The sequence below is a fragment of the Pseudorca crassidens genome, chromosome 13 (assembly GCF_039906515.1).
Source record: "Pseudorca crassidens isolate mPseCra1 chromosome 13, mPseCra1.hap1, whole genome shotgun sequence".
NCBI classification, from domain to species: Eukaryota; Metazoa; Chordata; class Mammalia; order Artiodactyla; family Delphinidae; genus Pseudorca; species Pseudorca crassidens.
In genome coordinates this window covers 41,300,935-41,441,041 of record NC_090308.1, presented here as the reverse complement: position 1 = coordinate 41,441,041, position 140,107 = coordinate 41,300,935, and the positions used below count along the sequence as shown (strand labels likewise).

Here is a 140,107-nt window from a genome sequence, read left to right as displayed (position 1 = left end):
TGTCCCCTGCATCGGCAGGCGGACTCTCAACCACTGCCCCACCAGGGAAGCCCTCAAGCGATGTTTTTACTCCACTATTTCCTTCCAAATTCCATGGGTTTAATAAATGATATGAGATACAATTATAATACTCAACATTTGTATAACAATTTATAGTTCACAAAGCTCTTGACGTACCTAATCTAATTCGATTCTCACCACAAGATGGTGAAATATGCAGAATGAGTATTATTTTTTCCAATTTTCAGATGAACAAAGAGATTCAGAGAGAGTAAATGACCTGCTCAAGAAAATGTGGCAAGTAATCATCAGACGTGAACCATGACCCAGGTTTCCTACTCTTGAGTCAATATATCTTCAAGTACACTAGTATTAAATTCAAGATAAAAATGATAGTAATGAAAAAGAAAAGTGGGCAAAATACATGAAAAGTCATTTCATTCGGCTGCAAATCATAAAAGACTCAAACCTCATTCGTGATCATGGAAATGCAAAACAGACAACAAAGAGATGAAAACACTAAATGTTGGAGAAAATGGACCAAACAATTCTTCATCCATGGCTGATGGGAAAGTAAATTTATACAACGCTCTTTGAAAACAGTTTGGCAATGCCTTATAAGTTGACCATCATATTCCCTACAACCTAGCAACTCTTTTTCTAGGCATATCCAAGGTGAACTTTTGTACATGTGCACATAGAGAGATTCACAAGCATGTCTAAGCAATGTAGTTTTTAATAGCAAAAACTGGAGGAAAAAAACCCCTCAAATGTCCATCATCAAGAAATGGGTAAATAAATTGTAATATAGCCATGATATGGAATAACAAATTATAGTTATATGATGTTATATGAATGAATTTTAGCAATGCAGTTTTCAGTGAAAATAAGAAGTCTTGGAAGATTTCAACCATAATAATAGCCATTTTATAAAGTTTAAAATAAACCCAGACTAAGCAATCTTTTTGAATGACAGTAAGGAATTTAATCATTAATCATTGAGAAATGCATAAACTGACATCTGAGAGAGAGTTCCTGGCTGATGAGCTGTTTGTTCTGCTGGAACCCTGGCAGCTACTCACTCTACCAATCTGCCTCTTCTGTCTTTGTCTGGGTCTACCTCTAAACTGGCCCCCAACTTAAGCCAAATCTGGGGATATTCCTGACATACAAAAGAACTGGCAGCAAGACCAGCAGTCTGGTTTTTATTTTGGTTCTGTAGCTTCGTTTAATGAGCATATCTTGGAACCTAGTTCTCAGTCGATCAGATGGTAATAGTTATGATCCAAAAATATGCATAACACATTGTGTCAGGTACTATGGGGAACCTCAGAAAAGCACCCATCATTCACATACTTATCCATCCATCCATTTATTCATTTAATATTGACTGCTTATGTGCTATGACCAGGCAGTGGAATCTAAGATGAACAAGATAATGTTGCTACTATTAAGACACTCACACAGTCCAATGAAGGAGAGAGACATATTAACAGATCAGTAAAAGAAGATGTGATAAGTCCAACACTGGAGTCATAGGCAGGGGTCAGGAAAGCATGCCCAGAAGAACATCTGAAATGCATCTTTTAGAACAAGTGGAGTCAGCAGAGGGAAGAAAAAGAGAGGTGGGGCAGAGGGCACATGAACAAACGCCCAGATCTGAGATACAGCATGGTGTGCCTTAGCTGTGTCTCTGCATCGTCAGGATCGATACCTCTGAAACCTTGAATCCCATCTTTCACTGGCTTCCACTGCAGGCTCCAAGCAAGAACCACAGACACAGAGCACAGACGGGGCAAGCGCACTTTATCAGTAGCGGAGGCTACTCTGTTATTTGAAGGTGATGAACTCTGCAGGACTATGAGTTTGCAGCCCTGCTTTACGTGGAGGGAAGAGAAGGAAGGATCTGCCTCCTTGTACTCCACCAGCCCCAGAGTGAGCGGGTGCCTCAAGAATGTCAACGACCGTCCAAAGGAAGAGTCAAAGCTAAGAGGGAGACCCAGAAAGACCCTTCAGGAGGAAGCACAAAGGTTTAATATCTGACATTTTTGAGCCTCTCCTGGAAAGTTTCAGCCTCCAACCCAGCACCACAGTTGTTTACCCTGGACCCTTCTCAGCATTCCTTTCTCTTTCCTGGCGTGGTGAGGTTGCAGATGATCATCAGGGTTCCCATACTCAGCAATTTCAAGTCAGCCTGATTTGTCCATCTCTCCCTCCCTTAGGATGAGTCCTTTCCCAAGAGAAGTTGTAATCCCTTGTGTAAACAGGTTTCCTAGGCAGACCCGCCTTTCCAGTCTGACGAATGCAAACAAGACGTGTCTAATTCCAAGCAGGGGCTCATACTAAAGTCCTCGTTTACACTAGCTTTGGTGATAAGGTGGATGCAGATGCTTCCAAACTAGAGATCAAGAGGAGAAGCGGATCTGGAGATGAGACTGAGGATTCGGTGTTAGAAATGTCAATTTTTGAGGCACTTTATAGAATGCAAAGGAAAGATGACCAACGGACGTTTTGGATATTTAAGCCTGAAATTCAAAAGAAATGTCAGGGCGGAAGATATAATTTGGGAATCCTCAGCTTACATGGGTAACTAAGATATAAAGTGGATGCAATTCCTCAGAGAGAGTATGTAGAATGAGAAGAGATGGAGACCAGCAAGAAACCCTGGGGAATAGCGACACGCAGGGATGTTCACAGAAAGGATGTCTGTGAAGGAAGCAAAAAGGATGGTCAGAAAGGAGAGCCAGGAGGGTGCCCAGTCACTGAAGCCCATGAGTGGACCCTTCAGTGAATCCTGGGAAAGAACTCGTCAGTTTATTCATTCAACAAATACTTATTGAGCACAGACTCCGTACCAGGCACCGTTCCAGATGCTCTGGATACAGTAGAGAACAAAACAACAAAAATCCCTGCCCAGATGAGATTTACGCTCTGATGTCAGTGCAGCAAAGAGGTCCAGATAGATAAAGGATAGAGTCCATTGGATTGAAAATTAGATTGGCTTTGGTAAACAGTGAGAGCCTTCCAATAGCAATAAGCTCAGAAGACAGATTGCAACGCCCTGAGAGCAAACCTAAGGTGAAGGAGTAGAGATAGTGGGTGTAAACTATTCTTTTGAGAAGTTGTATAAAAAGGAAGGAGCCATGGGGCACTTGATAGAGGTAGCACAAGTTCAAATGAATGTTTTCCTTTGCCTGATAGATCCTTGCATGCATTCTTGCAAGTATTTGTAGGCTAGCCACCTGGGAAAAGGAGCCTGGAAATGTAAGGAAGTTGAAGATTTGAAGAGATGATAGGTGATGGAGCCCAGTTCTGAAGCAGGTAGGAGGGGAGACTCCTGTAGTCACTGCAGAGAGTCTTGCAAATTAAGGACAGCTTGGGTATGCATTTAGGAGCGAGCTTTTCTTTCACTATCCTTTTTTTTAGTGACCACTAAAATAGCATCCAAATTCAAAAGCGGCATAGGGTAGCATATATGTCTCACGGAGAGTGTTATATAACAGGGAGCAAGAGATGCCTATTCTTTCCTCCTCCTGCACCCCTTTTGCACTCTCACTCTGGTCTTCCCCCACCCCCCAAAATGTACTCATATGTGACTACATATAGGTACAAACAGGACCCAGATTGGCCTTCCTAGCCCGTTCAGAGTCCTGCTGCCACAGCTGTCCACCTAATCAGGTCCTTATCTAGGAGCACTAAAGTGCAAAATTTGCCAGGCAGCAGCGGTGCTTGGGGCTCTGCAGGGTCCCGGTGTGTGGCTGCGGGGACCAGGCAGCACCTGGCCGCCACTGAGAGCAGAAAGAGAGGCATCTTTCTGGGTTCCCCAGCTGGCAGTGTGGAGCACTGGCCTGGGTTGCTCACGGACAGACATAGGACCGTCCCCAGCCCCTAGGATCCTTCCCGGAAGCAGAGCTTTCAGGCTGAGTGGGCAGATTTAGAAAGAACAGAGAGAAGGCTGCACACTGATCCTTCACCCCAGCTCCTCTGCCAGCTCCCCCTCACAGCCCCACTGCATTGAAGACAGGAGTGATTTTAAAGAACCACTCTGATGTGAGTTCATCCTGACTGAGGGCAGACCCAGCAGGGGGGCCATCCCGAGGTCCTCTCTGCTTTGGCTCAAGGGACAGTGACGGTGCGGAGGACGCTGCCTCGCCTGGCTTCCGTGGGAGCAACTAACCATTGACCCAGGTGATTTCAGTGCATCAGACATGCTTCTTGAGTTCTCCAGGACACATCTAAGCACTTCTTTCCTTCCTGATACAGTAATCAAAACAAACCCCGTCTCCCCGGACTGGTGATGGCAGCCTCCTGCCACACACCTGAGGTCACAGGCTGAGTCCTAAAACTATCACAGTCTAAAAGAACATAACAGAAAATCTTTAAAGGGCAAATAAAAGAAAAAAAACTAGAGGTGTGTGTATGTACATATCTGCATACATCAGTATTATATATCCATATACACATCAATGTATGTGTGTTTATATATGTGTGTATACCAGTATAAGCAGACAGCTATATACAATATATGTATATGTTTAAACACACACATACACACCCTAAATAATAAATGTGCACTAAGAAATTCAGAAAATTATTTCATTCAAGTGCTGACCTACATAAAATAGAATAGAAAATGGGAGTTTTGGCTTTAAAAAAAATTACTTCTAACATAGTTTATGATTACAAAACAACCAGACGGAAAGCAGTCTGGGGAAAAAAATCTGTTTCATCACCGGAGTGAACAAACACAATTAAAATGCTAAAAACATGAAGCCTTATGAAAGTGAACAGAACAAGGACTTTTCTTTTTAATGGTGATTGGATGAAAGACAGCCACCTAAATTCCAGGAATCTCTTGAGACTCAGTATCCCCTCAGCATCAGCTGCAGGCAAAAGAAAAAGGCTGGCTAATTTGAAATCAATCATTAATATTCATTTTTTATCTTGCTACAGCTGGAGCGACTGTTGTCTGTCATCTTTACTTTCCACATGGCAAGCATTTCCTTTGAAGAAAGCAGGATTGGCAAGCTTCCCTCACTCACTTCCTCATTCATTCATTCATTCATTTTCCTCTTAAAAGAGAAAAAAAAAAAAAAAATCCCTAGAGTTCTCTTCAAGGGACTTTTGAGTAACCTAAGCTGAAACAATTGAAATCCATTTGTTGTTACTCTATAATATTTTTTTCTTTTTTCAGCCATGTGGGTATTCTCAGCAAAGGAGCCCTTTTTATTGATTATACTGCGAGTAATGGAGTTTTTAAAAAGTAAAACCATAGAATAATTTTTGCCATCAAGTTCAATGAAAAAGATATCTAGAATTAATACAGACAGGAAAAAAATTGAGCAAAATGTAGTCGCTTTCTTTTAAGATGCAGTAGTCGATGGAAAGTCAATTTCCATGTTGTTCCCTTTGTTTATCACAACAAGATGTGGAAACCTACCCAGCCATCCACGTTCCTGCTCTAAGAATGCAGAGACAAGGTGACAGCATGTAAAAGTAAAGTACTAAGAGCATTTTAAAGCTGAGGGCAAACCACATTTACTAACTCTAGGTGTTTTTCTCCTTATAGCTACCAACTTCCACTTATAATAGATGAACATTTTTCTTTCATTTTTCTAACCAAATCATATTTTTTATTATCAAGTTCACCTTTAATATACATTTTCTATTTGAAAATGGAAAAAATATCCATTATCCTGCCACATTTATATAAGCATATTGAGCATTTGGATTTTTTCACATTAATTTTTGAAATTAATTTTCATTAACCCTGTATTTCCCCAGGAGGAATGGGTCAGTCTTCACTAATTCAGTGTTACCACAATTTTATAAAACATAACTACTGAAAATAGTAAGAATTGACTGAATTTGTATACTTTGCTTAAAAACTTTTTAAAGCTCTTCATTATTACAAAGTTTATATTCCTAAACTTGCCATTCAAGGCACAAACCTTTATGCCCTAAGTGAATTCTTTAGCCTTATCTTTGACTAATCTCCAGTGTGAACTTTTGTTGCCGAGAAAGATTCACTGTGATTGTAAGAGACAGCTGGTTGAAATAAACACCTTTACCTCTGCCAGCAGAAGGCTATCTGGTGGGGAAAACAAATTTTGCTTTAAGTTAAAACACTGCAGCAAAAAGGCCCTTAACCCTCAGGCACCTACAGAAAGGCTCTTTCTCTTTTACTTCTCTTGGCAGCATGTTATCAGGGTCATTGTTTCTAGAAAACTATTTTGTTGTTACCATGTTACTGCTTCATTCACAGGTGTATAGCCAAGTTGGGCTATAGTCATTCCCACCGATGTGAGCTCCTAGCACTAATGTTAACTCTGACACTCTCTGACAGCATGCTCTTTCTTGAAGCCAGAAACAGTTCCAGCAAACATAACCAAAGAGTGATGTCATAGAGCAGAGCCTTCATGGGTGAATACAAATATTTTAAATCAGTTTTCAGAGATTTCTGGCACTAAGAATTACAGATCATGGGACTTGGACCCCGTGTTCAGCTCCAAGTAGATTTCTTGCTGTAATGTCAACCTTCTCCATTTCCCCAACCCATCCAGAGTTTGAGGTGTCTTTACAGTCTGTGTGACAGTGTTGGGGGAAATACAAAGGGCATGGTCCCACATTCACCTCTCCACTGACAACAGTGCAGGGGCAGCATCCGTGTGCCAAGTAGCACAGCCATCCAGGGGCTCCAGGCAGTGACCAGCACCAAGGTCGCCAGCAGCCCCAGTAAGAACGAGAGAAGCAACTGCAGTGCGGAACAGCCTCAGAGCAGATGCGAGGTGATGTCCCTTCCCCCAAATACTTTCAAGGGAGGCGAAGAGGAGGATTTGCCCAGCTAAACAGAGAACTCTGTTTTGGGGGTTGTATGGACTGTTGCATGTGAATTTTTCAACCTTTCTATAAATGAAAGAAAGACAGACAAAGGAGAAGGGTGAATATATCTAATGAAAAAAAGCACCCAGGAGTGAAACAGTGATGGTGTCCTAGGGACTTCTGTCACTCGCTCAGTAAGAGGCCTCCTGTTTATATTTTCATGCCTTCCTCTTCTGTGAGTGATCTGTGCTTCCCCAAAACCCTATGAAGAGAAGAAATGGAGCAACGGGAGCCCTGACTCTGGGCTTCAAAAGTCAGCTGCTGCCGCCACCACCGCTCCTATCAGGTGTAATTTGCCTCTTGGCTGGCCCTCACTGGCACTTTCAGAAGCACTGTGGGAGTGTGTGTGAGTGTGTGTGTGTGTGTGTGTGTGTGTGTGTGTGTGTGCACATTTATGCATGCGTGGGGTGCATGCCACTTTTACTCATCTTTGGGCTGGGGAGCCTTAGGGAATCAGAGTTCAACACTCACAGTTTACAATGAAAGGATGAGGACTTTGCCACTCACCTGTGGCTGGAGGACAGGGATTGGACCAGCTCCCTAATTCTGACACCATGAACTCTTAGGTCTAGCCTTCGGGCTCTGCTTCTGGTTCCTATCTTTGCCTCTCCTGGTCTCCTGGCAAGAACTCTGGATTGACACAAAACCCAAGCATGGAACTCTTTCAGTTTCCTGCTCTGTGTGGCTTTTCTGACTGCATTCAGAGTCTGGCTTTATAGACCTTGCAATCTGTGTTAGAAGCTCCAGTACTCGCCTCTCTAGAGGAAGGAAGAACACTGGCTACTTCATTTTCCTCCAGAGCCTCCCAACTGCTCACCTCGTAATTGGTGACTTCCTTCTATCCAGCCCACCGCCTCTCACCCCACAAGCACACTGCTCCCCTGCATCTCCTTGGCCATGACTGGCCCTGACCGGCCCAGCCCAGGAAGAGCCTTCCCACATGTTACTCTCAACCACTTTTATTCTTGCAACATTCTGACCATTCACGTGGTAATATATTTCGTTATAGCTAGTTACCACATATTCGTGTGTGAGGGCACAACGAAAGGTGTAAGGTGCACCAATGAATCCTTCAAGAACCCTAAGATACTGCTGATTTACAAATAGGAAAACTGCTGTGTGGAAGGGTTAAGAGTTTTGCCCAAAGCCATAAAGCTAGTAAATTGTAGGATCCGAACTTGGACTTATCTCTGCTTGATTCCCAGGCCTACATGCTTAACTCCACATCAGGCCACCTTCCCGTGAGGAGTCTCACAGTCTTCACCCTAAAGATGTTCCTCTGGTTCTGAACTTACTTCCCAACAATTTCCAGACAAACCGCTACACTTTGAAGCTTGATCTCACAATTCATGCTAACGCACAACTTGGTTTTTTTCCCTTACCTATATGTCGTTGTCAAAGGGCAACTTTTTAAAGGGTAAAATCATGACTCTTATGTTATTATAAAATGAATACAAGTAAAAGATTTTATTTGACTAATTAACCAAAGATGGAATCAGTAAGATATTACAACTAGTTCAAAGGAGAATTCAAAGTACCATACCTATATAGGCAATCTGAAATGCTGAAATGAATTTAACATGCCAGCAAAACTGGTCAAGGTCCACCAGGTGATAATGAATTACATCTGACACCGTTCATTCGCATTTCTGTGGACACCAATCATTTCCACTATTATCATTTTCTACAACCTAGAATACAAGACACCTCAAAGACCATGACAGGTGGAGAGAAGCTGAAGAGCGGGCTACACGAGACACTCAGAGGTCATTTTTACCCATTTCAAGGTCTTCTGCATTTTTCCTGGAATCCTGAACTAATATTTTATTATATATTTATTATATGACTGTATTATAATGTAACCACTCTCTATACACGTGTGCACGCGCACGCGTGCGCGCGCACACACACACACACACACACACAAATGGGTCTAGATTCAAGTTGTGGAGACAAGTTTTCTCTTCAGAATAAATATAATAGAATCACCTGGTTCTCCGGCCCTCTTTCAGTAGCGTCTATTAGATAAGCATTCCACAACCAACCATGTATTATTCCCAAAGAATTCCCCAATATCATAGGATAGTAGCTTTTTCCCCCAAAACAGTGTCATGAACAGATGGTACTAGACAGGCACCTCTTATCTTTAATGCTGTCATGCTCATATGGCAGTAAGTCATAGGATATTCGCAAAGACAGGGCATTGTGAAGCCCTAATTAAATATTTTGACTAGGAACCTGCCTTTGCTTTGATAGAACATCCCAGCATGAAACAAATAGCTACCAAAAATACTTCCTAGGGCTTCCCTGGTGGCGCGGTGGTTGAGAGTCCGCCTGCCGATGCAGGGGACGCGGGTTCGTGCCCCGGTCTGGGAGGATCCCACATGACACGGAGCGGCTGCGCCCGTGAGCCATGGCCGCTGAGCCTGCGCGTCCGGAGCCTGCGCGTCCGGAGCCTGCGCGTCCGGAGCCTGTGCTCCGCAGCGGGAGAGGCCGCAGCAGTGAGAGGCCTGCGTACCGCAAAAAAAAAAAAAAAAAAAAAAAAAAAAAAATACTTCCTAAAGGAGGATATGGTTCTATCTCTAAGAAACCACCAACTTCTTCCTTCCCCAGACACCTGTTTCCTGCCTTGAGAATTTAGGCCCTTCTGGTCACTAGTAAAGGACACCTGCCACATAGGGATCTGCCTGAAAAAAGGAAAAAGCGAAAACCAAGACACCACCACAGCTTTTCAGGAGTGAGCTGGCAACTGGTGCTCAAGATCTGAGTTGCTTCAGGGTCTAAATCATCTTCTTGCCTCCTAAGGGAAGTAAGTCTTAGACAAGAATTAAAGTGCAACTACCTTATTTGGGAAGTGCAGGAAATACTCGTGGGGCGAGTAAGGAAGAGAATAGAGTAGCAGGCAGGCAATAAAGGATGTGTGATTAAGCACTATCACGGTGGGTGACTAAAGCTTTACGCAAGCCAAGAGGTGACTGAGCTGGGGTAGTACTTATAGAGCAACTCCGGTGAGCCACTGATTGAGGACTGGTCCTAAGAGGTGCTAATTCACTCATACTTCTAGCCTGCTACAGGTTCTGGAAATAAGATCTTTAGACCGGGAGACAAGGACACTGGCGGCTGGCGTCAGTCAGAGCCGCTGAAGGGCTGGCAGGGAGACAGGGGAGGGGAGGAGTGGGCAGATACTGCCGATACCTACTCACCACAGCTGAGGAAGGATGGTCTCTCCAGTGGTCAGCGTTAACGTGCTTCAGCCTCTCTCTCGGTCTCTGCTTTCTTGCTTTTCCTCCTGCTACCATATTTCCTAGTAGCAGAAAGAGAGAGCATGCACCTGGCTGGCGCAGAGCTTATCGCCTTGAGTTGGCTCACAGGCCACTGGTCAGCCTCTGGATTGGTTGTCCTAGGATCAGGTACATACTCCTGGCTCCTGTTTCTGAGTGCGACAGAGTCAAGTGACATACAGCAGGACCACTTGCGCTACAGACTAGCCTAGGGGCTGGGAGCAGGACAGCTTCCCGCCGCAAGCAGACGTCACGCACATTCTGTTCTGACACAGGTGATGGCAGTTATGCCTCTGATGGTTGTGCACGCTTACTTCCACCTCACCTGGGGAACCCGCGAGGCTTTAGTCATTAGAATCCCTAACCTGAAGCTGTGGCTTTTCGTATATATGTCTCCCCTTAGAATTTAGTGTGTTCCTTTGCTCATCTTAATTTAACATTTACACTGTACTTTACCTCTCACCATTTCTGTCTTCTCATTTGACTGTTTCCATGAACAAAAGCCTGACGTATGTGCAGTAGGATTTCACTGTACCAAGGATTGCTGTCGTTCTTGGTTTCGAGGCACACGCTGCCTTTGAATCTGGGAACCCTGTGCTCTAACTGAACTCCTGACTCCCATCCTCATGCTCTCTGAGAGCCCCCCTCTCCCACTGACACCTTCTCCTTGCCATATTTGCTTTATAGCATTCAGCAGTCTCCACAATTTAATTTATTTTTTAACCATTAATCTCCTGACTTCCCACATAAGCTTCATGAGGGCAGATGCCAGGATGAGGTGATCAAATTAATAGCTGTTGAATGAATTTATTACTAAAGCAAGGACCTTAAGGTTTTTTCCTAGGAAAGGGCACGGGGGATCGGTTTGGACTGATCCAGTGGCATCTGTGGCTTGGTCCCTATTGTGACTAAGACAAATTCTGGGGTGGTGTCTGGCCAGAGGCAGCATGGAGTCAGCAGGCAGAACTGAAGCTGTGGCCTGGGTCTCATCAGCGTGGCTCAGATCAGCAGAGTCCCTACTTGGAGAAGGAAAGCTTATCGGGAAGCAATAGGCAGGACTAGCAGGGTAGGGACATGTGAGACGGACAGTGAGCCACAGGGCAACATCTGGCAACCATCAGGGAGAAGGGCACAGGATAGCGCATTAGAGGGCAAGACCTTCATCCTGGATGCACTGAGGGGGCCTTGCCGTGGGCCAGCCCTGGATGATGAAAATTCCAAGTTAGGGAAGGAATTCATAGCAGCCACATTGCTGACAGCAGCCACCCCACCGCAGCCCACACTCGGCATGCCACAGCTCTCGCAAGGCCAAAATAAACAGCTGCAGAAAATGATTCTCCAGGAGATCTTGACTATAATGTCCTTCGGGAGATGCTTATAGAGGTCTGCACTCATTGTCAGTGCCAAGAACCAGCACTTACACTTATCGTCTGTATTCCGGTCTTCCTTTCATTTCTGATTTTGGAAATTTACATTGGGCATGAATTGTTTTTTTTAAATTTTAAGTAGAAAAACGTAAGTATAACATCAATATTTCCCATCCTGGCCACCCGGTACCTAAACAGCAAATCCAACAACGTGTCAGAGGAGAATATTAAATGGCACTCAACCTTTATGGAAGATATCCAGTCATTCATGGAAGATATCCCTTGAAAAAACTGGATAAATGAGAACAACTTGCTGTAGAAAATGTGCCTATAAAGGCTTGAGACTGCTGTTAATAGGCTAAGTACCTTTCAAATTGAAGGCAGTGTAGGCAGAGGCTGATTATATCCAAGTGTGAGAACAGTACACCACTTTCAGAAAGGCAGGACGGTTAACTAATGATTAGTCTTCGAGCTCATAAAAACGACACACTTACTGACATGGTCCTATGTCAGTGAATGTATGGAGAAGAAATAGATTTCTGTGGTATATTAAGAAAAAAGTTTTATTTGAAGCTTCAGTGTAAACGGAATTTCTAAATTGTAAGAGGGCATACATTTGCAAGAGGAGAAAAATCCAGATGTTCAAGGCCCTGGATCAGGATGTGAAGAATGTGTCACACTGACACATTCACTGAATAAAAGAAAGTCTCTAGGGCAGATTATTTAAAGAAGAGTGACAGCAAAGAATTCCTAAAACTATCAAGAATTCTGTCTCTCTCTTTTTAATGAGTGCACACCTATAAATTCCTTTGTTAGTTTTCAATGCACATTATTCTTTTTATTCAAACCCATAATAATAACAGTCTGAAATAATGCTCTTTAAGTTAAGTATAGAGCTTCAAAACAAGGGGCTGCTATTCAACCTCATAAAGCCCTCTGACCACAGCTCCCGGCCTGAACATTCTCCTAGTCAATCAATATTAGCATATCTGCACTATATCACCCTCATTAGGAAATTCGTTCATTCATTTAACGAAGTATTGACAGCCTACTCTGTGCTAGGCATCGTTCTTACAGGACGTCAAGAACACAACTGACAAAAGTCCCTGGGGGCTTGGTGGGGAGGAGGCAGATAATACACAATACTTGGGGATAAGTAACGTGCTATGCAAGGCGGTGATACGTGCTCTGGAAAATCAGCTTCCAGGAGCTGATTGTGGCATCTCTTCTCCAGCTCCATGTTCATCAGCAGCAATTCAGTGACATCACGTTGGTAACCTGAAACAGCAAAGTATTTGCACCATGGAAATGTGCAGATCTTACAAAGTGCAGCTTGTTTTTCTCAGAGAGGCAGCTGATAAACGTTTACCAGCATACCACTGGTGTGATTTTAGATCAAACATTGACATTTGAGCAAAGACATGAATGTGGTGAGGGAGTCAGCCTTCAGCCATATGTCATCTAGGAGAAGAGCATTTGAGGCCATGGAAGAGCCACTGCAAAGGCCCGAAGTAAGGAGCAGGCTGGGGGTGTCCTAGGAAGAGCAAGGAGTCCAGTGGACAGAGCAGAGAAAGTGAGAGACAAGGAGAGTGGTAAAGACACGCCGGGCCAGGTAATTTTAGAGCAGATTGTGGAGGATGCTGTAGGCCACTGGGGGGACTCTGGCTTTTACTCTGAGTGTGATGGAAAGCTATTAGAGGTTTTAGAAGAGAGGAATGTGGGATCTAATGAGCCTTTTTTTTTTCATTTATTTTATTTATTTAGTTTTGGCTGCGCTGGGTCTTCGTTGCAGCGTGCGGGCTTAGTTGCTCCGCAGCACGTGGGATCTTCTTGGACCAGGGCTCGAACCCGTGTCCCCTGCATTGGCAGGTGGATTCTCAACCACTGCGCCACCAGGGAAGTCCCTAATGTACTTTTAAATGGACCACTTTGGTATGTTGAGAATAGATTAAGTTGTGGGGAGTTGATGGGAAGTGAAAAGGTACAAGCAAGGCAAAACTATTCTAGATATTGTAGTCTATTTACCTAGGTGAAATGTGATGGCTCAGAGCAACAGTAACAGATGTAGTGAGAAATGGCTGGATTCTAGATATATTTTGAAAGCACCTACAGGAGGTGCCAATTGATTGAACATGCAGTGTCAGAGAAAGGAGTAAAGGCTGACACTAAGACTTTTGGTTTGAACAAATGGAAGGATGGATTTGACATCACTTGAGAAGTAGAAGACTCTGGGTGGAGCAGATGCAGGGGAAGGGAAGGGCGGGACAGTCAGAAGGTCAGTTCTGGACAAACTGAACTTCAGGTATCCATTATGTCGAGTAGGAGATGGATGTATGAGTCTGAATTTTAGGAGCCTGTTCTGGCCTGGAGATATAGATTTGGAAGGCATAGATGGCATTTAAAGGCTTAGAACAAGATAGTAATGCCAAGGAGTGAGTATAGACGGTGAAGAGACAAAGAACAAGGATTCAGCGTTAAGATACTCCAGGGTTGAAAGGTCAGGGGAAAAAGGAGGACCAACAAAAAAGAGTTAGGAATGAACAGCCAGAGACAAAGGAGAAAAGCCAAGGGTGTGGCGCCCTAGAAGCCAAGTGAAGAAATTGTTTTAGGCAGCAGGAAGTGATCAGCTGTGTCTAATGCTGCTGATAGCGCTGGTAAAATGAGAACTGAGAATTGATCACTCTATTTAGCGAAATGGAGGTCACTGGTGACCTTGACCAGCGTGGGTTCAGTGGAGGTCCGTGAAGCGAAGCCTCGTTGGAGTGGGTTTCGGAGAGAACTGGAGGAGGGAAATTTGAGACAGTGAGTATAAGAGACTCTTTGAAGGACGTCCTCTGCAAAGTAGAGCAGAGAAATGGGGCGGAAGCCGACAGGGGAATTGAGGTTAAGAGTAGGGCTTTGTTTGGTTTGGTTTAAAGATGAGAGAAATAACGGCAAGTTTGTATGGTGATGGGAATGAGCCAGTAGAGAAACTTCAGTGGAGGGAACTCTAGTCCCTCAACCCTTCTCTTCCTCCCTGCCTGGTTTCATTTCCCTCCTTGCTTCTTTTCCCTTGTTAGCCAGCCTGGTCCCATGACTCGCTATTTCTGTTATGCTTTTACTAACCCCCTACAATGCATCCCTTTTGTTACTCCTTCCTTCCCAAGCCCACCATTTTCTTTCTTCTCCAGAGCTCTTGGGTTGCCAGTTGGCTTTACTACAATAGTTTCACGCTACCTAACCTCACTTGAACCTGCAGAGCTGTCCAAGTATTCTTTTCTTCTTATATTCTTTCATGGTTTACTTCCTAGCAAATGACCAACAGTGTTTATTCCAATATTTTAAAAACTCGTATTCAGCATTTATTCAACCCACATTTATTGAGCAAGAAAATGTTCCAGACACTGGAGCCTGACACCCAACCCCCCACTGCTCCCTGGCCTCTTAGCAGATGACCTTTATTCCACTTTCCCGAAATGATTGATGCGAAGTTCTTCAATCTTCTCCCTCACATTCCCAACTTTAAAAGACATCCTCCCCATCATTATTTATAGAAAATAAAGTTTCCCTGCTTATCTCAAAGATTAACTCTTTCATTTTGGCCTTGATTCTGTTACCTCTTATATTTAATCACTTGTTCTATCAATTAATCTCCCTGCATCTTTTACGTCGTCTCCTCCCTTCTTCCCAGAGGGAACAGCTGTACTGGTCTTTGAACTAATCATTCTTTTGCTTTTCTTTGTGATTTTTTCACATATATACACACACATACATGTATAGGTAGATACATACATACACACACATACATATATAGGTAGATATATATGTGTGTGTGTGTATCTTAATACAGTGTTCACTTTTGACAAACCTGGTTTTGGGTTTTGGACTTTAAAACGCGAACCTAGCTGTGTACGGAGAAGACGGTTTGCCGCTCCTTGGAGGTCAGCTGAACAGACTCTCTGGGTTATAGTCTGGCTTCACCTTCCCCTGTGGGGCTGTCAGTACAGAAGGTCATGAGTGAGTCCTGGAAACATGGAGTTGGGGCCCGTGGCAGGAAAATGGGCAGGGGTGGAGGCTCTGCATTTGCTTTCTCAGCTCCTATATTAGAAGAAAACACAGAAAATTAATGAATTAAATTTCCCATTCGAGAAGTTAGCATCAAAATATACCCTGAGAAAACAGGAGGAAAGAACTAACAAAGGTATGAGCAAAAACTAAGAAAACAGAAAACAAAGATACAATAAAGATTATCAATACGACCAAAGCTGTTTCTTTAAAAGGACTAATAATGTAGACAAACCCCTGGCAATATTTATTAAGAAAAAAGAGAGAAGTAGAGATAGAGTTCGCAATGAGAAGGATATAGCAGATAAAAAACGGAAAACATTTACAATGAAAAACTTAACGCTGGGCTTCCCTGGTGGCGCAGTGGATGAGAGTCCGCCTGCCGATGCAGGGGACACGGGTTCGTGCCCCGGTCGGGGAACATCCCACATGCCGCGGAGCGGCTGGGCCCGTGAGCCATGGCCGCTGAGCCTGCGCATCCGGAGCCTGTGCTCCGCAAAGGGAGAGGCCACAGCAGTGTGAGGCCCGCGTACCGCAAAAAAAAAAAAGAAAAAGAAAAGAAGAAGACAGAGATAACAAATGGCGAGGATGTGGAGAAAAGGGAACACTTGTGCACTGTTGGTGGGAATGTAAATTGGTGCACCCACTGGGGAAAAGAGTATGGAGGTTCCCCAAAAATTTAAAAATAAAACTACCATATGATCCAGCAATTCCACTTCTGGGTATATATCTAAAGCAAATTAAAACAGGATCTTGAAGAGATATCTACACTCACGTGTTAATTGCAGCATTATTCATAATAGCCAATGTTCAGAAACAACCTAGATGCCTATCAACAGATGAATGTATAAAAGATGTGGTTTATATTTACAATGGAATATTATTCAGCCACGAGAAGGAAGGAAATCCTGTCATTTGTAACAACATGGATGAAACTTGAGGGTATTATGCAAAGTGAAATAAGTCAGACAGAGTAAGACAAATTCTGCATGATATCACTTACACATGGAATCTTTTTTTAAAAAAGTCATAACTCATAGAAACAGAGTAGAAAGTGGTTGCTAGGACTGGTGGGGGGCAGGAGGTGGAGGAAATAGGGAGAGGATGGTAGAAGAGTACAAACCTTCAGCTATAAAGATGAATAAGATCTGAGAATCTAATGTAAAACATGGTGACTATAGTTGCTGACACTATACTGTATAATTGAAATTTGGTAAGAGAATAGAACTTAAATGTTCTCATCAAATAAAAGAGAAATATGTGATAAACAGGTGAGGCATTGGATGTGTTAATTAGCTAGAAGGGAGGAATCCTTTTACAAGGTATATGTATGTCAGATCACCATGACGTACACTTTAAATATCTTATAATTTTGTTAGTTATACCTCAAGAAAACTGAAATTTAAAAAATACCAAGTATTGCCAAGGATATGGCACAACAGGAATGCTCATATACTGATCCTGGGCGTGTCAACTGGTACAACGTCTTTGCAAAGTATGGAAGCGGCCAATCGCCTAAAGATTAGACATTCCATTCTTCTTCCTTGTTTACCAAACCCCAATATTTTTAGAACAGCAATGTCCTTAGGCTCAGTGTATGAATCATGTCTGGTTGGAGCCAATCATAACCATCCTATAACATTTTGCTAGATATGTTTTCCCATTTCCTTGACACCAAGAGGCTGCAACCCCATTCTGGCCAATGGGATGTAAAGGGAAGTCTGATGAAGAACTTCTGGTTGCTAGGACACGAGAGTCCCCAAGGGTGGGGGTAGAGGTGGGGGGGTTCCCTTTATTCTTCAAACATGTCCCCATCCTAAGTCAGTAGTGGTCTACCCTTAGAAAAATAGGAAGGTTTTTCCTCCCTAAAAAAAAAAAGAAGCCCCCTTTTCTACATACTCTTTTCTCTTGTTTGGGACACTGGAATGAGACTGTGATGCCTGGAGTTGTGGAAGCCATTTTGTGATCATGAGGTGACAATCAAGAGGACCAAAGCCATCACACTAAGGTAGTAAGAGTTGAAGGATTGAAAGTGACTGGGTCCTTTGTTGACAATGTTAGATAATTAAATCTTTATTTCACAAACAACTGTTGGTGAGCTCTTCTGTATCCTGTAATCAAAAACTTTCCTGATAGAAAAGTTGTCTAGTAAAGTTAAAAAAATAGCTTACGATCCAGAATACTTTGACTCCTAAGTATTTACCTTAAATAATCCTTACAAACATGCACAAGAAAACATATCCAGAGATGTTCATCTCAACACTGTTTGTAATGATGAGAAACATCAAAACAATCTAAATATTCATCAACAGGAAATATGGATAAATAATTTGAGGTCTATTCATACAAAAGAATACTATATAGAAATTTCAATAAATAAACTGGAGTTACATGAATCAATACACTAAATCTTAAAAGAATGTTAAGCAAAAAAAAAAAAAAAGCAAGTTGAAAGAGGATTTATATAGTATGTTATATTTTGAGAGAATTTCAAAACATGGAAAGCAATATTATATGTATTTTTATAGATGAATTAATATATAACACAAATGTACACCATGCACAGGAATGTTAAATATCAGATTCATTGTAGTATGTATTTCTGGGGTGGAAGGGAAGGAAATAGTATACAGGGGTCTCAACTCCATCTATAATGTAAAATGTAAAGTGTGCCATGAATACAAATTATCATAGAAAATAACAGGAATATTCTAAGACTTCTCAAATGGCACAAATGCTTCAGCATTTCATTATTTTATAAGTCACATCAAGTCCTCCTTGGCTTACTCCAATCCTCATACATCAAACCTTACAGTATTTGAATTGTAAACTTTTGAGGCCTATAGTTAGTGAGAAATAGCAAACAGAATAAGTAATATATTAGAGGCTCCCAGGGTAATTTTTGCTGGTATCAAGGTAACTCAGTGAGCCATAAATATCATTTCAATGCTAGTCACCATTCTTTGCAAAGTGCACCAATCCCTACAACTCTGGATTTAATGTTCTCATAATCTTTTATCCCCTAGGACAAGTTGTAAAACTGTAATATCTTCATCCAATTTTCAGAAAGGCTCTGCATTTCAAAATCACAAACCTTTCCCAAGTTTGGATATTAAGGCAAATAAGAAGCTACAGGACTTCCCTGGTGGCGCAGTGGTTAAGAATCTGCCTACCAAAGCCAGGACCAGATGGCTTCACAGGTGAATTCTATCAAACATTTAGACAAGAGCTAACACCCATCCTTCTCAAACTCTTCCAAAAAACTGCAGAGGAAGGAACACTCCCAAACTCATTCTATGAGGCCACCATCACCCTGATGCCAAAACCAGACAAAGATTCTATGAAAAAAGAAAATTACAGACCAATATCACTGATGAATATAGATGCAAAAATCCTCAACAAAATACTAGTGAACAGAATCCGACAACACATTAAAAGGGTCATACATCATGATCAAGTGGGATTTACCCCAGGGATGCAGGGATTCTTCAATATACACAAATCAATCAATGTGATACACCATATTAACAAACTGAAGGATAAAAACCATATGATCATCTCAATAAATGCTGAAAAAGCTTTTGACAAAATTCAAAACCCATTTACGATAAAAACTCTCCAGAAATTGGGCATAAAGGGAACCTACCTCAACATGATAAAGGCCATATATGACAAACCCACAGCAAACATCATTCTCAATGGTGAAAAACTGAAAGCATTTCCTCTAAGATCAGGAACAAGACAAGGATGTCCACTCTCACCACTATTATTCAACATAGTTTTGGAAGTCCTAGCCATGGTAATCAGAGAAGAAAAAGAAATAAAAGGAATACAAATTGGAAAAGAAGTAAAACTTTCACTGTTTGCAGATGACATGATACTATACATAGAGAATCCTAAAGATGCCACCAGAAAACTACTAGAGCTAATCAAGGAATTTGGTAATGTTGCAGGATACAAAATTAATGCACAGAAATCTCTTGCATTCCTATACACTAATGATGAAAAATCTGAAAGAGAAATTAAGGAAACACTCCCAGTTACCACCGCAACAAAAAGAATAAAATACCTAGGAATAAACCTACCTAGGGAGACAAAAGACCTGTATGCAGAAAACTATAAGACACCGATGAAAGAAATCAAAGATGATACAAACAGATGGAGAGATATACCATGTTCTTGGATTGGGAGAATCAGAGTGAAGTAAGTCAGAAAGAGAAAAACAAATATCGTATATTAACGCATCTATGTGGAACCTAGAAAAATGGTACAGATGAACTGGTTTGCAGGACAGAAATTGAGACACAGATGTAGAGAACAAACGTATGGACACCAAGGGGAGAAAGCGGTGGGGGGTGGGGGTGGGATGAATTGGGAGATTGGGATTGACATGTATATACTGGTGTGTATAAAATGGATGACTAATAAGAAACTGCTGTATAAAAAAATAAATTTAAAAAAATTTAAAAAAAAGAATCTGCCTACCAATTCAGGGGACATGGGTTCGAGCCCTGGTCTGGGAGGATCCCACATGCCGTGGAGCAACTAAGCTCATGTGCCACAACTAGTGAGCCTGCACGCCGCAACTACTGAAGTCCGTGTGCCTAGAGCCCGTGCTCCACAACAAGAGAAGCCACCGCAATGAGAAGCCAGCGCACTGCAACAAAGAGTAGCCCCTGCTCGCCGCAACTAGAGAGAAGCCTGCACACAGCAACGGAGACCCAAAGCAGCCAAAAAAATAAAATAAAATAAAATAATAAGGGGGGAGGATAGATAAATAAACCTAAAATTTTAAAATTAATTAATTAAAAAAAAAAAAAGAAGCTACAAGGGGGGACTTATCTGGCAATCCAGCGGTTAAGACTCCGTACTTCCACGGCAGGGGGTGTAGGTTCAATCCCTGGGCTGGCAACTGAGATCCCACCTGCCGTGCAGTGTGGCCAAAAAAAAAAAGAAGCTACAAGGGAATTCAAGTTTATTGAAAAAGAAAAGACATGGGAGAAAGCACTGTTTGTACTAGGCAGTCTTCATTCTACATTGAAGGACACATAAATATCCGATATAGTTAATATTTCACTCTTTCTGGAAGATTTTTCCAAGTATCTTAAGAGTAATATTTCTTGCATAGATTTTAAAGTAAAAATTTGCAAAACCTTTTTAGACCTCTGTGCTGAAAGAATTATGCAGAAATGAGTTGTGCCAGAAGGGGACAAAGAAATTCCGAAGTCCCATGTTAGGTAAACAAGAAGGGGTCAGGGGATTTTGGATAAACGAGAACTGATCGATCTGTGAATACCCCGACTGTGAGTTCAGGATGTAGAGGATCAAAGAAAGAAAGTGCTCTTCGCAACCTAGCGGGCAGGAACTGCTGGGCAAGTGACCTTGGCCACCTGCAGAGGTCCCAGAAATGAGTGGCCCTACTCTGCCTCCTCAGGGCGAGTGACTACAAGGTCTAGCAATTCCCTGGCAGACAGGATCCCTTAAGAGTAGTGCTGACTCCAATATAGTGATTGTATTCTGGGTTAAAAGGACCATGAGCCTCCAGAACATGGACCAGAAAAAACCCATCCCTTGAATCCAAAGGTTGGGAGGAGAGTGTTCTAGTTCAGTCCAACTGTGGCACTCCTGTTAGAAGTTTCTGCTGTGAGAGCTGACTGTCCAGGATGAGCCCATAAAGTGACAGTGGGATATCCACAGGCAAGGTCTGGGAGGCTGTTCAAGCCAGAGAATTGGAATGTAGACACCCCAGAACACGGGGTGAACAAGGAAGTGAACAAGGAAGGCGGGGATGCTGAAGGAAGAGAGGATCTACAGAGAAAAAAAGATGAAGTTAGGATGAAGAGAGATGATGAAGATAAAGAAGGCCAAAGGTCAAAGGGGTAGGATGAGACAATAATGAATATAACGTACAGAATCTAAAAGGTAAGTTCTGGTGGGCAGGATTAGGCAGTAGAACTGAACCCCTGTGTCCTGCTCAGCAGGGCTTCCATCATCCTATGAACCAGAGTGATGGACCCAGAGCCTCGGCCTCTACCTCCAAAGCCCTTTGGCCCTACGGGCTAGAGTTATGGGCCTTTTTGTAGGAGTCTCATTTACAGCTCCACTCTGCCTGTATCCCCACCCGCACTATGCACAACAGCTGACATAAGACTCCCTCTTGCTCCTAGTCACTCCACTTCAGGCGCTGACTTATCCCAGTGGTCTCCAGTGAGTCTGAGCTCTGTTATTTCCAACTTTCCACTTGTCCTTCCCACTTTCTCTATTCCAACAAGCTGAATTCCTGGCCTTGAACTTGACCACACTGACCTCTGGTATTCTGTCTAAAGGCCAGCTTTTGGCCCCTTCTCATTTGGGAAGGAGCTTCCTGGCAGATGCTTTGGGGTTCTACCTGCACTGCAGAATAAAACAGTGATCGGCACAGTCAAATAGAGCAGAATGTCAAAGAGAAAGAATGAGATGGAGACAACACCATGGGTGATGCCTGAGTGTGCAGTTTCAAGAGCACAAACACGGATGGACCTGGAGGTAATTATGCTTGTGAAATAAATCAGAGAAAGACAAACACTGTATGTTAGCACTTATATGTGGAATCTAAAAAAGAAAACAAATGAACGAATATAACAAAACAAACATGCTCACAGGTATAGAGAACAAACCAGTGGTTACCACTGAGGAGAGAGAAGTGGGGAGGAGTAAAATAGAGGTATGGGATTAAGAAGTACAGACTACTACGTATAAAATAGATAAGCTACAAGGATGTAATGTACAGAATGGGGAATAAAGCCAATATTTTATAATAACTTTAAATGAAGTATAGTCTATAAAAATATTGAATCACTATGTTGTACACCTAAAACTAATATAGTATTGTACATCAACTATAGTTCAATTAAAAATAAACAAATAGCTCAGTGGTTCTCAAAAAAATAAACCAAAAAACCCTCCACAAACTTGAGAGTCGAAAAGAAAGGGAGGGGCAGGAAAAGATGAAGATAAACCAGAAAACAAAAGAGTGGCCACATGTAGCAAGTAGGCTGAGGCAGTTTTCTGACCCACTTCTAGGTGTCTTTATTTCCCTCTTACCCCAGAGGGAATGGCTTTCTGAATAAGACCAGCGGAAACTTTCAGGGGAAAGGCAATTGGAAACGCCTGGCTTAGGTGACATGCGTAATGAGAAGGCATTTCCTTACAGCAGTTTCTGATAAGGACATACTTTCACCTGCTGTCTGTTTACTGCTCCTTCAAAGGAAAGCTCTGGTTGCCCTACTGAGTTCTAAGCTTCAGGTATCCTAGCTGTCTTTTCTTGTCCCTGCTAACCAGAGAAAGAGAGAAGCTCTTCATGTCCCTGTTCTGGCATTATTTTTTCTAATCTAGTTTGGGCAGTCAACTTGCTTTCTCAACATCCTGTTCTTGGCCTTTAAATCTCAGTCTGAAACAAGAGCTACTGTATTGTGTATTTGAAAGTTGCAAAGAGAGTAATTCTTAAAAGTTCTCATTCAAAGAAAAAAATTTTTGTAACTATGTGTAGTGATGTGGATGTTAAATAGACTTAGTGTGGAGATCATTTCACAGTATATACATATATCAAATCATTATGTTGTACACCTGAAACTAATATAATATTATATGTCAATTATATCTCAATTAAAAAATTAAAGAAAAGAAAAATATTTTTTTTTTTTGGTCGCTCCGCGCGGCTTGCAGAATCTTAGCTCTCCAACCAGGGCAGTGAAAGCACCAAGTCCTAACTACTGGACGGCCAGGGAATTCCCAAGAAAATTAATTTTTAAAAAACAGACAAATAAGCATAAATTGTTCATGTTTGCCAAAGTAGTTGCTCATTTTAAATGGTATCACCATAGACTATCTTTAAAATGTACTGAACACAGGTTTCCCATAATTATTAATTGACTGGCTCCCTGAGAGTAATGTTCATTTCAATGATTATAACCATTCTTTTCTCCTAACAGTCACATAGATAAAAATTAACATCCTGGGATATATATATATATATATATATATATATATATATATATATATATATGTATACATATTTGTAGATTTTTTCTCAGTCAAAATTCGACATCACAGTTTGGTTTGGAAAGTAAGTTTGCAAGAATTTCATGGAGTGTAAAGAGACCCTCCTGTCCTAAATTACAGTGTAGGTCTTTGGATGGAGTTGCTTTGCCTGAGAGAAATAAACAAGTGCTTAAGGGTAATAGCACTTAAAACATTCCATACAACACTTGTAAATTTATTCTCACATGTCCTCTGTTCTTTCAGGTGGACGGGGAACACCTGTTGGTTGGCGGTTCCTATCAGAGCCAGAAAGCGTGTAAACAAACGTTACAATTTGTATTATTTTCATCCCCTTCAGTAACTGAACCTTGATCACCTAATTTGTGTCAAGTGGCTTCAGGAGGCTGCAGGCAGGCCGGGAATTTGTGCAAAGATCTATCAGACCCTGGAGACTTCCTAGAAGTACAAGGTCAGTGGGAGGGATAAGCTGCCACTCAACTACTCTTGTTGTACATCAGTTCAGTTTCCCTTCTGTTTTTAAAGTGGCCTCGGGGAATGGGACATGCGTCTTTACTGGAAAGAACAAGGGCTTGAAGGCCCAAAACACCAGGCCTGATTCTCTGTTCAATCACATAATAGCAGCAACCTTGGGCCGATCAATTAACTGCTCTAATCTCCAGTTTTCTCACCTGTACAGTATAAGTTAACATCTCCTAGAGATGTTGCATGAGTTGGATCAGTGTCCTCGGGGGGCTCCTGGAGTCAGATTAGTTAGGGTTCAAATTCTGGCTCAACCACGGATCTGCTGTGTGAATCTGGTCAAGCTGCTTAAAGTCTTTAAAGCCTCAGTTTCCTCAATATATGCAATATTCATACAAATGATTCCTATCTTATTGGGTAGTTGTGCCGAGCAAATGAGATTATCCTGAGAATGCAGCATAGTGCCTGGCACATAGCAAGTGTTCAAATGAATGTTAGCAGTTATTACAGGAAGCACCACTCACAGTAAATTATTTCTGGTTCTCTTAACCAGGTTGCAGATGAATAGGACAGGAGGCAGTTGTGCTAGATGTGCCCAAAGGCAGACTCTTTTCTACACAAAGCACTTCATTCTCTTTTTCCTTTTTTCTCCTTTCAAGATTGTTCTGGTACACATTAGCAAAATGCCTTGGGGGAAGGGAGCCTAGAAAGGCTTTAAGTGTAAGTATTTCCTTCACAAGGAAATCCATGTGCTTTCAGAAGAAGCTGGGTCTTGGAAAGAGGCCAGTGAGATTAAGTGCCTAAGACTGTAAATAAATCACAAAAGAGGAGACTCTGTGAGTCCAGATTTAAGACAGATCATTAATATCTTCATTAATGTTTTTCTTTATGTGCTTTTTAAAAAGTATGAATTGTGGTTGGTTTAGAGGTTGAATTTTATTTAAGAGGTAATTGTGTAGGTGTTTCAAACTATAGAATAATGTCCCTTTTGGTAGTAATTAAATTTTTAGCTTTGGAAAAATGTTCAGAGTTCAGATAATTAGTGTGAAGTTTTAGGTTGAGACCATGGCCTTGCCCCACTGCTGCCCCCAGGCAGACGCCCACACCTACCAGCCTTGCCTGAGCCCTCTCTGGGTTCTCAGGAGATTCTGCAACTTCCTTACTTTGTGGGAGCGTCCTCAGTGCTCAGCAAACACATCTAGGACTGGGTGTCATCTTTACTGTCTGTGTGTAGCAGCATTCCCCATCACAGGCCGATTCTGATGTTCATTCTGTGTTAGGAAAAGATGGACAGATTTATGATTTTCACTATAATGACTTCTGCAGAGTTTTGCCATTTTTTAACTCCCCCACTTTTCCTTTTTGTAAAATGACTTTCTCATCCCCAGACATACTAAATGAATATAAAAGTGATATATCGTGGTTACCAGGGACTGGTGGAGAATAGGGAGTTATTGCTTAATGGTGAAGAGTCTGTTTGGGATGACAAAAAAGTCCTGTAAATGGCTAATGGTGATGTTTACACAACCCTGAATGTACTTAATGCCAATGAATCATACACTTAAAAATGGTAAATTTTATGTTGTGTGTGTTTTAGCATGATAAAAAAAAAGTGCTATTTCAACATCACAGTTTCATCAATTTATATAGACAATATTTTCTAGTCGGAGAGTATCAGGTGGCCCAGGTTTTAACGGGCTGCCATTTGGAGATAGAAACCAATAAAATGCTCCCTTCCTTAGGTAGCAGGGACCCTACTAAGGTGACCAGAATGCTGTGCTCCCTTATTAGCATATTAATTCATTGCATAGAATTAGATGCTTTGAAAGTACTTGAAGGTTTGCCATTTTTTGAAATTCTAAGCACCCTCCTTTCAATGTCATCACTTAAAGGCAGGGTTTTCACAAATGGCTTAGTTGTCAAGAGAAGGATAGGTGTAAAAGACACATCTTCTCACTTGTGAGTCTGTTCTCAACCTCTCATTCCAGTTAATGAAGGTTTTGATTGGCTGTGTCCCATACCAGGATTTAATTGGGACATTTATATTTTAAAAGTAAATTAATTCTCCTGGAAAAACATTAAAATGTTTTTGAACTTCTGGTGCTTGAAAAATACTGGTAAAATCATCTCCTAACACAGGAATGGATTATTTTCTATTTTTCAGAGGAGGGTGACTAGACTAAAGATAGGGAAATGTGTCTTCATGTGACTGCAGGAAGAGTCGTGCCTATGGAACTGTGGTTTCTTCTCTCCCTCTCCTAGTTTCCTTCTCTCTCTCTGTCCTCGACCTTTGCTTCAGCATCTATTTCTCTTTCTCACACAGGCACAGTGTTATAATAATCATACTTCACATTTGTCCAGCATTCTTTTCTTGCCATTCGTTCCTTGAAACCACCCTGTAAGGTAGAGGGTGATTAAGGCAAATAGTATTGCCATTTTACAGACTTTTTAAAATGAGATACAGAAAGGATAAATGACACAGCTAGGTATGGGAAGATGCAGTCCTAAAACCTGTCCTGTGGCTCCAGTCTAATCCTGGTTCCATAGCTGTAGCCCGGATTCTGGGGAGCATGCAGTTCATGGTGGGGACAGGGACATAGCACCACCAGACATACGGCTCCAGTGACTGTGACAACAGGCAGGTGTGGTGCTCAGCACAGTCATCATTAAGCACCCCTGAAGATTCTCCCAGGAGCTCCCATCCTGGCTGTTGATCAGCTCCCATCCATCCATCCATCCATCCTTCTGTCCAGGATGAAGGGGAGTGTAGGAGGTATTCAGCTGGGGGAGGCCCAGAGGCACATATGCCCTCTGGATTCTGGAGACTCCTCTTAAAGGCTAAATTGACAACTGAGTTCAGCCATTTCTGTCCAGATAGCTGGTGATATGTCACAATAAAATTATTTCTCAAAGATAAATTCAATTGTCATATTGAATTATTATCCAGTTAATTCTAGCTACACAGATACTGCATTTATATATTTATTATATTTTTTTGGCTGCATTGGGTCTTCATTGCTGCGTGGGCTTTCTCTAGTTGCAGAGAGCAGGGGCTACTATTCACTGCAGTGCGCCAGCTTCTCATTGCAGTGGCTTCTCTTGTTGCGGAGCACGGGCTCTAGAGCGCAGGCTCAGTAGTTGTGGCACACGGGCTTAGTTGCTCCCTGGCATGTGGGATCTTCCCGGACCAGGGCTCGAACCCGTGTCCCCTGTATTGGCAGGCGGATTCTTAACCACTGTGCCACCAGGGAAGCCCGGGGTAACAATTTAAAAACATGTTTCCAGTTCCCTTCCCTCAAAGAATCAATTTAGTTATGTAAAAATGCAAAAGATTAACAAAATCACCTTAATATTATGATTAACTGATACCTGTCATGCTGGATTGTTATAACTTAAGAACACTTCACCAGCTTCCCAAATCAAATCTGTAGTTTCCCTTTTTATTGTATTTAAAAAAGAAATCTTGGTATGAGAAGCCTGAAAGAAAACTTTCAATGTGCACCAAACACATTTCTAGCTTTTATTCTCCATTGCTATTTGCAGTTACCCAGAGAGGGAAAGTACTGTAAGAAAAATACCACCCAGAAAGATCTCACTCAGGTCACAATTCACATAATTTTTCCTAAGATGCTCAACTGTGACAAGCAAAAGCCAATTCAAAGATAGATCTTTGGGGCACCCTCTGGTGGCTGAGAAGAGTCAGGAGCTGTGTCCAGACTCAGAAGGCCAGTGAGCTTTGAGGCTTTTTAAAGTGGCCATTACTAAATTTTTCCATTCACCATTGAAAGTGTATCCAGATCAGGAAAGCAGGAGGGAGTGGAAAGAATTTGGAATCACAAGACTTGGATCTGAGTCAGAGCTCTGTCACTTACCAGTTTTGTGAACCTATGTCTAGCTGGTCAGTTTCCACAGAGCTGAAGTTCAATCTGGCATTTCTCATTGGAGATAAGAGGCAATGTCAAAACTAGAGGGGTATATGATTCCATTGTCCAGGAAAGGCCACTCTATAGAGACAGAAAGTAGATTAGTGGTTGCCTGGGGTTGGGGATGGGAGTGGGGATTAATTGTAAATGGACAGAAAAGGTCTTAGTGGGGTGATGAAATGTCCTAAAACTGGATTGTGGTGATAGTAGCACACACAGTAAATTTACTAAAAACCATTGCAATGTATATTAAAAATGAGTGAATTTTGTGGCCTGTAAATTATACCTCAATAAAGGTGTTTTTAAAAAAACAACAGGAGGGAAAAGCAGAGTGGATAACTCGTAAATGTAGGTACAGAGCTAGGAAGCCTGGGAAACTGGGTAGAAGGAAAGGTGAATGTGGAGCTCGGATGGGGGTGAGCAGGAACAATGCCTAGGACAGCTGCTGCAGTTTGGAACTTATTTTGTCCACTTTCCGTTGTCCATAGCTCGTGCCTAGGTGGGTGGCCTGAGGTCCGCAGTCTAGAGGCAGAAAGGACACTGCTTCCCGGCTCAGATTCCTATTGCAGGTAGAGGCAGGGCTTCCATGAACTCCAAACGGAAAGTCTGACCATTCAGGGGCATTTCTGATGGAGGGAAGACCATTAAAGCAGACAACTTGATGCAGTTGCGTCAAAACGACCATTTGGAAATATAAAGACTGTGTTTTCTTCCTAGCTTTTCTCCATCATAGGTAATTCAGTACGGTGGGGGAATAAGATGAGATTAAGGAATGGGCTGGGGAGAGAATGTCTATTTTTTACATTACTTACTAATAGAAAACTTGAAAGTGTAAGGATTTACAAAATTACCAGAAGAAAGTTCACGAGAATATCTATGTAGAGTTGGGTAGAGAGAAATTTGTTAGGAATAATGCCCAAACCAGAACTCTGAAAGAGGTGATAAATGGACTTGGTTAGTTTAATAAAATAAAATAAGAAGAGAAAGAAAAAGGAAAAGAAAAAATAAGACACAGATGACATACTAGCAAATAACGTTATATTATATGTACCAAACAGGTACATATCCTCAATGTAACAGACACAAACCAGAGAGAAACGGGCAAAGGATGGGTACAGATAATTCACAAGAGGAAAAATAAATGAAGAGATACAATCTGTCAACATCTGAAACAGCATTTAACCTGGCTACTTACTAATAAATGTTATTAAGAAAACAATGAGCTATTTATCACCTATGAGATTAGCAAAGATTAAGAAGATCGATGTTGATTATCTTCAGTGCTCTGGTAAATTGGTACAGCGTTCTGGGGAGTAATTTGGCACTACACTTCAAATGCAAATATGGATACCTTTTGGCCCATTCCATTTTTGGGAATTACTTTATGTCAATTAGACATGTGTGAAAAGATATATACATTAGGATGTTCATGACTGAGGTACTCATAACAGCAAAAAAATAGAAAGGTTCTCAAACGCCCTTCAACAGGGATTTCGTTAGTATTGTACATCTATTCAATGCAATATATGCAGTAATTAAAAATGAATGTGATCTATATTTGGGGTCATGGAGGAAATGTTTACATTGTGTTGCTAAATAAAAAATATCAGGGTCATAATAGCATAGATGATATGATTACATTTTTGTTTAAAATAATAGTGTGTGTGCCTGGGTGATGGATGTGAAGCGGCACCACCCAGATGCCCCTTCAAAAGAGGACTTGTTGCTGTCAGCGCGGTCAGGAACTGACCCAGCTGCAGGGCTACCTCTCCCAATGTCCTGCCCTCCCGAGCAGGGAGGGTGGGTACTTCCTGATGGAGGTAAGGGTATAAGGCCGGTCATTTTAGCTCAACAGAGAGCAATTCTGCTGGGCCATTTTCACCCCAGAGCTTTCTGTCTGGTGAGCCAAGGTTGCAACACATCTCAAGTTCTCTCTCTACCTGTTTCTGCTTTCATCCCCTTCTTTCCACAGGTGTTGACCCCAAGGACAGTTCTTAAGAAATGTCCTGCACAATAAACTCCATCTCAGAATCTGCTTCCCAGAAAACCCAAACCAGTGATTTTTATACCTATCCAGTGAACAAATTCTGGAAAAAATATTCAAGTATTTTGTGCTGGATGGTTTGTAATGTCATTATTTTGGCATTGTCTGATTCTTTTAAAATGGGTATTTGTTATTTTTGTCATTAGATGAAGATAATACAGCAGTTTTTCATTCTGGAAAATAAAAAGAAAAATTAGTAGCTTGGTGCTATTCTGGTTAAGATGACCAAATCTAAGTATCCACATCGAAATGGCAGCATCTCAGCCACCTGGTGTGCAGCCTTCTGAACGGGGAGCCGAGCTGTTCTGAACACCCTTCTGGCCCACACCCTTCCTACTGCTCTAGGTCTTGGTTCTGGTAGGAGTTTTGGCATGTCTTCCACCAGGTTGTCGGAACATTGTTGAGGTTGCCTATGAAGTATAAGATGCAATTTGGGAGGGACTGTGGGGAGCCACTGAAGGTGATGTGCACCCACATGGATAGGAGTAGATGTACACAGAACGCCCCATGCTGATAAACTCTCAAGCCTCCAGGGAGTGTCTCCTTTTTCATCATGAGCAGGTGGAACATGTGTGCTGGGAAGGGAGCCAAATGGTATCTGCCACCCAGATTCCTTAGCTTAGAGCCTTGAACTGTTTGGCAAATACCTCATACTGCCTATACCAGAAGAATCTGTCTCCTAGTTTCCCTCTGAGTGTCTTGTGGCCTTTCCAGATTTGGGCCATATCTTGTGGCCATGTTGAAGAATGTAGGGAAACTACAGGGTTAAAAGCCATTGCTGCTGAGAACAAAGTATTTTGCTTGGCTCACACAGTCTTAGGAAATAGTGAATTAGCTATCAATTGTAGCAGAGATCATGAGTTGTTCCTGCAAATCCATTCTCCCCTAAATACAAAACCCCAGTTTTGCTGGCACATGGCTATCCAGCAAAAGACTACATTGCACAGGCTCCCTTGCAGCGAGATGTGATTAAATGAGTAAACTGTTGCCCATAGGATGTGAGCAGAATAAATGTTCCGGGTCACCTCCTTAAAGGAAGCACTTCCTCGTCTCCTGCTTCCTGCTAGCCAGGATGCAGGTCCAGCAGATACAGTGGTGAACCATATCCCATATGGACCAGGGCAAGACCTGGATGAATAGGCCACAAGAGAGAAACAGCTTTGGTCCCTGCTACAATGAAACTCCAGAACCTCATAGCATCCCTTGATCACTTACTCTTGTACTGATACATAAGAGAGAAATACACTTTTTATTTAAGCCTCTGAATTTTTGGAAGGGGGAAATGCAAAAACCAGTCATTGTTTTTATATTATACTTTTATAACCCCATTATAGTGTTTATTATACTAATGTAATTACTTGTTTACTTCTCTGTCTCCTTCTCTAGATTCTTTCTTTCTGAGCTACTAGCATAGAAGTGGCATTCCCTAAATGTTTTCTAAATGCATGAGCAATTGAATGCTGAGGAAAATCTGTGGAAAAGCAAAGCTGGAGAACTAAGTACAAACTTTAATTTCACAATTTCATGTAACCAAAGTTTCTCCAGGCCTCTCTAGCCTGGGGGGACAACTAGAATCCCATCAACACATGGGGACAAAAATTATGAATGCATAAGTACTCACAGCTGTCCCTTCCTTACCCCTGGAGGAACATTCTAGTGTTTCCTGCTTAGCATTCTACCACATCATCCCGATCCTGATAAAAATTCACACCCGTCTTTCAGATCAGATTAATCCGTGCAAGGAGCACCACTGAGAGGGAAGTTTTATCTCAGAAAAGGCTGAGAAAGGGAAGAGGGGAGCAGGAGGCCTGAGTGAGAGAGTGGGAGCTGGGGAGGAAGGGGAAAGGAGATTCAGTGAGTGAGGCTGCAGACTGTAAACTGCATTTCCTTTTTTTTTTTTTTGCGGTACGCGAGCCTCTCACTGCTGTGGCCTCTCCCGTTGCGGAGCACAGGCTCCGGACGTGCAGGCTCAGCGGCCATGGCTCAGGGGCTCAGCTGCTCCGCGGCATGTGGGATCTTCCCGGACCGGGGCACGAACCCGTGTCCCCTGCATCGGCAGGCGGACTCTCAACAACTGCACCACCAGGGAAGCCCTGCATTTCCTTTTGAATGTCACTTGAGAGATACCAGTAAAGACCAGAATTAATGTGCTTTTGATGGCTGGTCTCTGCTCTCTGACAACAACACCATAGAAGACAGGGCAGGACATTGGGATTTTTTCCCCAACAACATTAACAGCTCCAGTTTCACTGGCTTTTAGCCCATCTCTTCATGAAGGGCCTCAGCCTGTTCCCTAGTTCACAATTTTTTTCTGAGTGTCCTAGATGTTGTCTCTCTTGTAGCCAAGAATTCCAACCGTCATTGTGATGCTGGCCGCTCATGAAGTCACAGGAAGGCAACCCGTATCCTCCGTGACTGCCACAGCTATCCCCGGGAAAGCCCACGGCATGGTCTTCACATGCTCCAAACACCTTCTGTCCTGGTCCCCTGGTCTTTGAGATTAACCAAGGAACTGGTGTCTGAGTTACAAGTCCTTCTCATCTTAATTTTTCTCCCAGATGCATACGAAAAAATGAAAAGTTCCTGGAATTCCCTTGTGGTCCACTGGTTAGGGCTCCACACTTCCAACTGCAGGGGGCACAGGTTCGATCCTTGGTCCAGGAGCTAAGATCCCATATGCTGTGTGGTGCAGCCAAAAAAAAAAGTTTTTTTTTGAAGTTCTTCCTTTCTTCTTCAGCCAAAAAAACCATCATGCAATTCAAACTCTTGTGGTCCTAGCCTCCAGTGCAAAACACATGTCAGAATCAAGCTGCCTCAGGCTTGGACCTGGCATTGATCAAACTAACCTGCGGCACAGTGCAACGAGTTTGAGGCCCTTGCCAGCTCTTCAGTCATGGACTGAACACCTGGAAGGTAACACACTGGAGCTGTGGTGCAGGGCAGGCGGGCAAACCGCAGCTGCCAATACTGGGACCCCTGGGGTCCACGTGCATCGGGAGGAGGGATGACATAACTACTAGTGTAATTCCTCAGTCTGCTGGACTCATAGTACAAAGATAGAGCTGAAAGTGGTTTCTGAACTTTATTAAGCATTATTATGTAAATAAGCCAGAAACCTCCAGCCAGATGACTGAATTTCAAATATTCAGGAAACTGAGTTGATTATAAACAAGACTACTGACTTACAAAAATGCACTTTGTTCTTGATGTTTGACAAATATAATTTTGCTCCAGTTGTTTAAGACACAGCTTCTCACGGTTGGTGAGGAAACAAATCTGCTGTGAATGTGCAAAGCAGTGACAATGCATAACATGGGGCCTTCGGGCAGCGACCACATGGTTCACGTCTGCTGACAAGTGAGATCCCTGCTAGACAAAAGAGTGAAGAGACGCAGGAGTTATGGGAATTTGTTTTACCAAGGGAGAATTAAGGAATGTTTACCAAATGGGTTTTCTGTGTATCCATATTTACTAGCAAAATCCCAGTGTGAATAAGGCCATAAAATCAGTCATTTATTCAGTAGTCCATGTGAGGCACTGTGCTGAGTCCTGATACTAAAACAGAATGTTTAAAATAACTGTCGGGACTTCCCTGGTGGCACAGAGATTAAGAATCCGCCTGCCAGTGCAGCGGACATGGGTTCGAACCTTGGTCCAGGAAGATCCCACATGCCATGGAGCAACTAAGCCTGTGCACCACAACTACTGAGCCTGCGCTCTAGAGTCCATGAGCCACAACTACTGAAGCCCGCGCGCCTAGAGCCCGTGCTCCGCAACAAGAGAAGCCACCGCAATGAGAAGCCAGCGCACTGCAATGAAGAGTAGCCCAGGCTCGCTGCAACTAGAGAAAGCCCATGTGCAGCAACGAAGACCCAACACAGCCAAAAATAAATTAAAAAAAACAAAAAACAAAACCTGTCGTAATGTGTGGCCACCTTATGTAGAGTACAGAAAGCCTGTAGCTATTTGCAGCTCCCAGCATTGCAAAAGCCATGCAAAAAATACAAAGTAAAAAGAATGTCTAGGGCTTCCCTGGTGGTGCAGTGGTTGGCGGTCCACCTGCCGGTGCAGGGGACTTGGGTTCGTGCCCCGGTCCGGGAAGATCCCACATGCCGTGGAGCGGCTGGGCCCGTGAGCCATGGCTGCTGGGCCTGCGCGTCCGGGGCCTGTGCTCCGCGACGGCAGAGGCCACGGCAGTGAGAGGCCCGCGTACCGCAAAAAAAAAAAAAAAAAAAAAAGTCTATATGTGCATAACTGAGTCACTTTGCTGTACAGCAGAGAGTGGCACAACACTGTAAATCAACTATACTTCAATTTAAAAGAATTTTAAAAAAATGCAAAGGAAAACACACATACAGGCACGCGAGCGTGCACACACACACACACACACACACACACACACACGCCAGTGCTTTATGGGGATGGAGAAGGAAGCTAAGTTTCCCTTTAATTAAATGATATATTCTCTAACCTTTTAGATAGCTGAAAGCTAATTTAAGCTCTGAAGGAAAGGTACGTCTCATCTATTGGGTCATCTTTGGGATGCTCCCGGGTGACTGCGGATACCAGATGTAATCACTGAAGTGTCAGCATTTTTGTTCTCCTTTTCTGCAGTGATACACAGAGCTCCATTGTCTAGTCTCTCAGGCGGCTCTTGCTGGCAGATTCCATGTAAAATCACAGAGGGCAATTCTCCTTCGTTGGGGATAGGGACGCTGGGGGTGGAGCTCCCCTCTGCCGAGAGGGCCACTCACCCGGCCCCAGGTGCTGGCAGGAGACAGAGCTGGGGGCCCGGCACTGGGGCAGAGCTCAGGCTCGGCACCGGCGGCGGCGGGTCAGGACCCCCAAGCATCCCAGTTTCCCTAGGCCAGCCAAACCTCTGTGTCTGTGCTGAAAATCCAGCCTGCAGAGGCTCCTCTTGGATGACACCTAGAGATGACTGAAGGAAACAGAATTCTGGGCAACTGGAAAGAACTTGAGTAGAATGAAAGTAAGGGTTGTCTCCCCTCTGGGTGCATTTCTGGGGTGTCTTGGGTGTGCTCTAGGTGGAGTGGGCAGGTGTTAGGGATAGGAAGGAAGCACTGACAACTCTTCTTGGGAACCTGAGAAAAATCCAATTAGATATCTACCTCACAGGATGAAACAACAAAAATGAAATATTTCAGATGGATTTTTTTGTATGTAAACAAATAAGACCACAAAGGAATAAAATAAGAGAATTTCTCAGTAAAAAAAAATAAAAAAGACTGTGGGCAGGGCTGCAAAAACATTTAGGAGCCCCAACAATACTTTTTGACTGATTAGAGGTGGAAAGCAAGGGAGAAGGAAGTGTTAGGGCTGAGAACCAGATCTCTGGCCTTGCAGATCTGGGGCTCCTGCATCCTTCTCTCTGAAGTGAAAGCAAGGAGGACATTGCCTGAATCACCCATCTCTCACTCCCCACCTGCCCTGGCTGCTCTGTCATCAAACTCTCAAACAAGGCAGCCCCTGAATTCCTTACTATGACAATTACTTCATTTTGCGGCAATTTTTTTTTTTTTTTTTTTTGCCTGTGTTGGGTCTTCGTTTCTGTGCGAGGACTTTCTCCAGTTGCGGCGAGCGGAGGCCACTCTTCATCGCGGTGCGCGGGCCTCTCACTGTCACGGCCTCTCCCGCTGCGGAGTACAGGCTCCAGACGCGCAGGCTCAGTTGTGGCTCGCGGGCTTAGCCGCTCCGCGGCATGTGGGATCTTCCCGGACCGGGGCACGAACCCGCGTCCCCTATATTGGCAGGCGGATTCTTAACCACTGCGCCACCAGGGAAGCCCCGCGGCAAATATTGAAAATACTTTTGAACCAAAACATAGGACACCAGATCCCTGGGTGGTCTAAAAGTGGAGGCAGGGCTGTGCCTCCAAATAAGGGTGTAAGGTCCTCGAGATGGTTCCGTTTTTAGGACTCCAAAGGGTGTGCTCCGAGGTAGGACCTGAAATACTGGAAGCTCTTTGGTGGGGTGTGTTCCAGGTCCTCAAGTCATTACGAGAACCATGTCTGACCTCACAAACGCACGCTGATAAGACGATTTATCTGGATAAATCTCAGGATTCCACAATCTCCACATGTGGCCTCTGAAGGAATTCTTTTTCCAAAACCATTTTTAATCTCATAAAGTCCAAAGAAACTCAGAAAGGACTATCTTATTTCTTTCCTTTGCATTAACTAGGGGAAAAAAAAGTCCCTAATGCCTTTCTTTTCAATAGGCTAAAATCCCATTTCCAACCTAATTGGAAATTGCATCAGTCCAGGCCCTTTAGCCAAGATGGGATCGGTAGGAGCCAAGTCCCCACAGCTGAGGTGCTGTGACCGGTGCAGGCGGCGGCTTCCAAACTAGCATGTAAGGGAGCAATAAGCATCTCTCCCTATATTCTCAGGCAATTGAGAGCTATGTTATTTAAGGTTTCATGGGAAGTTATCAATTGTATTGCTTAAATTAATAAATTTTTAAACACCTCCCATCTAATCACACTGTCTTCTTTTGAGTTCTGCCTCTGGCTGTGTCTTATTTGTTGTGGGATGGAGGGTAATTCTCTGTGTCGTTTCTACATGTGTTGTAACAACTCTTGTCCCAGACCGTCTTTCCAAGGATATTGTACACAAAAAAACCTTGGAGGATAGCGATGGAGTCTCTTTCAGGGGCTGGGGGCAGATTTGTTTTCTGGCAAGGATAATAAAGGTGATGTCTGTCTCTGGAACAAAGGTTAGGCAGGTTTGCCAAGAGCCCACTATAAGATCGGAGGTTTTCTAAGCTCACAGTTCCTCAGCTTTGACATAAATCCACTGTGTGCATAGCACCCGCCTGTGCCCACCTCGGCACCACCCCCATGGGACTCGGGGCTCAAGAGGAAGCCATGAGAATGTGAAGCTCACGCTGCCTGCTGTGCTGCGAGTAATAACGCCCTTTGTCTCTGACCAGGGGATGTCAATGCCAGCATCAGTGAAGCTGTGACTGGCTCACTTGTTAGCCTGCAAAGAGGGTAAAAATTTCAGACTCCTCACGATATTGACATTATTTTGTCTTGTCATCTCTTTGGGTCATCATCTGACTTGAGGTTGGGGGAAATGCTGGTGAGGACGTGATAAGGACAACAAAAGCAAATTAAGTAGCTAATGTGAGTTTAACGTTGCTCTCGTCAGGGTCCTGCTAGCCTCCTGGCTGTCTTTCCTCTTTCCTTGCCCCCATCAAAGTGAGCATCAGGCCAGTGCAGTGCGGGGCACACCATGAGTTCTACAGTGTAGTGAGTGCCTCTGTATACCAACCACTCGGCAATCCATGATCTGTTTCTTACAACAGTTTTGGAAGTTAGGAAGTATCCCTGACCTGAGGCTGAGAAGGGTTAAGAAACTTGTCCAATACCACAGAACCTAGCGATAGAGGCAGGATTCCTACCTGTATTTATCCGGTAGCAAAGCTCACACTCCTCCCACCACAAGCTCCTGCCGGCCCAGTTATGCAAATGAAGTTTCCAGGGAAAACGGAAAATGTTGCAGTGGTTATGTTGGCCAGTTTGCTTAACTTCCTCTCCTCAAGCGACTGCCACTACCCCATTTCCTGATTTGCTGCCCTATTTTATTTGACCCCTATTACTGCCAATCCACAGCAGTTCCTCTGCCCCTTTCCCATTAGCATCTCTTCTTGAATGTAGAGATATTAATGGTATTTCTTCACAACTGATTTAGAAATCTGTGTGTGTGGAAATGGGCTGAGAAAGACTGAGTTATGCGTGGTCTAAGACAACAATGACAGGAAGTATAAGTTGAACTGACCCTTGAGAGCAATGAGAAAGTAATCCATGACCTAAGCTTCCAGTCCGAGGGGTTCAATACGCATCTGCCGGAAGCCTGAGTTGGGAGCTCACATCTCCACGTCTTCTCCGTGGGGGCCCGTTTGAGGGATGGCTGCCGTCCAGCTCTGTATCTCCAGGAAATGAGGCTTCGATTCCTTACAGTGTTAACTTTAAAGGAAAGGCACATCAATGTTTCTTGAAAGGGGAAGAATGTTTGAAAAAAAGCTGAATGAAAAGACAGAAAAATCCACAGCCCGCTTTCATTTTCAGTCCCCCTGGCACCAGCCTCCGCAAATGTACTGGCTGCAAAATTCCCTGTGGTCTGGGAGCAGGTGGTGGAACATCCAGGTTTCCAGGTTCCTCTGTTTTCCTCGAATTCACCAAACTTCTCAGCCCTGGGAATGCCTTGGGGCGCAGAAAACTTGAAAACAAACGTGTGTTTACAAATTCACCCTCACCACCAGTTGTAATATTACTGTATTTTTCTCAGTAGAATTTTTATTCACTGCTGCCTTCAGAATAGTGCCAAGGGCAAACACACTCTAAAATGTATCGAGGGGACTTCCCTGGTGGCACAGTGGTTGGGAATCTGCCTGCCAATGCAGGGGACACGGGTTCGAGCCCTAGCCTGGGAAGATCCCACATGCTGCAGAGCAACTAAGCCTGTGAGCCACAACTACTGAACCCGTGTGCCACAACTGCTGAAGCCCGCCCGCCTAGAGCCAGTGCTCCGCAACAGGAGAAGCCACCGCAATGAGAAGCCCGCGCACCACAACAAAGAGTAGCCCTGGCTCGCCACAACTAGAGAAAGCCCATGCGCAGCAACGTAGACCCAACACAGCCAAAAATTAATTAATTAATTAATTAATTTAAAAATATAAGCCATTTGGGGGGCTTCCCTCGTGGTGCAGTGGTTGGGAATCTGTCTGCTAATGAAGGGGACACAGGTTCGAGCCCTGGTCCTGGAAGATCCCACATGCCACAGAGCAACTCAGCCCGTGCGCCACAACTACTGAGCCTGTGCTCTAGAGCCCGCAAGCCACAACTACTGAAGCCCGCTCACCTAGAGCCCATGCTCCACAACAAGAGAAGCCACTGCCATGAGAAGTCTGCCCACTGCAATGAGAAGTCTGCGCACCGCAATGAAGAGTAGCCTTGCTCGTGGCAACTAGAGAAAGCCTGCACGCAGCAACGAAGACCCAACGCAGCCAAAAATAAATAAATAAATTTATTTTTTTTTTAAAAAAAGAAGCTATCTGGAGAGACAGAGATGCAAAAGACCAGAGACTATAAGAGGAATACAGAGATGGTTTCTAAACGCTGGGGAATGAAAAATATTGCTACATGGGGATAACTGGATTGATCCCAATTGCTGAGGCTAATCAAGAAGGCCCAGTGTCGGACAAGAAATTTGAAAATTCTTTTCTTTCTACTTGGATGTTTCTTCTTACTCAACAGTTCTCATTCCGTTCAGGCCATATAGCCTGGGTTTTCTGACTGGTGAGGGAGTAAAATAAAGAGAGCAATGATGAGAAGAAAGACGGGGAACAGGCCTAGCCTGGGAGGGGACATCCAAGGCCAGCTCCCAAAACAAAAGAAAAGTCAAGAATGAGTGCAGCTTTGAGTCTGTTTACCAATAGCCTATGGCCACTTCTACACACAGTCAAACCCACCACAGGCCACTGCTCTGGTTGATATAAATCACCATCACTGTATGTCTCCTCACTGTGAATGACGCTGCCAAGCCATATGACGGCAGAGCAGTAGCTTCTCTCATCGTCCAAAACCATTGGGGGGTGTGTGTGTGTGCGCGCGCACATGTACATGCTTACATGTGGCCAAAACGTAGAAGTGAGAAATCCCTAGCCCAGTCAGATTTGGCCTTCAGTGTTATTTTATTTTGGCTTGTGGAACAAAGTTTATTTCTTGTTTATGTTTTAAATTTGGGGTTTTTGCTTTCGTTTTGGTGTGAAGAATGTGTCACAGCTTTTAAAGTAATAGTATCTTAAGACGAGATATGAGATGTCATGAAAGTTGGGTACGACGCTAATATGACTCTGTGTATTTCTTTCTAATACATATATTTCTGCCTGTGTCTCTGGGCCTGGGCACATCTTGCTATGCTTTTGTTCCTGCATCACTTCTTTTTTTTTTGCGGTAGGCGGGCCTCTCACTGCTGTGGCCTCTCCCGTTGCAGAGCACAGGCTCCGGACGCGCAGGCCCAGCGGCCATGGCCCACGGGCCCAGCTGCTCCGCAGCATATGGGATCTTCCCGGACCGGGGCACGAACCCGTGTCCCCTGCATCGGCAGGCGGACTCTCAACCACTGAGCCACCAGGGAAACCCCTGCATCACTTATTTTATACTGTCTCTATTTGTCTATTTCCATCTGTCTCTTCTGTGTTTGCCTCTTTTTCCCACACTTTCCTTTTTTCCCATTCATTTATTCAAAGTTACATTAAATGGCAACCACTGTATATTGTTTCTAAGAATTATCAAATTCCTCTTCCCTCCAACTCTGAATCAAGTAGCTTTTTCATGCAGGTACTTCAGTTGATCTTTGAAAGTTCAGTGCCCTTGAGAAAAAAAATGTTCTTGACTATTTCCCTGACCCGGGATGGAGTTTTCCAGAAACGTCCATCATGTCAACCCTATATTGATACACACAGAATGCTGATGCCTTTCAAGGCTAGTGAGAAATAAGTCGGTAAAAGGAGAACCCAGACTCTCAGGTGCAGAGAGGAACAAGACAATGTAAAAATGAAAATACATGTAAAAATGAGACATTTAATTTTACTCTCTGATTTTAAACTTTGAAACATGAAACGCATAGCTCTATAAAGCATGGAGCAGGAACTGAAAATGTGACAACCTGGTCAAAGTTTGAATTTTTCCAAATCTACAAACAAGGCTTTTTGATTTTAAAACGATTCAGACCTGTGACTGGGACGTTCCCTAATTTATTTCGCAGAAAACAGACCTCCGAAGGGCCTCAGGCTACAAAGCTTCCAGAATCCTGACACCAGCGAGATCTGCAGAGCCAGCCGGCACCACCTCGCAGGCAGTCAGTACTGAATACACGGGGGTTGAAATTCATTAGAGAAAAAATAAGTATGCTGGAAATTAGTTTTACCCTGGAATATACTATTGCACTTTCTAAGAATCTCTCGATTGCCTGTAATTGCTGGAAGGCCTCATGTTTCACACCAATGATTCCAGTATTAGTGGGAAACTCAGAAGACATGAGGAAAGACTGAATTCATTATTAATGAAGGACTGCCGCCCTCTGAGGAAACACAGTGCACTTAACGCCCAGCTTACCTCATCTTCGGTCAATAAACCCATGCTCTCTAATTGTAAACGGCATCCCTTGGGAGGCTCCCTGGAGAGGATGACAGCCAATTAACAAGCACACTTTGGCCTTAATTAAGCTGCCTTTTCCTGTCTGTGATACTACCTCAATATCAATGGAGATGGTTGATGGTTGATGCTTTATTTTACTCCCATTACAGAACTGAATTCCAAGTTAATTCTTTTAAAACACGATCCAATTAAAGCTTTTATTATCTAATGAAATGCACATATTTTTTATTTTAAATGAGAAGGGGAATTCACTTGCAAGATTAATTTCTTTTTGGCCTCCCCCTTTTCCCTCTCCTTCTTAACTCATGGTCTATGAGGGTATTAGTTTGCTAGGGCTGCTGTAACAAAGTGCCACAGGCTGGGTGGCTGAAACCCCAGAAATTTATTTTCTCAGAGTTCTGGAGGCTAGAAGTTTGAGATCAAAGTGTTGGCAGGATTGGTTTCTTCTGAGACCTCTCTCCTTGGCTTTTTCATGGCCATCTTCTCCCTGTGTCTTCACATCATCTGACCTTTGTCTGTGTCCAAATTTCCCCTTCTTATGAGGACACCAGTCAGATTGGATTAGGGCCCATCCTAATGGACTCATTTTAGCAAAATCACCTCTTTAAAGGCCATTTCTCCAAATATAGTCACATTCTGAGGTACTAGGGGTTAGGACTTCAAAATATAAAATTTGAGGGGACACAATTCAGCCTCTGTGAGGATGTGGTGACATTTCGAGGGAGAGGCAGTAGAGTATATGGTTAGGGGCACTGCTTCCAGAGCCAGACCGTCTGGGTTCAGATCTCAGCTTTCCCACTTCCCCCTGTGTGACTTTGGGCAAGTCACTTAAGTTTTCTGCCCTTTATTTCCTCCATCTGTAAAATGGGTTAATAATGATGCCCCCCTCAGGGGGGTTTTTATGAAGAGTAAATAAGTGCTTTATACATAGAAAGCCCTCTATAAATGTTTGCTACAATTATTTCAAGCTTTTTCCTTAAAATGCTTAAAGAGGGCTTGTAGATTTTCCTCATAAGGGAAATGAATGCTGTGTAAATGTACTATAAAAATGTGAAGAACATCTTGATCCCCAGTGTCATGAATTGAGACGATTATTTTAAAATTTTCTTTTACATTCGTAATTTTATACTCAAAATATATAATGACTCTTGTGTTAGGGCATGAAATGGATTTGGGCCATATGTGGCAGATTTCAGTCAAGACTATACCCTCCCACCGTCTTCACCCCAGTCCTATATCTTCTCCTCCATCCAAACTGAAGGCAGGTTTCAAGTGTGTGGCTTGTTCTACCTGAGCAGACCTGGTCCAAGATCAGGCTCTCCAAATTCAGATGCCTTCATTTTTACAGCAAAACCCTAATTCTGGACCAATATCCTTCTTTACTGCTATACACTGGTAGCTAAGTCTTTCTGGAGAAAATCTCTGACCACATGGCTAAGTTCTACTAAAATATCATGATCTCCAGCCTCTCCTGGGCCTTCTGCACCACGGCATCTTTTCCTTATCCTTGGTCCTCATCATCTCCCATTCCCCTAGGGAGCTATTCCCCACTCTTACCTCTGCATCTAAGTCTTGTACTCAAAGCACACCTCTCTCTTGGCCCCTGATAACTTTTTTACTCTTCACCAGGAACACAGTGGTTCTAGCAACACCAAACTGCTTAATTCCACACACACCACGTTGACTCTCCTCTGGGCCTTTGCTCTTGCACAGAAAATGCCTTCTTTTCCCAGGCTCCTCTGCCTTTGTCTGACTTGCTTTTACTCTTAAGACTTGCCTCAGAGCTTCCCTGGTGGCGCAGTGGTTGAGAGTCCGCCTGCCGATGCAGGGGACACGGGTTCGTGCCCTGGTACGGGAAGATCCCACATGCCGCAGAGTGGCTGGGCCCGTGAGCCATGGCCGCTGAGCCTGCGCGTCCAGAGCCTGTGCTCCGCAACGGGAGAGGCCACAGCAGTGAGAGGCCTGCGTACCGCAAAAAAAAAAAAAAAAAGACTTGCCTCAAACATCGCGTCCTCCTCTCTTAAGCCTTCGTCCGTCAGCAGTCCTGCCTCGCCTGAGCTGGTGCTTCCATCACTCCCTGCATACGTCTCCAGCACTGTTCTTACGACACTGGTATACGATTTATCTGTTGATGGCTCCATCTCTCCCAACAGACTGAGCTCCTTGCCGCCAGAAGTCCTGTGTGTTCATTACTGAATTTCACTGTCCAGCACAGTAGATGTTCCAAACGAGTCCTGTCTCTCCTCCAGGACACAGGCTGTATTGAAATCACTTGTGTGCTAAGCTCTTGAGGGACAGGGGTCAGACTTAACTGTTTTTCTTCTTTTGTCAATCAGGGTTCTTAGCTGTGAAGAACAAAACCCATCTGTGTTGCTTTAAGTATGCAAGGATTTTGCTAAAAGGAATTGGGTAGCTCACTGAACCAGTGGGAAAATCAGAAAGTAGGTATGAAAAAAGGAAACTAAAAGCAACCAGGACCACACTCAGAATCACACCACCAAACCAGGCCACCTGATGTCCAGAATGCACTGTCGTCCCGCTGGCACTGCCGACTGTTCCTGGAAACGACGGGCTGCTGCAGCATCTGCCGCAGGCCTCCCCCTTGCTGGATTACCCACCTCGCCCTACTTCCTGGCCTCGCTGGCTCCCGGGTGCACCAGGGTGCACGCACCTGATTGGCTAAGCCTCAGTCAAAGCGCCCATGCTCAGAAGGAAGGTGCGTAGCTGATGTTTTCAGCCTGGTCAGAGATGGTGAGGTAATTCCTCAAATAAGGAGGGCGGCTCAGATAATGGTGGCCAGACAATAACAAATATCTACTACAGATCCCTCAGGCTTAGCACAGTCTGGCAAACAGTAAGTGCTAAGTAAAGGCAGATTAAAAAGTAAAGTATGAATGAATCGCCTCTAACTGTGTTTCCAGAAACCCTCTTTTTTTATTGAATAAATTTGACATATAACATTGTGTACATTTAAGGTATACAGTGTGTTACTTTGATGCATTTATATATTGCAATATGATTCCCATTGTAGAGATATTCATCACACTACATAATTACAGTACAACACTGTTGTCTACATTCATTATACCGTGCATTAGATCTCTATGGCTTATTCGCTACTTGTTGCAAGTTTATACCCTTAAACAGCATCAAACTTGTCCCTGCCCAGTCCCATCTCCTGGTAACAATTTTACTCTGTTTTTTACAAGGTTACCTTTTTTAGATTCCACATTTTAGTGAGATACAGTATTTGTCTTTCTCTGTCTGACTTGTCTCACTTAGCATAATATGCTTAAGTAAATACAATGAAATATTATTCAGCCATGAGAAAGGAGCCTATCCTGCCATTTGCTCCAGAAACCCACTTTGCCAAAGGGGAGTCTCGACCTGGCCCTACAATCCATATTTTTGAGGAGAAGGAGACGGGAGGGAAAGGATGGGAGAAAAAAACACTAATATGTGTTAAGTGTCTGGGATGTGCCAGGCACTGGGCAGACACTTTAGACACATCCCTACTAGTGATACAGTCCTTGCTAGATTGTAATGTGCAAGAGTGGTACTAACCACGTCTGTCTTACCATTTATCATATCCCCAGTGCCTAGCACAGTGCCTAGTAAGTAGGCCCTCGATAAATACTTGTTGGTGTTGAACAGTCCTACAAAGGTGAAACTGTGCCGTTTTGTTGACGTTCAGATCAAGTACCTCTGGCAGTCACAAAGCTAGTGAGTAGCAGCTCTGTCTGGCACCCAACTCCACGCTCTTTCTATTGTCACACCTGCATGGACGCTAAAACCTGGATTGCCAAAATGCAGGCTATTGGGAGGAGTGATGTTAGCATCATGGCAGAATAAGATGTCCCTTATTTTTATCCCCCTTTAACATCTAAGATTTGGCCTCTATCCATGGACAAAAGTGCCTCTGGGAGCTATGGGATCCAGCACCATATGCCAAGGGACCCAGAGGCATCTCACCCACCCGTGCATTGGGTAACAGGCAGAAGACCCTGGTATGGGCTGTGCAGCCAGCAGGAGCCTGTGAACCAGCTCCAACCCCTCTGGGCCACAGTCTGAGAGCACCTGGAAGATGCTGATTGTGGCAGATACCCATGGATGAGAGAGCCTTAGTAGAAGTTCAAGTTTCTAGAGGAGAAGTTCCAGCACTCTGTTGGTGCAAAAAAATACAAGTTTGGATGTGTTGGATGGGTAAGAGGAACTTTGCCAAGTTCCTGCCCTCCAAGGCAGCCCAGCTTAGAGAAGGAAGAGCCCAGGGATCCCTCTGGTGGGGGACTGGGGGAGTGGTGAGTGAGCGTCTGGCTGTCCCGGCTGTGCAGGACGCTGCTAAAGAAACCATCTCTCCAGAGCTGCACCCAGAGTACTGAAGCAAGAGTTCCATGATTAGGGGGAGGGAGGAGGTTAGGAAAGAGGCAGATAAGCATATCAGAGGGCATTAAAGGGACACGGTTCCTGCTGACTGTGTTCTAAACTCCAGCAGAAAGCCTGCTTATGAACTGCTGGGGAAACCTCACCAGAGGATCCCCCAACTGGCTTGTGGGTACCCCTAACACCCTGAGGGCCAAACCCACACCTACTGTAAAGCTCCTACAAGAAAACAGTGGTTTCTGTAATGACCTATATGGGAAAAGAATCTTAAAAAAGAGTGGACATATGTATAACTGATTCACTTTGCTGTACAGCAGAAACTAACACAACACTGTAAATCAACTATACTCCAATAAAAAAAAAATTTTTAAATAGGAAAAAAGAAAAGAAAAAACAGTGGGTAAGTTTCTTGACATAGGCCTTTGCAATTTTTTTGGATTTGACACCAAAAGCAAAAGCAACAAAAGCAAAAATAAGCAAGTGGGACCACATCAAACTAAAGAGCTTCTGCATGGCAAAAGGAACCACCAACAAAGTGAAAAGGCAACCTACCAAATGGGTAAAGATATTTGCAAATCATACTCCTGGTAAGCGGTTAATATCCAAAATATATTTAAAAAATCATACAACTCAATAGAAAAAAACTTCAACAATTTAAAAATGGAGAAGCTGAATAAACATTTCTCCAAAGAGATACAAATGGCCAACAGGTACATGAAAAGATGGTCAATGTCACTAATCATCAGGAAAATGCAAATCAAAATCACAATGAGCTATCACTTCACATCTATTAGAATGGCTATCATCAAAAAAAAAAAAAAGAGAGAGAGAGAGAGATAACAAGTGTTGATAAGGATTTGGAGAAAAGGGAACCCTTGTGCACTGTTGGTGGGAATGTAAATTGGTGCAGTCACTATGGAAAACGGTATGGCAGTTCCTCAAAAAATTACAAATAGAATTACCATATGATCCAGCAATTCCATTACTGGGTATATACCCAAAGGAAATGAAAACAGGATCTGCACCACCATGTTTGATGCAGCATAATTCACAGTAGCTAAGATATGGAAACCACTGAAGAGTTTATCAATAGAGGAATAAAGAAGATGTACACATAAACAATGGAATATTATTCATCCATGAGAAAGGACATCCTGCCCTTTGCAACAACATGGATACACCTCGAGGGCATTATGCTAAATGAAATAAGCCAGACCAAGAAAGACAAATATTGTAATGATATCACTTATATGTGGAATCTAAAATAGCTGAACTCATAAAAACAAAGAGTAGAAAGGTAGTTACCAGGGGCTGGGGAGTGGAGGAAATGGGGAGATGTTGGTCAAAGGCTACAAACTTACAGTTATAAGGCGAATAAGTTCTGGAAGTCTAATGCACAGCGCGGTGATTACAGTTAATAATACTGCATTAGATTCTTGAAAGTTGCTAAGAGATTAGATCTTAATTGTTCTCACCACAAAAAAGAACTGATAATTATGTGATATGATGGAGGTACTGGCTAGCTCCACAGCAGTAATCACACACTATATAAATGCACCAAAACAACTGTTGTACACCTTAAACTTACCCTATGTAATATGTCAATTATACCTCAATGACAAAAAAATAATGCAGGCTATTGCTTGTGGGAGATTCTGGGCACTTTTTTAAAGCTTCTGATTAACACAAATCTATCTGAGGGCCTTGTGGATTGGAGTCTGACTCTCTGTCCCCATCTCCCAAAGGAATCGCGTGACTGAATGTATATTCTTTCAGAGTACAGCTTCTATGAAACGGACTCTGACCTCATGGCTCAGAGGGTTTCAAAGCCCTGCTGCCGCCGGCTCTTCAGGAACACATTATCAAAGTCTTCAGAAGATGGAACCTGTCCCACAACGACCGAATGGGGTGCCCGCTGAGGTGCTCCCACCTGCTCTGGTCCACCCCTCAGGTGGCCTGTGTGTCTGCTGCTGGAAGTGCCCGAGGAGGCTGACTGCGGAAGAAGTGTTTTCATCATGAGAGTTGAATGCAGGCAGGTCTTCAGCTTCTGCTGGTGAGTTTAGGCATTCCAGCCTTTTCAGTTCCCCTGCCAGAGATCCTTCATGCCCCCTAGCGGTGTGAGCAGAACAGGCTGGCCTACATTCCCTTTCAGGGGGACTTGGCTTGTCAGAGCCACGTTTGTTCAAGACAAGTAAGCACAGGAAACGGACAGACAAAAACCCCTTCCGGAGGGTTATCTAGGGTCCCATGACTGAAAGCTTTTTAATGAGGAAAAGTCCTCCAGGAAAAAAGTATTTGCACACATTTGATGGAAAATAAAAAGGGCCCTTTGGCTGGGCCACACCTCGCCGTCCTCCACGGCAGCCTTCTCAGTGTGTTCTACGTGGACGGTGCCCAGAGCCCAGCACAGGTGACGGCCCTCCTGGCGTGGCGAAGTACAACTGCCCTGGAGTGTTACTGCATCTTCTTAGGTGCTGAACCAGGGCTGAGGTGTGGAGGAGTCCCCTGCTTCAGATGTGGAGCAGCTGCCCGAGTCTGCTTGTAGAGGAAAGGGACCTGTGCTCAGCCCAGCACTGTTGCCCTGGCTTAGTGACCCTAGGAGAGGGCTGCCCACACGTTTCCTTCTGAAAGCACATGATGACTAAATGGGAGATGAGCCAACGCCCTTATGACTTTGGCCTTGCCCTGACACAGTCACATTTCTTTTGGGAGCTGTCATGATATAGCTGACGGGGCACTGGTTTTGAAATCAAACAGTGCCTCCTCCAGAAGCCATTTGTTAGCTGTGTGACCTTGAAAAATTCACACAGTCCCTCTGATCATGTTTCCATCTGTAAACAGGGTTAATGATACCTTTCTTACAGAATTGCTGCGAGAACTAAATATCTATCTATCATCTAACCATCTATCTGTATCTCATACATATGGACTCACACACATACATGAAGTGTCTAATAGGATGCCTAGCACATAGCAGGTGTTCAATACCAGTCAGTTCCTTCACCTTCCCACATCGTCACAATCGTCCACTCCCAGATCCCTCGGTGCCTGGGAGAAGAGCGGTCCATACATGTCATGAGGCAGGACGCCATCACCACCCTGGCATCTGCATATATGGCTCTTGCTCCAGAGAGGAGTGAACAACCAGACTCAGTGCATCTGCTTCTGAAAGTTCTCAGGTCTAAATCTGTATTTGGCAGGCTCGTTTCTGTTTGTCTGTTTTGGCTTGTTTGGAAATGACATTGGAGACCTGGTGCTTGGGATTTCTTCTGTACTCCAGCCTTAGCAGGACACAAACAATCTCATTTTTCTATAGTGAGTGGGAGTTGCCTTTAACCCCCTGAGATTCTCAGCTGACCCAGAGACTCCCAAGTTCCCTTCACTGACTAAAAAAGAACTTAGAATTGGTCGTGGGTGCTAAGAGGGCAGGATGTGGTGACAACAGGCCCTCCAGTAAGGAGGGGACTCACTAGAGTCAGCGCCCAGCAGCTCTGATCACATCCTCTTCCAGCATCACGTGCAAAAACGCTCTCATCTCAGCCACACCTGGAGGGCGTTCCCTCCACGTGCTAACACCAACCTTAGTGCGGATAATCGTAAGTCTCAAGGAGATAAAAAGCAGGGAAGGAGAGCAGCCTGCTGACCTTTACACTCTCCTCTTGGCATCAAGATTTGCTCTTCTGCTTTTGGTCCTGGAATCCTAAATCCCTCTATTCTTGGGGGCAGGGCAACTTTTTAGGAGCAGTTCTGTTTCTCATAATTATACAAGCCTGACAACAAATTAGCTGTGGTTAGTTAGCACGATGACATGCACTACATCTATCCCTTAAATCCGATGATGAAATCAATGAAGAAAAGGCTTTCAAACACACACATCTCAAAAGTGACCTTAATAATAAGATACGTCCTATTTTTGTCAGGTGCTTTCCCTACATGGCACAAAGCTCCCTTCGAGTCTCCTGGGTCCAAGGAGAAGCAGCCTCTTGTGTCTAGTCAACACTAACCGAGAAACACTGGGAAAAGGAGAGAGAAATGGGGAAGTGTAGACAAATGGTCATTCTTCCCTCAAATGTCTTAAATGTCTCATTCAACAAATATTTATCGAGCATCAACTATGTGCCAAGAACTCTTCTAAGAATTGGTCCATCAGTGAGTAAAACAAACAGAAACCCCTGCCCTCAAGGAGCTTACACTCTAGTGAGGGTAGACAGACGGTGCCATGCATGCTGAGGCAAAAAGAGAGATCAGTAGCGTTGATCCCGCCATTATTTAAAAATTTGATATTTTGCTCCTCGTGGATTTTTTTTTTTTTTTTTTTTTTTTTTTTTTGCGCTTTGACTTTTAAAAGTATTGCATCAGGGCTCCCCTGGTGGCGCAGTGGTTGAGAGTCCGCCTGCCGATGCAGGGGACACGGGTTCGTGCCCCGGTCCGGGAAGATCCCACATGCCGCGGAGCGGCTGGGCCCGTGAGCCATGGCCGCTGAGCCTGCGCGTCCGGAGCCTGAGCTCCGCAGCGGGAGAGGCCACAACAGTGAGAGGCCCGCGTACCGCAATGACAGCTCACAGCTGAGTCCCCGCCCCCGGAGATTACCCTCAGCGCAGAGCCCTAGCCCGAGGACAGGCCCTCTCCCCAGGGGCAGCCTACATCCGATGATTGATCCACGTGGAGAAAGAAGATCCAGAACCCTAGAGGCCAGATGACAATGCTTAACTGTCAGAAGCAAGGTGGGAGTAAACGCCTCACTGAGGAGCAGGGTCAGAACAGCAGGGAGACACTCACACAGAGCTGTGGAAATGGCTGGAGCCCGGAGATGAGTCCCGAGATCAAACTATACACAGTGTTTTTAAAGTGTACTCTCTGACCAGTAGCATCGGCATTGCCTGGAAAATTGTCAGAAACCAATTCTCAGGCCCCAGCCCAGACCTCCTCAGTTAGAAACTCTGGGGGGTGGGGACCAGCAATCTGTAGTTTAACACGGCCTCCAGGCACTCCAGATGCACTGGTCAAGAGGAAGGATCTGGAAGAGGCTGAGGGCAGCTGTGCCAAGAAAGTCGGAATTCTCTGACCAGCTTCTGGACCTGGATCAAGTTTTGGACTTGGAGCCCATTGACTGAAGCAAAGGTCAGGTCCTTAGGTAGAAGTACCCTGCAACACCTTGGCAAGACTATATGACAGTGATTACCCCAGTCCTTCTACAAAGGGACTGGCAGGTATTTACCTGGGTAACTATACCCTGGGGAAAGGAAATAGCCCAATACTTAATACTTTGAGAACCATTGGACACAAGGTCTGAGTTGAAAAATGATACCCAGTATGATACAAACACGTTCCCCCGGTAGAAAAAATGTGTGTGTGGGCCAGGTAATAGATGGACCCAGGTCTACTTCAGAGTAGGCGGACATAGATAATACTGGGAAGTCGCCAGAACACTCACATATCCACACTGGTTCCTTAGCCTGTGAATGAACGTGGGAAAGGACAAGTGGGGGCCTCTGAAGCTCCCCCTCTACTCCCCCTCTGAGCGAGACTGCAAATTACACACATCCCAAGGCAAACAGCAGAAAGTAGCGCCACCCTTAAAGACCTAAAGGAAGCAGAGTGGTGATCCCCATCGATTTCCATTTAATTCATCAGTCTGGCCTCTACAAGAACTAGATCGGGGAAAACGTCAGCAGAGTACCCCAAGCTCCAGTAACCTGTAGCGCCAACGGCAGCTGTTGTGCCAGATGTGGTATAAGCCCCGGCCGCGCGCCTACCCCTCAGCCCCCCACCCCCTGCCCACAGCAGCTGATCTGGAGGCAGCAACTGATACTCAGGGTCTCTCTCCTCTACCATCCATTCTAGATTTCCCTCACCCTTGGTTAGCACCTGTGACAGACAATGAACTAAATGAGTAAATGTTATAGTATGTCAGAGGATAAGAATGCTACAGAAAAATTAAGGAAGGGGAAGAACGTTTTGCAATTTTGAAGGTAGGTAGTCTTCATTGAAGTGACATTTGAGCAAAATCCTGAAGGAAGTGAGGAGTGACTACCTTCAGAGAAAAAGCACTCCACAGACAGAAGAGCAAGTGAAAAAGCCCTGGGGCTGCTTCATGTCTGGAGAATTATAGGAACCAGCATGGTTAGTGTTTGATGTCAAAAAGGTAGCACGTGGCCAAATGTGCAGGGCCTTAGAGATCAATATTATATGGACTTTGGCTTTTACCCAGGATGAGATGAGAGCTGCTGGAGGGTTTGAGGTAAGAAGTAGTATTACCTGACAGGTTCACTCTGATTACTGTGCTGAGAATAGCCTGTAGGGAAGCACAGTGAGAGAGTATGGTGGCTTGGACTGGTGTGAGGGCAGCAAATGTGGTGAGAAGTGTACAGATTCTGGATATATATATATTTTTCTTTTTAAAGATTTTTTTTTGATGTGGACCATTTAAAAAATAATAATAATTTATTTATTTTTGGCTGCGTTGGGTCTTTGTTGCCGCACGCGGGCTTTCTCTAGTTGCAGTGAGTGGGGGCTGCTCTTCCTTGCAGTGCGCGGGCTTCTCATTGTGGTGGCTTCTCTTGTTGTGGAGCACTGGCTCTAGGTGTGAGGGCTTCAGCAGTTGTTGCACACAGGCTCAGGAGTTGTGGCTTGCGGGCTCTAGAGCGCAGGCTCAGTAGTTGTGACGCATGGGCTTAGGTGCTCCACGGCATGTGAGATGTTCCCAGACCAGAGCTCGAACCCATGTCCCCTGTTAACCACTGCGCCACCAGGAAAGTCCCTAGATATATTTTCAATAGAGATTGCACAGGATTTGCTAACAGATGGGGTGTGAGGTACAAGAGAAAGTAAATGGTCAAGGATGACTCAAGTTTTTGGCCTAAGCAATTGGAAGGTTGGAGTCTCTAATTTCCCAAGATGGATAAATCTGGGAAATGAACACATTTGATGGGGACAAGATCAGGAGTATTATTTGAAATATGTTGAGGTGGAGGTATATTGACTAGGAGTTGGATAGAGGAGTCTGGAGTTCAGGAAAGGAATCATCAGCTGACCAATAGGTTTGGGGAGTCCTAAGACTCAATGAGAACACTAAAGGTCTGGGAGAGAAGGAGAAACTAGGTAAGGAGAAAAAAAGCTGAGACCAGAAGAGGTTAGTAAGGAAAACCACAGGCATGTGATGTCCTGGAGGCCAAGTGACAAAGGATTCCAGGGAGGGGACAGGAGTCAGCCACACCAAATCAAGTAAGATAACTGCTGCTCAGTGATCATTCAGTCCTGGAACCCAATTCGCCCGATTCCCAATTTTGCTGTGCTACCAATCTCCTTGATGTATCAGTAGGCACTGAAAAAGTAAGATCTGAAATATTAAGCAGTCTTTCAACACTGGTTTTACGGAAGCCCTAAATTAAACCAACTCTGTCCCCACATCGAAGTGTGCCCGACGCAAATACTTGCTTTCTGGTGGTTCGATTCAGCCAAGGCTTAAGGTTCCAACGAAACATAAAGAAGAGCGGCCTAAAAACCATTTACACTCACAAGATAAATAACTTACGCCCTACTCCTTAGTGAGATCAGGCCCAGCGTGCATATCCTATTTCCCTTGTTCTATATCTTGCATCAGAGTATTTACGTAGACACATGAACAGTTTACTTGAGTTTAAGTTAACATTTCTGTCAAGTTCATGTTTACAAGTATTACTTTCAGATGCATTTTTAAGCCTTTAAGAGGGAAGACGGTGGAACTGATATAAGAACAACAGAAGAGTTACCACAGTTTCCTGTGTGTGTCCTCTGAGTGGCAGTGAAGGGAATGAGTGTGGTTAATGCTCCCCCGTACACCTGGGGTGGAGGGCTGCTTCGCCACTTGCAAGATGGGTCATAGACAGCAAAACCTCTACTGGAGAGAGTACTAATGTGAGCCAGGAGCCTTCTTTTACTTTTCCTGAATGTTAACAATATGGAAAGCAGACATGGAAAATGTTATTCTGAACACTGAGGAATACACACTGGCCTCGCCTTCCACATTTTGAGTTTGTCAGATTTGGAACTAGGGTGTCTGATAAGCTGCATCTGAAAGGTTAACCTGGTCCCAGGTAGTCCCTAGACTTAGACATTCATCAGGGTAGGTAGGTTCTGAACACCCAAGTGTTGTGGATTGGCTGAAAGTGAGCTCTAGGGATCTTCCTTGTGGCTGACCTAAGATTTTCTCTAGAACTGTTCTTCCAGTAATTCCACCAGCTAGGCAGATTTAGCACTAGGGGAAGGCACAGAAATCAAATACAATACACACATAAAGAATACGTAGGTCTGCAAGAATTAAAACCTGTCAATCAAGAATAGATCTCTATTATTATAGTTTTGGTATACCTTCAAAAAAAGTTTACAGTTTGGCTGAGTTAAGCCAAAGAGTTAAAGATATCAGAATAACATGCTTGTTTTGTCTGTATTTCTAAGAAACACTAAAAATTAAAATAATAAAATCCCTATTATAAATTTTAGAATACCACATATACACTGAAAAGTGTATCTTTAACAATGTCAGAAAACTCAACTCTTTTATGTAGTTATGATAGAATTAAGATCCTGGTTTGGTCCTCTCACAGAGAAAATTAGGTACAGCTTTTATTGTGTTTATATAATTTTACATTATTAAAATGTTTTCAAGGAGTCCACTGGCCTGAAAAAACTATATCCTGACATGTTGATTCAGAATTAAAGGTTATTTTTATACTTTCCTTTATTGACTAAAAATATGATTTTTGAGACTGTACATATTTCCCCTGAGACATGTGTTTTTCCTTGGTACACACATTAAATACCATATAAGAGAAAGTCTTAGTGGTTGTGAAATCACACAGTATATAAAAAAGTAGGACACAGCAGGATAAAACGTGACCTCAGGACATTAAACATTTTCGGCTCTGAAACTAAGGGACCCCACAGTAGTGGCAGTACTGACTTCCCCATGCATCCCCAAAGCCCTGTGTTCGGCCTTTAATACCGTTTGTCACTAAAGGAATAAAGTGCCTTAGGGGTAGTGGATTCTATGACTTGAGTTGGGAAAAAAAATAAAATGAGTCTGGAACATGCTGTTGTTTTCAGATAGCTTGGGTGCTTTTGGGAAAGTCAGAGTCTTAAAAGGACATTGGTGTGAACATAAAGGGACTTCCCATTGACTGAGTTGTAAGAATTTGCACATCAAAAACAAGTACAGAGGTGGTCATAACACGAAACTAAGCTGTGACAGAAGTTTATTTTTTTTAATAAGTAGGGGAGCAGTCATATTGAGTAGTTTATTTCTTCTAATAATTATGTCTGTTTATAATATTTACATATATAGTCATTGCTCTCTGGGTAAGCACTGAAGAATAAACACATGGAACTTGTAACTTGACCAAATGATCCTGGCAGAAGAAGGTACTAAAAAAAGTAGGGTGGATTTATTAACACAAATAATAGGACATATGGTGAGATAACACCAGGTAGAAGATGGCATAGACGGTCATATACAGTAACTAAGGAAGACGGACAATTCAACATTGTATTTTAAAATGTGAATTACTCAGTGTCCTGAAGAGACAAGTTAACTACATGAAACTAAGTGCTCTACAATCAAGATTGAAATGAAAGCTCTAGAATACAACCATATTAAATGATAAAAAACAGAACAGATCAAAATACCCTAATGGCAAATCAATAGGTTAGGAATTATCAGCCATGCCCAGCTTCATACATCACTACTGCAAAAGATACCAAGTTTCAAAGACAATAATTTATAAGAAAGGAACTTAAAAGTTTACCATAAAAAAAGTCAGCTCGACACTGTGGCTCAAGTTTGAAATACCCTAGTCTTCACAATCAGACCATATCCAGGCCAAGAATCACCAGTCAACAACCCAGAGGCTTTGCTTTTCCTTTAGTTCTCGTAAGAACGCTAAAACTCAGGGAAGTACTAATACTTAAAAATTAGGACTATATCACATTAAGAATCATACTACACTGGGAAGTTAGTAAAGTACAGAAATAATGAAGAAATTACCTAAACCATAGCCTTGATGTTTTAGGACAGGTTTATGTGAATGTGCAATAATAACTTATAATCACTGCTTATGTATATTGTTCATCAGCTGCTTAAGGTGTTGGAGGATTTCAAGACTCATCCATACTAAATTTGTACTCATAGTTTAAAATTTTTCAGAAAATTTAATTAGTCAATTTTGGAATTAATGTTTAAACGCTCAAGAAAAATTAGATTCCTAATTTTTTTTCTGTATGAATTTAATGAAGTGATCATTAGACAAAGTACATATAGTTTTCAGTATTCCTCAAGTCTAAAGTCCCTCAGACAATGAAAGATTCTATTATCATTTTCCAAGTTCAAACTTCAGAAGAGAACGTCTATAATTATGAAATCCTAACAACCCTTGCTAGAATCTAAAAGAAAAAGTTACTCTAAAAGCATTTAAGAAGGACAAAGCTTGAGTGGTCTTTTCCTACCAAACACAGTTATTGCTTGGTTTTAAAGACAAATGAATCATAACTTAGTAGGAATCATGTTTCCATGTTAACCACTTGGATGGATGCCATGATATATGACTGAGACTACTGCACACTCTCTTCTTCCAACTGTAGGATTTAAATTGTATTGAAGGTAAGTCCCCAAGACATAAAAAAGAATCTGAAGCACGAACTGTTGGCTCAAGAAAGAAAGGAAGACTCAAAAGGTCAATACCCCAAGAAAGCTACTATTTGACCAGTGGCCAGATCTCTATGACTATCACGGAACTGTGAGAAGACCTCTCAAAGAAACAAAAGCTTCAGTCATATTTAATCTGACACATGAGAATAAGTACAAAAAAATTATTAAAAATCACATGATTTTGGCAAATCATAATAAATATTTACCACACTCAGCACATCTTGGGTGAAAAAAAACAACAACAAAGGAAAAAAACAAACAAACAGAAAAAGAGTTCATCTGACTTGTCAGCGTTGTGAGTGTTACCTTCCTGGCATTTGCTCCTGAGTGAATGAAGGGATCGCAGGAAAACCTACCCCCTAAAAAAATAAAAACAAACCCAAACAAAACAAACAGAAACATCTTTGGGAATATAAGTACTCTGTTTGCAAAATCAAGCACAATTGTTAATTAATTAGATTCAATTAGATTCAAGCACTGGTATCACACTGACCTTCATTGATTATACACCTTTTCAAATCATGAAGATAAACCTGAATTTATAAAACCTGATGGGGGGGGGCTGGTGTTCAGAATGGCGCCCAATATGGTCAATACTTCTATATATCCATAAACACCATGTTGATATCCTGAAGGTGCGGGCTTGAGTGGATGAGGGTGAAACCTGACCAGAAAGCTTTTCATGATTATGGCTTTTTTCTTATTTCTTCATCCCAATCAAAGTCTAATGGTTCATCATCTAGTTCCGGTAAAGTGAAGAGAGATGTTTTGGAAAGACTCAGTCTCTCGGTGGATCCCCCCAGCTGAAAAGTTTTCCTTTTCCTGCCAAGCACTGTAGCTGCGGTCACAAGAAGAGGGCTGGGGCCTCCCTCACCCAGGTTCTTACTTTCAGGAGGAGGAGGGGATTCTGATTTGGATTCAGAGGGGGAAGTAAAGGAGAAGTTTCCCAATCTCGCTAATGTGCAAGCATGAACCTTGCCACTTTTACTATGGCACGAAACCTCTTCCTTTCTGTCTCTTTCAGAAGCAAGATGCAAACGCCCAGTGTTGCTCCCAAGCTCTAAGTCAGGCTGGACAGCTCCCTTTGCAGGGGCACGTTCCCTCTTCTCTCTCGGTCTGTCTCTGTCCGGTGGCTGCCGTGACACCTCCTTTGTCTTATCTTGCAGCTGAGCTGGGCTTCTGACTTCTGAGGTAGAGGCCAGCTTGTCTGGACCCTTCCCAGGCAGAGCTGCTTTTCCTCTTGCTCTACGTTGGGGAATTTCAGGACTCTGAACTGCTGTTTCACTTGTGCCAGGAGACACAGGGCTGCAATCTTCAGGAGAGTGGATCAGTTTTGACTTCTTTTTGAAAGTAAACTTTGCTAGTTTGGCCACAGGGGGACCCGGACTCTCAACACTTTCAAGGTGCGGCTCTTGCACCCGAGCAAGGGATTTCTGTCTCTTTCTTTTGGGAGTTCCAAGCACTCTCTCTGGGCTCTGTACAGGAGTGGGCCGAGGATGAGGAGAGCTTGTGGGCTGCGAGGGCGGCCTGGCGGGATTCCTGCACCACTCCTGGGCCCTCTCCTTGCGCAGCTTGTGCAGTTTCCTGGGGACGTGATGAGTCAGTACTGGGTCTGGCTCATCAGCAGATACTGCTGCTTCAGAAACCACTGCTGCCTTTTTTGCCTTTTCACCCTCAAGGCTGTCTGGCCTCAATGGAGCTTCTGTCTCTTCTGGTGTTGGAAGCGGTCCAGTTTCCAATTTGCTCCTTTGGCCTGGCTCCCTTTTTTCCTTACCCTGAGATTTGTTGTTGGAGATTTTCAAAGCCATCTCCCCCCCACTTGTTTTGGGTCTAGGAGACACAGGAACGGTGTTTTTAGGTTCCATCGGATGAGTTGCTATGGAGTCAAACTGGTCCAAACTGTCATCTTGGCTATTTTTGTGCTCAGCTGAATGCCTTCTACTTGTCAGTCTATCGGGCCCCAGATGGGATGGGGGACTGAGAAGTGGGCTTCCCCCAGGCCTGCCTCCGGTAGAGGACAGATGTGTGCTGCAGTTCACTTCCTGCTGAGCTGATGGGCTGAGCTTTGATTCTTCCCCTGGAACATCTCTCAGGGACCCTGAAGTCGTCTCTGCTTCCATTGCCCGTGGCCGGCGTTGACACACACTCTGATTCTGTAACCTGTAGAAGATAAGGAAAACGTGTACTGCTTTAATCTTTTCATTTCTTTATTCTCTGAGATGCCATCTGAGGGTTTAAGTCCAATATAATTCCGGGTTAATACCACATACAGTCCCTTAGAGCAGCAGTAGGAAATTATACTTTCATCAGGACAGAATTCAAGTGTTCTGATAATCATTCTAATTTGACCTAAAACGGTAGTAAAATAAAGAAAATGAGGTAGCAGGTTTGTGTACATATTTTCAGATCTCTCTGAAAGTCCATTTCATTCATTTTAGAATGCTCAGTCTTCTCTCTCGTGTTAAATGTTCTCCTACAAGACAGACTGGTGGCTATGTGCAGAGTCGCTGATTATGGACCAAGAGAAGTGGCTCGAGTTGTTTGGTAGCCAGTCCTCAGATCTGAACCAAAGTGAAAGACTATAGTTTACGAGCTCCTCACATCTCTTGACTTAACTGAGGTACTGAATTTTCGTGCATCTGAAAAATCACCTTCCTCAGGAGTAAACAGACTGTGACTCCTCCACGCTGTGGCCCCCGGCCCTCTGCCAGCCACCTGCATGGTAGACCTCCTCCAGGCAGCTGTGACCTCTTCCCTGCCTAGCCCAGCCACGTTTCAGCATGTGTTCTGGGCAGCCACTCTCCATTAGACTGATACAGAGTTGAAACCTACTGACCTGCCCAGAAGGCGGAGCTCATCTTGTGATATTCGTTTTAAACTGGAATAATGCCAGAGGACCAATTTCTAACAGGGATTGTAGCTTCTCAAAAGCATGTCCCTTAGAAAGCCCCTCCTAACAACCTAGAAATGCCTCCTCAGTATAAGGGGCAGTATGACTGCTTCCATGCACTAAATCCAAACAGAAACTACACCAAAAAGCAGATGAGTAAATTATTCTAAAGGTCATGGGTAATCATAGAAAAAGAAACAGAAGAAAATATGTTCAAATTAAATGGATTTTAAACTTAAATATATTTAAATACATTAACATGTTAATAATGATAGCTCTCTCTGGGAAATAAGATTATGTCTGATTTTTTCATTATTAATTTATTATTGATACTTTCAAAATACTCTGTGAAGAATGTGCATTATTGCTTACAATTGGGGAAAAAAATACCCGAAAATTATTTTGGACTATAGTCACTGGTAGAGTTGGGAATATCAATACAGGAAAACCTAGGTTCACTGTAGTCACAGCCAGACAAAGGCAAAACAAAAAAAAACCCAAATAGCTTTCAAAATTACTACTATCTAGTATACTTTCAGTATCAAATTGAGGTCAGGGATACTCGTAATTGTTAACGCTCCATAACTTTAAAAATTTATGGGAATTTTAAGGGTAGAATAATTTAGCCCTACTATCTTAGTCTGATTCTGATGTGTGAAATTAATTTCTCCACTGTTTAAATTCTGCATTTTACTATACCTCCTAAGACATCTTTACACACTGTTTTTGTTTTTGAAACATCTTTATTGGAGTATAATTGCTTTACAATGGTGTTAGTTTCTGCTTTATAACAAAGTGAATCAGCTATACATATACATATACCCCCATATCCCCTCCCTCTTGCATCTCCCTCCCACCCTCCCTATCCCACCCCTCTAGGTGGTCACAAAGCACCGAGCTGATCTCCCTGTGCTATGCGGCTGCTTCCCACTAGCTATCTATTTTACACTTGGTAGTGTATGTATGTCCATGCCACTCTCTCACTTCTTCCCAGCTTACCCTTCCCCTTCCCCGTGTCCTCAAGCCCATTCTCTACGTCTGTGTCTTTATTCCTGTCCTGGCCCTAGGTTCTTCATAACCATTTTTTTTTTTAAGATTCCATATATATGTGTTAGCATACTGTATTTGTTTTTCTCTTTCTGACTTAATTCACTCTGTACGACAGACTCTAGGTCCATCCACCTCACTACAGATAACTTAATTTCGTTTCTCTTTATGGCTGAGTAATATTCCATTGTATACATGTGCCACACCTTCTTTATCCATTCATCTGTCGATGGACACTTAGGTTGCTTCCATGTCCTGGCTATTGTAAATAGAGCTTCAATGAACATTGTGGTACATGACTCTTTGAATTATGGTTTTCTCAGGGTATATGCCCAGGAGTGGGATTGCTCGGTCGTTTTGAGATGGGTAGAACAGCCACCATTTGAGGCTGGCTGTCACTAGTAAAGCATTTTCCCAAAGAAAAGTGATAAAAATACAAACAGCTTTATTATTAACATGTGCTCTCCTTAAGAAATAGAAAACTCTTTCCCAAAGGGATAAACCCACGTGCTACTGGGGGTTTTCCCTCTTGCTAAGCTTGGCTTTAGAGTGTGTCTTGGAGGCTCCTTTGCGGAGCACCTGGCTTTGCTGCTGTGAGGATCAGCTCCAGAACATGCCCTTGCATTACAGAGAAATACCAGAAGAAAAAAAACATTTTAAAGGCCACTTTAAGGTCTGTTTTTTAGACCATCACCTACTCTTTTTTTGTTTCCCTTCTTTCCCTCCAGGAGGGTCATCTTGAATTTGGTAAGTCCAATTGCTATTTTTCTATCACACAACACAGGTTCTGAGCCTCACATTCCTTCTTTCCTGAATCCAGCATGTCAGCTTAGGGTAGTCAAAATGACCAGGTTCTGGCCACTCAAAATGAGCAGCCTTTCCAAAAGCAAAGCCAAACCCAGGACAGGCCTGAAAAGGATCAGCTACATCAAACTATAAAAGAACCAGAGGAAGAGCTTTTATCGTGAAAAAGCCAGGAGACCAAAAAAAAAAAAAGAGTCTGATTTTAGACAAAGTGCAAGTTTACTGCAGGCTGGCACCTGGGTATTAGTGGGACAAAACCAGTCCCCATACTTCCCCAAAAGGCTGTGCTGAGGTTTTATAAACAGAACAAGAACACTGCTGGATGAAGAGAGTGAGCAAATAGGAGAGAAATGCCAGGAAAAGAATTCTCAAGGTTTTACTTAAACAGTCAATAATCTCAGTGTGCTCCCCAAACTCTTGCTGTGCAGCTGCTCTGCTCCCACATGCCCTCCATTCACCAGCCCCCAGCTTTGAGATCAACACCCGTAACCAGATTCAGGTCAGTCATTAACCCACTCACACGAACAAGGAAGAGGCCCGATGGACACACTTGCCATTCCTCACTCTTGCTTCACAGGCACAGACTCAAAGTCAGGCTTTTTAGAAGCTCATGTATTTAGGGAGCATGCAAACGTGAAAGTTCAGGCAAAAATTCTTTAGGTAATGTGTGTGACACATTCCTTCCCACATGTCCACATTTTAACAAGTCACTAGAAAGGGGAGTTTTGAAACATTGCTGTTGTCATTCCTGAGTTGTTCCCCTGTAGGATGAAAAACAGTTCCTTCATGGTCTTCCCTGGTGGCAAAATCCCAGTGTGAATAAGGCCATAAAATCAGTCATTTATTCAGTATTCCATGTGAGGCACTATGCTGAGTTCTGATACTAAAACAGAATATTTAAAATAAATGTCGGGACTTCCCTGGTGGCATGGTGGTTAAGAATCCACCTGCCAGTGCAGGGGACACGGGTTCGAGCCCTGGTCTGGGAACATCTCACATGCCGTGGAGCAACTATGCCCGTGCACCACAACTACTGCGCCTGCGCTCTAGAGCCCGAGAGCCACAACTACTGAGCCCGCGTGCCACAACTACTGAAGCCCATGTGCCTAGAGCCCATGCTCCGCAACCAGAGAAGCCACCGTGATGAGAAGCCTGAGCACCACAACGACGAGTAGCCCCTGCGCGCCGCAACCAGAGAAAAGCCTGCACGCAGCAACGAAGACCCAATGCAGCCAAAAAATAAATTTATAAAAAAAAAAGAATAACAGTTCCTTCTTTAACATAAAATACCTCATTCTCACTGGGGAGTTTTTTTTAGTCTGACTGTTAAATTGTAAATTTTTAAAAGTCATGGATTGGGGCATGTAGGGAAGGAAATCGTGATGCTGAAGGGAAAGTCAGTGCTGCTGCTAATGGACCAGGAAGGCCTTTCCTGGGTGAGAGTCAGTACTTCCACTTCTACTTCTGTAACCTTCCCAGTGTGCCAGCACAGGCTGGCCTGAAAGCAGTCTGGGTCTCTACCTGCGATTTTCTTCTACCAGAGATACATAATGACTAATGATCAAATATTTATTATGCTTTGAAGAAAGCTTTACAAACAGTAAGAAAAGAATTAAAATATTAATAAGCACTAAGATTCTTTATGTAAAGGCCATTGCACATGTCCTCTCCCGGTGATGAAAAACGATACAGCCAAGTTATAAAATATTTTGTGTCTGGGTCTGGCCCAGGATGGGATAGGTCACTCCCTTAGAGGCCAACTTCCTCTTCCTCAACAGCAGTCCCAGCCACCTCTCCGAATAGCACTGCTCTACTTCTTATACTGAGCCAAAGAAAGAGAAGAAGGCAAAGTGGCAGTAAACAGGATACAGCCCATTCACCAAGGTTTCTTGATGGAAACTGTGTGTCATGTTGGGTGTAAACTGTAGGTGGCACACCTTGGTGCTTCTCATATAATCAGGACCCAGTTTATTACATATAGTAAAGGACCAGTCAGTGTTCTCCACGAGGCTCACCAAACCAGTAAGCCGAGGAAATGCAGCTGTGGAAGGTGGTCTGCAAAGAGGCGGCCCTCAATTCCCTCTTTCCTATATGTCTATGCCACTTCTCCCATCGAGAGGTGGTGTCCATTTCCCTTTACCTTGCATGTGGGTTGACCCTGTGACTTGCTCTGAACTACAAAATGTGGTAGAAGTGATGCTGAGTCAGCTCCGGCCCAGCCCATAAGAGGCCTGCAGCTTCCACTTTTGCTAAGCTACTTGAGTCCTAAGCTACCACCTCAGAATTCTTACTACCTTACCGTAGACAGAGCCCAGCTAGCCCCCGGCCATTTAAGCCACCCGTGCGAAGGCACCACACATCATGGAAGGTATCTTGGATGTTCCAATTCCAATTGAGCTCCCAGCTAAATAAATGCAGGTGTGTGAGTGACCCCAGCTGGCACTATGTGGAATGGAGATAAGCCATCCCCACTGAGCGCTCCTGAATTTCTGACTCCCAGGAAAGTGAGCACTAAAAAGTTGTGGTGTTTTTTTTTGTTTGTTTTGTCTTGTTTTTAAGCTACTGAGCTTTGAGGTAGTAGATTATACAGTACTAGATAACTGAAATCCCCTACTGAGAGTACAGACAGATTTTCCACTTACTTGATACTTCTTCCATTTCACTAAATGCCAAACAAGCATTTTCCATCACATGCTTTTCTTGGTTTTCTTTTCTCACCTTTCAAGTCTTCTTAGCTCTTCCCTTAAGAGGCTGTGCAGCTCCAGCTTTTCCAGAATAAGTTCACACTGCTTCTGGTACTGCTCCAGAGGGTTATCAGGAAAGGATGTGTGGAGTGCATTCACACCTCCCAGCAGAGCACCTCCCTGAAAGGGTGAGAAAATGGGAAATGCCAGGGAGAGTCACCAGGCTAGCCTGCAGACAGGAAGTACACACAAGAGGCCACTGATCCCAGATGGCTGAGACCAGCCCTCTACACCCCCATCACAGTATCAGAATCACCTGGGAGCCTTTTTCAAATTTCAGTGGTCCTCGCCCTCAATTCCTGGTGGCATGCATTGCTCTGAGAAGCCACACTGTCTCTAGTGGGACCATAAGCATCTCCCAGGCGTGTTGAGGAGAAAAAGGATTGAGACCCACTGCTTTATACCAGTGGGTAAAGCAATGCTACTGATGCAGAGACTGTTTCTATGACAATTTTTGCCCCTTCTTTTAAATAGTTTCCTTTGGATATATTTCCAGGAATTACTAGGTCTAGAATATGATCATTTTTATAACTCCTGATAGGCTATAAATTGTCTCTTTGAAACAATGCTTGTAACTAGGGTTCAAACATTAGGTACAGGGCTTCCCTGGTGGCGCAGTGGTTGAGAGTCCACCTGCCGATGCAGGGGACACGGGTTCGTGCCCCGGTCTGGGAAGATCCCACGTGCCGCGGAGCGGCTGGGCCCGTGAGCCATGGCCGCTGAGCCTGCGCGTCCGGAGCCTGTGCTCCGCAACGGGAGAGGCCACAACAGAGAGAGGCCCGGGTACCGGAAAAACAAAACAAAACAAAACAAAACATTAGGTACAAAATATCCTTACCTGCATGGAGGACTCCATTACCGACACCACTGTAATAGCATCTTCCAGAGTCACTGTGTCACGGAACATCAGGCGAGCATGAGCTAATAAGTTGCATTTGAAATTATGAAGAATTATTTTTATGAATTTTTGAGGTGATAAATGTAATACTCTCCTGGATCCCCCCATTCCAAAACTGTATTTTATAAATGAGCTACTAATAACAAATACATTTTACTAGAGCAAGCACGTAAGTCTAACTTCAACTAGCTTTAAGGTTGTTTCTCTAATAATGGGCCTAATCCTTCTGCACAGCCCATGGCAGTTCTGTGTATTTACATGAAAAGGTACTCTGGGCTCCAGCAAAGAAAGGCGCTATGCGGCATATATTTAATATTCAGTGACTTTTAATCCTTACTTTCTAATCTATTATAAATCATACAAAATTAAAATTAATATTCATTTCTCATCTCTGATACATCTCTTTATCTGTGAGCTTTTCAAAACTGCCAAATTTGCAAGCCTGAATCTTGGGTATTTCTTGCCTTAATATTCGTTATAAATCCTTGAAAAAGTGAGGGAGGCACTTTTGTTTTATAGAACTTTTTGGTAAGCATATATTATATCATCATATGATACAGTCAGCTAATGTGAAAAAAATTTAGGATTGTTTAATAAGGGCTAAATGTAAAAGCCAGTATTAGAAAAAAAAGAAAACGTCTGGAGACGCATATTAGCTGCAAGTATGCATGTAAGTCTCATACCTTAGGGATGGGATAGAGCATGGTACTGTTAATTCAGCATTATTGTGCTAGTGGTGGGCTGTGAGTGGCAACTGGTGAGAAATAACCCAGGGTGCTATATAGGAAATATTTCCCAGTAAGGGAGTATTCCACCCCAAGTGCTAACAGAAGCCATCGAGAAACAAACATCCGTAAATGAGACCTTCTACATGAATGATGTCTTAAGTTATGGGAGGTTCTGAGATGTCACAGAGATTCCTCTTTCTGAACGACGCTTCGTTCCACTCAACATCTATAATCCGTCCCCAGAAGAGTGGTTTCATAGCTCCGAGTTTTTACTTTTTAAGCAACTATGAGCAAGCACCTCAGAGGTCATCCTCACTCATCTCTGAATTCACGGTGCCAAGCCCCATGCCTTGCTCACACTGGACACCCGATAAAAGTATTATCTGCTGAAGGAAATAAACCTTCTGCTAATCGTATCAAGCTTTCCAGCAGGCGGATGGTTGTCCGGGCAGCGTTCCGGGAATCGCTCTGCCTCTGCATCTGGTAGTACCGGAGGAGAACTTGATTACCCTCATCAGACAGTGTGGGCTGCAGATTCCTAATGAGGCAGAAATAGGTTTTCATCTTTTCCATGCTCCAGAGCTTCTCTGATTTGCTTGGATAACCTGTATATATCACGTATTGGGTCAGTAATTTCTAAGAACAGGCAAACATCTCATATTAAGGGTTTTGCTAAAGTTCTTGTACTCATTTTTAAAAAGATGACCTTCAGGTTTTGTGGCCATTGAAATCTAGATGTGTCTCTGCATATAGTTCTATAATAAACAGTCTTAGGCGCTAAGCTTAATAAAGGTAAGCTTCCTACAGAGGTTTAAATTATTCAGAATAATTCTGTTCTGCCATATACAGAAATAAATAGTACTTGGTAAATCTAAGTTTTTGACAGAAGTCCCACATTTAGAATTCTGTTTCATAAACTCAGTCCATTTTTTTGGGTGCAAGAGGTGAACCACGTGGTAATTATATATCATAAGGTTGCCCCCTTTCACCACAAAGGACACATTTACCAACTTTAATCTCATCAATGGCAAGCAGAGAAAGACCCTTTTCCTTCCGTTTGTTATTCTGGGCTCACTAACTGACTCTTCTCACTGCTTTCTATCTAAGCCTCTCTCTACTGCCCATTAGTTACGGTACCTTGGGTATTTATTTAATTTTCTTCAAGGAAAATTTCATTTGTTACGTCTACTTTTTGTCAATTTGAATGACTTGTTCGTCTCCACGTACCTTTGTTTTCTAAGATAAAGGCAGAAATTATACGATCCCAGTCTTCATTCTTGGTATCAAGCAAAACCAGGATCAGGTCGAATCGACTTAAGAGTGGGCTGCCAAGGGCAATGTTCACTGACACAGACTCATGGGGGTCGTACTGGCCTTTGGGGTTGGTTGCTGCGAGGATGGTGGTCCTTGTGTTCAGCTTGCACACGAGGCTACCAAAAGAGAAGGTACAATTCACTGACTGTTGGGATTCAAATGAAAAGCAAGATTAAACTTGTTAATAGAAAGGGACTGCTCTTGCCCCTTGAAAATCTACACTCATGTGAAAGAGAATGTGAATGATACAAACACCAAGTTCAAATGAAGGACATTTACACTAGCCTATCTTGAAGAGAAGTAAGTATTTAACAAACACTTCTTATGCCCTGAGTATGAGCAGACCCCTCTGCTAAGGGGTGTTAAGAGGTGTACAAAGTTAAACCACACATGCATACTGCTCTTAGGGAGCTTGCAGTCCACTAGCTATAATGGTAAGACAAGGCAGAATATGGTAAGTTCTAGAAACATAAATTTCCCAGGGGAAATAAAGATGATGTGTATTCATCTATGTGGATGGAAGAGACACTCAGAGAAACATTACGAAGTAGTTTTTGAACTGGGCCTTTCCTGAAATCTGGACTTGTTCTGTGCGTTTACCTACTTTGTTTCGGTTTTCTAAAAGTGAAAGAAACAGGATGAAGGGAAAGGGAGGGAGGGAGGGAGGGATAAAAGAAGAAGAAATCAGGAAAAAGAAAGGTTGATCAGCGTAGTGTTTTTGAGGAGCAACAGTGAAGGGAAGGCTGCGGAGGAGGGCTGGTCAGATGGGGAAGGACCACGGACGGGACACATGGGAGAGACAAGGGCAGTGGCCCAGGAAGAGGCACTCAAGTCTTCAACAGAGCAGTGACAGGATAGATACGGAGGTGACATAAATTAGATGTTGTTTTTAAACTTGTTTATGATGGGCAAGCCCTCAAAATAATACGGCACATTCACTGACAACAACGAGTACAGCATTCTTTCTCTGTAAAGTTGTATGCTCTCTAGTGATGACTGTTTTCAGTTACAGCGGCATGTCTGCCTCTCAGCAGTCAAAACCCTGGGACATCGGCAAACATGTGCTATGTTTGTTAATCCCTGATCTATTTCCAGTTGGCTCTAGCAATTACCTCATGCCTGAAGACTGAAAAAGTTTGAGAATTTTTATTTTTGGTAAATGGCACAAGAAGACACAGAAGAGAAAGACAAACGAGGCACTTTCACTGAAAACTAAATCCTCTTTTTAAAAAAATTATTGATAGGGAAAAATTTTGAACAGAGAGTCCACATCTTAACATTTATGCACCAAAATGACTTTGTAAAGGCAGCTGTTTAGAACTCAGATTCAAGTTTGCCATAAAAACAATGTAATAAATGGTCCTTAACTAATCCCACAAAAAGCACATTTAATCCAATACTGAAGCGAGGCTGTTTGCATTTATCATAAAAAAGGAATATTGCTGCAATACTGGCAATGAAACAAAATACAACTGTATATGAATTAATTTCTCAAAAATTATTTTCTGACAGGTAAAACTGATTGTTCTTCCTTTCTCTGATCAAGAGCTATTTACAAGCCATTTCCTGTGTGCAGAGGACTGTACTGAGAAATGAGAAGGGTGTATAGCTGGTCCCGGCCTTCAGTTAGTTTACAATAGGACTGCTGGAGGATAAGGAGGCTCAACACAGCACCTGCCAGACAGGACGTGTGCAACGGAAGCTGGCGTCAGCGTCAGTGTCCACAAAGAGAGACTTCTGTGGAGATGCCTGGATACGTGTAAGACATAGACTCTTAACGATATCCATGACGTGAGAAGGAAAATGAGCAAGCCAAGACAGAAGAAAGGTGGTGAGTTATTCCTGAGGTAACTGGGAAAAAATGAAAGGAGAAGCTTAGGGAAGGGGGCTAAGGAAGATTTATATGTGAAGAAAACAGGTTTCCTGAGGGGCAGCTTGTGGAAATTCAAGCAATGAAGGTAGAGCGGTGGGCAGGAGAAGAGAAGACTGTGTGGGGTAGTAAGTCAGGCAGCTGCCAATAGCAAAGAGGAGGATGGGGACGGCGTCAGAAGGGACAGAGTGGTCTCGATCACTTGAAAGAGGGGAAGACAGCATATAAACCTGGTGGCTGCAGACCTGTGTACGAACATGACTGCATTACAAACTGAATGGGGCTGTAGCGAACAAAGATACTCACACAGTCTAAGTACTGTGTGCACAGTAAAGCTTCGCTAAATACTACTGAATGAGGAACTCATGAATTAGTGGAAGGTAAGGGTCATTTTTCCAATCCAATACGAGCTCTACCTTCCTCAGTAATAAGAAGATAACTACCATATTTGTAATACCAAGCACTGTGTTAGGCTTTGTGTATACATATTACCCCTAATCTTCACAACAACCTGAAAGGTAGATATTATTATCACCAACTTGGAAATAAGGAAACTAGAAGTCCCAAGTTGTTAATAACTTCCCCAAGGTTACGTGGAGAGCTACAGAGCTGTGATTCAAACCCAGATCTGCTTAACTCCAAAACCAATGCTCTTTCATCTCCAGACTGCCACCCTGGTGGTGTCACATTTTAAATACTTCCTGTGGTCTTGAAGATTCTGCCTCATGTTTTAGGTATTCATTACTTGCCTTACTTTTTTATTTTTTTGCATTACACGGGCCTCTCACTGTTGTGGCCTCTCCCATTGCGGAGCACAGGCTCCAGACGCGCAGGCTCAGCAGCCATGGCTCACGGGCCCAGCCGCTCCGCGGCATGTGGGATCCTCCCGGACCGGGGCACGAACCCGTGTCCCCTACGTTGGCAGGCGGACTCTCAACCACTGTGCCACTGGGGAAGCCCTCCTTGCCTTATTTTTTTTCCTACTTAATTTGATCCCCCTTGAGGGCCTGTGACTTACTGTTATAATGCTCACACTGTCTGTCACATATTAGATGCTCAATAAACATGTACTGAATAAGTGATAAACAAAAATTAATCTTTACTTAGTACAGTATTTCTAAAATTCAGAGTCATTTTATACTCACAGGCTTCATCAGTCATAAAATAATCACGCTAATATATTTTGTTTTCTGCATTAACTTCAAGGAATGAAAACATTCCAGTTTCTGAAAAAGCTATTTTTCCATTTTTAATCCACATGTTTAAAACTTCCTATATACATGGGAGTACTTTTTCTAAACATCGTAAAGTTAAGTTACATAAATTATTTTTACCATGACAGGCCCTCCGGATAGTGCCCTTATTTTTGTGATGGTCCCCCATTACTCTCATTACATCTTTACCGGTGATCCCCATCTTTGCTCATGGGTTTAATCACTACCTATAGGCTGGCACCTCCAAATTTAGCTCTAGCCTGTGGCAGTGGCTGCTCTGTGCTCACCAAACCTTGTTTTCCTTTCTCCCTGGGGACAGAGCAAGATTTAATTTCCCATCCTCCTTTCCAGTTAAGGAGAGCTGTAATAACAAGTCTTGCCAATGGAATGGGGGTAGGAGAACATATGCTACTTCCAGGTCAGGCTCCTAAAAGCCTTCCTGTGCAACCCTCCCCGCTTCTCTCTCTCTTTGCTGGTACAGGTGAGGATAAGGCCCTGGAGTCAGACAGCCACCTGAGGGACTATGGAGCACAGCGCCTCACCCACCACCCACATCAGACTGTGACTCATGCAAGAAAAACTCCCTCTGGCAAAACACTGCAGGAAGAGATGAGCACAGGAGAGAAGTGACCACTTTTCAAGGAGTAACGAAAGAGAATAGACAGCTCAGGAATTTGAGGCTTTGAAGGGCTGGAAAAGACAGTTGCCTCTAGACCCCAGAAAGTAAGGGAAAAGACTGAAACAGGCTTTGAACAACAAAGGCCCAGTCAATTTTCTCAGTAGTATAAAGTGACCCAGATTAAGAGTGAAGCCTTGGGCTTCCCTGGTGGCGCAGTGGTTGAGAGTCCGCCTGCCGATGCAGGGGACACAGGTTCGTGCCCCCAGTCCGGGAGGATCCCATATGCCGTGGAGCGGCTGGGCCCGTGAGCAATGGCCGCTGAGCCTGCGCGTCCGGAGCCTGTGCTCCGCAAGGGGAGAGGCCAAAACAGTGAGAGGCCCAAAAAAAAAAAAAAAAAAAAGAGTGAAGCCTTCAGCTTAGATGGCCTTAGGGTAGCCACCATTAAGTTGAAGAAAAATGGAACGAAGGCCCACCCACGTTCACAGCAGCTATATAATAGCCAAGAGGAGGAAGCAATACAAGTGTCCACGGATGAATAAATGGATAAACAATACACACACTCACACAATGAAATGTTATTCAGCCTGAAAGAAAGGAAATCCTGTCACAAAATACAACATGGATGAACTTTGAGAACATCATGGTACGTGAATTAAGTCAGTCACAAAAGACAAATACTATATGATACCATTTATACGGGGTTTCTAGAGTAGTCACATTCACAGAAACAGAAAGTAAAATGGTGGTTGCCAGGGACTGGGGAGAGGGGAAAATGGGGAGCTGTTGTTTAATGGGTGTAGAGTTTCAGTTTTGCAAGATGAAGAGTTCTGAAGATCGGTTACATAACAATGTGAATGTACTTAACACTACTGAACTGTATACTTAGAAATAATTAGGATGGTAAATTTTACATGTTTTTTGTTTTTTAACCACAATTGAAAAAAATGGAATGGACAGCGTTATGGACTGAATGTTTGTGTCCCCCCAAAATTCCTATTTTGAAGCCCTGACACCCAAAGTGCTGATATTATGAGTTGGGGAGCTTAGGAAGGTAACCAGGTTTAGATGGGGTTATGAGTGTACAGCCCTCATAATGGGATTCACATCCTGAAAGCAGAGGATGAGAGACAAGAGCGCTCTCTTCGGGCTCGCACAGGGAGGGGAGGCCATGTGGGCAACAGCAAGAATGCAGCTGTTTCAGAGCAAGGAAGCGGGTCCTCACTAGGAATCAAATCTTGACCTTGGACTCCCCAGCCTCTGGAACTATGAGACATAAATGTCTGTTGTTTAAGCCAATCAGTCTACAGTATTTTGTTATAGCAGCCCAAGGCAAAGAAGGAAAACCCCCCAAAACCCAACAAACTGAGCTTGAGAAATATGTCAAGAAAGGAATTCTGGATACTGGCATATGCAACTGACTAGAAGCAAAGGGATCAGAGACCTAAATTACTACGGGATCTGCACTGCCAAAGAAACCACAAACTCAGTCTGAAGAAGCCTTTGCTGTGATGGAATAAAATTCATACTTTATGGCAAGACAAGAAAATTTAAACATAAAATTCTTCTCTGCCTATTTGGGCCTCCTCCCTCCCCTTTAGTGTGTATTGTGTATCTGCATTAACTAGACCTCCTTAGGAGATAACCTTCCTTCTTAATCTTGTAAGGGGCCATGATGACCCATGACCCACAGCTCACTTTGTATGTGTAGATCTGGATTGTGTAAACTGTCAATAATACATCCTTTGACATATAACCCATCATGTCAAAAACTTACATAACTGTGTTTTGACCTCAGAACAGTCCTCAGAGCTTCCTGATAGACTGTCACCCAGGTTATAATCTCAGGTTGGCTCAAATAAAATTTTCCATTTCTTTCTTAGATCGACTATTGATTAATTTTTTCATTGACAATTGCTTTCAAGTTGTAAAAACAACCTTTTGCACAAATGACACCAAAAGCACAAGTAAAAAAAAAGACAAAATAGGTAAAATGAAACGCATCAAAATTTGAAACTTTTATGCTTCAAAGGATGCCATCAAGGAGGTGAAAAAACCCACACACAGAATGGAAGAAATTATTATTTGCACATCATATATCTGATAAAGGACTTATATTCAGAACATACAAAGAACTCTTAGAACTCAACAATAAAATGATAAATAACCCAGTTAAAAATGGGCAAAGGATTGGAATAGACATTTCTCCAAAGAAGATATACAAATGGCTAATAAACATACGAAAAGATGCTCAATGTCTTTAGTCATTAGGAAAATGCAAATCAAAACCTCAGTGAGGAAACCATAAACAAAATAGAAAAGACAACCTACAGAATCAGAGGAAATATTTGCAAACAATGCTACTGACAAGGGATTAATTTCCAAAACACACAAACAGTTCATGTAGCTCAATATCAAAAAAACCAAACAACCCAATCAAAAAATGGGCAGAAGACCTAAACAGACATGTCTCCAAAGAAGACATACAGATGGCCAACAGGCACATGAAAAAATGCTCAACACTGCTAATTATGAGAGAAATGCAAATCAAAACTACAAGGAGGTATCACCTCACTCTGGTCAGACTGACCATCTTCAAAAAGTCTACAAATAATAAATGCTAGAGAGGTTGTGGAGAAAAAGGAACCCTCCTACACTGTTGGTAGGAATGTAAAATGGTACAGCCACTATGGAGAACAGTGTGGAGGTTTTTTAAAAAACTAAAAATAGAGTTAACATATGATCCAGCAATCCCACTCCTGGGCATATATCCAGAGAAAACTATAATTTGAAAAGATACATGCATCCCAATGTTCATGGCAGCACTATTTACAATAGCCAAGACACAGAAACAACCTAAATGTCCATCAAGAGATGAATGGAAAAAGAAGATGTGGTATATTTATACAATGGAACATTACTCAGGTGTATAAAGAATGACATAATGCCATCTGCAGCAATATGGATAGACCTAGAGATTATCATACTAAGTGAAGTAAGCCAGACAGAGAAAGACAAACATATAATATTGCTTATATGTGGAATCTGAAAAATAATAAAATACAAATGAACTTATTTAAACAACAGAAATAGACCCACAGACATAGAAAACAAACTTATGGTTACCAAAGGGGAAAGGGGGGTAGGAGGAATAAATTAGGAGTTTGGGATTAACACATCCACACTACTGTATATAAAATAGATAACCAACAAGGACCTACTGTATATAGCACAGGGAACTATACTCAATATTCTATAATAACCTATAAGGGAAAAGAACCTGAAAAAGAATATATATATATATATAGATATATAACTGTATATATATCTGGATCACTGTTAATCAACTACACTTTAGTTAAAAAAAAAACACAGTGAGATACGACTTTAGATACACTAGTACTGTTATAATCACAAAGACAATAACAAGTGTTAGCAAGAATGTAGAGAAATTGGACCCTTCATACATCGCTCGAGAGATTGTAAAATGGTATAGTGGCTTTGGAAAACAGTTCCTCAAAAAGTTAAATATGGAGTTACCATTTGACCCAGCAATCTGCTCCTATGTATACACTCAAGAGTAATGAAAACATATTGTCCCCACAAAAACTTGTACTTGAATCTTCTTAGTAGCATTATTCATAATAGCCCCAAATTGGAAACAGCCTAAATTTTTATCAACTGATGAATGGATAAACAAAATGTGGTATATTCATATAAAGAAAGACTATTCAGCCATATACAGAAACAAACTATTGATACATGCAACAACATGGATGAACCTTAAAAACAAGTGAAAGTTGCCAGACACAAAAAGTCACATCTTATATGATTCGATTTATATGAAATGTTCAGAACAGGCAAACCCACAGAGATAGAAAGCAGATTAGTAGTTGCCAAGGGCTTGGGAGAGACAGAAAATGGGGAGTGAGAGCTACAGGATATGGGATTTCTCTTTGGGGTGACTAAAATGCTCAGGAACCAGTGGTAATAGCTGCACAACTCTATGAATATACTAAAAACTACAGAATTGTATACTTCAGAAGGGTGGACTTTATGTAGTATGTGAATTATACCTCAAAGCTGTTAAGAGAAAAAGTCAGAGGAAAGAATCAAAATAAAATGGTACGTTTGTAAAAAACAAACAAACAAAAATAACAATCTTGGTCCCCTAAGCTTGCTCCAGGAGGATGCAGGCTGGGAAGCTCAGGTGCCGCCTTCAGATGTGGCCAAAGGAGGATAACGGACAAGAAGAACCCTTTGTGTGCTGAGCTGAGCCAGGGGCCAGAGAACAGTGCAAAAGGAGTTATCTTAGAATTAGAACCAGGGTTTAATCACAAAACCTCCCTTAATAATGCCCGCTCAGCAGGACCCCAGAATTTCTACAATCCAGTGCCTGCCATGTATTTTCCGTTTTCCCCCTTTCTAAGTAGAGGCTGTTACTGTGATCAACCAGTCTGGTCCACCATGGTATATACTGTGTAGGGTGGGAACATACTTGTCTTTCTCAGCTCGACCGTGCATTGCTGGGTTCCCTCAAAAGCTGACTTCTGAGATAAGGATTTAGGAACAGGGAGTTTATTTGGGAGGCAACCCTAGGAGTGGGGAGAGTCAGACCAGAAAAAGAGAAAAGCCAATAAAGAGTACAATGATGAGCAAGTTACTATGGCAGGAAATTGGGGCTCAGTCCTGCCAGGGAACCTCGAGGAACATACATTAGAATTGTGCCACCCAGGGATGGGGAAGCAAAGATTACTGACTGACGATCCCTCAGTAGTTGAGGATTAATTCTTAGGTTGTGTTAAGCCACGGTTTGCTATAGTGGTTAGCGTAGCCTGACCTGACTAATACACAGCACATCTCTCTACTGAGCTCCAGATCCGCTGGCTATGACAATAACCATCCCAGTGTTTAAGTGATCTCCTCCTAACCTAAAGAATCAGGCCAGAAAACAGCCTGGATGCAGCATTCACATATCAGTTTCCGGATTATCCAACTTTTCTAGATTAATAGGCCCTCGATTTAAAAATAAAAATGTTTAGCACCCTGAAAAATGTGATGAAAACACCCACAAAACTATACAAAGCAAAAACATAATAATGATATTCTCACAATCCATTACATTCTTTTTGGCAATCTTAAACGCTGAGGTATACACACCCTCCCCTGCTTTCTAACAAGGTCGATAAAGTTGACAAGTTACCTTTCACATCTAGATTGACCCAATGAGTGGTAACAAGAGATGCACAGGCAATGGGAATAGGAAAGAGGAAAGGGGTGAAAGTACTGCTCGTACGTATTGTCTAGAAAGAACAGGACACTCTCCGAGTACCTGATGTGCACTTAGATTTTCACATCTTGGTGGCATGCTTGGATGCCTCTAAGGAACACTTCTCAATCTGTTCCCTCCTCTCCCTGTTTCCCCCTCTTAACCTGAGGCTAGTTTGTGAAGGATGCTACCAGAGAAGCAGCTTCTCAAGATCCTGGAAGGAGGAGGCAAGCTGGGTGCCAGGGGTGGAGGCATCTTACCCTGGAGCCATGGTTCCCAAGCCTGGCTTGTCGATGAGAACCCAGGTGGGTTTTGACAATACACATTCCCAGGTCCCACCTCCGAGATTCTGACTGGTAGGCCTGGTGTGGGCTAGAAAACTGAAGATCAGCCCAGTGGGGACTGGTGCTGTGGCTCTTCCATGGCTATTGGAATCGAGGTGCACAATAAATGTTTACTTGTCTGTCTCGCTACAAGGTTGTCAGCATCTTGAGAACAAAGGCCTTGTCTTTTCACCTTTGTGGTGTCAGTAGCTAGCAGAGACCATGATGTTGCTGAGTGTTCAAGACATGTTTGCTGAGCAAAACAAGAATCTGCCATCTTGCTGTTTTTAAATTTTAGACCGTACTTCCACCTAGGCATATGAGTATAATTGGGTAGCAGCAAATATATAATTGCAATGTCAGATTTTCTCCTAAAATGTGTCCTCAGCAAATAGTGAGGGTATCCTCTATTATTTAAGAATCAGATACCCTGCCTTTGATGAGAAGCTATCCTATTAGGATTGAAAGCAACCTGGAAAATACATGAAACACTATCTTTCCCAAATCATTATTTAGTTTAGCATTCTACAGCCTTAAAGATCATCACCATGTAAAGCTCTCTCAAATGACTTCACACAGTGGCACTGTGCTGCCATTTGCCAGTTGCAGGGACTGATTTGCACAGCTTAAACAGGTACTTTCAAATACTGATACCCCCTTTTAAGCTTACACTGCATCCTTTCCTTCTTGGTTTCTTCTTCTCTTTCATTAAGCAGCCAGGACAAATGTAAAGTGTTAAACTCCCAAACTTTAAAAATGTTTTCAGATTTAAGTAACATAAGCAGAGAACAATAAAACTATTGGTCTTTTCAAACAAATATGGATTCAATAAGACCTATATTTTGGCACTAACACTGTAAGTTACATTTTCGTAGACCGTAGACATTCGTAGTAGACATCCTGAGTGTTTTAGCATTTTTTTCTATTCTGACTGCCCATAACAAGCTTTTACACCACAGAAATCATATTGACTGATTCTATCCCAGCCCCTTGTGCATTTGAATGGTGGGTATATGGCTTATGATATGCCCTCACAGGTATACGCTCACCACATGGATAAACTTTAACCTCAACTTAAAAAACAGTTTGTGGAACTGGCACAGTTACATGGAACAATTAAGTGTGTGGGTCTTATTTTTTAAAAGAATTCTCTACTTCTATGTAATGTATATAAAGTCACACACACACACACACACACACACACACACACACACACACACACACACACACACCCCTCTCTGCAAGATTCCCTGCAGTCTTGGTGGCCAGCCATTCTGATCCAGCAGTTCACATTGATACCCTTAAGGGAGATTATAATTCAAACAAAAATTCCTTCACAAGTCAATCAGACTTTAGTCACTTGAGACATGAGAGAGAGAGAGAAAACAAAAGCATACATATCAAAGAGTTCCTAAAAATGATGCTGCAAGGTATCAAACATCTCAAAGACAATCCTGACATGGTCCTAGAGAAAGGGCCCAGAACATCTGGATGATGACGGCTCACTGAAGGACTCCTATTCTAGGGGATGAAAGCCAAAGGAAGAAAAGTCTGAAAACTGGGGAGTGAGGAGTAGGTAAGGTGTTTCAAGAGGAAAATTCAGAGTATTCTTATTTTATTTTAGTTGAATACATGATTAAGTATTCCTTTTTCATACTTAACCCTTCTTACCTGCTTACTAATGAACAACCTGACATGCTTTATGTATCTAGAGACATTTTCTGAAAGAGTTCTGCATTTAGCAATTAACTGTATACTTTCCATCAGGAAGATTAACAGGCTTCTAATTAGGGAGAGTGAACTTAAGATTCTGAACACTGTTGGCCACAAAATTAGATGAGCAACTGCTTGAAGCAGGTCCAACTTTTTCTTAAATTGTAGAGTGGCCCAGAGTAAGTGCTATGAAAAATGAACACATGAGCTAAGTGGAACCTGAAGAGTGTTTTCTTTGGTTCCCACCACCAAGGAGATGACAGATGGACAGTGGTAACTGAGGGCACACTTAACTGCCAGCCCAAGAGCAAAACCAACATGTACCATATTCTTGCACTTTTCTGTAAGTGGTATTATAGCTATTACAGTGACGTCAAAATAAAAGTTAAAAAAAAACCCAAACGTAAAAGGACAACTCGAATGGAGGAATGAAGATCACATAATTGCATAATTGGTGGGAGCTATGATCTGGGGAGAAACTGTAAGAACTTCTACAAACTACACAGCTTGACCAAGAGTTTACAACTCACTAGGTACATGTGACTAAGTACTGTCATTTAAAACCCTGCCATCCTTTTTGTCCATCTCTTTGAAATCCACTGAGCTCGAGACTTTTCTCATGAAGAGCTACCTCCTATTTAGATTGATTCACCAGGGTACTCTGTCTGTGTAAACAAACTATTGTTTCCCAGCACCGACAAATCTACTAATACTTACAACTGACATATGACTTGTTCTTTGGTATATTTCTTAAGTGATCCTTTGTCCTCATTATAGTCCTGGACAGGCCAACCACTGGAATGCCCACCAAGCACGTAACTCCACAATCCCTTGTATGTAAACTGCCTTACATGGACGACTGGCTGGGCCTGATATTGGAACCTGACCAAAGAGCAGTCAGCCCATAAACTGGCCAGAGGTCTCTGGGCTGCTCTTGCATAAATCTAGATGACAATATCTAACTGGGCCTCTCTTGAGGGTACCTGAAATGGACACAAGAGGGAGAGCTGAGCTACTAAAGAGAGGTGAACAAGCCTAAAAGACAAACACACAGATAAATCAAAGACAGAGAAAATATCCGAGTCACAACAATGGGAGAGCAGGTCTGAAAATGAATATACTTCTGATGCTAAGGTGGCAATGAGATAATATAGCTGCTATTTTATATCTACAAACTCCCATCCCCCAAGTTATGTTCCAGTCACACCCAAAGGCAGCTTTTACTCTCCCACATACCCTAGCAGGCCTGGCTTAAGGTCTACTTCAGGTAAGTTGAGCTAGTCTCATTATAACTTTAAAAAACCTTTACAGTTATCATCCACCTTGTAGGTTCACTATTTCATCTTGGAGCAGAACCATGTTGCTGACAGCTCAAGGATCCTAGACAAATGCAGGGACCTGATGATGATGGTGACAATGGCCCATATTCACTTATAACAATTTCAAAATCCAAAAAGCTCTTAAAAAAGGCAAGGTTTTCATAGGTAATCTGGCAGCAAACTCTGACCTAAATTGATGTGAGTCTTTATCCCATTTAGTGTGAAGTTTTATAAGTTTCACAAAATAATTAAATAATTAAGGCATTTGAATACAGAGTGCTGTCTCAGACACTGCTAGTGGGTTTCATAATATATGACACATGCATTGTAGTGCTTTCTTAAAATTGAAACAAAAAATCTGAATTCGAACATGCATTTGGGCCCCACGAGTTTCTGAAAGGAATTAGAGACCTATAATAGTTAACACTTAAAAGGCACTTATTATGTGCCAGGTTCTATCCTAAGCACTTCACTGGATTAACTCACTTAATTTTCACAACAACCGTATGAAACAGATAGAACAATTCTCACCATCGTACCATGAGGAAACCAAGGCACAGAGGAGTCGGGTGATATGCCTGGCTAGCAGGAAGTGGAGATGGAACCTCAACCCAGCCAGACTAGCTCGGGGACTCTTGCTCTTCATCATTATGATAATTCTTTCAATACCCAATACATTCTTGTGGTCATTTTAAAAAGGTAGAGCTCTTGATGCAGTTTCCTGAACTTGTTCCATGTCTAGCACAGATCATGTTCCATATTTCATGATATAATGTGAAACCGTATTGTACATATTCTGCAATAAACCAGCCAGCAGCTGAATTCGTTCATCATGGCTGAGTCTGTGGGCCAGCCCATAATTTGCAGCATCTCATAGGTGGCACCTTAAAGGTTATCCATTTACTCATTAGATGCTTGAATTCCTTATATAACTTTTTTCTAGATGAACTTGAAGACCTCTAAACCCTATAGGCAGCCTACTTATCTCTAGGCAGCTCTAGCCACTGAGAAGTCTTGCTTGTACTGATTCTAAATATGCTTCCCTGAACCTTCAATCCATTGATTCTAAAGAATATGGAACAAGTCTAATTCCATATCTATATTTGAGCCCTTCAAAATGATTGCAGATAACAATCTAATTACTTTTTCTGGAAATGGTTCAAGGAAAACACAGGCAATGTTTTAAAAATATACAGCAAAAAGTTGGTGTTATTTAAACAACAAGAAAGAATAGCTTAAAAGACAAAATGTTGACTTCCAGGCTTCCATAGGATAATGGCAGCTGCTTATATCCAAATCTCTCAACACATGCTCCAGAGACCTTAGGGATAAACAAGAAGAGCAAATAAAGCTGTAAAACAAAACTGAAAGCTAGCTAAGAGAGAGACAGAATACTACAAACTTCAATTTCCATGTAAACAGACATTAGAAACCAGCAAAGCTAATCTAGAGCCCATGTTGGAACAGGAAGATGGGTGGAGACTGAGTGAAAAGGAGGAGAGGGCAATGGGTTCCTCATGATGGAGGAACACAGATAAAACCACCCTTACAAGGAGGGAATTCCACAAGGAGCGGGGAAATATTGAGAACAGCCTTGAGACCTCATCAAAGCAGTGACTACTGGGCAATAGAAAGAGGAACGTGAAAGTTCCTGGGACCAGAGGGGCAGGCTTGGGAAGGGTCCTGGAGTGGATGGAGATGACTTACAAGGGGCAAGGGTCCCTTGGAGTGTTGGCAATCAGGAGAAGGAGGCAAGCAGTATATTAAAGATCCTACAGCACAAATGAGAAACACAAAATCAGAACACATCACCTGCCCCCCTTAAACCTTAGGAAAAAACTCTATTAAGTAAAATGCACTGAGCTGAGATTACCCTGAACTAAAAACTAGTACACCATCCAAACCTCTGACCACCAACTTAACAGAATAACTACTACTGATTCAGGAAAAGATAAGACATTTCAGAATGAATGGAAATAATATGCATTATTAGTACAAAACTACCACAAGAATCAAAATACCTTAGTTGGTAAAACCCCCACCCCACCTCCCCCTAAAAAAGCCCACAAAGCAGAAGCAATCTGTATTTAATACACTCACTTAAATTAAATATTCTTAAACAAACATTTGTACGTATGAAGAACCATTCCAAATCAGAATTCAAAAACTCAGAAACATATAAAAAAGAGGAAGATGAACATCCAGAGATGACTCAGGGAAGAAAATGGGGGAAGGGAGGGAGACAAAATAATTTCAGAAATGAACATTTAAATCTGGGCATCCAAAGAGAGGATAGACAGGAATGAAAATATAATAAAGGGTGCTAAGGGGAGGAATAAAAATGCCAAGATAATAAAAACAAAACAGCTAAAAAGTCTCAGAAAAAAATTGGTTGCTATAGAATCTAGGCAAAGAAGACCTAACATACACGTAATTGGAATTTCTGAAAAATAAAAACAAAACAAAGAACAGAATATGTGAAACTATAATTCAAGAAACATTTCCAGAGAGAAATGAAGTCTTGTATTGATACATTTCAAAGAGCTCACTAACATCTAAAAAAAATGACCAAGGATAATCAACTAAGATATAGCCTAGTAAAAGTATTACACTTAAACCACAAAGAGAAAAATTCTTCTGGGCCTTCAGGCAAGAAAATCAAATCACCTACAAAGCAAAGGATATCAGGATGGCATTAGATTTGTCAACAGCAACATGCAACGCAAGATGACAGGAAAGAAAGTATAAGGCTAGGTCTTTATATACAGTCACGCTGTTCTTCAAGTATCAAAGCTATGAAAAATATTAATAGCTTTAAACCTGCACAATCTCAGTACAGTACTCAGGAACCCCTCCCAAGGAATCTGTTAGAGGAGACCTTCATTCAACCAAGAGATGACAGTGATACTCTGGCAAAAGGATTGATGGTGAGCCCTGAATATATTTAATTTTAGGTCTAAGACCAAAACAAAGGAAGGTATAAAAGTAGAACAGTATATACATATAAGTGTTATCTGTCCTGACAAAGTATAAATAATATAACAATTTTTTAATAGTAAAGGGAAGGGAGAAAAGGGAAAGTAGCATATGCTCATTGGTTACCAAATGGGTAAGTACAGTCAAAGGATATTACTTAAAGCTCCCAAGGGAAGATAAAGGGGGCTGCAGGCATTATAAAAGGTATTTATAGGTAAGCCCTAGAACAGGCGTCGTCAAACTACAGCCAGCAGATCAAATCCAGCTCACTACCTATTTTTTAAGTAAAGCTTCACTGGGAAACAGCTACACCTATTGTTGTACATATTGTCTATGGCTTCTTTATTCTGTCCACATCATAGACATATTGATGCAGTCATATTGTCTACATTAGCAGAGGTGAGTAGTTGCAACAGAGACTATATAGCCCACAAAACCCTAAAATATTTACTATCTGGACCTTTATACAAAAAATTTGCCAACCCCTAATGTATAACAAGAATGCAAACCTTCCTAAATGCCAAACAAATAGAAAAAGAAACAAAGTTTTTTAAAAAATGAAACACTTGACACCAAGCATATTGGTAATACCAATAAATGTAAATGTGCTTAACTCACATTAAAAGAAATAGATTTTCAGGTTACTTGTAAGACAAAGCAAAGTAAAATAAAACCAACTTTATGCTGTATACAAGAGAACAAATTGCAATCAAAAGGCTGAACATAAAGGAAGAGGCAGATATATTAGGCAAATGTAAATAATATGAAATCAGGAGTTGTGATCTTGATACCAGGCAAGGTAAAATTCAGGCCACACAGCATTAACACAAACTGCAAATGCTAAAGCCACAGCAACTACCTTGATAAAGCAGAAACTTTATGCAAAGTTTCTGATGTGAGACATGAAAAGAGAAAACAACAGACACACAGTAATAATACTTTAACAAACCACTTTCAGCCTAAGACACATCAAACAGACAAAAGGTAAATAAAGATATAGAAGACCTTATAACGTATAGTTTATAGGTGTGTGTGTGTTTGTGTGTGTGTGTGTGTATCTGTGTGTGTGTGTATCACATCTTGATTATAAAGAATATAACTTCTCAAGCAAAGATGGGCCAGTCATGAAATTGTTCTAACATGAGGCCACAAAGAAACAACACTCATGAAGCTCCTTAAAGTAGAAATAATACAAACAACATTCTCTGACCACAATGCAATAAAACCAGAAATGAATAGCACCATTGAAAAACAAATAATTTTCAAAAGGTCCTTCTACCTGGAGGTTAAAAAACTCTTTAAAACAAACCTTGAGGGACTTCCCTGGTGGTGCAGTGGTTGAGAGTCTGCCTGCCAATGCAGGGAACACGGGTTCGTGCCCCGGTCTGGGAAGATCCCATATGCCGCGGAGCGGCTGGGCCCATGAGCCATGGTCACTGAGCCTGCGCGTCCGGAGCCTGTGCTCCGCAACGGGAGAGGCCACAATAGTGAGAGGCCCACGTACCGCAAAAAAAAAAAAAAAACCTTGAGAGAAAAGGGATGTACAAACCAAAACTGCAGAATTTATAAAAAACATATAAAAAATGATAATGAGAACACTACATATAATAATTACAGGATACCATTAAAACAGTGACAAAGAGCATATATATTATGCTATCTTTTGCATAAAAAAGAGGGGAGGTGCGCATGCGAGTGTGCACAAATACCCACATGTGTGTTTTTGACTATTTTTGCTAAAACAAGGAATATAGGAAGGATAAATCAGAAACCAAGGTTTAGGAAAGGGATAGGAGAAAACAGAATGGAAGGTGAAGGGATATAAGTGTAACTTCTTTGGTATAATAGTTTTGACTTTTGAAATATGTTTTACAAATTCAGAAAACAAAATTAATCAAAAGGCAAACTCTAAAAGTATACACAAACATAGGTTTAAAGACCTGTTTCCTAACTGTATACCAAATCAGTAATATGACCACACAAAGAAAAGAATTAATTCAAATAACTTTTGAACATGCACTCTGACCATATATAACCTTAGTGGAATATACTCTAAACCCAAAAAGAACTGCAAAGAAGGCTTAAATATTACTTAGTTTCTTTGTGGTTGTTGTTATTGGCAATGGTGTTGGGGTAATAATTCTGAAACTATTTTGGAGAATCAACTGAGTTCATAAACACAAGGAGTCCCTGTGAACACCTTCATATACAAATGAAGTAAGTAAGTTTGGAGAGTCATAAGTATCTTCTCACCCTCACTTTCCTATTGGCTAGAAAACTCTTTTGAAAAGTACACAAATGGTTGTACAACAATGTGAATGGGTTATATTTTTTCAAATTTGTATATTATTTTTTACTGTGGTAAAAATGCATATCATAAAATTCACCATCTCAACCATTTCTAAGTGTACATGCAATAGTGTTAAATGTGTTTAAATTGTTGTGTGACCAGTCTCCAGCACTTCATCTTGCAAAACTGAAACTGAACTGCAAAACTGTTTTCCATAGTGGCTGCATCATTTTATATATTATATTTCCAATAATCCACAAGGATTCCAGGTGCTCCAATTGCTCCCCACCCTCACAAACACTTGTTCTTTCCTTTTTGTTTGTTTGTTTGTTTTATGGTAGCCTCCTAACATTTGTGTGGTGATATCGTGTTTGATTTGCATTTTCCTAGTGATTGGTGATGCTGAGCATCTTTTCATGTGCTTGCTGGCCATTTGTGTATCATCTTTGGATGAATGTGTATTCAAGTTCTTTGCCCAGTTTTTAACTTGATTATTTTGTGTTGCTGAGCTGTAGGAGTTCTTTATATATTCTGGCTATTAACTCCTTTTCAGATACATTATTTGCAAATATTTTCTCTGATTCCACATGTTAATTTTTCACTCCATTGCATTCTTTGATGCTCCGAAGTTTTAAATGTTGATGTAGTCCAAATAAATAAATACATAAATAAATAAATCTATCATCTTGCTAATTATATTCTCTTTGTCTCATCTATTCTTTGTTCCCTTTTTCTTCTCTTCCTGCCTTCTTTTGGATTATTTACGATAGCATTTTACCTCCACAACTTACATATTAGTTTTAGTTTTGTCTCTTATTTTCTAGTGGTTGTTCTAGCATTTATATCTTTAATTGGTTACAGTCTACCTTCAAATAATACCATACCACTTCAGGTAGAGTGCAAGACCATCACAGTTAGTCTGGGGATTGGCACTGCTGTTGTGATCTTTACCCTTAGTGCAGCACAGACTTCAAATTCTCTCTGTGCTGAGCTGTCATTACCCTGTGCTTCGTGTGGTGGTGTGGGGCAGAGTTTGCTCCTCATTGGTCACGTGCAGCCAGAGACTCACATACCTGAACCTCTGAATCTCCTTGAGTCACAGTAGGTACTTCATCTTATGCTAATATATATTATTTAGGTTTCTATATGCAGTGATAAACCTTCCATTAGGATATATAAGGAGAATGCCATCGAAAGCAGAAATTACATTTTTTTTCTTTTCGAATCTTTCAAAATTCCTAACATAGTACTATGCCCAGAGTAGACACACAATTACTAAATGAGAGAACGAGTTGAATGCTGCATTGAAAGCTCTTCATAAGTTCCCTGCAAGAATTAAGTCAACTTACATTTATACTTTAGCCTTACCTTACTTTTTCTCAACACCTCAATTTACTTCTTCACGTATCTCCATGGGAAGACTAATGTGTGTTGAACGGTGACAGTTGATAATCTCTTAGAGGACCAAACATACCTTGCAGTTCAATATGGTTCACATTTTCCCATAGTCATATATTAACTAATCTCACTATTCCCATACATTTTAAAGAAAATAAATTCTTACCCAGCCTTAGCAACACTTATGGTTTGTTGCTCCATTGCTTCGTGGATACTGGTTCTGTCATGCTCTTTGAGGCTATTAAACTCATCAATACAGCAAAGGCCTGCATCTGCAAGGACTAACGCCCCAGCCTCCAAATTCCATTCTCCTGAGTCTTTTACAGCAGTTACCGTCAGACCTAAGGAAACAAGCAAGCTATGTTAGTTTTTATTTTCGAAAGCATATCTTATAACTAAGAAGGTAAATAAACTCCTATATTTTAAAGGGAAGGGGATAGAGTCAAGGCTTTAATTTCTACCAACAACAGATGGCATCAGGACAGCTACTGCAGGTATCCATTCACTGGAAGATCTCGGGAGATTCTATGTTCTGAAAATCTAATATGTGTTATTGAGTATTTTGTGGCAGACAGAAGTCCCCAAATTTTCTGTCTCTCCTTGGTAGGTACGCTCACTGAGCAGTCTAAACTTTTAGATGGAGCAAACAGATCTCCAGAGATCTTATGACAATAAGTGCTGAACTATATGCTGTTTACAGAGAAGAGTCCAAAGACCGAGAACAGTAGGTACTGCAGTCCAATGATGAAAATGAAACGTTTGCTGCCAGTCACAGTGTGAAGGAGAGGATTCCCTTCATAAGTATTATCGGATTTTGAGTCATCCTTTATACCAGTCAATAAAGCAGAGCTGGTCAAACGCAAAGGCTCTGGAGCCACCTAGACTTGGATTTGAACCTTGGATCTGTCATTCTGGCTGTCATATTATAGACAAGTTTCCTAATACAGGCATACCTTGTTTTATGGAGCTGTGCTTCACTGCACTTCACAGATACTGTGTTTTTTACAAATTGAAGGTGTGTGGTAACCCTGAGTACAGCAAGTCTACTGGTGCCATTTTTCCAACAGCATTTGCTTACTTCATGTCTCTGTGTCACATTTTGGTAATTCTCGCAATACTTCAAACTTCTTCATGATTATTGCATTTCTTGTGGTGATCTGTGATCGGTGATCTTTCCTGTTACTACTGTAACTGAAGGTGTGGTGGGAATAGTCAGAGAACTAGAATTAGAGGTGGAGCCTGAGGATGTGACTGAATTGCTACAATCTCACGATAAAACTTTTTGAGGAGTTGCTTCTTATGAATGGGCAAAGAAAGTGGTTTCTCGAGATGGAATCTACTGAAGCTACTGAAGATGCTATGCAGATTACTGAAATGATAGCAAAGGATTTAGAATATTACAGAAACTTAGCTGATAAAGCAGCAACAGGATTTGAGAGAATTGACTCCAATTTTGAAAGAAGTTCTACTGTGGGCAAAATGCTACCAAATATTGTAGAACGCTACAGAGAATTCCTGAGAGGAAGAGCCACTGATGTGGCAAACTTCCCCGGTGTCTTATTTTAAGAAACTGCCATGGCTACCCCAACCTTCAGCAACCACCACCCTCATCAGTCAGCAGCATCAGCATCGAGACAAGACCCTCCACCAGCAAAAAGATTATGACTTACTGAAGGCTCAGATGATGGTTTGCATTTTTTAGCAATAAACTATTTTTTAATTAAGGTATGTACTATTTTTTAGATATAATGCTATTGCAGACCTAATGGACTACAGCATAGTGTAAACATAACTTTTATATCATTGGGAAACCAAAAAATTCATGACTTGCTTTACTGCAGTGGTCTGGAACTGAACCTGCAGTATCTCTGAGGTATGCCCGTATATCCAGGCCTCAGTTTATTTATCTATAAAAAAAGGATAACAATAGAAAATACTTAACAGATTCTTAGATTTTCAAATAGAATATAAATAAAGCTCTTTGAAAGGAGCACAATGAGTAATTATAATAACTACTGTTGATAAAAATTGATAAACCTCTGGCTAGACTGATCAAGGAAAAAAAAAAGGAGGAGACACAAGTTATAAATACCAGGAATGAAAGAGGGGACATCACTATAGGCCCTAAGGAAATACAATGAATGACTCTATGTCCTAGCTTAGATGAAATGGTCAAATTCTTCGAAATATATAAACTGCCAAAGTTTACCTAAAAAGGAATAGATAACTTGCAAAATCCTGCATCTACTTTGAAAATTGATTCTGTAGTTAAAGACGATGCAAAACAGAAACCTACAGGCTGAGATGACTTCATGGTTAAACCTACCAAACATTTATGGAAGAAATAATACCGATTATACCAAAGCTTTCAAAAATATAGAGAAACAAGGAACACTTCCTAACTCATTTAATGAAGTCAGCATTATCATGATACCCAAAACAGATAAAGATATACTAAAACTACACACCAGTACCCCTCATTAATATAGATGCAAAAAACCCTGAAAAAATAAAAATCAAACAGTACATAAAATGATAACAGATCATAACTAAATGAAGTTTACCTTGAGAATGCAAGGCTAATTCAACATTCAACTATTAATCACTGTAATTCATCATATCAACAAACTAAGGAAGAAAAAGCAAACCTCAACAGATACAGAAAAAACACTTGATAAAACTCAACAATCATTCACGATTAAAAAGAAAAGAATAAATCTCTCAGAAAGCTAGGGAACAGAGGGAACATCTTCAATCTGAAAAAGGGTATTTACAAAAATCCTGCAGCTAACATACTTAATGATGAAAGGCTGAATGCTTACCCCCAAGATCAGAACATGGCATGGAGATCAGCTCTCATCACTTATTCAAAATCATACTGGCGGTTCTAGCCAGCGAAATAAAACGAGGAAAAGAAATAAACAATGTACAGGTTGAAAAGGAAAAATTAAAATTGTTCATATTTGCAGAAAATGATTACGTAGAAAATTCCAGATAATCTACAAAAAATACTAAAACTAATAAGTAAGTGTAGTAATGTTGCAGGGTGCAAGTCAATATACAAAAATCAACTATCTTTCTATATATTAGGAAAAAACAATTAGAAATTGCAATTTTAAAATAATATATTTATAATATTACCCCCAAATATGAATACTTGGTTATAAATCTTAAAAAAGATGTGCAAGATCTGTGTGCAAAAACTACAAAACATTGATAAAGGAAATCAAAGATGATGTAATCAAATCAAGAGATTCTCCATGTTCATGGAATGAACTGAAAACTCAATACTTTTAAGATGTTTCCCCAAACTGCTCTATAGATTCAATGCAAGTCCAAACAAAATCCTAGTGGGATTTTTCTTGTTATAGAAATTGACAAGGTGATTCTAAAATTTAAATGGAGAAGCAAAGGAAATAGAAGAATCAAACCAAAAAAGAAACTAGGAGGTCTCACACGACGCAATTTCCAGATTTACTACAAAGCTGAAGTAATCAATTTTGTGTGGTATTGGAGAAAAGATATAGACAGACAGAATAATGAAATAGAATAAGAGTCCAAAAATAGGCCCACAAATATATGGTCAAGTAATTTTTGATAAAAATGAAAAAGCAATTCGATGGAGGAAGGATAATCTGTTCCACAAATGGTGCTGTAATAGTTGGATATCCTTATGCAAACAGAAAAAAAATCATTATTTCTCCATACCTCACATTTAATACAAAAATTAACTCATAATGAATTAAAGACCTAAATGAAAAATGTAAAACTTATAGAAGAAAACAGGAAAAAAGCTATGTGAGCTCCTCTGGTTTCTGGTGCAGCACTTAAAGAGCTTAGAAGTTGCTAATCCATCCTAAAAAGTGAAAACCTAAACAAACTGAAAAATCAACAATTGTTCTAAGATCCATCAAAAAAAATGAGCTCACAGGGCAAACTGCTGCCCCCAAAATTGGAAAGACAGAGAATTATAACTTACCAGAACAGAATCCTCTACGGGCACCAGCACTGGGACAGGAATCCCTGAACTGTAACTGACAAATTGCTGGAGCCTCCTTGTGGACAACTCTGAGAATTAAAAATTCCTTAGGAACCCAGTCATGGAGGGGGTGGGTACACACACTCCTGTGAGTTTCACCTCCAAGAGCTCTACCAGGTTCTCACATTGAATATCAACAATTTGTCTCTGACATTGTAAACAGAGAGATTAAAAGTCTAAGAAAAAATCAAAAAGAAATTCTAGAGATCAAAATCACTAGAGATGAAGAATGCCTTTGATGGGCTCACTTGTAGAGGGGACATGGCTACGGAAAGAATCTCTGAGAATAAGGATACTCAGTAGAAATTTCCAAAACTGAAAAGTAAAGAGAAAAACATGGAAAATAACAGAACAGAATATCCAAGAACTATGGAACAACTACAAAAGGTGTAACAGACATGCAGTGTATGTAATGGGAATACCAGAAGAAGAAAGAGAGAAGGAGAACAGAAGCAGTATTTGAAGCAATAATGAGAAATTCCCAAAATTAATGTCAGACACCAAACCATGGATCCAGAAAACTCAGAGACTATAAAGCAGGAAAAACACTAAAGAAACCATACCTATGCATATGATTTAAACTTTAGAAAATCAAAGGTAAAGAAAAAAGTCTTGAAAAAAGCCAGAGGGGGGGAAAAAACCACCTTACCTATAGAGGAGCATAAATGAGAATTATATCCAACTTCCCCTCAGAATATTTCAATACAATCTAAAAAATACATTAAGGCAAGACTAGCATTCAGAAGTGAAGATAAAATCACACTAAGTTCTGCACTGGTTAGATAACATCCAGAGCAGGAGTCAGCAAACTATGATCTGTGGGCCAAATCTGGCCCAACCACCTGTTTTTGTAAAAATCGTTTTCTGGAACACAGTCATGCTCATCATTTACATACTGTCTATGGCTGTTTTCACACTACAATGGCAGAGTCAAGTAGTTGTGACAGACATTGAATGGCCTTCAAAAATCTAAAATATTTATATCTGGCCCTTCACAGAAAAAAGTTGCTGACTCCTGATGTACAGTATTAATATCTACATTGAGACATGAAATTTTAAAAGAAATACTAATAAAAAAGAAAGTAAACAAATAATGAAGGACATGGAAATAATGCCACTTAAAAAATAGTTTACTGCATAGGCTATGATTAGCCTGAAACAAAGATTTAGAGAAGAGAAAGTAATAATTATTACATATTTAGAGAACTATCCTATGGAAGAGCAATTAGGCTAATTTGGGGTGGCTTCAAAAGAAATTACTGAGACCAACGTGCAGAATTTTACAGGGAACTACTGGAAACCTTGAGGTGTTTAAAAAGGAATGAGCTACTTTGCAAAGGAATAAACTGTTCGTCAAAGTAATCTTTAAGTAAAAGTGGAAAGTCCAGTTATCAGAGATAGTGTAGAAACGTATTTATGCAGTGAATAGGTGGCTGAACAACGTGAAATTAGAAAACACCGAGATGAAAGAAAATGAAGATACAACATACCACAACTAATGGGATGCAGCTAAAGCAGTGCTCAGAGCGTAACTTATAGCTATAAACGTCTACATTAAAAAAGAAGATAGATCTCAAATCAACAATCTATGCTGCCACCTTAAGATACTGGAAATAAAGCAGAGCAAACTAAACCCAAAGAAAGCGGAAGGAAGGAAATAATATATAACAGAAACTACTGAAACAGAGATATAAAAACAACAGAGAAAATTAATGAATCCAAAAATTGACAAATTTTAGCTAGACTGACCAAACCAAAAAGAGAGAGAAGAATAAAATTACTAAAATCAGGAATTAAAAAGATGGGACATTATTAATGACTTTACAGAAATAAAAAGTATTACAAAGGGACACAACAATAACTGTATATCAACTAATTAGATAATTTAGATGAAATTGACAAAACTCTAAAAAGACACTACCAAAACTGACTCAAGAAAAAAAAGAAAATCTGAACAGACCTATAATAAGTAGGGATTGAATTAGTAATTTAAAAACTACCCACAAAGAGAAAACCATACACAGATGGCCTCACTGGTGAATTCTACCAAACATTAAAAGAATCAAATATGAATCCTTCACAAACTCATCTTTAGAAGTAGAAAAGGAGGAAATACTTCCTAACTCATTCTCTATGAGAACAGTATTACCCATACACCAAAAATCAAAGTAAAGACCAATATCTCTTATGACTACATATACGAAAATCCTCAACAAAATACTAGCAAACCAAATCCAGCAATATATAAAAAGGACTATATAACCATAACCCAGTGAGATTTATCTCAGGAATCCAAGATTGGTGGTATAACATCTGGAAATCAATTAATGTAATATCCTCATATTAATAGAATTAGGGACAAAAGGCATATGATCATCTCAATAGAGGCAGGAAAAGCACTTGACAAAATTCAACCACCCTTCATTAAAAAACACTCAAACCAGGAACAGAAGAGAACTTCTTCAACCTGATAAAGGACATCTTCTTCAACCTGATAAACCCAGAACTAACATCATTCTTGATGTAAGACTGAATGCTTCCCTGTTAAGATCAGAAACAAGACAGGGATGTTCACTCTCACTACTCCTATTCAACACTGTACTGGAGGTTCTAGGAAGGGCAATTAGGCAAAAAATGAAATAACAGACATCCAGAAGGGAAAGGGAGAAGGAAAACTATCCCTGTTTGCAGATGACATGATCTTACATATAGAAAATCCTAAGGAAATCACTAAAAACTACAACTAACAAATGAGTTCATCAAGGTTGAAGTATACAAAATCAATTTTAAAAAATCCATTGTATCTCTATATACTTGCAATGAAGAATATGAAAATATAATTAAGAAAGTAATTCCATTTACAAAGCATCAAAAAGAATAAAATACTTAGGAATGAATTTAACAAAAGAAATATATAAAACTTATACTGTGAAAAGTACAGAACGTTGTTGAAAGAAATTTAAAATGATGTAAATAAAAAACACCCCATATTCAGACTTTTTTTGCTTGTGCTTTTTATCATCTCTCAAAAATACTGCCTAATCAAGGGCCAGAAGATTGATGCCTGTGTTTTCTTCTAAGAGTTTTATACTTTTAGCACCTTACGTTGATGTCTTTGAGCCAGTTTGAATTATTTTTTGCATATGGTGTGAAGAGGGATCCAAATTTATATTTTTGCATGTGGATGTCCAATTTCCCAGCAGTAACTTTTGAAAAGACGATTCTTTCCCTAATGAATTGTCTTGGAACCCTTATCAAAAATGAACTGACCATAAATGTATGGGTTTATTTCTGGACAATCAACTCTGTCCTGTTGGTCTATATCGTTATGCCATTACGACATTGGACTTCATCAAAATTAAAAGCTTTTGTGATGCAAAAGACACCCCCAAGAAAATGAAAAGATAAGCTACACTACAGGAGAAAAATTTTGCAAACCTGGTAAATACAAGTCTCTTATCAGAGACTATATATTCTATATATATTTAGAATATATAAATAACTCACAATCTAACCATAAAAAAGACAAATAACCCAATTTTTTAGATGGCTAAAGGAGCTGAAGAGACATTTCTCTACAGAAGACATACAAATGGCTGATAAGCAAATGGAAAATGCTCAACACCTTTAGCCACCAGGGAAATGTAAATCAAAACCACAGTGAGAACGACTTCTCACAGCACCCAAAGGTATAATCAGAAAGACACAGTAACAAGTGTTGGTGAGGATGTGGAGAAATTGGAAAGCTTATACACTGTTGGTGGGAACGTGAAATGGTGCAGCCACTCTGGAAAACAGTCTAGTAGCTTCTTGTTACCATATGATCCAACAACTTCACTCTTAAGCATATACCCAGAAAAATGAAAACATATGTCCCCCACAAAAATCTGTATACAAATGTTGATAGCAATATATCTGTTATTAAAAAAAAAAATCACTGTGTAATCATACCGGGGGTATTTAGAGATAGATTCTTTGCATGCTGGATTCAAGGCCTTAACGGGCACAAATTCTACCAACAAGATCCACCAATTAATTAGCTATCAGTTCACTGTGAAACCTTTCCACTTCCTATCCTTGCTAGTTTTCTACCTTTTCTAAAAAACCCTGCATATAAGGCCTCCAATCTCAGGAAGCTGACTTGCCTAGCTTCCGTCAAGCGTGACTCCATCTAACGTCATTTGTCTCTATAGTAACCGACTAAAAAAGCTGCTGTGCTTAGCAGAGGTTTTGTGCAAGCAGTGGTCCAGCCTAGAGATGTTTTAAAGACTTGAGTCCCCTCTCTACTTAGCACTGAATTCTTCCTGGTACTAGGGAAAGGACAGAGCCTCTGACAAACAGGAGAGGTGGAGGGTGAAAGAGAAAAGGACAGAATGTAAAACATGAAGGACAGTGGACTACAAGTAGAGACTGATTTCAAAAGGAAACGAGTTTAGAAGGAGCTTCATTTATAAGAGGACTAAGAACACATGGTTAAAAACTAGATACAAGAAACAGAATATAGGGCTTTCCTGGTGGCGCAGTGGTTGAGAGTCCGCCTGCCGCTGCAGGGGACACGGGTTCGTGCCCCGGTCTGGGAAGATCCCACATGCCGCGGAGCGGCTGGGCCCGTGAGCCATGGCCGCTGAGCCTGCGCGTCCGGAGCCTGTGCTCCGTAACGGAAGAGGCCACAACAGTGAGAGGCCCGCGTACCGCAAAAAAAAAAAAAAGAAAGAAAGAAACAATATAATTATCAAGCATGTCCATCCATATTCTTCTGGTCAGAAACAATACCATGATATTGACATCAGCAGACTGTCCACAAGAAACATGATTATGGTGCTTCAGAAAGCTGACTAGTATTGACAGTGATCCAAAAGATGTTTAACAGTATAGTCCATCCAAAAGTTGTTTAACAGTATAGTCCAGCTATGGATAAGGGGCCAAACACAGCTTCTCTTCAACAAATTTGTAACCTAATGGTGGGTAGCAATGAACACAAAACAGTGAAACTGTTACAGAGAATGGAGGAGGGGGACACACTTTATGTAACAAACATAAAAACCTTATTAAGAGTGTAATGATGCATTCCAGGATCTATCCTCCCCACCTCCCAATCACTCCTCCCGCAACAGGAGACTTGGCATATGCAGCCTCAATGGGGAGGCTCCCACAGCTCTGCCTTGGCTGCAGCCTCCTCTCACTCCCAGTATATACCGGAGCAAACCTCATTCATGGAGCTTTGTTCCTCAAGAGTTCATTCATCAAGTCATTACTGCAGTGTCTGCCAGCCTGTGGGTTCTTCCAGGAAATTATACCAATTGCTTTTCTGCACCACGTAAAGTCCACTTTAAATATTATCCGACACAGTGGACAGAAAACAGAGAAGCACTAAGTCAGCACTTAAAGGAGCAGGTTTCTGAGCACCAGTGTCCTCATTTGTTATCTGGAGATGATAATATTTTACCTTCCTACCATACCAGTGTGCTACAAGGCTCAAAAACAGGTTATTTAAAAATTTTTTACAAATAGTAAAGAAAACATCATAGGTATATACATATATGCAATATATCTGTATGTATACCGTATATATATACACACACACAGCCTTTATTGTGATACCATATTTTGCCTCCCATAGAACTTTAACCATTACTGTTAAAGTTGCATCTAACACTTTCTATTCTGTACCATACTGACTTGATTACGTAGTTATCTTTCCTACTGGACCATAAGGTCTTTGAGGATAATGTCCACATACGTTTTTGTCTTTGAATATTCCGCAGAGCTTAGCACAATAATTCACATAATAAATACTCTCTCTCTACATATATAATGAGTTATTATTATTAAAATCATTACTCTAGGAGTTATTCCTTCTAGAAATGTCTGTAAACTGCAGCAAATCTCTACGTTCTACATTCATACAGAAATTTTCATTTAAAACTGTCGTGAAATTTTGACATCCTATAATAAGAATAGGGAGCCCTTTAAACTAAAGATCATATTACAACAAGCCTTACATGAGAATTTTTTTAAGAGATGGGGACGATAACGCAAATGTCTTCTCAAAGAGAATTCAAGACAGTGATAATATAATTACCCCAGGTGAAATTTAGGATTTGAACAAAGGCAAGAGGTCAGCATTTCCATACCTATGATAACTTCTGCAGCAGGTAGGGTCTGAGACTTTGATTTAATTCTTAGTTCTAATACATTTTAATCCAGTATATTTTAATTTATTTATTTTTAATTTTTGGTTGCACTGGGTCTCTGTTGCTGCACCCAGCCTTTTCTCTAGTTGAGGCGAGGGGGGGGCTACTCTTTGCTGCGGTGCACTGGCTTCTCATTGCGGTGGCCTGCCTTGTTGCGGAGCGCTGGCTCTAGAGTGCAGGCTCAGCAGTTGTGGCGCACGGACTTAGCTGTTCCGCGGCATGTGGGATCTTCCCGGACCAGGGCTCGAACCCGTGTCCCTTGTATTGGGAGGTGGATTCTTAACTACTGCGCCACGAGGAAAGTCCCTAATCCAGTATATTTTAACTTAATCCAATTTAATTCTAGTACATTTTAACTCACTCCTTCATCTAGTTTTGTGTGTGACTTCAATTTAACTTCAAGTTTAAGATACTTAGGAGCCCTCTGTAGATGAGCTTTGGAACACAGACGCGAGTTGCATCTGGTCTGCTCAGAATTTAAGGTGTGCACACCCTACAGCAGGCACTTCCTCTGAGGAACAGCTACAGCACCCCACCCCACCCCACCCCATGGCCTGCTGGCATGGCTAAATGGCCCCTTGATAGATGGACAGTACGTGGATTAAACACACTTAGAGTACCAAATAAACTTAATTCTGGGAGGAAAAATTACACCTCCATTAGTTGGCTAGGGCTGCCATAACAAAACACCAGACTGGGTGGCTTAAACAACAGTAATCTATTTTCTCACAGTTCTGGAGGTTAGACATAAAAGATCAGGTGTCAGCAAGGTTGGTTTCATTTGACTTACAAATGGCCGCCTTCTTGCTGTGTCCTCACCTGGTCTTTCTCCTGTGCATGAGTGCCCTTGGTGTCTCTTTTTACGTCCAAATTTCCTCCTTGTATATAGATGCCAGTTAGAATGGATTAGGGCCCAACCTAAAGGACTCACTTTAACTTAACCACCTCTTTAAAGGCCCTGTCACCAAATACAGTCACAGTCTGAGGGACTGAGGGCATAGTAGTGCTTCAACATATGAATTTGGGGGTGGAGGGCACAATTCGGCCCATAACGATAGCTAACTAGGTTCATTTATCTCTGTCCTAGGCATTAATTTAGGCTTTGTTCATTTAAGAGCCAAAGCATCCTTTTTCAGCCATCCTTCCCCCAATCAGTCTGTACAGAGAGAAGTGATTTGGGGATTACATTCCGTGTAGACCTCCAAGCATCATGTGGGTCCCCTTGGGTACCTAAGACATGACAGCATTCATGGTGACCCATCTGTTGCAATATCGTTAACTGTTTGAGGGTCACCAAAAAGTTGTTCAGCAACAGATCTTATAGACTGCCTCTGAAACCAGAATAATGCTTTTACAATCTTTACCCCTACGGCATGCCAGTTAATTTAGAGATATGCGAGGGTACGTCTGAGAATCCCTTTGGCCTTTCCTAGAAAGCACTGTCAGCGGTGAGGAAACTATTGGAGAGCATACCCAAAGGCTCTTTAATACTTCTGAGGGGCAGTAACAAAGAGAGTTAAGATGGCGAAAGGCAATATGAAAGGCCTGGAGCCAATTCTGTGGCTTCCAGTGAACTAATAGGGAGGGTTTTTTTTCCCCTTAAATACTGTTATATACGACATGTTAAACAAAAGATTTCAAAGAAAATAAGCCAAACAAGTAGTATCCAGTAAATCTTCTCATTCTTCATGCTGCATACCACCAGAAGCGAATCTTATGATAAGACGCACCTTATTATGACACACCTATGGTCAGATTCAAAATGCACTTGATTTTACCAAGCTTATAAGGTCATTTTTATAAAGCAAGTGGATTAGAATCTCCTCTTAAGTGTGCCTGCAGTAATCAGGAAACTCCATACACCATTCTCAAGGGAGTCATGTTTTATACTTCAAATGGTTATTTATCTTATATGTCCAGTGTGTCTTACAGCATACAGCAATTTATACTTTATCTGAGGCGGTGTTAGGCCCAGCATTAACAACAGCGAACAGAAAATACAGTTTATCACTCAACGCAATCTGCATCTGTCGCCACAGTATCACTCTTATAGTCTAATGCACACAAGCAACTGGGCTTGAGGCAACCTTTTCTAGTAGGTCATATAGGACTGCTAATCCACTGACGATAAAATGGGATCCCCACTCTAAGTACTTTCCCTAAATGCGGGGAGGCCTGGTATTAGCTGTCCCATATTAATTTTCAAAAGACCATCAGATGAAGAAGTCATCAAAAGTCATCAAAAGCAAACTACTTAGGTATGAACAATGTCCAAAGAATGATAACTGAAAAATTCTCTGCAAAAATTCTCTAAGAGAAAACTTCCAGCATAGAGGATACTTAAGAAATAATTTTCTCTCAAACTTCCAGCATAGATGATACTTAAATAATTTTCTCTCTGAATTTAATTAGCCGTTTAATTGTTTCATTTCAAAATACTTAAGGAAAAAAATGGTTTATGCAGCAGCAGCAAAAAAAAATCCCTTTATACCCCTCTCACTTAGTAAATAGAAACAGTTCAACAACCTTAAAAATGTGTTACAAGCTCTCCCTTTCCCTACAGAGGTAGTCAAGCAGCATAAATACACTGACACTGAATGGAGAATAATCAAGCAAAGGTTCCTCTGAACTTGTGGTGTCTGCCACAAATTTTTACTTACTAACGGTTTAGGTCATGAATTTTTTGAAAATTGCATGTCTTGGTATGCTTTTGTGGTTTCTCCTCTGCTTTTCCCTTCTCTGTTTTATCTGTTGCCCTTTGGTCTCCTGACACTTCCATTTTCTCCTTTTATGTTCCTGCTGTGCCCACCGCACGGGAGAAACCTGGGCGTAACTGATCCCACCTTTAATCATCTTTTTCTTATTCCAGACTTTCCGGTTGGAATGGGAAGAGGAAGACCCAGGTGCAGCCCAAATATTACCTATTCCACAAAGTGTGGGTGGAAAAGCGTCTCCTTGCCCTTCATTTTGTATCTATTTAACTAACGGCGCTGTCGTGCCCAAACGCATACTGGCCAAGAACTAGATTTCCAAAATGGCTTTGCTCCTTTCGAGCTGGCATCAGTCTATAAAATGCAATTTACTTCCACTGCAACCAACCCTTCCCTGTACCTCAAATACTACCCAATATACAGACAACTGAACCTAACCTAGTGTAGACAGCGAATTCACATCTGCTAGAGAGCCGGCACAGCCGTTGGACTTATGTAAAGAAAGCGTTAAAAGAAAAAAAAAAAACCAAAAAACCACACTAAGCAAACCCGAGGGGCGGGCTTCGCCGGAGATCGCGCTCTCCCGCCGCCGTGCGGACGACGAGCAACCCTCCCCGCCGTGGCCACGCCTCCCTCCGCCTAGCCGTGGCCACGCCTCCTCCTCCGACCCCGCCCCACCGAGGCCACGCCCGACGTGAGGCGCGGGAGCCGCCGGGCCGGAGGCGGGGCTTGAGCCGCCCCTCCCACCGCCGCCGCCGGCGGCCTCCGCGCGGGCCTCACAGCCCGTATTCCACTCACTTTGTTCTCCGCCTTTGTCCTAATCCACACCAGCAGGTGGAGCCGCAGTTAAAGTTTCCGAGTCCATTCCGAGAGCGGGAGCCCATCTTGCTCGCCGCGGAGGCCCTCGCTGGAGGAGGAGGGTCAGAGCTCGGGTGCAGCCAATCGTGGACAACGCTGCTAGTTATCAGAGCAGAATGGGCTGTAGTTTAGTGAAATAGGAAAGCTGCAAAACACTGTGGAGTGTTCCCGTGTAAATAAAAAGAGGAAAAAAAAGTTTCTCAAGTCTCCGCTGCACGACGTCGGGCCGGCGCCGGGGCGGGGGTCTGCGCTCTCCCGAGCGGCCACGCGCTGGACTTTATTGTGCCGCAACAAGCCCCCGTTCCCATTGTTTGTGTTTTTTTCAAAATATGGCAAAGGTTCAGGTGAACAATGTAGTGGTGCTGGATAACCCTTCTCCTTTCTACAACCCATTCCAGTTCGAGATCACCTTCGAGTGCATCGAGGACCTGTCTGAAGGTGAGTCGGGCGCCCGCCCGCCGCCGGGCTGTCAGTTGCGGGCTGCAGACGTTGAAAGTTTCCCGGGCCCGGCCTCGCGCGGGCGGCCGGTGCTTAGCGCCGGGCGGGCTGCGGGCTCGGCTCTGCGGAGGGAAACTTGAAGTTGATGGACGACGGCCGGCGAGGCGCGCGCGGCGTTCGGCCGCAGCCCGGGCGCCTGCCGCGGCTCAACTTGCGAGGAACTTGTTCGAGCGGAGGTAGCCATGTTGTCAGCTTTGTCTGGCGGGCGGACGGTTCGCGAGACCCGCACTCGCGCCCGTGGCGCCGGCCGGGGGTCGCGCTGGGCTGGCCCCCGGCCGCCAACGGCCTCCGCGGCCCCCACGGCCCCAGTGAGGAGGTGGGAAGGAGAGGCATATGTGTGTGGTCGCGCCGGCGAGTTCGCAGCGGAGCCATCTTACCGAGAGTAGAGAACTGGGCCACCGACCCCGGCGTCACGACGCCTCCTCTCCGCGGGTGACGAACGCGGCGCCCCGCCTGCCCACCTTCCTGCCCCCGAGCAAGAGGCAGATCCATGTTTAGGGCTTACGCTGGAGTTGCCGTACTCTCCTGGGTGGCCATGCCCGGCCGCCTCGGGGAGGAGAGCGAGGCTGTCCTTGCGCTGATTTCTGGCTCCCTGGACCAACCAGCAGGGGAGGCGGGCGCAGGCTCGGCCCCTCGGCGCCGCGGGCCGGTGCTCCCGGGGGCCGCCGGTGCTCGCGGGCCGGCGCTCCCCGGCCGGCGCCCGGGATGCTCGGGGCGCCTGGGGATGCTGGCGCTCAGGCTTGCCCAGACCAGCGTGGACTCCTCATCCTTAATGACCGAAATCTTCTCTCCTCTCAGGAAGAAAAATATTGCTAAGCTAGGAAGTTACATTTAACCCGAGAACAGAAATAAGTAAAATACTTAAATAATTTCCAGGACTTAATCACTGGCTTCTAAGTAGTCTGAAAGAAGACTTTCTTCAAGAACGTGTTGAAATCTAAATACAGTAACTCCACATCCAAATACCCTGAACATAAAACAGTAAAGTGGGCTAGGAAATAAAAGGTAAAGTCCTGATGGCAATGCAAAATTTTTTACTATTTTTTTCTAATTACGTTTTAAGGTCTTCAAAAAGATAAATATTTAATATATGCAGTAATAAATTTAAAAAGCTAAAATCTGCCAAGGTCTTTGCGATTTTATTAAAACAATCCAGTGCTCCATTTTCAAAATTTGAGGGGGAAAAAGTTTAACTTCATCAATGGTAATTCAACAGTTAAATAGGGGACATACTTCTTTGAACTTACAAGTATGTTTAGCAAAATGCACTTTAAATTATATGCTAATCAAGGCATGTAAAGCACTTTCACTTTAAAAATTAGTTCTTAATCTCTGTATAATGTATTTTATGTAGGGTGTTAACTTGTTAACTTTTTAAATTGCAAAAACAATATATGCTCATTGTAATAGACTTTTTAAAAAGTTGTACATACATATATAAAGTTAACAGTCCTCTGTACTCAATACCTTCCCCCATCTCACTCTAAGTAACCATAATTAACACTTTAGTCTGTGCTCTTCCATATAGTTTTACTACATATATAAAGCACAAATGCACATATATAAGTAGGGCACATTTTCAGAGACGATTCATTTATTAAACTAATTCCTAAATAGGCCATTGGTAATAACATTAAAGGGGATTTTTCTTATTACGGTACTTTGAAACTATTTGGTTACTTTCCCATAGTACTACCATAAGCACTTCAGCGACCAGGCCCATTTTCATGCCCTTTAAACTAATTTTCCCTTTTTATTACCAATTGCATATAAAAATGGGCAAATGCACGAAAAACTATTGAGTCCTTTCCAACTTATACTACAGTGTTTTAGGCATTAGAACTTCTTGAAATTACGGGTATTTCTAAGTGATACCTTCCATTTTAGGAGTCAGTTCTGAACAAGGAAGTTAGATGATTCAGGATGTTGTTACAGGGCTTTGACATTGGATGGTTGAAACCTGCCATTGATGTGTTCTGTTTGTTAACTAGGATCTGTTCAGAACCCAGCTGAATCACATCAAAGTTTTTACTAATGTCAGGAATATACCTACTTCTGCTTGTATACCTCTCTTCCCAGGGCATCTATACTGGGCGTTTATTTAGTATTGTTTAAGAGTTTAAGCTGAGTCATACCAAAGCTGCAAAGGAATCTTTCAAAAAGGTGCCATGCTTACATACTCCACCTAGAGGCTGTGTGGATTAAGGAAATTGAGTTTACTTAGCAAAGGTTTCTTATAGGTCCCATCTTTTATACTGCAGTTCTTTAAAAAAATTTGTTCTTGAAATTGAACTAAAGAATATTCTGAAGAGAAATTTTCACTTTATAATTTTGTCTCAAGTCCCAAGTCAGAGGTTGGCCGCCATTTTCCATACTTTAAGTTGTCAATAGCCCCCAAATGTTTTCACTTTCCTTTAAAAGCTGCCCTGTAGCTTTGCTTCAGAAAAAGCCTTAAGGAGTACTTACTCTTAAGAGAATATACTTGTTTCTACTGTAAGACCTATACAGGGGTAGGACAGCAATCCACAGATTTAAGCAGAGGCTTTCCTGTAAATCTGGGAGATAGGAGACCTTGGATGTGTTTGATCTGATGGTCACCAAGCCTGTACAAGTTTTGATTGACTTTATTTCTCTCTTTGTTATGCCTTGTGGATTGCTGACTCTCTGCTTCTTTACTGAATGGAGCCTTTTCTTTTTTAAGTTGATCAATATCAATAATTATAGCTACTGTCAGTTGAATACTTATAATGTACCAGAACTGAATGGTGCTTCCTACTTTAAAACCTCAGGCTTGTACTAATTCACAAAGACTACATACTTCCCCCTAGATCACAGGTCTTCCCAAGTAGTGTAATTAGTTTGAAATTCCCTTGGTGACGTCCCTCACTCCTACCACAAATGGAGATAATTTGCAGGCTGGGATTACCATGATTAAATGAAAGTTAACTTTTTAAATAAATGAGTAAACTCCTTCAAGTGATAATCTGTGCAAAGCATCTGACCATATCCCTTCTTGTTTCAAATATAGGAGACAAGGGAATGAAAGCTGGGTTCCAAAAAAAAAAAAAAGGACAAAACAACTGATGCTGATTTATAAATAAGTACTGAGCATTTTAAACTCATAAATAAGTACTGAGCATTTAAACTCAGCTACAGCAAGCATCCATAAGCATAAAAATTAAGCTACAGGTGTTCCCTGAGTTACAGCCTATACTCCTTAAGGCTAGATTATCTCCTCATGGCCTCTGCCCTCACCCATTCCTTCCCACCTCCCACAATTAAGTTCCTTTATTTCACTATTCATTTGAGAACTAAAAGGAATAATTTATCTTCCTTAGATTTTTGGAAAGAGCCCAGGCTTTGGAGTTGGGTCCAAGTTGGGTCCAGGCTTTGGAGTTTATGTCCAAGCAGAGACATAGCTTGGATTCTGATTCTTCGATTTACTAGCTGTATGAATTTGGGTATGTTACTTAGCCTCTCTGAGTCTTAACTTTCCTATTTGTATAATAGGTATAATTAAATCCATATGATACAAAGCTGTTGAGGTTTTAAACAACAGGTGTGAAGTGGCAAGGCCAATGCCCAGCACATAGTAGGTATTTTATGAAAGTAAGTTTTTAAGTCATAACCATGTTCCTATGCCAGACCACAAATGCCAATTTATACCAATTGAGCTAAGAGCACGATACAGAGTGGTACAGATACACATGAAATGAACAAAGCATTATGAAAACCTGTATGTGACAATTCCCAGTCTTACCTCTACTCAGCTAGTTTAGTAGCTTCCACACCCCTTTCTTCTTAAAACCGTTTCTCCAACTGACTTTTGGGTTACCTACCTCACTAGCCACTAGTTTTGTGACTTTATTGATCTTATCTCCCCAACCTCTTAACTTTGGAGAGTGCCCAGGCTCACTCCCTAGGGATCCCACCTATTTTCAACTAAATTTTTACCAGACCTATTCATTATCTCCACTTATTCATTATCTCTAGAACTCCTGATTGTTTCCCTCCCCTGCCCCCTGTAAAAATAAGTGGCTCTTGCTGGCTCTATCTTCGGGATTTATCCAGAATATTACTCCTTCTCGCCCCCAGGGCTACATGTGGTCCAAGCCACCATAATTTCTTGCCTCAGCTGAACTAGTCTCCTGTTTTTTCCCTTGCCCTCTTACAGTCTACACTGAACACAGCAGCCAAAATGATCCTCCTAAAATGAAAGTCAGATCATGTCACTCCTCTACCCAAAACCCTCCAGTGGCTTCCCATGCCACTCAGTGTAAAAGCCTAAAATCTTGATGATGGCCTTCAAGATCTTGCATCATCTGGCCACGCCTCTTGCCCCCAATTTCATGGTTGGCTGTTTTCCCCTTTGCTCATTCTGCTCCTGCGCTGGCGACTTTGCTTTTTCTTGAGCATGTCAAGCATGTGCCTACTGCCTGGACTTTGTACTTGCTGTTCCTTCTGACTAGATATTCATATTGCTTGGTCCCTCTCTTAATCTTCATCAACAAACAGATGATCTCATGAGATGTCAGATGTAGGACCCTGCATCTGGAAATGTGCTAGAAACTGGAGATAAAGTGGTCTAGGTCTGGGACAGAACCATGACATAATAAAAGAAATATAAACCTAAGGGATCTTTTAGTTCAATAACTTGCAGTTTGTAATACAGTATGAATAAGTATTACCTATACTACACTTCTGTTATCTGTTTAGGGAACAAAAATATCTACAAAGTTACAGAAAAATGACAATACATGGTGGCATTAACTGGATTCTCCACAGGTGGCCCAGAAACACCCTCTGGGATTGCTGGTGTAGACTCTGTGGAGTGAATCCAAGAGGCAGACCACACAGTGCCAAACACCCTAACGGGACCAGGAGGTCTCAGAGAATTTGTAGAGTGGTCTTTCTCCCCCTACTAAAGAAGAGGCCTCTTCCAAAGAACAATCATTTGACTCATCTCTGGGTTCTTCTCACAGAGCACACTGTAAAGGGTGCTCAATAAAGTCTGAATTACACGGAACGTCTTAGGTTGCACTTTATTCTGTCTTGTTACTCGTGCCTGTTCCCACTGTAAATATTCTGATGTATCAAGTGGTATAAGGATCCTTGGTTTTCCTCTTCCCAGTGTAAAGAATGTATGCCATGAAGGGGTGCCATGAGGGAAAAACCCCGCTGTGGGCCCTTAACAGTTGATGAGTTGAAGCCCTAAGGGGCTTCTGATCCACAAGAGCAGTTTGCAAGTAATGATTTTTCCACTTTGGAGCTCTTTGATGATTTGGATCTGTGCAACATAGCATGGGGGAGCCCTTCAAAAGTGTGCTTAGCAGGTTGTTAAAAGATGACATACAGAAAAGGGGGGGGAGGGATTCCTTAGCCAAATCAGTTTAGGAAACACTGGATTAATGGTACTGGTGTTCCTTACTGAAGGATTTTTCAGACCCCTTGCTGTACCAGTGTGCTTTATGAATCCTCAAGAGAAGGTTGTAGTATTTCCCAAGTTTTTGGCCATGTTGTTTTGTTTGTGAGGAGCCCTGCCCAGGGACCAGTATTTCACAAAACAGCATTTTGAGAAACTCTGCTATGAAATGTAAGAATTTCACACCCAAAATTTATAAGGAGCACTTCAGTGCCTTTCTGGGTTTTCTGCTATGAAAAGCCAATTTTAGCAGCCAATAAATGGTGTAAGTGGACATTCAAAGGGTCTTTGATGTCATCTCATAATGTAATTAATGAATATGAAATAATGTTTTGGTTTTTAACCCTAGACCTGGAATGGAAAATTATCTATGTGGGCTCTGCAGAAAGTGAAGAATACGATCAAGTTTTAGACTCTGTTTTAGTGGGCCCTGTTCCTGCAGGAAGGCATATGTTTGTATTTCAGGTAAGATTATTCTTGGTAAACATGTATGCCAAATACATTTCTAAATGGTCCTTAACCCTTTCCTTTTGGGTTAAATCACTCTGGTTCTGCTGCATTCACTTTTTGTCTGCTTCTATCATGTTTTAAGAAGTCTCTGTGTCATGAAGGAATGCCACTTCCTGTTTTTGTGTGCTGAGAGATGTTACTGTGATGTTTATACTTCAGGGTTTGCACAGCATGCAGTAAACCTTATACTCTGTCAGGACCACGTGGTGGTTAATTTTGGGCTCTTCCTGTGAATAGTCCCTTAGTATGAGACCTTCAGGGTGGCTGTCCAGCAGCCCCAAACAGGGATTCAAAATGCTTACTACTAACTGGGGATAGTTAGTAATATGCATTTTCAGATTATAGTTTCAGCCACTAGGAATGATGATGATATAACAAAACAACTTTATTTCAGCATAATCAATAACTCAGCTAGGTTATCAGGTATGTTAGAAGATAGAGATGTACGAGATCTTGGGTCACTGGAACTAAATGAAGTCCAGTGGTCTACTAAAGCATCTACTCTACAGTTCTTATAGAGGATTACAGTTACAAATCCACAACTCTATTTATCATTTGTGAGGAGAAATTCTGCTAACATAATTATGTTCTCAGATACCACTGACAGTATTTAGGTCTGTGCCAAGTCTTCGGACATTGTCTTCTGCATTCAAAAATATTACTTCTTTTAATCCATGTCAAATTGTTGTATAAAACTATTCAGTCACTTCTCAATTATCCATGTTTATTAGAGGGAGATATTTATAATAATCCAAAGAGTAACTAGCCATTGCTTTTTAAAAAACTATTATTCTTAATTTTGTTACAAGTATTTCTACCCAACAGAGTCTCATTAGTTAAGTAGAACCCACTGAAAATCTAACTTTTCTCTCCCTGACCTCTCACTTCGCTCACTTCACAGATGGGACCAATTTAAATAAATACTGTTGGTCAAATAATCCCACCAGATATGAGCTAAGAATCTCTCAGACATATGGTATCTCTAGAGCTGCTACTGCTCCCTCCCCTCTCCTAAATATAGAATTCAGAATTTTGTTCTCCTAGCCCTAGTGCTTTTTATTAAATAAAAAGCAACAAATACTATATTTTAAATAAACAGTTAAGAAAAGCTTAAATATATTGACTAAAGGCTCAAATATATTAAAAGTGCTGTGAAGCTGAGTTGTGTGACTGTGTGGGGATGCACTGCAGTTGTAGACCTGGTTCAGATCCCACTCTGCTGCTTATTAGCCACGTGTGACTTCAGACAGGCTCCCAGCCTCCCCTAGTCACTCCAGTCATCCCTAAAACGTGGATACTAGCCTACCTCATAAGAACGTTACGAGGATTAAATGAGGAATAAAGCAGTTTAGTATAATCACTGACAGACAGTGCCTATTTCTATAATTGGAACTAAGCTTTTATTCTCTTAGCTTCTTGAAATTGTTATACAGAGAAGCAGTATTTGCTCTGACCCACAAGCCTGGAGAACCTCTACTTCACAGATGATAATTTATGATGCAAGAAACTTGATTTGAGAGGTAGTAATATACCTTTCTATGCTGCTAAAACAAAACAAAAAACAGAACTTGCAAATAAATGCCATGTTTTTGAAACAGACTTTTAAAAATCTTTTCTATGTGTTTATGTTGGTTAAGAATACTCCTTAGCTTTTGGCTTGAAGTATCATAGGAAAAAAATTACTCAAAACTATTTCCCTCTAGTGATTTTTACCTTGGCATCCTGTGCACATGTTGCCAAAAGTACAAAGCAAGTACAGTGTGATTTAGATCATATGTTCAGCCTGTGCATTTTTTAGGATTCACCATTATCAGCAGAAAGGAACTAAAACAGTTTTTATGTTTTAAACAAACTACCATAGCATTCCCCTGGTCTGCCAGGATTTTGCCTCAGAATAAGGCTAGCAGGAAGGTGCCCGGACGTCTGCCTAGTATTGCCTGTTGGAGTCAAAGATCTCTGCTGATCACTTCTCCATCCTAAATGATCTGAGAGGCCTGCAGGCTTCTCTCCTTGAATTTGCTCAAGCTGAATCCTTTAGCAAACAACTGTTAAAACACAAACATGCCTAGAACCAATTTGCTGAGGGGATGGGAAGCAATAGAGGGGAAAGTTCCCATATTACTGAACTACCTCTATTTCCCATCTCCACCCAAAGGCAAACGGCATATTCTGAGGACAGGCCCTCTGTCCCCATTCTGGTATCTCTCCAAGAGAGATCATAAACCACGTCAGGGCAGGAACTGAGTTACGAATGAATTTCAAAATACTAAGTATATACTGTGTGCCTAGAGCTATGCTGGACTCGAGATCACAAAGATGAGCTGGATGGGATGCCTGCCCGAGATAAAGCATAGAATCGCAGAGAAGACTGAAGGGGAAACATATTTAGATCATTGGACATACATTAATAGAGAATTTGTGGGCTTCCCTGGTGGCGCAGTGGTTGAGTCCGCCTGCCAATGCAGGGGACACGGATTCGTGCCCCGGTCCGGGAAGATCCCACATGCCGCGGAGCAGCTGGGCCCGTGAGCCATGGCTGCTGAGCCTGCGTGTCCGGAGCCTGTGCTCCGCAACGGGAGAGGCCGCAGCAGTGAGAGGCCCGCGTACCGCAAAAAAAAAAAAAAAAAAAAAGAGAATTTGTGTTGAATAATATGAGTGCATAAAGAGTGCTATTAATTACACCTTTGAGTTAGAAAGGGTTTCACTAAAAAGGATACATTTGATGCAAGCTTCAAAGATGAATTTTTCAGAATGTTAGGGAAGGAGTATATGCAAGGCACAGAGGCATGAAAGCTTATTATTACATTTTAAAGAACCTACATTTCTAGACCAAGAGATGTGGAGTTAAAGGGGTTGTGATGTTGGGTGGAGACCAGTTGTGAAGGGCCTTATAAATGAAGTTAAAAACTGAGATCCTTATCTCAGAAATGAGGGTAATCATCTGAGGTTTTAAAACCTGGTAAAGGGATGGGAATGGATCTGTGCTTAGATAGCGAATGCTGGCCTCAGTGCAAATAGGCTACTGCTGGGGCAGACCAGTAGGGAAGTTTTAGCAATATTCCAGATAAGAGATAAAGACTTGAATTCTGCTGTCAGAGATGGGAAACATTGAAACTGCCTAGATGGAGGAGGTAGGGAAGCTGAGGGTGACAGATTTTTAGTCTGGGTAACTAGGTGAGTGTTTTATGCCTTTTTGTGTCACCTACATGTGGTAGGTATACTGTAATTATGAGTCTTCTATGATAATGGCCTGATTGAGAACACTAGTCAGAAGTGTTCCCAAGCTAAGACATTGGCTGAAGTGTTCACCGAGGCCCAGGGATGGTCCTTAGTGTCGTAGCAAGAGTAAGCCAATCTGCTGGGACTTCATGCACTTTACCACTCAGAATAGCTGCTTCAGGTCATGCTCAATGCCTCACCATCACTGCCTGTCCCCAGTCTGTGATTCCTTCCAACCAGTGTCCTCACTGTCTTCCACACGGCTGTGGACAGGGCGCTAGCCTTCACTCATGTTCTCAGCCACCTCTAGCTCACTTGCCCCACCTTCTGCGTTCCTCAAGGTTCAGCTTACAGCACTTTGATTCAAAACAAGATCATTGATTACATGATCAATCTCAAACAATCTTTACCTTCATTGAATTTCCATATGTGGGACTATTTGTATTTTTTGAAAATCTGCTATATAACTATTTCCATTCCATTTTCAGTTTTATATTAATTTACTATTAGAATATCTGTGAAGGGTGGATGAGTGGATATGAGAATATGTGTCCTGGGAAACTGGATAACAAACATTTGCTGCCAAAAGGCTATATGGAGATAACTGAATATTTACTAATTTAGGTCTGAAAATTATGACTGGGAAAGGTTGGAATTAGTAAGACTATTGATTTGCTTACTATATTTTATAAAAGGTTCTATTATTGAATATTGCATAATCCCTCATGAACAACCACACACTGTAGCCAGAATTATTTTTCTCTAGACGTAGTGATGCTTTCAGGTGCCCAGGTACTTAGGTATACTGTGGAGAAACACGTGAATTATATTTTCTAGCTATAAGTCAGTTTCAAAAAAAAAAAGTGAGCATTTGCCTTCCCAGTATGATTTCCATATTTTGGTTGCTGCACCCTTAACCAAAGGTGCTCAGTGTAACCAAAACTCCAGTTTTGCTTATGGTTAACAACCTTTTGTGATGTGTGTTTCTTTTCTTTTTAAATTATTCTAGGCTGATGCACCTAATCCGGGACTCATTCCAGATGCAGATGCAGTAGGTGTAACAGTTGTGCTAATTACATGCACCTATCGAGGTCAAGAATTTATTAGAGTTGGTTATTATGTAAATAATGAATATACTGAGACAGAATTAAGGGAAAATCCGCCAGTAAAACCAGACTTTTCTAAGGTAATGCTCTGATTTTTCCTTTTTCATTAATTTTACTATACAACTTTTTTAAGCAATTGCCATTTCATGGTACACTATGAAAATGGCTTTGAGACAAAATAAATTTGAGGTCCTTGTGCCAACTGAGCAAACTAATCTTTGTTCCATTACCATGGATGACCTCAAACCCTACCTCCAGATTAGTCATTAGTAATTACTGTTGGTTCGGCACCTTGAGAGTCTCTGATGATTTAGAAAATTGAAAGTGCCTCCTATAAGAAACAGGTCTCTAGTAATGGCTCTCTGTGTGGCATTCCCCATACGTCATGATTCTATCCATTTCAGTCTTTAGACATTCAAATTCATGTTTGTTTTACTGATTATTCAATAATATTTTTGTCTGTAACTCTTCCCAAAATTGTGGGGGGAAGTTTTGTGTTTGTTTTTCATAGGAACGTTGTTATCTCAAAACTCCTATACGCCTTGCTTTATGTGCTGTTCTCAGAGGTTAAACTAAAGGTCTTAAATATTATCTGGTGGTGAAAACAGCGTAGCTTCTGAGTGAGAAGCTGAAAATCTGTGATTCGGTATTCTCAAAAATACTAAGTACTTTATGATTTTCCATTGGGAGCTGTAATAGTTTAGTAACTGGTGATTTTTGTGAGATTGAACATAACACCCTATCTGCCAGACCATGCAAGAAAAATTACATGGGAGTAGAATGGAATGTTCTCCTTTCTGATAATAAGGCTGGAAGGTTTTTTATTCTGATGTGGAACGTTCCATTTCAAATTTATTAGTTACCTGTATGGTTCCTTGTATAGCAAAAAGAGAAGAAACTAGAATATTGTTTCTAAGAATGAGCCATAATAATTAAAAGATAGGAAACTATTAATAATGAGAGGTCATATGTGGGAATATTTTTCATTTTCCTTGAAAATATTAGTGAAGAAACACCACATTAATCTAGAAAGCATGTTAATTTGTTAAATAAAGCATCCTCTGAAGCCTTCAAGAGATTCTCTCCCCTTTAGGAAACAAGTACAGAGTTAGAATATTTTGTTGGATAGTAAAAGAGCTGGATAATTCCCTCAGGTTCTCCACATCTTGCTTCCATTAGACTAAAATAATTTCTTTGCTTCGGCCCTATTTCTCGTTTATGTTATGTTTAATGTGCTTTACTTGACTTACACTTTTGTATATGAATTAGCCCTTAAGGAGTACTAATATAAAGAACCATTCTATTAAGGTCTATTTGTGTATGGTAATCTAACTTTCTTAGTGTTTACCATTTATATATTTCCTTCTTCCTCTAGCTTCAAAGGAACATTTTGGCATCCAATCCCAGAGTCACAAGATTCCACATTAATTGGGAAGATAACACAGAAAAACTGGAAGATGCAGAGAGCAGTAATCCAAATCTACAATCACTTCTTTCAACAGATGCATTACCTTCAGCATCAAAGGGATGGTCCACATCAGAAAACTCACTAAATGTCATGTTAGAATCCCACATGGACTGCATGTGACCACCTGCCATCCCTATAGTACAAATTAAGCTATAAAAACACACAGAACTATTTCCCTGAAATTCCATAAGTCCATAGTCAAGATACAATGTGAAGAATTTGTTTAAAAAACATCCTGTAGAAAGTTTATAAGAAAACCAGTATTTGAGCAAATTGTGGAATATAAATACAACTATTTTTAAGTAACTTTTTTCTCTAATGTGTTATTTTATTTGTTCTGAAACTAATCTGATTAAAACATATATATTATTTTCTTTTCCTCTATATGTAATTAAAGCACTTATAAAGAAAAGTGAATCATTAGACCAGGTTGTAAAGATGTCTTAGCCTCTTGGACAATAATCTTTGGACCACTATTTTACTAATCTTTGAAAGAACAAAGTTAACTTCAACTGAAATGTGTCTTCCTGTGATAACACATAGTTTGGTTTGATTTAAGGGGCAAGTTTTCATTCTTTTTACGGCATGCCCTTAAAGAAGGGATTTGAAGTCAACTGTATGCTACCAAGAACTCTAGGATCTGATTTTCCAGGCCACCTTGAAGCCTCTTAACGGCTACTGTTCAGTTCATATAATGTTAGCCAGCATTCAGTTTGGTTTCTAAGACAACAAATGTGGTTAATTGTTTATAAGGTCCTCTGGCTATGATTTTTGTTTTTATAACAGTTCAGGACATCAGAACACTCCTTGAATCATACATCATTACTACCCAGTGAATTCAGCAGGTCAAGAGCAGATACAAATTCCCTAAGTTTAAGAGCAGGAGAGTATAATGGCTTCGTTCCGTTCGTTAGATTTATAATACTATGAACTTAACTCTTTAAAACTGTTTTGCTAGGTCATCTGTTGTTGGCAGCATTTATATAAAAGCAGTGGATTTGGAAAGATATATTTAGCTTTATCATAATAGATAAGTTACTATTTTGGAACTATATATATTTTCACATGTAGTACTCTTCTCCATATCCCCTGACACTCATGCACAATAAGATTAGGCGTATTTGTGGTGGACATGTTTTAGATAGCTTTTCCAGGTAAGTTTTTTAAAAGCAGTCTTGGAAAGGAATGCATTAACTAAATGGGCCAAAAAGTTCTTTTTCACTGATGAGAGCTACGTCCTTCCTCAAAGAGTTTCTTATGCTCCAGTAAATTAAATGTAGAATATTCTCATTACTCTTGCTGCTAAGCAAGATATTAGCCATATAATGCAGAGTTATGCAGTGCCTTCATATCTCAAACTTTTATACTGCACTTTTTAAAGCTTATTTTGAGGAAGGGAAAGGGGCATTTGTCTGCATATGGATTCTCAGTTGTATATATTTCCTGTCATTCTAAAAAGTGACTTTGTGAAGCAAAATTTTGCTAAATGTTAAACTTTGAAATTTAATATACCAGATAATTAAAATACTGTCCACTAACTAGTTCATAGACTTTAAAAGTAAAATACATCCGGCTGTTAAAACCATATGAAGAAAATTTCATTTTTGTCTAATTGCAATTAAAAGAAAATGTTAAAATATTAAAATGAAAATAAAAGTAATACTTTCCAACCAAGAGCTCAGTGATTAATATAACAAGAACACAATATGTGCTTGTCAGGAATAAAGCATATATAAGCCAAATTTCCAAATCAATTCACTGCTGAGTTTTTATTCTGATTAATTATGATTGGTTTGTACTGACATCAAAGGGTTAGGTTTTTATATCAATTTGTAAACCAACAGCCAATTTTCACAAAAGTTTGAGACTTAAAAACTATTATCTCTTATTTAAAATTTTTATGGTTCTATAAGATAATTTTAAAAATTAAAATATTTAGTATTCAGACATTAGGAACTAAGAAACTGTAATGCACAGGTTGTTTTTTATTTTTCCTGTTTAGCTAGATGCTGCCTGAATTATAGCTAGAAAGTTTAGAACTGTTTTTTCCCTTTCTGATCACAGTAAATAGCTGTGTCCTCAGAAGATAAACATGAACAAATTAGTTATTGCCACAAAAGAGATAGGCGTGTAGGCTGGAGGGAATAAGGATATCATTTGAGCTGAGAAAACAAGCAGAAGTCTGAGAAACGTGCATGCATTCGTTCATTTATAACCTTATACAACCGTAGGCTTCCATGTGGTCTTACCCTCAGGTTTGGGGTTTCTAGTTTTACCAAGAAAGCCTGTGGCAGCAGTTTTCAAAACTTTTTATGTAATCCATGGTAAAAAAAAAAAAATTTAAGTATGACCTGATAACACAAATATGTATTTATATTAACAATTTTCATGAAAATGTACCCTTAATTGTGCACCTTTACTGTGTGCACTAGTATATTCTAGTATCTTTTATTTTGAAAGTGCTGGTTTTGACCCACTGAAATAACTTTATAACCCTCTAATGGGTTGTGATACAGTTTAAAGAAAGGCTAGTCTGGCCCTTTGGGTAGACAAGAAGTAGCAATAACTTTTCTACAGTTCTAAAATTTATATTCCCTCTACCTGTCATTTCTTTCATATTCGGATTATGAATTTGGCAATAAGAAAAAGAAGGAAAAGGGCTAATACAGTGAATTCATCAGCCATTCACTTTAAAACTGTCCAAATACTCTGAAGTTACTAATAGTCCACAAATTGGACTCATTTCTTGACACTCCATATAATTAACTTAGGAAACATTCCACATTGTTACTCGGGAAACACCTTTATTTGTTTGTTGTTAATATCATTTAATACAGAACTCTAGAACACTGGGTCATAACAATTTTAAAATGCACATGAAGTGTTCTTCATATACGCTTGCCTCTAGTATCCTAAAGCTTGTCTACGCCTCTCAATCCATAAATCCCTTCTTATCAGTGCTTAATGTACTGTTTAGTTATATTTCAAAACCTAAGAGTCCATTAAAATGGGGCTCTTGTTACATAGGACCATTAATGGAGCATTTGCTGTTTTATGATAAGTTTTCGACTATAAGCTTCTCATAAGAAATCTGAGCACAAGCCACGGACAGTAGGCATCCCTAACAAGTAACAAATAACATTTTTAAAATGTGTGAAACCAAAGCCCTATTATAGGAGAATAGGAGAAATATTTCCCCAATCAAAACAGTGTAAAAATTCAAAAAGGCATCAAAACATGTTTTTTAAAATAATTTTTTCCTGAAGTCACTTTATAATCAAATCTTGACATATCAGCAAAGGCTTTAAATATACTTGTTGAAGAATCATTACAATGTATGAATGAAGCTACACGTTGCAATGATGAAAGTACGCTTTCCACATACTAAGACAAATTTTCTACCTAAGAATTTTCAGTAGGAATTACTGTTGCCCGTGAGATCCATGAGCATGAAAATGTCTTAAGCTTTACGCCAGCTATGTACTTTTATGAAGTGAGATTTTTCCCCCTATTAATTTCAGCACTGTTTGCTGGGTCTTCACAGAATAACAGATGCTGCATAAACATGTTTGAAAGTAATCAGAGAATGAGAAAATTGAATAGGATCATTCAAAACTTAAGATACAAAAAGATATATGGAATAAGCTTTTGGAAAATAACTTTAAGTGAAGGTGGAGGTTTTAAAATATTTTCTTGGAGCTACAAAAGTAATGCTACATATTTACTTAGGTTTTTGACAGTAACTCAAAAATCTTGAAATGTATCCTGTTATAGGTACTTTTCCACAAGAAAGCAACCATTGTGTTAGCTTCTGCAGTAACATTAAATTAATTGAAATTGTCACATAAAATACCTGCACTAGTAGATCCAATTCCTGTGGTGAGCACAGACCTTGGTGTAATTTTTGCTGCATATTTGAGGAATTGAGATTTCCCTGTGCCAGGATCCCCAACCAATAAAAGATGAGATTCACCTAGAAAAATATAAATAATGTAGTTTTAAATTTCTATGAAAAGACTCGTAAGTGTAATTAATCAAAAAGAAAATGGTCCACTTGGGATGCCCACACAATTTATATTTTATATGGTGCTTTTGCTTAAGGTCATTCAAGGAGGGATTTAACCAGAATATCTTAGAAAAGTTGACTTTCAAAGTAAATAACAATCTTTTAATTGATTTCTGAATACCATTTAAAATCTAAATTTTTTAACAGATTTTTGTGCTATTTCCAGATGTTTAAGACTGTTTAACATTTAAAAAATTTTTGGCTTATAAAGTTTCTGATTTTATTTAATCTATTTTAAGTATCAAAATACTGTGATTAAATCTTTCCATCCCACCATATAAGTATTTTATTCTATTTTTATTTAAGTATTTTTAAGTGTCTGGGACTTCATAAGTGCTTTATAAATACCAAATCACTTATGATTCTAACAGTTAAGTGAAAACCTTTTCATTCTATGAAAATTTTAGTAGTTTAATGAAATATCTATCTTAAAGTACTCTTATTTTTCAAACATAACATAGATGAACATATGAGCATCCTGCAGCATATGTTATCTCACTGATCAAGCAAATTTATTCAGTAATATTCAAGTATTTTCTGAATACATTAATAGGGAAATACTACATAAGCTCAACATTTAGCAGAAGGCCTTGCAAACAGTAGGTAATCAAAACATACAATACACATAAACCTTATTATACTTACTATTCTATACTGTACAGTATGGTTTTTGAGTCCCTACTAAAAGTCTGATTTACAATAATGTCCTTTTAGTCTTTCGGTTAAGCCTTTGGTTATGACCCTCATATTGCCTATATGAGGGCCATAATAAACCTAGTTTATGCCAGAGTCAGGTCAGTTAAGTGTGTTAACCACAAAAGAGCTTTCTGCCATTTGGATGTAATTACACACTTAGAGTAATTTTTGCTGGAATGCATGACCTATGGCAGCACCTCTTGGCAGATGGCACGTTTGCTACCCACCAGCAGAAGGGGAATCAGCAGGCAGATGACTGAGAGCAGCAGTCTGAGACAAACACACTGACAGTCACAGATGGAGAGACACTGACTTGGAGACATTAAAAAGCACTATTTCTTATCTTTTCCTCTTGGAGAGAGACTGGGGATCCAATGAAAAACAGACAGTAAAAGAAATGTAAAGGTTTTATTTTGTGGCACCCTGATAGGCTGGAACAAAAATATATACTCATTGAAAGTCTTTGGAAAGACTGGTATTCTACACGGTAGTTCCTGATGCTGAACTGAATATTACATAGTGAGCAACTGTCAGTTTTAAAAGATTACATTTGGAAAATAAAGCTCAACAAACAATTTTTATTCAGGAAAGAAAAATTCTAGCTTCTCTTCTTACTCTGTGTGTTAATATTTCTCAAAAATTTTAAATGGGTACTAACCTCTGACCCGTGTTCCTGTAGCATCGGTCCTTTGAATCCCACCAGCCAGCACCAGGGCCACAGCAAGCTTTACTAGGTACATTCCAAAAACTTGAGGGCACAAGCTAGCCAATATTTCATTTCTTCCTGGGAAAGGCAGAAAGATGAGTTACCAATAATTTTCAAGAAATCCTAGCTGAAATTTCCCTTTCTATCCTATCTTCTTAGAAACACTCTATGCTCTAAAATGATCAAGGGTACCATTTCCAAATGACTAAAAGGAGTGAATAACTTTGTTTTGGTCCTAAAAGTCCTCTTCTTCTTATAATGCCATGAGATGAAAATTCTTTTTATTCCTGGGTGCTCCCTGTTTGTTTCTATAAATTTAGCGTACTTTACAAGGGACAGAAAGAAATCTCTTTTCTCCCTCATTGGACCAACATTATCCCTTAAAAATAATACCAGCTGCACTTCTTGTGCAATAATTTCAGTAAAATTACTCCACTGCCTAAATAAAAGGAAGGTGTTCCATCTCAGAAACAATGAGACAGATTGTAGAAGCCTGTAATCTTTAAATACAAAAGGTACTTGGAGCTCATGGAGCTTCTCCAGAGGTATAAGAGAGGTAAAATCAACCCATCCTGCAAGTCAATTCAGCATTTGCTCTGAGCAGTTTGGTAAATTGTCTTATCTAGACTAAGCATCAATGTATCAGGATATTTAGAAGATCATTATAAACGACAACTCTAGCAATCCAAGCTGGAGGTCTCAGGATTCTTCTGATAACATGCTTTACATAAGCGATTACCACGGTTTTAGGTTCTGTTTTCAGAAATATCAAACACCAAATCTGAGATCTGCCTATGCCATCAATGAATAAAGTAGGTATTTCATTCTGTCATTGGCCAATCAACCAATGAGGCCAACAGAATTTACGAGACTCTAACAAGCCCCTACGGAGTCTGTCTTATATGGAATTCACTACTGTGATGGTACTCTGTATGTCTGCATTCAAGTTACCAGAAATTAATGTCCACATGCTGGTAACTAATCTGCACGTTTGAGGGCTTTTATATTTAACTCTGAGCTTGTACTCATGTTTCAATGATAGCTCTTTTGAGGAGGAAAATAATCATAGAAGTACTACTTTAGCTGATGATTCCAGTTCCAGAAGCTTTTCCGTCAAGATAAAGGAAAGGGCCTTCCTCCATAATTTGTGTCCCTATGCACAAAGGCTACTTTTCCTAACGAATCAAAATTGACTCAGCGGCAATTAAGCTATGGTGATGTGACCTGGGATGGCAGAAATGGGTAAGAAAGAAAACATTTTAGTAAAAAGGGAACCAAAAAGAAGCATTAGTAAATCCTGGAAGGAAGTTCATTAACTGCTGGAGGGAATCCCTCCTTTCCTGAGGTAGAAAGTCTAGAGAAAAAAGATAAAAGGTCTGAGATCTACATAGTTAAGACCCGACAGCAGGTATGTAAATTCTGACCAGAATCTGGAGATTACACATACAAAGAAAGAAAGAATAGCCTCAGCAAGCAGGGAACAAGTAGGCAAACTGGCCTGGAAGACACTCAAGCCGGAGCTGTTAGAGCCAGCTTTTTCAGTAAAGGTGGATTCAGTGACTAATGTGCTGACAGGAAGCACATCCCACAGGCTCTGGTGGCAGAGCCCAGTGCTACTGTTCACTAGCTGTCTGACCTTGGGCAGGTCTCTTACTCTCTCCACCTCCATTTCCTTATCTGTGAAATGGAGATAATGATGGTATCTCGCAGGGTTGTTAAGGAGCTAATAGGTGCACAGCACACAGAATAGTATCTGGCACACAGTAGGAGCTACTTACTTGTTAACTATTATATTACCTGTACTACTTGTGCTTGTTTCTCATCTCAAGGTTTCCTCACACTGTGGTCAACACAAAGGATACACTCTGAAGTCAGGTCTGAGGTACCAGAGAAAAGCAAAGGGGAAGGTCCATTCCCTAAATTTGTCATCTAAAGTTGAAAAACTTGATTCCTTGGGTCATGGCAATAGAAGCTCCCATGACTATATCATGGAAGAGAATGCATTAGGGTGAATGCTACCCCATTCCTTCCCTCCCTCCCTCTCAAATTTCTGGTTCTAGACCATGTTAATAGTGTGCCCATGTAATCCACTCTTGTGGCATGGCCTTCAGTTACCCCAAGGAAGAGAACTTCTAGGATTTAAGATAAATGAGTCACCCTGGAGTGGGTTGAGATGGCCCAGAAGACCCCAACCCCTATATTTGGGTTTCTATCCAGCCTCTATGCATCAGGGCCAGGGGATCCCTGAGATCAGTGTAGATCAGAAGAAAATCTTTAGCTCCTCGTCAATACTCACAGCACCAGAGCTTAATGAAGCAGGCCAACCTCCCAGAGCTGAGCAGTGAAGTCATCTCTGGCTTTAGACCAGCAAAATGAAGACACGCTTTTGGATGCAGCTCCCCACCTCCACCCTCCTCCCCACACCCCCCAACACACACACATACACTTTGAAATGGTAAAATATAGTGGGCTGATACTTGGTACTTAGGAAATGAAGAAAGCAGAATCTGTTCATGCTAAAAAGAAAATAGTTGCCTCGTTTTCTCCCTGTCTTCTCACAGAATATTAATTTCTTCTTTTCATCCAGTAAATGAGATGTATAGCTATAGCCTTCTAATTAAAACAAAATAGACTAATCACCAGCACAGAGAACTTCTGACGGCCTAGTTGGAACACTGTATGATGCCCTTCCTTCACTGTTACTAGGTGGAGTGTAGCTGTGGCACTGGAATTAATAAGGAATGATTACGTTCCAAGGAAGAGTTACAGATTTTTTGTGAGGATTTGAGCCTAAGAAACAATTTTAAGTAAAAAAACTTATTTAAAAATACATGATTCTTAAAAGGTTTGCTTAATAAAGCCACAACATAGAGAGACCTTTGCTTCTTTCTGTGTGGATCAAATAAAAGAATAATCCGTAACTACCATACTTGTGTTACACACATAAGCAAAATAAAATAAAATAAAATAAAATCATCCCACAAAATAAAAGCAAACTGCCTATATTTAGGCAAGTGAAAGCCTTTTCTTAAGTTAATTAATTAATTAATTTTTATTTCATTGAGCCACGCAGCATGTGGGATCTTAGTTCTCCGACCAGGGGTCGAACCCACGTCCCCTGCATTGGAAGCATGGAGTCTTAACCGCTGGACCACCAGGAAAGTCCCTGAAAGTCTTTTTTTGTGAAATAGTATCTGTCCAGTTCAGCATGTGATTTAAGAATAAAGTAATCACTGTGTATTAGATTTGAGGTGAGGTTTATCAGAAATAGTCTTTTACTGGCTTCCGTTTATTTTTCTCAGAAGATACCTCCAAGGAAGAATGAAAATAGACATTTGAAGATTTAATTGGTGTTTTATACATTTGGGATTTTAAAATAAAAAATACTCTACAAACCCAATGGCTATAATGTTTTAATCTGTGTAATGACATCTTAGTGTCAGTCAAAATTTTTTGCTGTGATGACAAAGCTTATTTTTTGCATCTCTTTCCTACTTCATATTTTTAAATCTTCAGCTAAAACTGTGTGAAGCTATCTTAACTGTATCAGATACATCAGAAAAGAAATGGTTTTAATAGGATGAAGTTTCATAATAGGATGAGTTTTGCCTATTTAAGGCAGAACTATGTATGTATTTAATTGGTAAAGAAGGTAGAAAGCTCTGAAACTATTTTGGCAATATAAGAGATGTTAAAATAATAGTTGAAATGGAAAATCTCTTGGAATTTCCAGTAAGATCTCTAAATAGAAAAGATTATACCAGAAAAGGGCTGCAAAGGGAGACTACAGCTAGAGGTACTGACTAATGCTACTCCCTTTGAACACAGTCACTGATACATAGCATGTAAATCACAAACATTATATTTAACTAATGAATAAAATGCTGTTAATAATTATCAGCTCTATACCCTTAACACAAACCTGCAAAAGGATCGCTCTTATAGTATTCCCAAAAATCTTCAAATTCTTTTCGGACCTCCTCATCCATGTTGATCCCTGCAGACTGCTCATTATTTACTTGGACGTAATTGGCTTTCAGGACTATCTCCACTTCACAGCGCACATCTTGCCGAAAGGGCTTCCACCGTTGCATTACAACCCCATAAATAGTGAGGTCATCACCTGGGACAAAGCACCGAGTGAGTCCAGCAGTAGCATCCTGCCTGCTTGGGCACAAACTCGACAAAGGACCAGAACCAAGAAATAAACCACTAACCCACCATGGTTTAGAGTAGTACACATTCTTCCAGAAACCATTTGGGGCAAAAGAACACCACAGAGTCCCGATTTTTTTTTTTTAAACAGGCACTTGTATTTGCACGGCTAGAAGCTAAAGCCAGCATTTTAATTTTTCTTAATCTGCCACATGATAATCACACCAAATTCTAAACTTTCCCTGGGAAAATAGTTTACTGGATGATTTATTCATCATGATTATATTGGGTGAAATGTTCATCCTCTCAGAATCTCTAACCATATAGTTCTCACTTAAGGAGAATTGGAGGTAGGAATTGCAGCCAAAAGGTTAAAGTGCAGTCTGCCCTCAGTATCTGCAGGGGATTGGTTCCAGAACCCACCTCAGATGCCAAAATCCACGGATGCTCAAGTCCACAGTCAGCCCTCTGAATCTGAGGTTCCGCATCTGCAGATTCAAGCAACCATGGATCGTGTAGTACTGTAGTATTTACGATTGAAAAAAATCCGTGTATAAGCGGACCCACAAAGTTCAAACCCATGTTGTTCAAGGGTCAATTGCATAATCAATTTGGTGTCAGGAAAGGAGATAATCTCGAGATAATGGATACTATACTAGTTTTAGTTTCTTGTATATTTCATTTTTACTTAACTGCATTTGTTAACATTCACTCGCTGCCTTTTTTTTTTAATGAACAAAAGAATGAGTGCACTAAGAAATGAATGAATACTTGTTCTACTTCAAAGCTCCTTTCCATAAGCTATGAAAGCAGAAGATACAACTCTGCTTGTTCTTTCTTGGCTGGTTCCTTCCCATCTAAGGAAACTCTCCCATTCCTAATTGATGGGTAGAATATTAAACTTTTACAGATTTTCCTAAGAGGCCTTGGGTAACTTACAGGCACAATGACAACTGTTTTTATTATTACATACAATTCAATTAACGAGTATAGGTGAGTGCTTGGCATTCGATATTTTGGTACTGGAGAAAAGTGGGCAAAAAAGGAAAGATAATCCTAGTCCCCCAGATTTCAATCTTGTTGAACATAAGATGTTGGACATACCTTAAATCCAATCCTAGTATTTACACTCTGAACTAACAGGCAAGTCTTCATTTCCAAGCCTATGTCAAATATATGATATCTGCTGATACAAAATGCCTTTCACTCTCTAAATGTCAATGTATAATGTGTAATCTGCATGCCTTTGATTTCCTGAAGAAAAGTGTTCTGTGAATGCTAAATGCATGGAACTGGTGGTAGCAATTCACCGAATAGAAGGCATATTTCTAGCCAAAGGCAACTTCACAGTAAATGGTGATGAACACATTAAATCTTCACACATTTTCAAGATACTTCCTCAACCACTGCTGGATGGTTTTCAAATCCAATCGGGAATAGTGATCACTTACTATATTGTCTGCCCCCAATTTTTTAGATGAAAATGGCCAGGGCAACTTTATATGAGCACTTCAAAGAATTCTCTACTACGGTCATTTTAATGGGTTATATATAGGTTGTTTCTACATTAAGTCAAATGAGAAATTTAACTTTCATGTATTGCACCCACTAGTAATAACCTGACTTTACTAAGCAGCAGTAATGTGGAAAATGTGAAGTGCTCAAGAATGGACAAGAGCACTGACTCATCAGATGTGGATTCAAATCCCAGCTCCACCACTCACTGGCTGTGTGGCAAGCTACCTAATAAACTGAGCTTATTTCTTGACCTACAAAATGGGAATAATTATACTTACATCACAGAACTATAGTGAGAATTGGGTCAGATAATATATATAAAGTACTTCATGCAATATCTAGAATACATGCTCAATAAATATTAGCTATTATTATAGTAAACCTACTTTACATTTGTAAAGCAACTAATACCATTAAACACCCTTTAATATATACATGTGTTCATTTATTCAGATATTTGAGAGAAAGATTCATATGATCATCAGAACAATCGTGAGGTATACATGATAGTCCAAGGCAATAGATACTAATTTGAAACTTGCATGTTTTTCCATAGTAAATGTTACTGGAAAAAATGTTATTTTCAGAAAGCTAAAATTCTTACTTTTACAATCCAATCTCTTTGTCCCCTCTATCTTCTGCAGCATATTTACCACTGCAGCCACCCTGGTCAGACCTGTCTTTGATCTCTTGCAGCACTTAACAGTTATCAGTACACAACCTCCAACTTTATTACTCTGCAACGTCAGACTGGGGTTCCTAACTAGACTGTAAATTCCTGAAGGGCAAGGATTATGCCATTTATGTCTTCTGATTCTCACAGAGGTTTGTAGCAATGGATAAATGAAAGACAGCTGATGACAGACTGCTTCCATCCATTCTCTATTAGTGACATGTGAAAGAAAAATAGCTTAATATTTTTTTTTTTTTTTCTTTTTTGCGGTACACGGGCCTCTCACTGTTGTGGCCTCTTCTGTTGCGGAGCACAGGCTCCAGACACGCAGGCTCAGCAGCCATGGCTCACGGGCCCAGCCGCTCCACGGCATGTGGGATCTTCCCGGACCAGGGCACGAACCCGTGTCCCCTGCATCGGCAGGTGGACTCTCAACCACTGCGCCACCAGGGAAGCCCAGATTTTTTTTTTTTTAAGTGCAGAAAGAATTTAGTTTAGATGAACTGCATGAAAACATCTTAATCTCTATCAAAGGACATTTTCATGTTCTGGCTAAGCTCATACAAGCACTGCTTTGCTGATCCAGACATTACAGATTCTGGTTAAAATCTAGAGTCTTATATGAACAAGGTACTTTGACACAGCCTTGTCCATTTAGCAGGCAAACCATGATCGAAGCTGTTATTTACTTAGAATACTGTTTAGACAAGTATGAACTGTTAATATATTTGACATAAATTTCAAACTATGGGTTGGTGATTCTTGGTGGAAGGGGAGAATATTTTGACAAGGAATTATTCTTGACTCTAGATACTGAACTCTGTTTCCATAGAGCCTTTGCCTCATCATTTTAATGAAATGGCAGCTCAGTAAAAATGAGGCATTTGGAGAAGCTTAGGGTTAAGAAAAGGAAATGATGGAATTTAGAGACATAAAGCATTTTCGACTTGTCCAGTAGGGGAGCACTGGGATATGAAATAAGAGGTCAGACATACCTGTTACTGCCCAGGGGACACATTGGTGCTAGTTTTTTTTTTTTTTTAATAGAGATTAAGGGGTTCTTAGTGAGGGTGGGAAATACTTAAAGCAGGAAATGTTGAAGTTAGTTGAAAGGCAATCGTTGACAACAATCATTTGCATTTTCTGACCCACCTTCAATTTAAATTAAATGTTAAACAGCCAGTGGAAATTGCTAGGCAAACAGTAAAAGCAACAGTTTTTAAGCTGTTTGGAATAAGAGGAGGAAACACAAAGGATAAGCTCTCATGGGCAAATCAGGTGCTTCATCTGTAAAACAAGCAGCTAGACTAGATCGCTGAACTCCAGCCCAGTTTCTTTCCTGCTATTACCTACCTCCTCATGCCAGTCTCTGTTCTCAAGTTCCCCACACTCACTTGCCAGTGATCTTGGGAAAATAAAAAGTGGCTTTTCCTAGTCAATACTTTAGGACCTACTATATAAGCTAACATTCTCACCAGATTTGCAACTGTCTACTAAGTCATCTTCCAGGATAACCTTCATTGTTCGTGGGATACTTCCAACAGATAGCCTTTGAACCTAGCAGGGAAAAGAAAGCAGACACTGAGTATGCTCAGATACATACTAAGTATTCAGAAGCCTAGCAGTTCTTGCAATTACTGTTTCTATTTCTCTGGTATTATCACACAATTTAATTACGATGGGGATTTATGGAATTTTCTTGAAACTTGTGGCTACTATCAGTTTAAGAATTCACTAAAACTACAATAAAATAAAAACATCCATATGGAAAATATCTCAAAATATAATCTACCTTGTGGATGGGCAAAATAAACACATGCTCCAACTACTAAACACAGTAACATTTACTTAACTAGAAAAGAGAGGCAGTTCTTTCCTGCATCTAGTCATAAGACAAATCACTCGGTGCCTCTGATTATTTCTTAGTAACAGATTACAAATGTGTTCCCTAGTCCTGGCAATTTGCCCACAGATGAAAAACACTTCTTCTAATTTGTTATTTTTCGCATTTATTTGATCACTTACCTGTTCCTGAATTTTGATTTCCTGATAATCTCTACACCTAGTTGGAGATGAAGACAAGTCTGAGAGGCAAGTGAATTTTGCAGAATCACAGCTCTCCAAGCTGGGACATGAGGATGGCCGACAGAAGGTATAATACTGCTCAAAGTCAGCCCTGACCACAAATACATGCTTGCATTTGTTGCACATGTAATCCCGCTCAAACTCCAGGATCTTCACCAGACTCGTTCGAATCACTGTCCCAGTGACAGATAAAAAGTGTCCCACATCCTTGGTTCTAGGGATGTGCTCCCTCACCAGCTCAGGACAAACAGGCAATCCTGATGGAGAAACAAAACAAAAACACATCAACTTCTACTTGGGATGTGACTCCATGCAATACATTTTTCTCATATTTCCTGAGGGAGAAAGTATAATTTCAGGAAAAAGAAATCTTTGTGTTTTACTTAAGAAAAAAGATCAACTCAAGAAAATATAAAAGAATTATTTCAAATAACAATTATCAATGGACTCTCTTTAAAAGTATGTATCTAGATGATATATTGATAATAACCTGGATTAAAAAAAGAATTGATTCTCTTAAGAGGGCTATCTCAGTAGGATGTAAACGCAGTATATAATTTTAACCTCATTCAATGAAGAATATACTGCCACATGCCACACATAAAATCAAAGCTGAGTGATAAAGAGATGGTAGTGGAATGAACAAAGGCTAGTGCTTTTTCTAGTTAGGTTCAGGATTTATTAATACATAAATCGGATAGTGTTTTCAAGTCTTGAATTACCTAGAGGTTTACCTACAGCACCACTTCATCCTTTAAAAACCTTGTGTTTTTCACCATTAATAAACAGGCAACTTAAAAGGTGCAAAATGCCAAAGAAAATTCTTATGTGGAAATGCCCTCTTTCTCGTATTTGGCTACAAGGCACCACTGGAGTAGAGAGATGCTGTCTGTGATGGTCAAAGGCTGCCTCCTAACAGGTTTATCAAGGGAGCATTTGTTACACTGGTTCATGTCCCGTGGTCTATGGTCTTGTCCTTGAACTTAGCTCTGAAACCTGATAAGTATGAACACTGAAGACAGATCTATTGGATTTGCCAAGCTCATAAGAAATAACCATAATAGGCATGATTACACTTTAAGTTTCTATGGTCAGAACATTTTCTCCCTGTTTATATCTATTCTGAAAGCCACATCATTATCATCACTGTCATCATCACTGTCATCAGAAGGCAGTTTGGGATGCAAGGAATTTAAGGAAAAAAAAAAGCAGCAGACTGGTTAGATGAACTGAATGCTTAAGGCGCCAGCCTACATTAATCTGGTGATACAGCTTAGACGTCTACAGACAGACCTGAATTTTCTCTGCTGCTGGCTGAGACTCTCTCTCCATATATCCTATACTGTATAAACAGGGTGGGCACTGCAACATTTGCCACTATGACTCTTTTTTCTAAGCTTCCAAGGCTGACTTGCCTGCTTTCTAATGGAAATACTCTTTATTTATATGAACTTGGATTGTATCACACTTTGCCAGTAAGGGAGCCATACTTTTGCTTACGATGATTTTGTGTATCTCTGCTCTGTTCTGTGTCAACTTTACAGTTTAACTATCAGAAAACAAACTTATTTTCCTATTTCCAAATTCCTAGGGAACGCTTCATTAAAACACCCTGGGGCTCACCAGTGCTACATCATACATGCAGGAATAGACAGAGAGGTTGGGGCAGGAATAAAGCAGGTTTTAGCCATTAAAATACCCACTGTATTCATTTCTCAGTGCTCATCTCAGGCGTCTGTTAATTCAGCTGCATGTAGCTAAATGTTGAGAACACACCAATATTTCTAGTTACAACCAAGTAAAAGCCAAACTAACAACCAAAAGCTTTTCATTAAGAACAGGTCTAGGGCTTCCCTGGTGGCGCAGTGGTTGAGAGTCTGCCTGCCGATGCAGGGGACATAGATTCGTGCCCCTGTCCAGGAAGATCCCACATGCCGCGGAGAGGCTGGGCCCGTGAGCCATGGCTGCTGAGCCTGTGCTCCACAACGGGAGAGGCCACAGCAGTGAGAGGCCCACGTACCGCAAAAAAAAAAAAAAAAAAAAGAACAGGTCTAGTCCTCATATCCTCACTGCTTATGTTTCAGGGGTACAATGTCCTCTTTTAGTTCCCATCCTAGAATGTTAAGAAACAAAAATCCACCAAGTGGAGGGGTCTCTTCTTACTTGGCCTTAATTCGATGTACATTATGGCAACACATCTTCACAACGCTTGCAGATTCTCAATTACCTTTTTCTTGCTCCCCACATGAATGCTTTTTAAAAATTAGGATATAATTTAGGTACCATAAATTTGCCTTTTTTAAGTATATAATTCAGTGGTTATTAGTACATTCACAAGGTTATACAATCATCATCACTATCTAATTCCAGAATATTTTCACTGCTTAAAAAAGAAACCCTGGGGGCTTCCCTGGTGGCACAGTGGTTAAGAGTCCGCCTGCCGATGCAGGGGACACGGGTTCCGTGCCCCAGTCCGGGAAGATCCCACCTGCCACGGAGCGGCTGGGCCCATGAGCCATGGCTGCTGAGCCTGTGCGTCCGGAGCCTGTGCTCCACAACCGGCGAGGCCACAACAGTGGCCCGTGTACCGCAAAGAAAAAAAAAAAAAGAAACCCTGTTCGCAGTAGCAGACAGTCTCTATACCCCCTCCCCTGCACCTCTGGCAACCACTAAGCTACTTTATGTCTCTACGGATTTATCTATTCTGGACATTTCATGTAAATGGAATCATAAAATATGTACCCTTTTGTGTCTGGCTTCTTTCACTTAGCATACATTTTCAAGATTCACCCATATTGTAACCTGTATCAGTTCTTCATTCCTTTTTATGGCTGAATATTCAACTGTATGGATATACCATTTTGCTTATACATTCATCGGCTGATGGACATTTGGGTTGTTTACATTTTTCTCCTATTATGAATAATGTTATTACAAACATTTATGTGCAAGTTTTTGTTTGAATACCTGTTTTCAATTATCTTGGGCATACACCTAGGAGTAGGATTGCTGGGTTGAATATACTTTTTATAATAATTTTACTTTTTAAGTTTTCAAAGAATCACTAAGTGTTCTCTATTGTAAGTATGTAAAAGGATACTCAAGCGGGAAACAGGATTATTAACCCAATTTGCTTCTTAAAGTATAAACAAAATCTATCAAAATTACTTCTGAGAAAGATGAGCAAAGTGAGGAGGAGAATAGGAAAAAAAAGTGATGGGTTAGAGAACTTAACAACAATTATATTTTTGAAAACACTTAGATGTTTGAAACATCCATTCTCTCTTTCTTGGCTCCTAAAGAAATAACACTTTTCATCCCATTTCTACTCCTCTCATTCCTAGCTCTGCTTCAGATGCAAATTGATTGTTCAGTTTAAATTCTACTGTCAATATATTAAAACTTAAGAAAAACTAAGATCACAAGAAGTGGGTTATAGAGAGTGCTATGTTACTCCGATGCCATGCACAGAGCAGAATGCCCAGTGAAACCACAGACTGCCCAGTGTAATTCAGCAGACTCTGGATGTTCAATATGATGAAGTCATACATATAACGAATAAGGTCTTAACATAATCATGTAGTTAGATGCTTGTTATTTTTGTCCTAAAAACAAACTTCAGTTTAAAAATGAAGCTATGTATAATTTTATTGTAGTTTTTTCCTAAAAAGCTACTATTAAATTGATTCTGTGTCTTACTTTGAAGAGCATCTTCAAGTGGAAGAGTGAAACACCATATTCCCTGGTGCTTCTATAGTAATCCAGGCAAGAAATAACACAGGCCTAACTTTTAATCTCCTCCACTTAAACCCTTCCATGCTGCTCCCAGATCTAAGAATAAGGAACCAAATGTGGGATTGGACCACAGGACGTTGTGACGGGCTTCTTCTCACACCAAGCCCTCTGGGCACTCGAATGTTCTCATACAGTGTCCCCTTTGCCTGACACTCTCCTCCCTACTCTGTCCCTCAAAAATGCCCACACTAAGAAGCAACATAAGGGTTCAGAATACATACTGTGGAGCCCGAATGAGTGAGTTGAGTCACAGCTCTATCACGCACTAGCTGTGTGACCTTGGCCAAATTGTAACCTCTCAGATTTCCCACCTGTAATATGGCAATAACAACAAAACCTACCTCATAGGATCACAAGAAGATTAAAAGAATTCATATAAAGTTTCTTGGAAAAGTAACTTGCATATAGCAAGCACCATTTAAACAGTTCTTATATGTAATCTTATCATTTTCCCCCTTAAAAGGTTGGCTTAAACATAATTTTCTTAATGAAATCTTTCTTTAACCCATTTCAGGTTAAATTCCCTCTTTTATGTGCCTTAACACAATGTTCTTCTCCTTCATACCACTTACCACAATTTAAATAAAAAGGATACATAATTATTATGTTTCCACTCTAGAATATAAACTCCATGGGGGCAGGGCAGAGGTAAATTTTATTCACTACTATATTATCATCGCTTTATAAATAGTAAGCATTAAAAAAGAAAAAACTCGAAAGAAAGATAGATGAAAGGAAGGCAAGGAAGAGGGGAGGAATAGATATTAAAGATACTACATGAGCTTTGAAACCAATTAGAGATAAGGTATAAGGAAGAGGGTGAAATTTAGAGCGACTCCTAGTTCTCTGGTTCCGTTAACCAAGTCAGGGAATTCTGGAAGGCACATGGTAGTCAATCAGTAAATATCTAATGAAAGAATAAATAAGGAAATACGATTTTCAGATGGAGGGGGGCACAGAGAGGGGAGGGAAATCATGACTACCCTTTTTGATACACTGAGTTTGCAAGAAGATATCTCTAGTTTGAAACATCTGACGGACAAGAGGATATCTGAATACAGAGCTTAAGAGACAGATTCTGGCAATCAAGCAATCAATCAATCAAGTTGGCGCCTGTTGCTCTATAAGTGGCAGCTGAAGCCTAGGTTCAGAATGGAGGCCACCCCATCAGGAAGAGAACGCAGGATTCAGGAGCAGATGGCCACATCTGCACCCTGAGGACCTCACACCTACAGGACCAGTAAAGGAAGAGGCTCCCAGAGCAGGGAGAAAAGCCACAGCTAGAGAGGGAGGAAAGGGCAAGACAGTGCTGTCAGTGGGGCCAAGGCTGGAGTTTCATAAGGGGGGAGGAGGCAACAGTATCAAATCCAGCAGGGAAATAAAGGAAGAGAAATCCCGACACTCGTCCTTCAGTCTGGCCATGAGGCAGCCACTGGGAAGGTGGGGGAGGGTGCATTCAGTGTGGTGGAGGTGAAAGGGTGAATGGGAGAAGGTTATGCTAAAGAAGGCATGAACTCAGGCAAAACACTGTTATGAAAGGAGAGTAGATGGAGGGTAGAGGGACACAGAGTTGAAAGAGGGGCCTCTCTCCTGAAAGGGAGACAGAAAGGATTCCTGGTCATCCTGGCCACCGCCCACCACACCCCCATAGGCTCCATGCTTCCCCCGGGGTGCTGGTATGAGTGGTGACTGACTTCTAGCACCTGGCTTACCCATCTCCCTAAGATGGTAACTTACCAGGATGCATGTCTCATCTAAATCCAGATTCTTGAGTAGAGGCCATGGCTGGGCTTTAGGAAAGCCCTGAACCTCTTGAAATTCAGGCAGACATTTAAATATATATACACCTGCATTTTCTGAAGAGGCTCTGTAACTTTCTCAACATAATAACCCTGAAGAACCTCTTATTTAAATCCTCAGTCCCATAGTTCTATTGACTTGCATATCAATACCTCTAAGAATAGAAAAAGGGGCTTACATTGTGGGAACAGTCGCTAAACCTCCCTAGTAATGCCCTAACGTCTCCTATTGCCTGCTCAGCCCTCCCGTTAGTAATGCCCTAACGTCTCCTATTGCCTGCTCAGCTCCTGTTTAGATCACATCCTACACGACCTGCCCCAAATGCTAGGACAACATGATAGGGACATTCATAATCACTTACTGCCTGAACCAGTCATTTAGGACCTTAGTCACGTATTGCTTTGCGCCTGCTCCTTAACCGTTTTGTATCTGGAGGGTAGCGTCACTTCTTGAGATCCTTTCCATGCTCCTCTGTGCCCAGCCCAGTGCTTTATTAAGTACTTTTAGATAAGGAGAAAATTAGAGAATAAGAGAAGGGGAAATGGGCTTTCCCTCTCTCTCTAGCCTTCCCTTTATCACATCTGGCCTCCGATCTCCTAGTTCAGACAAAGTGCATGAATTTTTCTGTGCATTTCGTGGTACCTCTGTAGCTTTCCTTAGGCATGCTACTTTGTCTGGAGAACTCTCCCCAGTTCACTCAGCCAGGAAGAGTACACTCATGTTTACCCTTTTGCAAGAAAACTTCCCTAAGTCCAGGCTAGCACCCTCACACAGACACAAATGGAACAGCTAAGCAAAATGGTCAAATGAATGCATCATTGCATAAAAGATGCTTCTTATATCTGGAGGAAACTTCTGCCAGGAAGAGTGCAAAAGAAGATACTCCTTAGGTCCAGAGACACCTTCCTTTCCTTGCACATGATAACTTAGGCCTGTGCATGCTGGGTCATGACAAGTCTATGCAATACTGATTTTATTTCAATCAGCATAAGGAGATGTGCTGGAGAGATATTACACACTCAGGAAGAAGGCAGGTGAGAGGTGGAGGGCGTCAGGCTCAGCCACAAGTGTCCCTCATATGCTCACCAACCTTCTCTGTGTCCCTCCTGAAGTGTGGCCAGCAAGAGTGAATTCCCTGCCGCCCACCTCCAACAAGGGGCCTGTGTCTAAACCCAATTACAGCACCTCTAAAGAAAAAACTATGTAAACATTTACAATCAATTTTTCTAAGATTAGCTTTTCATTATCTTCTATACTTTTATAATATGGGGCAATATGCCATCCTTAATGTTCTTATCTTACTGAATGGAATCATGTATATGGTACCTGTTAGGATAAACATTTTTTTTTTTTTTAGAATCAAGCAAATTAGTCTAAAACATGATATCATTACCATTAAGTGCTTTATTTTGTATAATAAAGTAACTATATTAAGAGAAGGGTAGCAGAGGTGAGTACATTTTTGGATCTTCAGAGTCTTTACTTTCATATCACAAGTTTTAAAGTAAATTTATAATATAAAGACAGAGATAAAAGTAACATAATGTTAAGCAAAACTGACCACGAAAATCAAAACCTTAGAACTAAAAAAGGGTAAGGGACAGTGTTTTGATAGAAATGTCAATTCATTTTAATCTTTCTGTCTTACTATATGCTACTAAGTGTGTTCTTCAACTATCCCAGTGAAGCAGGGTACATCAGGCACTAAGCCACCATTAGTGCTAAACAACAAAAACCTTTGTCATTCTCTGACTCATTCACGGATCAAAATAAGTAAATAAATTTTTATTTAAAACAGAGACATGTCCACATCTGTGTTAGAGATATGTCCAGATCAATTACTTCAGGTCCATGGTTTCCAGCGTGCAGTCCCTAGAAATCGGCATCAGCCTCAGAGCTTTGAGAAGGGCAAATTCTTGGACCCCAGGCCAGACCTCTTCAGTGAGAAACTCTGGGGGTGGGGCCCAGCAATCGGCGCTTTAATAAGCCCTACAGGTGATTCTGATGCCCATTAATGTTTGAGAAACACTACTTTAAATAACACGTGAAGGCTATTTTTTTCTTCCTCATTTATTCAATACTTTGATGCTAACTGCGTATTTGAATACCTTTCATCAAAACCACTGGGAATAGCAAGTAAACTTTCGACCAATAAAAATCCCAGAAGACAAAGAGCAATGCAATGTTCCTAAGGAGACTGAACCACAGAGGCATCCTGGGTTTTACTAATTCACTTGTCTGGAGTCCAAGATGGAGGTGCAATATACCTAAAACCAGACTTTTCCCATCCCTGGTTCACTGTCTGGGACACCTGCATCCTTCCCTAATCTCACCATCTAGTCTTGAATCTTTGGGTGAAACCCCTAGGACAATTCACTCCCTGCCCAGTGAGCTAATATATCTCACACGTACCTTGAGTGATGCATGCATCACATAAGTAAAAGCTGCCAGTAAGCTCCTTTACAATTATGTTTAATATGTACATATGCATGTACCTGTGGGCATACATACACGATATGGAAATATTTGAATATATAGCTGTCTCCCCTACAGCCTTGAACTCCTTTAGATGAGGGACTATACCATATTCGTTTTGGTTTCCCAAGTGTCTTGCAAATGCCTACACGGGATATGTTTGTAGAATGAAGGTTACTATGGTAGTGACATAATTTGCAACTCACTTTCTCGGAGAATAATGAAGAACTAGGCTAAATTCACCTGAAACCAATAGAGTCACTCAGGCAGACAGAACTTTAGTATTTAAACTGAGCATGGAAAAGTTTCTAAATGTAAGGACAGCCTAAAACCATTTGCTAAATACCATTTCAATAACATTAACTAAAGCCTCTTTTAATAATCCTTCTGCAACATTATCAGAAGAGGACATTTCTTCTTGATCCTAGCAAGAGATTACCTAGTGTCTGATGCATGAATATTAATAATCTTCATAATTTTATTCCAGTAAGTGCAATCGCAGATACTATTTTTTCACTCAGATACTAATTTTTCACTTAAATCAAATGTCTGGAAGTTTTTTGAATCTTAATTTATCTCCAAGAAATTCTATAGTGACTCCTAACCTTTTTTGGAATCACAGTAATCATTTTTGTTGATTATAAATCCCCACCTTTCTAAAATGTACTATAAAGTAAATATTTATTTTTAAACAAAATGGTACATGTGTTCTCCAACTTAATCAAAGAGTGCAGGAATTCAAAGACACAGCTTTGACACCACAAGTTGCTGATTGCTCCACTGTGATTTCTTTAAAGTTAAGAGGCTTTATCTGTCGTTTATTCAAAAAAAGTTATTGAGTGCCTAATAGGTGGCCAGCACAATGTTAAACTTGATATATAAAAATAATGAATTTCCTAAAATAGTTTTGAAGATCACTAGGTAGCATCTACCACTTTGCTAATTCTTTGAATTATCAATTCTTTCATTGTCAGGAGTCATAAAAGCTCAGAAAGCTGAACTAGTTTTGTACACACATACATATATGTATATATGCACACAAATATACTGCCTCCACACATTCTCCCTCCTCTCAGTTGGCATGGCTAGTACCCCAGCCTCCCAAATGTCCAGAGAAAACAGTATAAAATCATGATTCTTTTCCAAAAGTGACCATCAACTACATAATGGATATATTTTAAAGTATAAATGTCAATTAATTCTTAGTGCTTAAATTCAATATATGTTGGGATTTCTCAAAATCTTTCTAAACAATAACATGGCAGTAAAATCCTTAAGTGATTCACCTGATATCCTGGCGTGAAGATTCTGCTTCATGGAGACACCTTCAAGCTGAGAAAGGGACTGGAGAATTGTCAAGGCTGATCTTTGAAGTGCACTATCAAAAATAGTTAGCACTTCATTAGGGAACACGTTGAAATATTCCCCGATTTCCATGTTGGTCTCAAAAAGGGTCATGGCATTAACCACAACTGGGTAATGAGCATCTTCATCTCTTTCCTTCAAGATGAGAAGAATATCGTTCTTATGGTATTCCGAAACATAAGACTCAAACACTTGACCAACCAGTGTAACTTGATCGCTATTCATCTTGGATCTAGGTAACAAAAGAAAGACAAAGGACTGTATTATACCTTTGATTTTCTAGACTTATACACTAGTTTACAAAAAGATTGGTTATAAATCATTCTGACTTTGGGCCACGCTCTAATCTCAAAATACTATCTGAATTCAAATCTTAATTAGATCTGACAGAGTCACAGTCACTTATCAAATTTATTTTTTTCAGTGAGTGAAGTTAATTTTAAGTCAAAGAATTATGTTGGTACTGATAACCGAAATCCAAAATGGTCCAATGCCTTGCCCATATCTTTTCCCCAAACTTCCTCCTCTTAACCCTATAATACGTCATGTAAAAGTCCTTTGTCTTTTCTTTAATCAGATTCCATATATGCGTTTGCTCTCAAGTATAAAATCTTAAATGCCAGTCTTTTGGTTTAAGTTACTCCTAGTAGAGTTCTTTGCAAGCATCCTGGTTCTACATTTTAGTCACATAAAAAACGTATCTTTCTCTCTGTCTCCCCACAACCTAGTTACATACACGCACGCACGCGCACATTCATTTGTATTCTGCTACTTAAACAGAACACACACTACTATTCAGATTGGTCAGCAATTCTGACTTAAATAGTTAACAAATTGGCTTTAGAAATTTACATTTGGAGGTGAACTTGTTCCTATTTTCTTTTTCTAACCTAGGAAAACTATTAGCTTCAGCAAAAACAGCTGTCAAGAGTCTAAAAAAACTAGATCATTAAACTGAGGAAAGGAAATTGGTCTCTAATAAATCACTATGATTGAAAGTAAATACAGTATATTAAATTCCTGGCTATATGTATATATTTTTAAATTTGTACCTACAGATTAAAAGGGCCTACCCCCATTCTATTTTCATGTATACACGTAGATATCTACCATGTACAAGGCACTATTCTGGGAAATGAAAAAAGCATAATAAAAGGTCCTCTATGCCCTCAAAGAACCAAGGTACAGATCAAATGAAACGGTGCTCTAACAGTGGCAAAAATGCAATACAAATAGGAGCATAAAGAAGAGAAGGATTAAATTTAAATGCAGTGATAATCCCAGATGTGACAATGGACAGTTACAAATAAACTGTCCAAACGGATCATTTAAGAAATTCTTATTAGTCAAAGGATAAGTGTCCTCTGACTAATTTCGTTCAACCAACGTTTATTGTACTAGGCTTTAGAAACAGAAAGATTAAAGAAGATTATGACATTCACAGTTTAGCATCCTAAATATGTATTACACGTGCTATTAGCAATATTTGCCTTCTACTAGAAGGTGTGTAGGGAGGGGCACGGTATACCACAGTTAGGTCAAGAATCCTGACACCTAGAGGATGCCAATGTGAGATTAAGAGATGTGTAGGCCACTATATTGGTAAGTATTTAGTTTGGGTTAGGTAATATAAATTCACCTAAGCATAAAGCAGAAAAAGCACTTGGGAAGGAACAGCTAATCATACAATATATTCACGATGTGGCCGTTGCTAAAAAAAAAAAAAAAATCTGGAATCCCAAGAGTGGCTATAAAATAATCTCTAAGATTCTATAAATGCATATTAAATTTGGAGCCACAAATTTAGCAATTTAAAAGGCAGTTCCACATAGGGCAGGAAGGAGACAGCCGCAGAATTCATGGTTCAGATTAAGATCAGATTAAATTTCGCCTAGTCTTTCTGAAATAGCATCACTAAAAAAAATAGCACTCACTTTCAATACCTGGACACAACTGACTAATCAAATATTTCTTAGCAGTTTGCAAACGCTAGAAACATGCTCACCCAGATTGACTGGTGGCAGTGTTTTACAACTTTCAAGTTCCGTTTCCTTTTCCTTATGGAACATTTGAAGACAAAATCAATAAAGACAAGTTGTGCTACCTTTTCCTCTTGAGTAAACTGCCAACAAGAAAAATCCGGGAGAAGGCATCAGCGGCAATCTAGCTGGCTCCCAGGCGCCAGCCCGCCCCCCGCCGCACCGCCCCTCCGGGAGCCACGCCCCTCCGCGTCCCAAGACCCTCCCCGCTGGCACCGCCCCTTCCCCGCCCGCCCGCTTCAGGTCGGCGCCTCCTTCATGCCTGGCTCGCCGCGGGCGCTCGGCAAATGTGGAGGCGATTTGTGCCCAGAGAACTGCTTTCCACACTTCCGTCTCTGGACGTAGCCCGTACCCTACAAGAATTCGGCAGGTCTCTGACACTTCCCAGGCTCGGCTGCGGGCAGCTCCATCGCCGGCCTGGTCCCAGAGTTGAATAGTTTTGGAACTAACCAGGGTGTGGGCGAGACTTGGGACGCACTATGGGAAAAATAATAATGGTGCAACAAGGCAGCGGCTGTCACTTACTGGCGGATACGCGGTGTAAGAAGTCACCGAGGGCGCAGTGCTCCCGAGGCCGAGGGGCGCGGAGAGTTCAAGCCGATCGGCGGGGTCCAAAGAGGCGGGAGGAGGCCCGGGTGGGGGCGGGGCGGGGCGCGCGCGTGGGGCCGCGCGGGGCGCCGTCGGCCGCGGGGGCGCGCAGGCTCCAGCGCGCCCACCTTGCGCCCGGATGAGATAGGCGCCACGCGGGCGGCTCTGCCGGCCCCGCGCTCCCGAGGGGCGCCGGGACGTGCACTGCCTCAACTTGGCGGCTCAGGTGGCTCTTCCGGGTGGAGAAGCGGGCGGGCGCGCGCCCCACCAGCCGCCGCGGGACGAGAGGGGCGGGGCAGGGCTGGCTGGGAGGGGCGAGTAGGGTCCCGGGCGGGACTGGGCGGAGCCGCCGCTCGGTAGTGGGGAGGAGTGCCGGGCTGTGCTTTGGCTATGAGGGAGTGTACGGCCCGGGCTTTCCGGCTCAGAACTCCGCCAAAGCCAAGGCCACAACGATTATCTGTCTGCTTCTAGAAGTTTTAGAATGAAGGTTTTATGTCTAGGTCTATGATTCATTTTGAGCTAATTTTTGGAAATGATGCGAAGTGTGGATCTTAGGTAACTTTTTATCATATGGATATCTACCACTATTTGTTGAAAGAGCTGTATTTTTTCCACGGAATAGCCTTTGCACCTGTGTCAAAAATCAGTTGTCCTTATATGTGAGTCTAACACTTAATATTTCTGTTCCCCAATCTATTTGTCTAACTGTAAGAACACGACGTGGTCTTAATTACTCTAACTATAATGAGTCTTGAAAGCGGGTAGTGTTTGGCCTCCAATTTTGTTCTTTCAAAGTTGTTTGGGCTCTTCTCTTTCAATATGAATTTTAAAGCCGGCTTGTCATTTTCTATTAAAAAGCTGGGATTTCTGTTGGAGTTGCATGGAATCTATAGGTCAATGTGGGAAGAATTTATGTGTTAATAATATTGAATCATATGACCCTTGAACAAAGTAAACCTCACCATTTATTTAGGTGTTATATAATTTCAAAAATGTTTGATCTTTTGTCAGATTTATGTCTCAAATTTATCCCTAAAATCATGGGGAAGGAGGAACCATACTTTTTAAAAAATTTTTATTTACTTTTGGCTGCGTTGGGTGTTTCTTTGCTGCACGCAGGCTTTCTCTAGTTGCGGCGAGCGGGGGCTACTCTTCCTTGTGGTGCGCGGGCTCCTCATTGCGGTGGCTTCTCTTGTTGCGGAGCACGGGCTCTAGGCGCGCTGGCTTCAGTAGTTGCAGCACATGGGCTTAGTAGTTATGGCACGTGGGCTCTAGGCGCGTGGGCTTCAGTAGATGTGGTGCACGGACTTAGTTGCTCCACGGCACGTGGGATCTTTGTGGACCAGGGCTTGAAGCCGTGTCCCCTGCATTGGCAGGTGGATTCTCAACCACTGAGCCACCAGGGAAGTCCAAGGAACCATACTTTTTGATGCTATGTAAATGATATTTTCAATTTCAATTTCTGGTTCTTTTCTAGCATGTAGAAATACAATTGATTTTTTAAATTTTATTATTAAAATTTTTAAATTAATTTTTTTTTTTTAGAGCAGTGTCAGGTTCATAGCAAAATTGAGCAGGAAGTACAAAGATTTCCTTTATGATCCTTGCCCCCACACACCCACAGCTTCCCTATCAATATCCCTTTACCAGAGTGGTGGGTTTATTACAACTGATGAACCTGCATTAACACATCATCATCACTCAAAGTCCACGGCTTATAGTAGGGTTCACTCTATGTGTTGTACATTCTGTCCGTTTTGACAGATGTATAATAACATGCATCCACCCCTGTAGTATCATACAGAATAGTTTCACTGCCCTAAATAAAAATCTTCTGAATTCTGGCTGTTCATCCTTCCCTCCCACCTAACCCCTAGCAACAACTGATCTTTTTACTCTCTCTATAGTTTTCCAGGATATCATATAGTTGAAATCATACAGTATGTTGCCTTTTCAGACTGGCTTTTTCACTTAGTAATATATATTTAAGGTTCCTTCATGTCTTTTCAAGGCTTGGCAGCTCATTTCTTTTTGGTGCTGAATAATAGTCCATTATCTGAATGTATCACACTTTATCCACTCACCTACAGAAGGACATTTTGGTTGCTTCCAAGTTTTGCCAATTATGGCTAAAGCTGCTATAAACATCCACGTGCAGGTTTTGCCGTAAGTTTTCAGCTCCTTTGGGTAAATACCAAGGAGCATGATTGCTGTATCATATAAGAGTAGTTTTGTAAGAAACCATTAAAATGTCTTCCAAAGTAGCTGTACCATGTTGCAGTCCCATCAGCCATGAATGAGAGTTCCTATTGCTCCATATCCTCTCCAGCATTTGGTGTTTTCAGTGTTTTGGATTTTAGTCATTCTAATACATGTGTAGTCTCTCATTATTATTTTGCTTTGCATTTCCCTGATGACATAT

At 41.2% G+C, this 140,107-nt stretch overlaps 2 protein-coding genes and 1 long non-coding RNA gene across 6 annotated transcripts; 1 reads left to right on the top strand and 2 right to left on the bottom strand.

The window, feature by feature from the left end:
• Positions 1 to 12,075: 12,075 nt before the first annotated feature.
• On the bottom strand, positions 12,076 to 36,686 carry LOC137204598 (uncharacterized). 2 transcript variants are annotated; one of them, XR_010933748.1, is made up of 5 exons: positions 34,512 to 36,686; positions 27,946 to 28,077; positions 25,184 to 25,344; positions 15,378 to 15,607; positions 12,076 to 12,808 (listed from the first exon to the last, which is right to left on the bottom strand). It is a non-coding gene; the product is annotated as an uncharacterized lncRNA (long non-coding RNA). The 2 variants fall into 2 exon arrangements; XR_010933749.1 differs by having other exon boundaries at positions 25,237 to 25,344.
• Positions 36,687 to 54,821: 18,135 nt separating this feature from the next.
• On the bottom strand, positions 54,822 to 137,916 carry MCM9 (minichromosome maintenance 9 homologous recombination repair factor). 3 transcript variants are annotated; one of them, XM_067702257.1, is made up of 13 exons: positions 137,619 to 137,916; positions 134,980 to 135,290; positions 125,564 to 125,880; positions 125,014 to 125,095; positions 121,115 to 121,315; positions 117,145 to 117,270; positions 115,578 to 115,697; positions 85,866 to 86,040; positions 66,625 to 66,827; positions 65,799 to 66,002; positions 64,610 to 64,692; positions 63,746 to 63,891; positions 54,822 to 58,446 (listed from the first exon to the last, which is right to left on the bottom strand). In XM_067702257.1, the coding sequence occupies exons 2-13, from the start codon at positions 135,281 to 135,283 to the stop codon at positions 56,973 to 56,975; spliced, it is 3,435 nt and encodes a 1,144-aa protein (XP_067558358.1). In that variant the 5' UTR covers positions 135,284 to 135,290; positions 137,619 to 137,916; the 3' UTR covers positions 54,822 to 56,972. The 3 variants fall into 3 exon arrangements, with proteins under 3 accessions (XP_067558358.1, XP_067558357.1, XP_067558359.1); XM_067702256.1 differs by having other exon boundaries at positions 137,623 to 137,916; XM_067702258.1 differs by having other exon boundaries at positions 65,907 to 66,002; positions 137,623 to 137,916.
• On the top strand, positions 99,469 to 112,030 carry ASF1A (anti-silencing function 1A histone chaperone). The gene is made up of 4 exons (XM_067702259.1): positions 99,469 to 99,939; positions 105,771 to 105,886; positions 110,160 to 110,336; positions 111,632 to 112,030. Exons 1-4 carry the CDS (start codon positions 99,831 to 99,833, stop codon positions 111,842 to 111,844), a joined length of 615 nt encoding a protein of 204 aa, XP_067558360.1. The 5' UTR covers positions 99,469 to 99,830; the 3' UTR covers positions 111,845 to 112,030.
• Positions 137,917 to 140,107: the final 2,191 nt, after the last annotated feature.

What these genes read in the sequence shown, in the direction of transcription:
- ASF1A (XM_067702259.1), top strand. Translation starts at nt 99,831, where the DNA reads ATGGCAAAGGTTCAGGTGAACAATGTAGTGGTGCTGGATAACCCTTCT. An exon ending in CATCGAGGACCTGTCTGAAG is followed by an intron (nt 99,940 to 105,770) that starts GTGAGTCGGGCG and finishes TTTTAACCCTAG; the next exon opens with ACCTGGAATGGAAAATTATC. An exon ending in GGCATATGTTTGTATTTCAG is followed by an intron (nt 105,887 to 110,159) that starts GTAAGATTATTC and finishes AAATTATTCTAG; the next exon opens with GCTGATGCACCTAATCCGGG.
- MCM9 (XM_067702257.1), bottom strand. Translation starts at nt 135,283, where the DNA reads ATGAATAGCGATCAAGTTACACTGGTTGGTCAAGTGTTTGAGTCTTAT. An exon ending in ATAAGTGTTGCTAAGGCTGG is followed by an intron (nt 66,828 to 85,865) that starts GTAAGAATTTAT and finishes CTCTTTTGGTAG; the next exon opens with CCTCGTGTGCAAGCTGAACA. An exon ending in GAGCTAAGAAGACTTGAAAG is followed by an intron (nt 58,447 to 63,745) that starts GTGAGAAAAGAA and finishes TATCTTCTACAG; the next exon opens with GTTACAGAATCAGAGTGTGT.